The sequence below is a fragment of the Podarcis melisellensis genome (assembly GCF_964234715.1).
Source record: "Podarcis melisellensis genome assembly, chromosome: 4".
Lineage (NCBI taxonomy): Eukaryota > Metazoa > Chordata > Lepidosauria > Squamata > Lacertidae > Podarcis > Podarcis melisellensis.
This window is the reverse complement of record NC_138531.1, coordinates 39689534-39811429: the sequence shown is the minus strand read 5'-3', so window position 1 is coordinate 39811429 and position 121896 is coordinate 39689534. Positions and strand designations below refer to the sequence as shown.

Below are 121896 nucleotides of genomic sequence, written 5' to 3'. Positions count from 1 at the left end.
TGTTATTTAATTAGCTAGTTAAATAGTTCAAAGTCTCTGCTGAAAGGATCATTTCCAGCAAAGAACAGCCAAAACTATAGGCTTTAGGGGACTGTGAGCCAACAAGTGACAATGGCTTTTGCTTGTTTTGGTGAAAACCTGACTCTGGGCATGTTTCCTAAGCATGGAAAGAAACCCAAATGCACAGTACCATCCCCTCCAACATTTCTCTGATGAAAACAGGGATGCCCTATTCCATATTATTATTATTATTATTATTATTATTATTATTATTATTATTATTACCCTGCCCATCTGACTGGGTTGCCCCAGGCCCTCTCGGCAGCTTCCAACATATATAAAAATATAACAAAATATCAAGCTTTGAAAAACTTTCCTGTATAGGCCTGCCTTCAGATATCTTCTAAAGGTTGCATAGTTACCTATCTCCTTGGCTTGAGGGTTACATAACTCCATAACCTCCAGCATTTATCCAATGAATAACGGAACCTCCTACAATCACCTCCAATATTTCTCTGATGAAAATAAGGATGTCCTAAAGATATTCCGAGGATGAGATGGTTGGACAGTGTTCTCAAAGCTATGAACATGAGTTTGACCAAACTGCGGGAGGCAGTGGAAGACAGGAGTGCCTGGCATGCTCTGGTCCAGGGGGTCACGAAGAGTCGGACACGACTAAACAACAAAGCATATTAAAGAATATTCTGGGATCAAATCAAAACAGGGATGGCTTGTGTAAATTCGGGGCTGTCCCAGGAAAAGAGAGACACTTGGAGGCTCTGCAGTACATGCAAATGTGGTGAAGCCCAGCTACCTTCCTCCGATTGTGAGTAAGGCAACAGTGCCTGCAAAAAGATACCTCTCAACCTGTTGGGGGGGCCAATAAACAAAAAGGAAACCTTTCTGACACTGATTTCTGCACCCCTAGTGTTTGGCTACCCCCCCCCCGATTCCACAGCTGAATTCTCTTCCTTGAGAGGGGAGCCCTGCTTCCACAGGCAAGGCAACTGTATCATGGAAGGAGGATGAACCTGTTAGAATTCCTGATCTATGATTGCAGTCATGGGATTTTTGTCTATCACATGACGGTATATGTTTTGACTCCACAGAGTGGGAAGTGACGGAAACAGGATGTTTGTGTTACTGTGTTTTGTGAAGTGGAACTATTGTCCTTTGTTCTTTTTCTCTTTGCTGTCTGATGCTAGAGAGAGAGGGAGCCATGTTGCAGTGTTCCGTGTGTGTTTATATGTAAATAAAGTAGATTAGACAAAGTGCTGAGTTGCTGAGGTCTGTTACACAACTGCGCAAACTCTGCGGAATCCCTAAGTGTGCCGGTGTCGGTTGGCATCGGTCACTGTGATGTTTGGGCTGAAGAAAGCTTTTGAAGCTCCCAAACGATTGCCCAGGAGGGAGGGAACATGCCAGTTGGGCATGTGTCTCTGCCAGGGTCCTACTCGAGTGTAGGCTGAACTTCTGACAGTACCTGTGTCCCTCAGCCTCTGCCCCCCAATCTCAGCCCCACCCATGTCATCCTCCTGTTCCACCTCCTTGTCCACCTCTGCCTGCTACTCCACTCCTGATCCCAGCAATGCCTTGGAACTCGTGACATAAACACTTACATTAAGACATGAACAATACATAATGAATTTATTAGCTAATAAACCTGTTTGCAGACTTGCATTTGTGCTTATATCAGCTGAATTAAAAATTCTAACTGCAACTTAGCTGGCAGCCAGATCCTGATCAAATAACAACAGTGAGATAGGAAGGTAATTGCTGTCATTGAAGACCCTTTCAGGACTAAATTATGCTAGTTTTCTGTAATGTACCTATCTCTATTCTGTTTGTATTAGATGGTGGTGTGGCTCCCATTTCCAGGCCTTCTGCACATCTCTGCCATCATCCTTAGTTTTCCTTGCCTCTGTTGTTTTAAATTGCTGCTCTGCAGTTAAGAAATCAGCCAGGCTTCCTGCTTTCTTATTCTCCTAGCCCCCCCTTTAATTTCGTTTGGCACCTTGCTGTTACAGAAACTTGGATTTATTTCTTGCACTGACATTGCTACCCTAATATTATTGCCTTATGCACCATCAACTCTCTCCCACTCCCTCTATACACCATGATGCATGTATAAAGTGATATTTCACTTCTTTGTAGCTTCCAGTCTGTCACTGTTTTGCAGGAGGAATTCAATCATACACCCGCCTTCGCACAATTAGAGTAGATTAAAGCACCCTGAAGCTTTTGCACAACAAACCTATTTCAAAGAAATACACCACTTTTTTTTGCAGGAACAAGGAAGTGTGGGATACCCATTGATGGAAATTGTACAACTTCTGCTCAAACCAATCAGAAGGCTCAATAAACAGTGAGCATCCTGATCAATTGCTTATGAAATTTTCTTACAATGAAGCAGTAAGTTTTGTTTCAATAAATAAACATTATTTATTATTATATTATATTATATAATTATCTTATCTTATATTATATAATTTATATTATATTATTATTATAAACTCATTTATGAACAATAGCACAGAGTTTAGCATTCAAACCAGATCCTTGGGGGATCCCACTACTTACTTTCCTGCATTACAAGTCTGTTTACTCCTAGCCCCTGGAATCCGAACACACTGTATATTTATAGTTCCAAAAAACTTTTGACAAGGACATGCACCCAAAACTGTTTAATGCTCTTGTCATAGCATAAGATAGGCCATCTGATTGATCAGTAATTAGTTGAAGAACAATAAACAAAGGACAGAAGCAGAGAATTCTGCAGCATTCAGCTGCTCTGCCTAAGGCTTTAGAAGACTGCTGCCAGTCTTATTGAATGGTGCTGGGTAAGTGGTGTGACTTGGTTTAAGGTCGTTTCATATGGCCAGTGTGATGAATGGATCCAGATATTCCAAGAGTTCTTGGAACTCTTGGAATATCAGGGTGAGCAGATTATTGGCCAAGTCTACAGATGCCACCCAAACATTCAAGATGTTGGGCTGCAAAAAGCCTCTCCTCAAGCCAAGTGAATAGGCAACAAAATGGCAAATCCTCCCTTTAAAAAAATGCTGGTATGTGTTAGAAAAACACGGGGGCCAAATTTGAATAGTAGGGTGTCTGACATCTGGTGGGTGGGGCTTTTGTGTTGTTCTCCGGAATCGGCCCCTCCCTTCATGTGTTCGGTTAGGTTCAGTTAAAGAGACCAACTGTCATTCTCGCCTCATGATGTTGTTTTCGTTTCTTCAGTTTACAATTTTCTTTATTATTGAAGCTTTGTTTGGCATATACGTGAGTCGCTTACTTTGCTGAAAGGAAAGATATTCTGCTGAAGAATGGTGGAATATCCTCAATTTGGGTGAGTGAGAAGATATCCCCAGTCTGACAGGAGGATTGTTTTTTCAATCACCCCACTCTTCACAACAGCATGTTGGCTCTCTTCCAGTGCATTGCTCAAGAAAAGTTGCATATTTTGTCAAAAGACCAGCCATTTCCCCTGGATAGTGAATTCTATCCAGACACAGTGCCTTTTTGATTATTTTGTCTGTTTCCCCTAGACTTTAATTGTGTCACCTCTATTTGACCTTATTCAGATGCACTTCCTGAAGAAGTGGCACAGGCATCATGGGTATTGATCTGTCTGATATCTTCCATGGGGAAAACGGAATTCATTTTTCCTCTCTCACATTTTCTTTCCTGTTTGTAGTGTTTGCCTGGTCAGAATAGGAAAGTGTTGTGTGTTATCTCTCTTTTTTGCCATGGACTTGTGTGGTGAGAAGGCTGGAAAGAAGCACTTGCCTTTGGGGAAGGGGGAGGTGAAAAGCAGGAATGACAGCTTTAGCTGTAGAGACAGGGGAAGAGACAGATGATTGAACTATTGTACTGAGAAGCAACATGACAGTGATAGATGGAATATGAGAAACCATGAAGAGAGAAGGATCACAGCTGATGGCAAGCTTTCAATAGAGCGAACAGCGGCATCTGATTGTACTTTTGAGATGCAGGGGATGTGGTCAACAAACAGGATTGGAAGCTAGCAGTTAATTAGCTTTTTGCCACTGTAACTGAATTAGTATCCAAGTGGAAATCTAATGAAGTCTCATTTGAAAACTGAATTAGGAGAGTATAGAGCACTCTACATTTTAGCAAAGCTTTACATCTAGTAAAACCGCCCACTGCTTTGCACAGTGGTGGGGAACTATCCTCTTCTCCAAGGGCCATATTCTCTGGGGAGGAAAGTCTGTCAGGTGCTGAATGCCAAACAGTGGGCTGGATGCTGCAGCAGGTGGTGGGTGGGGCCAGAACCGCCATCTTCTATCACTAGTCCCATCCGCACCATACATTTAAAGCATTCTGCATTTATAGAACTATGGCATTGCCCAGATGAAGTATCATTTGTTTGTATAGAGATATAATAATTTCTAGATAATATATTGCTTTGCAGACAGGTTCCGGCACCTCTTTTTCTAGAAAAACAGCACTGTATGTAGATTTCTGACCAACATAACTACATCCTTTCAGCATGGCTTAATCTTGTGCCTAATTGTTTCAGAATTCTCCCACTTTTCATTTACATCATGATACTAAGTAGCGTCAGTCTGCCAACTCAACAAAGTTGACAAGATAAATAGGCCTCCACAGCATCTTAGTTTTAGAGAGGCCATCTGTCTTGGCAACTTTCAGCATCATTGGGTAATATAAATAACATGTACATTTGATGGTCAGCGAGAGTACAGCACATTCCTTTCCTACCTCAGCCTCTGGAAAACATCACCAGAGCAATGCTGTTCTTAGCAGAAAATGAAATAAAAGTGTGATCACTCTCCCAGAATTCAACAGGAAAGCCTGGACAACAATGCTGAGGGAGTGCTAAATTATCCAAAGCAATTTAGGAAGGTGTCAAACTCAGCAGCAGAGGATGTGATTTGCATTCAGAGTGTTTCAGGCCTAGGGACCTCTGCCTAAGGCTTTAGAAGACTGCTGCCAGTCTTATTGAATGGTGCTGGGTAAGTGGTGTGACTTGGTTTAAGGTCATTTCATATGGCCAGTGTGATGAATGGATCCAGATATTCCAAGAGTTCTCTGTCATAGCCAGAGATTACACATCCAGATGAGTTTTATTGTATTGCCCCAACAAACACATTGCATTTTACTGAGGATGTAATACATGCTGCCTTTGGGTAATACTCAACCAGGTTCTAGTTAGAGCAGACCCAGTAAAATTTGAGTAGATTCATTGTTTTGTTTTTAAAGGACCTAAGGTATTCATCTCCATTAATTTCATATGGATCTGCTCTGAGTATGATTAACACTGCTTACAGCTCCTTGATTTCAATCACAGTATAGCACATTCCTTCTCACTCTGAAATATATTTCCAGGGAGATGATGTTTGTACCGTAAGTGATAAGGTGTGCTACTCATATGACAAGCCATCTGTCTAACAAGCATATAATTTTTACACATACACTCTGTGTAACAGCACCCCTGTTGGGATACAACAGGTGCCCGCTATCTGTAGTTTTAGGAAATAATTAAAAAACGTGAGTTTTTGTGTGTGTTTCAACAGACTTTTCCAGCCGGATGAAAATGCAGGCATTAGGTATTCATTTTAGGGTTTATAAAAACCTATACTTGGTTGTTCTTGTCTGGTTTTTAAATTAATTTTAGCTATTTTATGTCTGTAAAGTGGCTTGCAAGCCAAATAATAACAACAAGCTATCTGCCTCAAGGTTCTAGAAGGGTTGTGTTTAACATAGCCATCTATGGGTCTACACGTCCAACTGAAAGCAAACAGAGATTAAACTGAATTCAAATATAATTTTCAGAAAGGAAGGGGGAAGAGGAGATGTTTCTAGCAGTTTGCTTACAATCTGAGCTCATGGAAACTGAGAGAAGAGACCAATATATGTATATGGTGGCAACTTCCGACCTTTGCACAACTAAAATGAAAAGCTACTTCCTTCCTCTATTCTGAACTTATGCTAATGTTTATATGGTCACAAGGAAATAAGAGTGTAGCGAGGCATAAAAATTGCACCCCTTTTGGAATCCATCACATAAAGTGGGATGATTCATGTTGTTAGTGATGAGGCCATACCCACACAAAAATAATTCAGGGATGAAAACAGGGGCACTTGTGTATTTAGAGGACCTAGTATCTAAATAATCTCTACTCCCTTCCTACACACTGCTGAACATCCGTGGAGGCAATAAATCATTTACAGTATATTCTTATTTAATTGTCCAATATCTTTCAGAACCATCTGTCATGCAACATCAAGATTGATGATTGTAGCGGCAGATTAATATTTCCAGAAGGATAAGCACCAAGTGTTGTGTTATTACAATGATCCTTTGAACAATTTTTAAACAGGTCCAGTTCTAATTATTTTGTGGGAGGGAGAAGATCTTGTAGATGTCCGCTGATGCAAATCCACAACCAGGAAGCTGGAAGCTTTTTTAAAAAAACAACAACAACACACCATATCAAGGATAATTGCTTGGTTATTTAATATATATTTTAGGCTGCCTTCTGGCATCAAAATTTTCTAAAGCCACACGATGATGATAAAGTTACTAAGCAATTACTTGCTTGCCTTGAGCATCCAAAGCAGTATAGCACACATGCCCCAAATCAGCACTGAGCAACCTGAAAAAAACAGAATGGGATCCACACAATCACCTTTAATCAGTTTTCCTTAATTCATAAATATACCCCAACACCCACCATTCCATCCTCATAGAGGTTTCATATTAACAGAAGTAAATGCCCTGGCAAGGTCTTCCTAAAAATGCTCCAAAAATCTAAGCAAGAAGCAGATTTTCCCATGTGTGTTAACAACTGCCCCTGCCCCTAGAGCCTTAATTGAAGAAGTGCATCTCTTGCTGCTTTAGCAGATTCAGGCAGGTAAGAAGTACCAGCATCCAAACATGTTATTTCACGGAGAGTGTTGTTGTGCTCTGGTCCTGCTTTCCCCCTAGATATCTGGTTGGCCGCTGTGAATTACGATGGGCAAATCTGTCAGTTTCTGTTTCTGTCAGTTCTTCATTTTCTCAGCCTTAAGCTCAGTTCTACACATCAGTTTGTGATATTCTGGGTATGTTTTTTTAACCCTCATGAGAATTCATAAGCATTTTAGTACAAATGTCTCCTAATATACACATTTCCATGCAATTTTCTCTCATACGTACATTTTTGCCAAGCAATTTCCCCATAGGTAACGAATTTGTAAATGTTCTTTTCACTAATATATGCATTTGTAGGGACACTTTATCCTAGTAAGTGCATTTCTGTGCACATTTCTTGGCTGTAGTACTGTGCCGCAAAATGCAGGGGTTTGTGGGTTTCAAAATAGCGCTGTGTTTTGGTTTCTGTATTGTTTAGGAAAGTGTGAGGTAGGTTCCTCTTTCAATGAATTTAATTTCTCCTTCACCACTACTGATATGGACCTTTGGTCTGATCCAGCGTTACTTTTTCTATGTTTGTGATGAAAATAGTTGACCATAACAATCAGGGCTTTTGTGGGACAGTGTTCGACAAGAGTCAGGCTGCAGAAAAATGGGGCTTTCCCATGAAGATTGAGCTGATAAGAATGTCTACAAAGTTAACAGTGGTATGAAATATTGTACAGTTTGGGGAATCTATGTGTATGCTTTCTATTCAAAATCAGCAACTGTGGTAACTGAAGAAATATTTGCTCACAGAGGACTTAGGCCCCATCTACGCCATATCTTTGGAGGAGTATCATACCACTTTAAACAGCCATAGCTTTCCCCCAAATAAACCTGGGAACTGCATTTTTTAAAGGTTCTGAGAGTGGCTAGGTGATTCTTATTTCCCTCAGAGCCACAATTCCTGGAGTGATTTATCAACCAATCCCTCTTCCCAGGGAATTCCCCAATTCCCTAAAAACTGGGAAAACTCCGGTTTATGAGCTAGACTTTGCCTGTCAGAATACTGGACCCATACTGGACCCACCAGGCCATTTCCCCTAAACCATGGCGAAACGGACATTGACATGACTATAAAGGAGCAGCAGCGTAAAGCATTCCTTTGCTGGAGCACACCTTCTTTGAATTTCACCAAGTGGTTTCCATGGAAACTGCTGCTAAAATGGAGGGCATAAAACCTCTGTTTTACCAGGAGTTTCAATGCTTGGTGCTACAGGAGCAGAAAAGCCCCTGTGCTGCAGTTCCCAAGTGCCCGACAACCAACTGGATATTGGGTGCTTAGGCAGCACTGTGTGACAGAGCTTTGATGGATTGAAAGGACCATTTACCTGTCAATCATCTTAGGTAATAATGACATTAGTGGGTTGTCGCACCCACCTTGTCAAAGGCTCTGGCCTGCTGGGCCGAAAAGCTTCCCCACTTGAGAAAGCAGAAGCAAACTTAGTATCTATGACCCTACCCACAAATAGTGAAATTTTGTGCCAATCACTGTTGAATAAGGTGTAGCTGCACTCACATTAAAAGACGCCTGCTTCTTGGGAGAAGGGCAATGACAGGCCTAGACAGCAACTTGAGAAGTAGAGACATCACCTTGCCAACAAAGGTTCGTATAGTTAAAGCTATGGTTCTCCCAGTAGTGATGTATGGAAGTGAGAGCTGGACCATAAAGAAGGCTGATCGCCAAAGAATTGATGCTTTTGAATTATGGTGCTGGAGGAGACTCTTGAGAGTCCCATGGACTGCAAGAAGATCAAACCTCTCCATACTGAAGGAAATCAACCCTGAGTGCTCACTGGAAGGACAGATTGTGAAGCTGAGGCTCCAGTACTTTGGCCACCTCATGAGAAGAGAAGACTCCCTGGAGAAGACCCTGATGTTGGGAAAGATGGAGGGCACAAGGAGAAGGGGGCGACAGAGGATGAGATGGTTGGATAGTGTTTTCGAGGTTACCAGCATGAGTTTGACCAAACTGCGGGAGGCAGTGGAGGACAGAAGTGCCTGGCGTTCTCTGGTCCATGGGGTCACGAGGAGTCGGACACGACTAAACGACTAAACAACAACAACAACAAAGCACTCACACCTGAAAAAGCTATCTAAAGAACTGTTGCAAAGCTGGAAGTCAGGGTACAACATAGGACAGCGGAGAAGGGGCAGAAACTCAGCCAGAATGAGATTTTTCAGAGTTCTCAGACATGTGGAGAGTCTCCATAGGTACAGGAGGCCTCCCACTTCAAGCTGTATTTACATTTGACCCAAATGAGCATCTTAAGAAAAAATTATTCCCACCTGGAAATCAAGTACTAGAAAAGCATAATATGTGTGATGCACAGTCACAATTAGAACACATTGAGAGTCCTATTGATTTCAGCCTCAGAAAGTTAAGAATGCCCCTATTGTTCTCCCATGACTGAAATCAATTGTACTTAAATAGTCTGGATTGCATCCAATGACTGTGAAAGCTCTTTGTTCAAACTAACCCAGAACCTTCATTCTATCAACAAGGGCTTAAAAAAAGAAGCTGTTCATGGAAAAACACATATATAACAGGTAAACAATGCCCCCCCCCCCAATAAATCTATACAGAAGGGTTTTCATCTGCAAAAAGAAAAATAACATGTCTGGCAAAATTTGCTGCTAATTCACACTGTGGAGAAAATGGAAGGCAAGGCATGGAAGGCAAACAGCTTGAGGTGATAAACAAGGGCCTCCCCTCCTTCCTGCTTCTCACTTGAAGAATGATCAATTTGCCCTCTCTGCTGCTCCATTTTTGGACGACCAAAAATGGCTGTTAGTGGCCATGCCAACAGCAAAATTGTAGGACTACATCTAAATTCAAGTGAAGCAAAGCAGCCATTTTGAACATGCTATTGTCTGTTCAGCTGAAAATACAGCAGCAGAAAATTGATGTTTTCTCTTTTCATTGCTGATCGAGATGACTCAACAACTTCAGATAAGAAGGTGCGTATAGTCAGTTCCCAAGCCTGCTTAGCATGTTCATATGACAACATCTACCCCCCGCCCTGTCTTTAGCGAACATATCCTGTTTTGCCAAACAACAGTTCTCTGAAAGCACAGATAAGAAAGTTGTGCCTGGGGATCTAAAGCTATTTCTGACTAGCAACAGGTAGAAAAAGGCTGGCAGGGGTTGTTTAAATATCACTCTCACATAAATACAGTTTTCTGGTGATGTTTTGTAGATGTTTTCTGGGGCTATTGCAGGTTGCGAGTAGAGACCAGTTCATTTTTCTGGATACTTTTGTTCCACACGCAACAGGGAGACAGATGTCAGGCCTATGAGGGAGATAATTGAATAGAAGGAGATGTGGGCTGGAACTCTCTTAGCCCTGTCAGTGCCAGTTCTGCAGAGACAGTCACAAGTACTCAGTAAGAGCTTGTTCATAAGCTTAGTTGACCTGGTGGGGGAAATGGATTTTCATTTATGAGAGACATCTGACGAAAGAAGGCTAACTCCTGATGCTAATTCTACAATTTTCACCACATCAGTGAAAACAACAACAACAAAAACCACTTGCAATCACATTCAGAAAATTGGTGGTACAATGTAGAGCGGAAGAGAGCTTACAGGGCGAAGCAGTCGCCATGTGCAGCTGTCGAAGAAAGGCAGCACCAGCAGGAGCCAGAAGCAAAAGTTTACATCAGTGGTTTCCAAGAATACTAAATAAAGTGCTTGTTAGTTTATCAGGCTTTATTTTGAAGAATTGAACTACTAATATTGACAACAGCAAAAAAATTTGAGGGATAGTGTTTCTTCTGGGCTAAAAGGGAAATGGCTTCAGCTGGCTGGCTAAACCAGGTGAGGGTAGCCAATGGGTCTCAAATCCTTGGTGAGTAAGGGTCTTCCACTGTATGTGAAGACAGGCTTCGGCAGACTGAGTGGACAAGACCAATAGTGAGTGCAATGGTCAAGAAGTTTCTGCATGTGCTGTAGAAGTCAGGGGCAGAAGGTTGTCAGCCTGGGAAGGGAGGCCAACTAGGAGAAGGAAAACTCTGATCCTAAACCTCCTCTGCCTTGTGGGAGATATACGGGAGAAGAAAAGGCTATGAAACAAACTCTATGCGCTAGGGATGTCCAACTCCCAAGAGTTCAGGTCAAAGTTGTTGAGCTTTTTTGTAAGGAAAGGAATGTGTGGGAATTTAGTAAAGGAGAAAGGGGCAAAGGGGAGAAGTCGCTCACTAAAAAAAACGCTAAGAGAACAAACAGCCTCACAGCGAAAATTCCGTCTCCCACTCTAGCGATCATGTGCGGATGGAGGATGGGGTGAGGCCAAAAGCTCTTATGCCACTGCAAAGGAAAAGGAGACCGCGATTGACTGGAGCCTCCATAGGATCAACCAGTAGATCCCGATCGACCTGCTGGACCTCCCTGCTCTACACAAATCCAGAGTGGCGTTCCTAAAAAGGTTGGATGGTGCCCTGTCTTGCAGCCAAGCTGGTGCCAAAACTACTGCTCTGCTTTCCTTTGGAACACATAAGTGAGTCCAAGAGAGGGGTCTTGTTGTCTGAGCAGCCCAGGACCTCCATGCACACTGTCCAGGCTAGCACCTCATGGAGGTCAATTCGATGCTGTTAATGCAGCAGTTTGACTTCACCCGAGGCGCACTCCATTGTCTCTTGAGACAGACGAATACCAACAGCCCACATCATGTTATGTAATCATATAGCATGGTTGGGGAGGGGAGGTTCAACCCTCCTCTCTTTAGCTATTATCCTGTCAACATTTGTCATGTGCTACAATTCGTGATAGAAAAAAAATCTTATTGGCACCAGTGGGGTTCCCCTGCCCCCTAAACAGAGCGTGAGATCCTCCCCATCAGGATCTCAGTAGGGGAGGGAAGGACAATTTAAAAACAAAAATGAAAACCCCAAAACCCTGCTGTGGCTTTAACAGTTAAAACACAGAGGCAGCTAGTTCAGAATGAAACTTGTAAAAAGAATCACCAACGCCCACAACTGAGGTCAATCAGTAATCAACAATTTCCTGCCTTGGGGCAACACTTACTTTGCTTGACAATTTAGCTAGTGCTGGGAAGGGTATCATGACCTGTGAAACACTTGAGTAAGCCACACTGGTACTGTGAGGCCCTGCCTTTATTAGATTGGGGATTTGGAAGAAATTATCTGTTTCAGAATATTTGTCTACTTGTCACGACCATGCTCCACCATGACAAACAGAGCTGCTGTGGAGAATGTTTGGAAGAGATAAATAGATTAAGGGGATTAGATGTTTACTTCTTCTTAGGTCAGAGAACCTACATATTTGTCTCTTATGGTTTTCCTAATCCCAAGATCTGAAAACTACGGCTGAGCCAAAAACATTTTACAATCATTTCATGCTTGATTCTATGGGCCCTTCCAGACTGGGTTTCCTTTTTGTGTGGGTGCATTCTGTGCCATATTGTTGATACCATAACAGTGCGTTAGTGGTGGGTTTGTATTAGACTGTCCACACATCATTCCACTTTACTAGTTGATCCGCATTGCTTCCTCAGTGTCTGGAGGGACACACTTGGGCTATACTGCAACAAAACTGGAACACCCTGTCTGCTGCAGAACACATGGCAGGTGTCACAGTTTGAAAGCTTGGAGCAGCCTGGAGTTACTCAGCCCCATGACCCATTCTGCCTCATTCAGGATTGCTTAAAAGCCAAGATAAATCTGTACTGCAGAAAAGTCTTCAATATTAGTTATAATAAGATAAATGTTACAAAATAACAAGTTGATGCATTACAGGCAAGCAATGGGCTTCAGTTCTTTAAGTGGTTAAATAAACTTCCCTCTTTCTGGTCCCTCTAGCACATAAATTGGCTTTGCAAGTCTCATCTTTCTGTTGTGAGAGCTCTGCAGCCCCTCTTTCTGGTGCTGAATCATCAGGTAACATCTCACTGAAATGGAAAAACACAAGCCCCCTCTGACGCTTTTGCCAGAGTGGAACCTCTTGGCTACGGTAAACTTTCCTTTACAGCATTTTAAATGCTATGCATTCAAAACCAGCATTTGATGTGCATTAAATGTAACTTTAACAACTTAACAACATGCATCTTGTGAACGGCCCCGAGACTTGTGAGTATAGGGTGGTATACAAATTTAAGAAATATAGTAATTATAATAACCATCCCAATACCACCATGAGCAGAAATCATCCTGAATGCATGATGTTGAAAAATTCCTCCAAGCCTGGTCTCTTCCTTAGCAGCCTAGCCTATGCATTCCTAATTCATTTCCAGGGCAGCTTTTCCATGATCAAAGGCAAAGCAGGGAAATGCACAGCTTGGAGAAAGAGCCGAGGGAGGCCTGGTCTCTCAGACAGCAGGACAGGAGGCAGAAGCAGATGAACGTGATATGCCAGAGATGCAGTGAACAGGGATTTAAAGATGTTGCTGGGAAAGCTGTGGGGAGAGCACAGGACGCTGCCAGCTGGCACTGACTGATGCAGACAGAGAGCAGCTTCTCTAAAGCAGGACTAGGAGAGAGCTGAAACTCTTACTATGCATGAAAACCTCACATGGTTGCTGGAAAGTGGGATCACATAGTATCTATTGAGCCCCATGTAAAAACTTTGTTGGGGTATTAAATCTGAACAGCAGAAGATATCCTAATAACTTCAGGCTGAAGTATTTACCCAGGCTCAAAGGAACTCCCACCCTCTGTGTGAACACAGGTTTCTCTTAATATACACATTTTTGGCAAGCAACTTCCTCTAATATAATCCTTTCCCCCCATATATTAGTTTCACTAATACATGCATTATGTACTCACTTTACCTAATGTATATACTTTGTACATTATTATTTTTTTGGTTGGTAAATGCACTGCAGAATTTGGAGAAATGTGAACTTTGAGAGATAGCAGCATTTTAGTTTGTGCTTTAATTTGCACTTCCAGAACCGGCATGAAAACAAAAGTAATTTATCCCCTATTTGTATCAGACATAATGTTGTGACGGCATTGACAAAAATCGGATAACTACCCACTGCCACTGTAGATTCAACAGCAGTGTAAGCAGATGAGTCAGAGCCTGTGACGGCAAAGGAAAAAGAAAATAGCACAGGGAAGTACATCTCCAAAACAGGGTAGGAGGCAGTACATTCACCTAAAATGAGAGGGATAAGGCCAGCATACATTACTGTTCTATCTTTTTTTGTATACAGCACTAAACTGCCTCTAGGCTAGACTACTGCAAGGTGTGTGTGCGGGGAGCTGCCTTTGAAGATTCATGTAAGCTTCCATTAGAACCAAATGCAGCAAGAAGATAACTCAGTGGGACAGTTCTACTGAATATATCTCACCAGTTCTTAAACGGCTTATTGAATGCCAGCTGGTTTCTGGATCCAAATCAAAGCATCCATATAGCCATAAATTATTGGGTAGTTGGAAAGCTTGTGTAGCATGATTCATTTTTGGCTGATTAGAAACTTGTCCATAAACTTGCTCTTGGTACAATGGGCAGCACTCAGTCAATGTAATGTTGCATCTACTTCATTGCCTCCCGAGTTGGATCCAGATCCTATTCAAGGTACTGTTTGTGACCTTTACCAAGCTCAGAAAATGGAGGGTTCTTCTCAAGAACTGTTGTCCATCTTAACAACAAAAAGAGTTTTCTCTTTTCTCCTGGACAAGTATTATGTTTGAGCTCTTGACATGCTTGCAATTCATTGCAGGCAATCCGGCCTTCATAAAGTTAATAAATCAGCAGGGATGGAGTAATTCATTGATCCTAAGAGCCTGTCCTCTTATTTTATTTCTATGTGGCTACCCTCTGCTTCAAGATTGTGGCACCCAATGCATAAATTACTGGTGTAGAAGGGCAAATGTGTGTCCTTTACATGAATATTGTGTATAATGAGAGCGCCTTCTTCATTTACACGCCTCACACATAGGAGGAAACGACCAAAACCCAAAATGATTTAAAAACAAAAAAAGAGTTGTAAATCAGATGGTTAGAATACGAAAATCAATTGAAACTCAAATTTTGAACTGACACTTTACAGTGAAGTTTGTGCTGGTGTGGAACTCAGGTTTGCAAATGAAATTTCTGTCCTCCTGGTGGGTTTTGCTCCATAAACCTAATTTAACCACCCTCCCAAATTGGTTTTTGCCAAACAAATTTTATTGAGCTGGTTAAAAAACTTAGCTGTTCTGTCAGGGTTTGTTGAAGCCCATTGGTCAAGGAAGAGTCCTAAGGGTCTGGGTGGCGCATCAGAATGGGGCAAACTGGAGGCAGCAGTGTCTCAAATAAAAAGATGTGGGTTACAGGTAGCAGAAGTCCTAAAGCTGAGGCAAGGCAGGGAGCTAGCCAGATGCAAGAACTGCAGGTTGCTTCTAAGGGGAAAACTTATTCTGACAACTCCCTGAGCAGATCTGAACCCTAAGTAGCGAGGCAAGCGTCAAAAACTGCCTGAGTCTATTTCCCTTTAATGAGAGTTGGATCCTCTGGCCTAGGGTCTATTCACCCTGGCATTTTGTATTCTCTTGATATGCCTGCTAATCGGTCAAGGAATCTTCAGTGATTGGTGAGGCAGTTCTTTGGTTGTCTCAAGCTGATCTGCTTGGTTGGCTTGGGCTGACTCTGAGAGGTCTGGGTTGTTGATTCCTATTGGACAGGAGGATTTTTCTGTGCTGGACTTCATCATAGGCTCCATCCCAAATGGGGCCTCAGATCCCCAGAAGTTGGGTGAGCTCTGACCCTCATGTCTTTCAGGTCTGTATTAGCATTATTACCCAGGGATAATGTCCAGACTTGTGACATTCCTGTTCTGTATTGGTTGGGACATGACAGTAGGATATATTTCCGTTTGCTTTCTGTTTGCTGTTCATGCATAAATGTTGGGCTTTTGGCTTGATACTTTTGAGATAAGTTCTCCCATAATTGTGCTCTAAGGAGCAACCCTTTAGATAAAAATTATTATCCATCATAAAGCTTGGGTGGCATCAGGACCATCACCAGCTTAAGTAGTTCATATCTATTTCTAACACTGTTTAAATGTCTAGCTTCCTATAGGTGTAAGACAGAGAAATATGAAAGACATATTTCATATGACCCTGTCCTACTTGTTAGCGATTCATAGATCATTGGCCCAATGCAGAGAGGTGTCTTTGCTTAAAGTTAATGATTCAAAACTGGAGATCTTACTAATAAATATAATTGAGAATGAATGAGAAACTATTCAGACCCATTCTGGTTATACGTGGGTTATGGGATGTGTGGAAACATTTACATTAATTACATTACAGTCAATTACATTATGAAGGTTTACCTTACAGCTAATGGTTCAGATTTAATTCACTATATCAAATCCATTAGGTGCACTTAATTCAAATGCACTGGAAAAAATATCATGCCTTATAAGAACACATGAATGGAAAATGGTTGATCTTTCTAATGTACTATTTCATTTACAAACAATTCTAGTCAGGGGAGGGAAACACAGGCCTCTGGACTGAATGTAGCCCTCTGGGTTTCACTATGGGCATTTATTTATTTATTTATTAAGAGCTATTTCACAAGGGAAATACCCCCAAACCTCCTATCAAGGGGTAGTTTAACGAAGTATAGCATTACTTTAAAATGGACCAAAAAAATCTACCTAATTAGGACTGGTTTGCACCCTAATTTCTTGGGGGAAAGAGGTCCCATTTTTAACACATGTTAACTCTAAACAGCTCTAAAATGTGTATAAAAGGTATATTTGTCTCAATCCTATTTTTATATTCTGATTCTGTCAAGCATTTAAATTATTATTAAAACTGAATTTAAGGGATGCTGAGGAATGTGATACAAATTGTCTATTGGACCTTAATCTGATCTCTAGGAACTGAAAAGTGACAATGTAATTGGTGGTTATATTTGAAATGTGTGGTTAATGAAATGTTGAAGAACGTATTGGTCTTTTGTAATTGAAAAATCCTCAAATTAACTATTAAAAAAGCCAGAAAGTCACAAGGCTGCCTTTCACTTGTAGGAGGTCTCACAAGTAGGGCAGAGGTCTCAGTAATTCTCCTGCATGAGCTATATACCTAGGATGTGACCTGGCCTTTACATTGTACCATAAAAATATTATAGCTATTTGATTACAAAAAAGAGAGTGGTAATGAGAGACTTTGGAATATATAGCTTTAAACTTTGAGTATTTCAGTTCTCCAGGTTAGTGGATTAAATGTCAAGTACTTCAGGCATAATAGCATAATCAGGAATGAGCTGGAAGACATGTCACCTATTAGTGCTCCATGTACGTGGCGATTTATTATGATTACACCTTCATTGCACATATGGCTTGAGATGGGTGCTATAGGTGACTTTCTTCTTCTTCTTTTTAAAATATGATTAAAATTGCACATCACCACAGAATCTAACTTCCATATAATTAAACCCTTGCATGACTGGTTGGATTTTTGGAAGATTGGATTCCCTAGCATCCTTCGAAACTAGACTACTCTGAAAATCTTCCAAAATGGGGAAAACTGACAGAAAGTCTTAACTTTAAATGGAATGCTATTGAAAAAGAATTGAAATGTGGAGCATGCAATGCATTCGCTGTGAACTTCTTTGTGAAATTCAAAACAAGAAAGTGATATATAGTGGCGGGGATAACTGCTCCTTTTATCATCCAGACTGCACACCGTCTCATTCAGTTTTGGAATGAATTGGTTATGGTATGTGAAGGATGAGCTCCTCTACAGGAGACAGAGTGCTTGCATTACAAAATGGACTAAAAGCAGAGCTAAGTTAAATTCAGTTTGCTAGAATGGAAACCTCAAGCTCGCTTTCATTGCCTGTGTTCAGCTGTTGAAAGTAAGAAGTACTATTAAAGTAGAGTTCTTTTAGTTACCCTCACCATCTGGGAGGTTGGGTGGCAACCTGTCAGGGACCCATTAGCTGAGATTTCTGCATTGCAGGAGACTGGACAATATGAGTGTTGGGGTCTTTTCCACTTCTACAATTCTATGATTCTTATAGCTTTGCACCCTGATTGACTGTTACCCTCACACAAACTGGCTACATAAGTGTTCCAGTCATGAGAAAGAGGTAACATTTCTAGACACTCTAAATGACTGCGCCCTAGAACAGTTGGCCATGGAACCAAAGGAAGGATAGTGATTTTGGGGGTATTCTTGAATTGTGCCCAGGACCCTAGGGTATGATGTAAATGTTGTCAAGCCAATTGGGAACAGTGATCACAGCGCTATTAAATTAAATATGCAAATGGCCAATTGTGAAGAAAATCCAACATGCTCACATTTGATTTCAAAAAAAGGACACTTCCCCCAAATGAAGAGATTGGTCAAAATGAAGTTGAAAGGCAAAGCAAAGCAGGTCAATCCATTAAAAAATGCTTGGGAGTTGTTTCAAAACAGAATATTAGAGGCTCAGTTGGATCAGGAAAGGTTATATTAGAGGCAAGAATACTTGCTTCAAAAAATTGAAGTCTTGTCCAAAGAAGAGAATGAAAAGGAATGCCAAATTTGGCAAAAGAAGTGCAAGCAGACAGTGAAGGATGCTAAAAAAGAGAGAAAGTATAAAATCTGAGTTTCTTAAAAATGGGAAAGCTCTGTCAAGTGGTAGAGAAGGGAGAGGGAAGCTGTAGTCTGCAAAATGTTGGACACAGCTCCCATCATTCATGACCGCTGGCCATACTGGCTGGGGCTGCAATTTTCTAAGGGGAGGTGGGAGTCAATTTAATTTCTCTATAGAAGATGAAGCAGAGGTTTCCACCTGTTTATGAACATTTGCAGTGTTTCCTTTTATTTTATTAGTAGAAGAGTTTGATGGGATATTTTATAAGCCTAAGCACACACTGTATCCAATATAGCTATAAATATATTGATAGCCACAATACAGGCATTTGATGAGACTTGGTTTCTGCCCAGCTAACCGGATGGATAAATAATGATTCTCAGATACACATAAAACCTAATTTTCTTATTATACAATCCAGGTTTATTCCAGCAAGACTTTGTCTTCATTACATACTGTAAAATGATGCCTTCAGGCTTTTTACTGGCCTGCTGAGATTGCTCAGATTTATTAGAGCAAAGTGAAAACATACATTAGAAATATGGAGTACAATGGCTTTTCCCCAAAGTTGTCAAGCAAGCATCTATCAGGGGAAAAGATCCTTGGCCTCTGAGGGGGAAAATGTGTTGATTTCTACAGCTAAGCATTAATTCTTTATAGTAAGAGAGTGGTAAGGAATGATGATCTCTTGGAGAGGAAAAAAATATATGAGATATAGATGTTACTTTTAAAAAAAGTCTTATAATTACTATTTGTCATTCACAAAGTCTGTATTTTGGGAGACAATTGCCAATTTCTTAAAACAGAACTTCTGGGACTCAAATCTGCTTGGATAACGTACTCTTTCACCTGGTTTAGTTTGAAATATCTGTAGGCAGCCCATAGTTGCTCAACAAAGAGGGAAAGGCACTATGCACAAATATCAGAGCCAGTGTGGTGTAGTGGTTAAGAGCGGTAGTCTCGTAATCTGGGGAACCGGGTTCGCGTCTCCGCTCCTCCACATGCAGCTGCTGGGTGACCTTGGGCCAGTCACACTTCTTTGAAGTCTCTCAGCCCCACTCACCTCACAGAGTGTTTGTTGTGGGGGAGGAAGGGAAAGGAGAATGTTAGCCACTTTGAGACTCTTTAAAGGGAGTGAAAGGCAGGTTATCAAATCCAAACTCCTCCTCCTCCTCCTCCTCCTCCTCTTCTTCTTCTTCTTCTTCTTCTTCACATTATTATTAAGTCATATATTGAAGCAAGGGTGCCAACTTGAATAAAATATTGGGGGACCCAGGTAAGCCCCACCCCAATAATTGATCACAATACACAGTGCACACTCAACATCTGAATGGCAATGCCCATCAACTTTGGGGACACACAAACACACACCCTCAAATATTTTATTGAGTAGGTTAAGAGTTGGCTCCTATGAGTACACCCTTCTTCATCTTCTTCTTCAGTCATCATCATCATCATCATCATCATCATCGTATTTTTATTGTACCCCACCTTTCCTCATACAGAGCAGCATTCATAAAATGCAGCACTGAAACAATATTAAAGCCACAAAGAGCAGATGACTATCATCAGTATTCAGGATGCTGGAACAGACAGCATTCTAATGAGATCATTTATAGTTTATTGGTTGTGGCATTGGTGCTTGAGCTGAAAAAACCCCAGACTATAGTAACAATCATAATGGATAAAGCCATCTGTGATACAACAAAATAAAGATCTTCAATAGTGATAAGAAAAGAACGGATGCCTTATTGACCACTACTGTGTTTATTTGTACCCCTTGTACAACGTGGAAAATGTTAAGAAAATCTTACAGAGGCAATTGAGGGTTAAGCATCTAAAATGGAAAGAGAAGCGAGCAATACTTTCTAGAGAAGTAGTAGTAATATTTATACCCCACTGTGGCGTTTGCCCTCCTAGGTGTGTGACATCATATTGGGTTCATAAGGAAAGGGTTAACTAATTGTAAAATGCCTAACCAATAGGAACCCAAGGGGAGGAGTTAGAGTTGTTAAGAAGTCAGTCTGGAGTTAGAGAAGGGAGAGGGAGGATAAGTCTGTGGGTTGGGCTAGTTTGACGTAAGAGAGTGAGAGAATATGTTAAGAGGAGTCAGTTAAACAGTTGGGTTAATCAGTTAGAAGGTATTAGGAAGGTATAGGCTGGTAAAGAAACTAAGGTTAAGAAACTGACAAGAAAAATTATCTGAAACCATAAACTTATTAATGGTTATAAAATAAACTTGTTTATTTGGTTTAATGTTAACAACTGTCTGGACTCAGTGGGTACCCGAGAGAAACGGGTTGGTGGCAGCAGGGAAGCGATCACAGTGGTGGCACAGGGATCAATAGACCATCAAACGTCCGGGACCCTGTGTGATCACCACACCCACCCATCTGGCTGTGTTTCCCCAGCCACTCTAGGGAGCTTCCAACTACAAATTTCTAACATTGCACTGATGTTATGGTTTTGCAATGACATTGTCACAGTTTGCTTTACCTTGTTAAATTCTTCATAGCCATCCCATTAAGTTCACAAATCTTCAATTATGTTTCAATTATGCTACATACCACTTTAGGAACTTTGGGATGGTATAGTTCTGCCTTCCCCAGCCTGGTGCCTCCAGATCTTAGGACTACAACTCCTGACACCTCTGAACTTTGGCTATGCTGGCTGGGGCTGATGGGAACTGTAGTCCAAAACAACTGGAGGGCATTCAGTTGGGGAAGGCTGGTGTAGCGCATGAGAAGCATTCTCTAACCTATATGCAATTCATTCTAAGCTTTGATGTAGTGCAAATGTTGGAGTTCCCATCCTTCTATTTAATTTGGCATGGCTTTCTCTAGACAGGATAAAAATAAAGAATTGATGTTTAATGGACTTTCTCTGGAAAACAGAGTGAGTGTTTTGCTTTTGCAATGTCTAACACATATTATAAATCAAAAGGATTTATGTAGACATATCATAGACTAGACCCTTTATTACTGGAACTATCAACACATTTCTCTTCTCAACTCACATAAAAACAATTGCAGGTGTAGGAGTGCAAATGAAATGTTGAATAATGTTCACTGAATGTGGACCCCTCTTGCTTCTGTGTCAACCTTCTCAATGGAATAGGCAGGACTTGTAGTTGAAGTGAATCATCCAATTTGGAATTGTTTGGCAACTGTCAGAAGTGGTTTGTAGTTTTGTTTGTGATGTTTACTGCTACTAGCTTAGCTACTGAACTATGCTCTTTCACTAGCAATTGGTATTTATCTTCCTGCATAAACAGGCTCCTGGATAGCAGAGGAGAAATAGATGTCTCAAAAACCATTCAAAGCAGAAGGAACAGTGCATGATCCATATGGTTTTGCTCATGTAATGAAACCATTTAACTTTCAATCACCTCTTCACATTAAACCCTTTACTTCACATGCCTTACTGTTTGTTTGCTTTTTGAAAAAGAAATCAAAACCCTAAAACTGTTATTTCAAAAGAGGATAATGTAACTGTGGATATTAGTTATATATTACTCCACTCCAGATATGCATTAGGTGTCAAACTCATATTAGATGTTAGATCAGGCAGCGGATTGTCTGTAGGAGGATAAACAGAATTTCAAGTTGCTTAGATAAGCATGATCTGAAAAATGTCAAGAGGCCTTTTGTTGCAAGGAGCCTTCCTTGATTTGTGTGAATGGTCACCTCTTTTTGGCTGAAGCATGGTGCCACACAAGCTGATTCTCTGACCATCTTGAAGGTCACTCTGGATATTATGTAGAATTCTAGACAAAGAGCTGAAGGAAACCATATAGGTAATAGAGGAATTAACTCTTCACAAAGCTGCAGAGATAACAAGGCATGTTGATCAAGAGCAATAAAAGGGAGCAAAGAGAACCTCGGAGTGACATGGAGGAGATAACTTCATCTTCACAAAATACTGGAAGTGTCCTGTCCTTGAGCTCAGTTGGAGAAGGAGGAGCAGCAGCCAATCAGTTCCAGGGCTGCTGCATCACCAACTGGAGAATCAAACCAAGCTTCTGGTGCTGATGTTTCAGAGCTAACACAGCTGAAGCCTGGTGGTATGAGCCCATGGAGCCTGGTGGTCTCAAACTTATAGAACTTGAGCTGGAACCCTCATAGATGTCCCCCAAGCCTACCTTATCAGATGACCAAGTGCTTCCTATGCTACCATGCCTGCCTTATGGCACAGAAAGGTGAAGAAGGGCTTTTCTGAAGACCAAGAGCCATAGTCTTTAATCCAAAGCAGCTTAGGAAAGGTGGAAGAGATTTAGAAGGCCTCAGTTCACTTCTAGCCTTTCTCAGATCAAGTAGCTTCCTCAGAGCTGTCCATGGTGCTGCAGCAGTTAACCAGCCTTGCCCCGATGATTACCTGGTACAGACAGGTTAGAACAACAGCAGCCAGTTCACCTCTCATGGCACTGCAAAAGCAGAATAAAAGGCAAGAAAAAGCCCAGCAGTCCAACCGTTTTTGGGTAGAATAGAAAGTTACTGAACTAATCTGCAGACCACATCAAATGAGAACAAAATAAAATACATCTAGCCTCCACATGATGGTTGGACAATGTTCTCGAAGCTACAAACATGAGTCTGACCAAACTGCGGGAGGCAGTGGAAGACAGGAGTGCCTGGCGTGCTCTGGTCCATGGGGTCACGAAGAGTCGGACACGACTAAACGACTAAACAACAACAACAACAGCCTCCACATAAAAATAAAACTCCGCATAGAAATATACACGAAACAAAATGTGGTATTTGTTTTTCCTAGAACAATTAGAGAATGTCAAAATGGATTTTTATCCTTAAAGTTCAGCACCTCCATCACAGTTATCTAAAATGTCCATCCATTTAAAAAGTACTCTGCAGCAAAAGATCCATCCTTTCAGACAGTGTGCAGAAGCTGTGGAAAATTTTGTAACTTTAGAGAGGTTTGCCCATCCCACATTGACCATAGAGACAGGTAAGAGAGCATAGGTGGTTGCACAGGAAGAGATGAGAAACATTACTTGTATGAGCTTCCTTTAATTAGCCGATCTTAGAATCCAAGCCTATTTAGCAGCCTACCTTCTCATACTGTCTCGGTATGTGGTACATATTCTCTTCCTATCCCCAAGGTATTTTAAGGAATGTTTGCTGCAATAAGCGCTGATTTTTTGATTGGATGTATTGGAACCTGTAATGCAGGGATGGGAAACCTGTGGCCTTCCAGATGTTGTTGGACTCCAACTCCCATGAGTCAGCAACATCTGGAGGGCCACAAGTTCCTCATTCCTGCTGCAATGAAAGTAAATGAGATTGCAGTCTGATTCAGATGGCAATGCCTGTGTACATATATCATTTGTAAAGCAAAATTCTAGAGGGGACAAATATTTCCTTGTGACTCCTAAGCGACAGGAATGAGTTAATGTTTGAAAGCACAGGCTACCACCACTGAATCAAGCTATGTTTTAGTATGAACATCCTGTTCTTCCATCTGTATTGCTTTGTTAATTGCTGGTGCTGATGAAAGCAAGCAGCCCTTTGTGTATATTTGCTAAGCTGGAGACCTATTGAGACAGGCTGATAGCCTCAATAACCTTGGACAAATTAACTTTTTAAAGATTATTGAGTTGCAGTGCTTTTAAGTTGAAAGCAGAGTGTTTCCTAATTGAAAAGCATCAGTTTTTCTGTTTAATCGCAGCAGCAAGGGATCTTCTATAGCTTTTAACTTGAAGATGATCCAGTTTTCACTTTCAAGTGGTGTCAATTGGACACCTATAAAGAAAGTTAGAAAGCAAAACATGGAGACAATTTTCTTAAGTTTATTAGGCAGATATTGAGCTTCTGCTGTTGTTAAGGCCACTTACTCATTGTTGCTAAGCAATCAGAAGGAATGTGAGGCATATCCAGTACATTACTTGGTGAAGAGATGTGCTGTCTTCTGGCATGGGCAACTTGCGGTGAAAGTATAGGAACAAATTAAATGATGTCTTGTAACTTTAGCTGCTGTGAGCTGAACACAAATTAAAGAGAGTAAGCCTTTACAGTTATGGGTGTATTACTGGTGTGCAGCTCCTGATTTTGGTACTTTTGGAACCTTTACTTCTGCACAGTAAATCAACATTCAGAATGTTGCAACGTTTCCTCTATTTATTTCCTGAAAGATGGATTTAATATGAACTAAAAAGCTCATCTGGATGAACTTGAACTGAATGAGTTTGTTTTGTAAAAGGACAAACTGGAACAGGAACTAGTTATTTTTTCAAAATGATGAACTTGAACTTGTTCCTTTTAAAAATGAACTTTCCAAGTACAGTCGTACCTCAGAAGTCGAACAGAATCCGTTCCAGAAGTCTGTTTGACTTCCAAAACATTCAGAAACCAAGGTGCAGTTTCCAATTGCCTGCAGGAAGCCGTTCGGAAGCTGCAGAAGTTAGGTTGGCCATTTGCGGCGTTCGGGAACTGAAACGTTCGACTTGCAAGGCGTTCAAGACCCAAGGAGGTACGACTGTACTGCCTATTGACTTCTTCAATGAAAGATGATGTTCCTAATGAATGAAAGGAAGGTGGAGGCCTAGAGCAGGTTCTCTGGAGAGAAGTAATCTGTTGAGAATGTGAACTGGCACCTCCCAGAACTTTACAAGCATAGTTAGTTGGAAGTTGGTCTCTGTACTGAGGAACTATGTGTGCTTTTTAAAAGATAAAACAGAACAAACATTCCTCATTTTAGAAAGGGGGATAAAGTACATAAGAGCAGTGTAACGTGACATTTGTTGCAACACACAAGCTGCTTGGCAGACACTGGGATCCTATGCTAACAGGACACAAGCTATTTTCTAACTCAAGAGCATATCACACTGGAATTGCTTTGTGCTCAGACAGGAATGTATGCATGATAGTTTTTTTTCTGGTAATGGAATCCATTTCTCCTATAAAACCTATTTTCATTTGCAAACTCGCATTTCCATTTTAATAGAAAGCTTAGTAAGAATCCTTTATTTCTCTGAGAAACAGGTTAACAATGGGGCATATTGATCTAAATTATGTACCCTGTAATTAAATGACCATTGAATGTGCGGCACCAATTTAAATAACTATTTTGCTTGCAATTAGAAAACTGCCATGTGGGGAGGAGTGCAATATTAAAATGTTTGACCCTGACCGTGTAAACATAGCCACATATAATTTTGGTGCCACCAAGTCCTACACAAAATGAAGTTTATGGAACTACATTTGCATAGGTTCAAGACATTCACATTGATGTAAATGCATAACAGCGGCAGAATTGTGAAGGCCATTAAACCAAATCCTTTAATACCAAACAATTTCTCAAAATGAATCCCAACTGCAGAAAAGCGTTTCTACTGTTCCTCCCTATGTATTACAAGACTAAGAACGCACTTAAAGGATAATATAATTGCTTGTATTAAAGCCATCCCTTAAGCCATGCTTGGTATCTTCTTGGTCTGTTTTTGTTTGTTTGTTTTTGTTTTTTGCACTCCACAGTCATGGAGAGTAGCTAGCGAATTTACTGACAGAGATGCTCCATTCTGTTGATTCAAATGGCAGGCTGGAATGCCTACTCAGGTGCATTGGTCTGTTGCTTGAAATGTCAGAATTTTTCTCAGAAAAGAATATGTCTTCTGAGAAAGCTTGGCCCACCTCTAACCTTGGTATAATTGAGAGAAAGTCTTTTGGAAGCAAATTCAACTCATCAAAATCACAGGATGGCAGCATAAACCTGACTTGGGGCAACTATTGAGACTTTCCATTTTCCTCGAAATCTAAGGAAACGCTAGCCTGAACAAATGGTTAGGTAAAAGGTTTTCCCCTGCAAGCCTTTTCTAACTAGTTTTCAGGAACAGATACAAAAACAATTCAACACATAGTATGCACAATTAGCAGAACAATTAGGCAAATTAGGCTGCCCAGGTATGAGGGACTGGGGTAAGGCAACTCTACCCACTGCCAAATAGTGTGGTAAGAATTTTGCTGCCCCCAGGGCCTGAGAGAGCATAATGCAGACAGCATCTGTCCAAAGAAATTGGGGACAAATAAAAAATAAATGAATAGATTAATTAAAAGTATACCTCCAAATATGTGCTTAAATATTGCATAGCTTGATTGGAACCATTGTGAGAGCTCTTTGGTAATTACATCACACTAACTGGTGCCCTGATGACTGCTTAGCAAAAGAAATCAGAAAGGATAAATTAAGGCCCTAATTGGCAATAAACAAACATACCAATCTATTATTCAGGAACCTACATGACTGGTCAGGGGAAGCCCACAGGTACATCAACCAGCCTAAAATAGTAGGAAAGGGAGGGAATAAATATTTAACCGCATTTTAAAAATCCAGACTTTGTAATTGTGCCAGATTTATTCAGATTTCTCTTAACTACCAGGCAGTATGGTACACTTTGTTCATAATTAGGCCTTCTAGAAACCTGGCCATGCTGACCATGCGCCCTACTTTAAAAGTACAATCCTCTATTTGAAATGATCTTCTATTTGAATGCCCCAGTATAAAGACAAAGAGCCATAAGAGCCCAAAGAGAAAGTATTAGAAAGTTGTAGAAAGTATTATATCCATATTTGTTAGGGTTTTGAAGTTTCCCATCAATACTTAGCATCTGTACAGCAGACTAAACAGGCACACAGATCACCAGACTACAGTTTGTTTTAATTGTAGTAATCATTTTTAAATTTGCATCTATACATATAAATTAGTGTATGCAATTTTTATGCAATTGTTAACACAATTTTTAACGCAATTTTTATGCAAATTCATGATATATTTTGTCCTCTTTTTTATGATGTGTAAGTGGTTAGTCTAAACCTGCAATAATGGGAGCACATAAGAGGCTTTAGACTCTCTATACTACCTGCCGGCTTAACACATGTCCTTCAGGAAAAATGTCCAGACAGCTATCCTTAGCATACTCTGAAGAACACATGAGCATGGTTAGTCCATCTCTCTTAGCATCAGTGATTTCCTTTTGTTCCTCTCAAATTTGTCCCTGGAGCTAGAGAGACCATAGCTTCAGGATGAGAACAGAAATCGTGCTCCAGCGGCGCAGCAGCAGCAGGAGGCCCCATTAGCTAAAGTGGTGCTTCAGGTTAAGAACAGTTTCAGGTTAAGAACAGATCTCTGGAATGAATTAAATACTTAACCTGCGGTACCACTGTAAAACCACAAAAAAATGCATAGCACAGTAAAAAACAAAAACAATAACCACCAACAGTTTAAAAGGCCATAGGTTGGCTAATTAAAGAAAAGCCTGGGAGAAGAGGTATTTTTTTGCCTGGCACCCAAAGATATGTAATGAAGGCATCAGGAGAATCTTTCTGGGGACAGCATTCCACAAACAGGGAGCCATCACAGAAAAGGCCTGTTCTTGTGTTGTCACCCTCCAAACCTTTCATCATCATCATCATCATCATCATCATCACTACCATCCTTTTATTGTTTATACCCCACCCATCTTGTTGGGGTTTCCCCAGCCACTCTGGGTGGTTTCCAGCAGAATAGTAAAAACATGATAAAATATCAAACGTTAAAAACTTTCCTAAACAGGGCTGCCTTCAGATAGTTGTTTATTTCATTGACATCTGAAGGAGAAGGCACACAAATAAGGGTCTCAGTTGATGAGAGCAGGTTCCAGGTTGGTTCATATGGAGAAAAGTGGACCTTGAGGTATTGCGGAACTGAGCAACACCTATTTGTTCAGAGAAGTGGAGACAAGCGCTCAGGTGAAATCAAGTTAACAGCAAGTCTATTTATATTTTGAACTGGAGCTGTCCATGATACCGTAAAAAGGAAAGTAGAACCCTCAAGGTTATCACAAAATGGTCGCTCAGAGGCTTCCCCTAAGCTCCAATCATGAGAAAGTTTTGCAGGAGCACAACACCCACAGACGTCATAAAACTATTATAATTGCCTCTGGAGCTGGTTTCCTTTTAAGATCAACCTCTCTAAGGAGTACAGTACAAAAATGCTTGTCAACGTCAATCAGTGGTTTATTTTAAATTCATTTGTTTCAGGTAATGGTAGAAATCCCCCCCCCCTTGAAATTTGAATTAACACCAAGATGGCACAAAGGAGGTGGGAAAGAAAGGAAACCCCTTGTGCTTAAGTTTATTGTTTTCACCCCTTGCAATTAATTGGAAGCTATATCATTTCAAAGTCATAAAGCAGTAACAGGTGGAACATAACAATTTGCTTTAATTATCTCCAGTTCCTTGAAGAGTTGCATGTAATATGCATGATGCTGATATTGCCAGCAGATTTTATTATCATGTGGGTGGTGAAAGGCTATTAAATCCTTCAAGTTCTGTCTGCCAGAGCCACTGCAGCAGTATGAGTTTTCTACATATTCTGACTTAAACTGCTGCAAGTCAAGGTGACACTAGCCTTAAGTATGGGAGAATCAGCAGGGATGTTTTCTCTAATACAGTACATCATCATTCTCAATTTGATGCGGCTGACTGTTGACATCTATGGATCAGCTTAAGCTGAAGGCTATACATAACCAGGACTATTTTGCCTTCAGGCTGATGTGGAAAAGCTCTGTGTTGGCCACTGAGGCAGCATCAACCTTAGTAATTTGTCCACTTGTGAAATGAAAGGTCAAAAACACATCATGCCTTGCACTTGGTTGAAGAGACAAGACATGCGGAGGTGGAAGTGGGGGGGGGGATATCCTCTGGAATCTGTGAAATTAGTGAAGCCTTTATTGCACCATTCATGCATGGTAAAGTGGTTCCTGGAACAGAGACATTTCTGATGACATGCTGTGGAATGCGATGCAAACAGAGCTCTCAGACCACCTCATAGCAGTGGTTGTAATATGGTCACAAATGCTGTCTTCATATTCTGCCTTAATTTGATGCAAGCTGTCCTGCTTTGTCCGTCTAAAGATGCCTGCAAGCAATCATAAAGGATCTCCGGCAGGAGTGGCCAATGTGGTGTCCTCCAGATTTGTGGGATTCCAGCTCCCATCAGCCCCAGCCAGATGTTGCCTAAGAACGATGGTTGGGAAATATGGGAGTTGTAGTCTGACAACATTTGGAGGGTGCCAGATTACCTGCCTTTCTCTTCAGGGAGTTGATGTTGTGTAGTGGTTAAGTCTGCGAGGTCAATGGGTAAAGATTCCATTAGGCAAACCACTAACTTTCCACGTCAACTCTCCTCCCACTCCAACTTATGATGCTTGTGTGTCAAATAACATGCACTTATCTTACAAGTATTTGTATAAGTTGCTGAAAACAGTAATATTTGTGAAGTGCTTTGAAAACTTAACAATTGCCATAGGAATTCTAGCTATAATTATTGTTATTGCTGGGCTTCAGACTTTACAGTATCAAGGTCTTACATTTCTCAGGTCTAGAGGCTAAGCCATTTCTATGCTAATGCACACTAAGGTTGCATTTTTATATACACATATAAGAGAGAAGGATACAGAGTTTCACCATGATATCTGCCCTAGTCATGAATGACCAGGGAAGTAGAAGGGAGAATCTGCATACTTTACATTTCAAGGTGAACATAAGTCATACTTTCTGAAATATGTGAATCAAAATGTTTTGAAATTCACATTTTTCTTAATTTTGTAGTGCAGGCTTCCAGGCAATGGATACACTAGGGTCAAGTATGAAAATAACACACAAAAATGAATGATATTGGGGGGAAACTGCTTTTCAAATATGTGTATAGCAAACACAATTGCCTGAGATTTATCCAGCATTATGTTGCCTTCCCTTTGTCAGGTATCTCGAGGTAAAGGTAACTATCCAATTTAACAGAGCTGCTAGGGGTGAGCATATGCTGCTTTGATCACTGAATTCCCTCCATATGCTAAAGAAATAAACTCCAGGTGGATAAAGCACCTGAAGCCATTAAAGATGCAATGGCCATGTTTGTGTAAATGGATAATATAAATCAGATTTCACCTTCCTCCTCAAGGGCGTCAGTGGTTGTTAAAAGTTTGCACTGCTTCACCCTTATATTTTAATCCTCTGGTGTGTGTCTTGTACTACTTTGCTGTTCCAGGACCACATTCTCCTCAAAGTCATCCTACATCACAAGCGGAATTGAAGTGAGGGCTTTAGCCACTCCTTTTGCCCACTTGCTCTCTGGATCCACTTCCTGTCCTCTCTTGCTCCTCAGTTACAAAGAATGAACCAACATCATTTTAAAGCAGGCTTTCTCAACCTCGGCCCTCCAGATGTTTTTGGCCTACAACTCCCATGATCCCTAGCTAGCAGGACCAGTGGTCAGGGATGATGGGAATTGTAGTCTCAAAACATCTGGAGGGCTGAGCCTGTTTTAAAGTATGAGTATGCTGGAAGCAGGGACATGGGTCATTTCCCTTGCATTGCAAACTATATAGTTTTGTTGCCCTGTTATAGCCATCTTGGTGCTGCTGATCACCTTTAAAGGTCTGGCTATTGTTCATCTTTTATAAGCCTGTTGTTATTGTCCAAGGAGTTTTATTGGCAGGGATACTGGAGTGGCTTGTCGGTTTCTGCTCCAGGTGCTACTAACATGAATTTGATCGAACTGTGGGAGGCAGTGGATGACAGGAGTGCCTGGCGTGCTCTGGTCCATGGGGTCACGAAGAGTCGGACACGACTAAATGACTAAACAACAACAACATTGTTCATCTTGGTTTTGCTGATTTGGTAGCCCTTGTCCCTCCCTTTGCAGAGGCAACAGAGAAGAATGTAATAAGGGATAAATGCTCATTTTTTTGTTTATATGGAGCAAGCTCAACTCACTTTCTTTTGAAGGTCTTAAAGGAAAGACTAGGGGAGTACAAATTTACTTGCATACCTAATTTTGGTGTATATTTCAGTTTTGTGTCAATCCAGGGATTTAGGACAGTTGGTTGCATTTTCTGTATTTTGTATCATAAAATGTCACCCTGCACTGAGCTGGTGTAATGTAGTGGTTAGGGTATAGATTTGGGTGTGGAGAAACTGAGAAAAACAGTTTGCAAAGTTGAAAAAAATTGTAGGTAGGTGGGTGGGACCACCAACATAATTTCCATATTTAGACTATATACATGAGGACAGCACTTCCTATCATACATTACTACTGAATTCATTCTTGGAGTGTGGATCGTTATGTATCCAAAATGATGCCATGTCTGCACAAGATGGAGGTATCAGTCGACCTGGGGGAACCCTAGGGTTCAAAAAAATATTTGTACCCGAAGTACAAAAATTCTATAGGAAAAAGATCATGCATATCTCAGCCATCAACAGATGTTTAGAGAGGGTGGCCAAAGGCCCATCACAAATCCATCTATAGCTGCAGTCCTAACTATATTCCCCAGAAGTTAGTCCCATTGAATTTAGTTGGTTTATTCCTAGGTAAATGGGGTTAGGATTAAAAAGGTAAAGGTACCCCTGCCCATACAGGCCAGTCTTGACAGACTCTAGGGTTGTGCGCCCATCTCACTTAAGAGGCCAGGGGCCAGCGCTGTCCGGAGACACTTCCGGGTCACGTGGCCAGCGTGACAAAGCTGCATCTGGCGAGCCAGCACAGCACATGGAAACGCCGTTTACCTTCCCGCCAGTTATAGCCTTGCTATCTTAGTTTTAAGATTACAGCATCCAGCAACCAATAACTTCTACACATTGAAAGTCAACAAACAACACAACAGACAAAAGACAATGCAATGAGGCCATTTTTGGGGGGGGGGGAGGAAGCAGCAATCATACATGAACAATTATGAAAATAATATAGATTGCTAAGAAATTTTTAATCTGTTTACATATAATGTGTGCAACCTTTGATGTAGAGAACTAAAGTAAAAAGCATTCGTAGCAAGAATCCATGGTTTGATTGTGGACAGAAATACACAGAAATGTGTGGATAGAAAGAAATGCACTTGATAGATGACTTTCAACTGATCCAACCAACATCTCTATATAGCAGTGCATGTGGTGCTGTCAGTGAAAGCATTTGTTACTAGAGCAACTTCCCTGCTTGAAGAGCTCACCATACAGTTGTGGTTTTAACGTTCTTTTAAACCACAGTGGCAGAACGACTATTTGAATGACCTGACCAATGAGGCCTGAAAGGTTTATCGTCTATCTGTGTCATACGATTAGAGCTTAATAACACCGTGCAGATTTCTTTTTTCTTTTTGCTGTGTTCAAAAGGCTCTACAGAGAACCTTGAACTTCTCTAGTGCAGAGATTTTTTTATCGCTGTGTTCAAGCAAACCTGCTAAATGACCATAAGTAGAGTACTTGAAACTGGTACTTTTCTGAATATGTTGAACTTTCAGATATTACTACACTAGTAAAAGGTTTATTAAAACACTAGTGAAGTGTTTTGCTTCTATTAACAATACAACCTATTTCTCTAAAGAAGAAACATTTTACTTAGTTACTATACTATTAACCTCTTGCAGAACTTTTTATAATAGAGTTGCTTTTTAAAAGTTCTGCTTATTTGCAAAGGGTGGCAAAGATTCACACCATTTCTTGCCCCAGTAATTGATGCAGTATTGAGGGACAGTTGAAACTTGGCCTAATGGGACTTAAGACCAAATGACTGCAGATTCAACAAATTTATTTGAAATCAGTTTATTAAGGGACAAACCACCCATACTCTAACAGCATTTGAGAATGTTGTGGTGGAAGCAGAGGGTGATTCCTGGAACACGGTGTGTAAAATATACTCTGCTTCAGTGGAAAAATCTATGGGTCTTAAAGTTGCATGGGAAAAATATATAGGGAGAAAATGCAATTCAACCAGTGGAAATATATTTGGCAAACAAAGACAAGTGAGTCCCAATCTGCATATATTACAGAAAATTGATACATGTTGGTGGGGTGTGGATTCGATCCAGCTATTGTTGAACAGCTGCAACTTGTCAATCTGAATTAAAAATTTGGGTGGGAAGACCCAGCATACCCCATGACTGACTGTAACTGATGACGCAGCTGCTGCCCCCCTGGAAGAGGATCCTCACCGGCCCCCTCTGGCTTTCCCACGGCCATGTTGGGCTGCAATCACTGCTGCTGTGGACAGTAGTACAGTGGTACCAGTGGTCTACTGGTTACAGACACTTCAGGTTACATATGCTTCAGGTTACAGACTCCGCTAACCCAGAAATATTACCTCGGGTTAGGAACTTTGCTTCAGGATGAGAACAGAAATCATGCTCTGGTGGAGCGGCAGCAGTGGGAGGCCCATTAGCTAAAGTGGTGCTTCAGGTTAAAAACAGTTTCAGGTTAAGAACAGACCTCTGGAACGAATTAAGTACTTAACTCGAAGTACCACTGTAAGCGGTCTTTTCATCCTTGTAGTTTTACCCAGCATTGAGAAATCCATATTTTCCCAACTTCTCGCTTCCTATTTAATTTTCCTAAGACATGAATAATATTTTTTTGAATTTTGACACCCAAATACCATAAATATTTTAAACAAAAAGTAATACCCGTTTGTGTTCTTATCAAGTTCTGAGCACTGCAACTTAAATTAATGTAGAGGGATTCCAGTTTATTTATTTTAAAAATAATACCTACCCCTTCTCCATAGTGATTAATTTCCACAATCATTTCTGGATCTTGTAGTATGAGAGCTATATCATCCACAAAGAGACTCGGCAGATGTTCTTTGCCACCTAGAGTATAAGCTTTTCTTTTTTTATTAGCTCTTAAGTGCAAAAGGCTCTAAGGACAATACAAACAGTGGGGAAGACAGAGGGCATGCTGTGCTTTTTAACTTGTTCATAAATGATCTAGAGTTGCAGGTGAGGAATGAGGAAGCCAAGTATGTTGATGATACCAAATGGTTCTGAGTTGTTAAAACAAAATGGGATTAAGAAGAACTCTGAAACAATGACTCCAAACTGGGTGAATCAAAATTTATTTTAAAAATTGCCAGAAAACCCTTTTTGATTAATGTTCTTAAATAACTCCCATTTAATAGGCTCAGTTGTCTTCTTAAGTGCAGCCATTTCTGCTATGCAAGCAAGTGTTTAATTTCAAAATGAAAAGTAAGCATAATCCCTGATTCTTGAATTCAGTGTCCCAGAAATCATGTTTTGGATCAAGAAAACCGAGGCTTGCCTAAGTGCCCCTTGTCTTGTCAACCTGTCCTGAGCCTACTGGATCATATATTTGGTTTAAGTCATCCCCATCACAAGTTCCACTTCCTTGAATTTCTCTTAATTTTTTAAAAGGGAGGAGAGAAAATCGAGTTGCTGGTTTTATTTGGTCAATATATCAAAGCAAAGGCTATTTTACATCCTCCCTAGTTGCCCTTGATAAATACAGATCTACCTGCCTGGGTCCCTACAGGCTTCTTTGCAATTAAAGGGGAAAGATTTTGCCAAAACGATTGCTGTTTCCCAGGATTTTTAATTAGCTGGAGTGGTATAACAGGAAACAAAGGATCAGTGCTTTAGCAATCTCTGCAAGTTATGTTTCTCACAGAAATGTAATGTGGGGGAATCTTTTAAAAATAAATTTAAAACTCTGTCTCTTCTTAATTGAATCCTCTAATCCCGTAGCATTCATTGTTAAGTATTCAGTCATTATTGTGATCACACACACACAGTACCTACTCATTTAATTTGTCAAAAACAGACTGCATTGCTTGCCCAAAGAAAAACACATAGTATATACTGATACTTGGTTACACATTTCATCAGTTCTTGGTGAAAGAGGACATCATAAACCTAGATGTTTTTGACGTTGGGTCTCCCTTGCCAAGTGTCTGCTTTCTTCATGCGCTTAGTATAGTCTTTCATCTGCTCTCCTTGATTTACTTGAGCAGGATATAATCTTCCAACTCTTCCTCCTCTCATGGAACCTGATAGAGTAGACTAGTTCTTACCTGGTTTGAAGTGGAACTTTCTTAAATGAATGTATCTTGGGATCCAAGCCAACGTAGGTAAACTGTTATAAAGCAGTACATAAATAAGTGTTGCTTCTGTCTAATTGGATTAGGCTTAGGTTTTAAATTAGTTCCTGGACAGTGCTATAGAAACTGAGACAACCTTATCATTTCTAACTTTTGCTTATGTGTCTTCATTCCAGTTTTCCTTTTGCCATCTGTTAGAAATGAATGCATAACCTGTTTATATATGTGTGTGTGTGTTCTTGGTCCTCAGTGGATGCTTGAATTTGAACCAATGGGGTGTGGCTAAAAATTAAATATATTATTTCCCAGTATCATGGCTCAAACAAATATTGCATCTTTCCACATCCTGTGACTAGGATTGCCTCAAAACAGAAAAAAAAATCAGTATATTTTCAGCTGTGAAATTTTTGAGGGATGCACAGAATTCCACATTGATTCCATGTTGAGTCTCTCATTGTGCCAGTTCACAGTAGATTTGCCCGACTATGCAGGGATGCCAACTTAAATAAAATATTGTGGGGGCCCAGGTAAGTCCTGCCCCACCACATAACTGATCATGATGAATGGGAATGCCCATCAACTTTGTGAGGGCCCAGCCCCCTCAAATATTTTATTGTGGGGGGCCAAAGCCCCCATGACCCTTAGGAGTTGGCACCTATGTGACTATGTCAGGAATGTGATCAGGTCTAGAAGCTTCCATGCTGCTGTTCTGACTCAGAATTTACTTCTCTGCCGGGGAGTGATGGAAAACTCCATTTACTTTATGTATGTTAAGTAGTTAAATTCACATGAACATACCCAATTAAAAAAAAGGTAGCAACACTAGGGAAGCCCTAATTATTTCACCAGTATTCACTGGGCCTGTAGTCCTTTTGCACGCCTCATGTGCAAATTGCGAGAGACACAGAGAGATTTGTATGATGTTAATTAAAAATAAATGAGGTTTCGGTTTTGTGGAAGGTTAGTCAACCTTCATGTTGGTAAAGTGCCTTAAGGATGGTAAGCCCAACATGATAAATCAGTTTTTCTCTCAGAAATCAATTAATACTGAAAACAGAAGATTGGAAGTGGTGCAAAAGAGTTCAAGCTGATCACCGCATTCCTTTTATGCTGCCTTGAATCCAAGTAGAAAGTGATGTTCATATTTTTTTATGCTCATGTATTTGCGTCAGACATCTGAGTAATAAACTAGAAGAACTGAACATTCTCACTGGTGAAAAACACTTCAGTATAGTACATGTCATTGGCACCAGGCAAGTTGATTACCATAATACAAAGAGAAGCACAAAACATTCTGGTGGCATCTTAAAGAGTAACAGATTTGTTATGATGGCACATGCCTTCATGAACTAGAGCTCATTTCATAGGATGCATGAAGTGTTAGCCTCAGATACCTTCAAGTATCCTTCATGCTTTTGATGAAGTGCATTGTAATCCACAAAAGCTCATGCCACCACAATAGATCTAACTTTTAAGGTGCCATTAGACTTTTTTTTACAGCAAACACAGTAAAAATAGTGATCACTACTGGCAGCGGTCGAGCAAGCCGATCGGGCGCCTGGGAGAGCATGCGTGCCCTGTGCCTAGGGGCGGGGCCAGCTGCCCATGGGCGCAGGGCAAGCAGGGTCAGGACGCTCTGCGGGGCCTCCAAGCAGTCTGCCTGCCTCCTCCCACTCAGCTGCCCTACAGCTGAGGGGGAGGCAGGGGGGTGGAACGTTTGGGGCAGTGCGGAGCCTGCAGGTGCCCAAGCCACCACATCACTCCCAGGAGAGACGCATGGCTTGGATGTGCTGCAGGCTCTGCGTTGAGTGCTGCCTGGCATTTTGTCACCCCCCTCAGTGGTGACAGCCAGGGTGCACCACCCCTACTGCACGCTCCCTCCGCCCTTGACTACTGGACTTCTGTTTGGAAGGGGAGAGCAGACAAAATATAGTGCTGCTTCATGGACCATTTAACAGACATTAATAAAAAGTTTACTGCATCTCTCAGGTGATATAATATGTTCATTCTTTCACCATGCTCAGTTTATAAACATGGACTAGAAAAGTGCATCCAATGGAACAGGACCTTAGACATGTTCGAAGCACAGCTTTATAGTTTGCTGCTGCTAGTTCAGTGTTTGCAGCTGACAAAGCATCAGGGTGAGTGAAACAGCTGAGCTATAAGAGGGGACGCAGCACCCATTAATTATAGCAACATCTCAGGCTGATACGGGCACAGTGAGGTTACTGTGGGCTCAAAGCCAAATAGCTGGATGCAGTGGGGTTCTTGTGACAATGATAACATAAATGGTGAGTTTTATTCAGACATATTATATATGAGTAGATGAAGGATACATGTAGGGAATGAATAAATTTATCTTGGACAAAAGTGATGCTGAAAGGCAATTTTATAGCTATAAATGGGAAGGCGGGGATTTGTGAAGCATAAACATTTTTATTCATTTTGTTTCAAAATGTGGTTGCCATAGTTTCAGTCAAGGCACCTATGGATCCGTAACTCTGTGATACAGTTATCACAACTACGGTAGTGAGTTTTTGTTTCATTTTTTTAAAAAATTGAGATGTTGTTCAACATTTTCTTCGAGCTCTTACTGGAGAGCCAAACACATTTTTCCTTGGCCATGTCATGGAAAAGTTCATGTCTCTATGTCCTATTGATGAAGAAAGAGGATCTATGTATTTTTTATTTCACCTCCTTGTCAAAGGGAATACAAGATTTCCCCTCTCAAAATAGTAATAAAAAAATCTTTGAACACAGTGAAGTGAAAAACAAGCCAATAAAAGTGAATGATTTTAGGGAATATAAAGCAAGCGTCACTGAACACACACATTGTTACCTCTGCTAAAGTGGTTGCTGGCAATATTGGAAATATAGATTTCTCCCTTTTTTAAAAGAAGAAGGAATTAAATGTTTGGGCAGAGAACACATTAAAAATCCCTTGCTGTTGCTCTTTTCGTTGTGGAACAAGATGAACCTAAAACTTTCATCTCTGATTCCAACCCGCCCCCGCCCCCCAAAGACATCCATATTGTATATATAAAGTAATTAAATCAAATTTGATGCCAGTCAAATACTGGCAGATGAAATAGAATGGAAATGCTTGCATTTTGTCTTTTTCATTTTTCATAGCAGCAAGATAGGGCTTGGGAGAGATAGGGTGTCACAATGGGACATGTGCAAAGGGAATGTTTTATTTGCAGGAGTCAGATAAAAAAAGCACAAGAAAAAGCAAGACACCTTGAAAACAGCCTCTTTGGCTGCAAACATGCATTGTTTTGTAATCATATAATGTGTTATGGTATGCTACTGTCATGAACATATACATTTTTGCATTCATATATACTCCACTAATATATACCTTCTGTACACATTACCTGGTTGTGTCGTAAAACAGTTGTGCACTGCTTTTCTATATTTTGAGAAAAGCAGTATAGAAATCTTTTAACAAATAGGTAAGTCCACTGTAGTGCAAACCAACCAATCCTTGATGCAGGGAGGCATATCCTTCTAGCTGTTGCTCCCATGGGTTACCTTTGGGCAGATGCATTGCTCCAGGATCTATTTCTCAATTCCACAGGCTGGCCTTGGAACATGTGAAGTGATAGCAGTGTGTCCCACTCCATGCATATGCAAAATGCTCTTCTCTCATTGATAAATGTAACCTGCTTTTCACTGTTATGTGGACCCTGCGGACCCATGTTAAAATGTATTATTTCCAGGTAGGCATCAGTCTCAGCATCCCTCATTTTAGAAATCAAATATTGCTTCCATTGCTGTTGCATTATATTTATTTGTCTAGCAACAACATTTATCCCCTGCCTTTTGATGAGCTGCCAAGGCAACTCACATTACAATTTTAAACAGCAATTACATACAACAATCAGGAACACTAAAACAGCAGAAAAGGCAGAATAAAAGAGCAATGCAGAACCCAATGGGAAAGTTTAAAAGCCATTGAAGTATGAGCACACAAAAATGTTTGAAACAAAATAGTGATGGAGCCAAGCAAATGGGCCTGGGAACTCTTTGAAATCGTTCTTGACATGGTTGTTAGAACAAAGGATGAACTTTCAGATATTCAAAAACCTAACCTTTGTCTAGAGGTTCAAGGAGTGGTCGTGTTTAATTTTTTAAAAATACACAACAAATAATTTCAGTATGAAATATGCTAGTGTAAGGCAAACTATAAGACATGAGGTATTTTATTGTGCTGTTTCCTTGCTTATATTCAGTGCTGGGCACAACTACTAGGGTTACAATGGGATAACATTTCTATAGGAACTAGTCTAGAAGAGTTTAGAAAGCATTTGGTAGAAATTGACATATTTTCCCTTTTAAGCTCTGGACTGTAGTTTGAGTAAGCAGCAGTGCTGGATTTATGCATAGGCTAAGTAGGCTGAAGCCTCACAAGTGGAGTAGCCTAGGGCCTCTCTTCATCTAAATCTGACCCTGCCCAGGAATACCTATATGCTTTACTTTGACACTTGGGGGCTGTTGAATCAAGCTCAATCCAAATCAAAATACAGTGGACACTCGGGTTGCGAACGTGATCCATGTGGGAGGCACATTCACAACCTGCAACATTTTCAACCTGCGGCCTGCGCGTCTGCGCATGCACGGGTTGGGATTCGGCACTTCTGTGTATGCGCAAAGTGCAATTTAGCGCAGTGCGCAACCCGAAATCGCACAACCCAAAGAGTCTGTAACCCGAGGTATCACTGTAAAACCCAATACTGCTTAAAATAAAAGTATATTTTAAAAGCATTTTATCTTTAGGCAGAGATTTAACATTTTGGCCAGAGATTTATCATTTCCCCATCCCCTTTATCTTCTATGCTTTTTATTGGCATGCTTTCCAATAGCAAAGGGACAAATAAAGAGAGAAAACCAGCTGCCTTCTGCCCTGCCATTTACTAAAGAGAAGAAAGCAGTTTCTGTGGCTGGCAATCACAAGTTTTACTGCTTTTGGCAACATTTAGTGTGCATTGAAGAGTCTGGGCACTAGCCTGAACAATATGAAATTCATATTTGTGTGCTACATAAATTTAGTCTCATCTCATCCCAAGGCCTCAACTTTCAACTGCGATAACACTTTTTCAACCCCAAAAAGTGACTCATATCTTTCATGTTTTCTGTAAAGTCGAGTGTTGAGTCCACTCAAAAGTCCGCACATGATGAAAGAATATCTGAGAACATGTTGGCATCACACATCACTCTCTTCTGAAGTGCAATTGGGAAGGTAGTACTTCATTGTATGAGAGAGCCATTTTTTAAAAAAAATAAAAATCATGTTCAGAAAAGTTGAGGGAAGAAGACGGGAGAGTGTGAAGGTTGTCAAGTCTGTGCACATTCTAGCACATCCTCTGCACCTTCTGCATCAATCATTATTTTACTATTGTCTCTCAGGTTGGGCAAACGTTAACCGAAATGATCAGCCAAGTAGGAAATTGGATTCTGAGTGTTAATAGGAGAGAGGAAGCTGTGTATCTGTTTCCTGACATACGTAAGTCCTTTAATATACCTAAGGAGTCTAAGAATGCATTGAAGTGTTTCGTTTTTGTGTCCTGGCTGAATACATTTGAGCAACAAAAGTGGAAATTATTTCCTTCCTTTGTGAGCTAATGCATTACAGGAAGTGTTTGCCCTGAGAGGTCAGGAACTGCTCACAAACTTACACAGAGACGACAGACAAAGGATGGAGGCAGGAAGAGAATTATTCTCTCCATTTTTTCATTGATTCAACACTTTGTGTAGAGCAGGGATGGTGAACCTATGGTTCTCCAGATGTTGTTGGATTCCAGCTGCCATCAGTCCCAGCCAGCATGGCCCATGGTCAGGGGTGATAGGCTCAGGAATCTAACAACATTTATAAGGCTTCTTGTCTTTGAAGCAGGGCTAAGATATAAAATGCCACCAATAAGCACCATATAGATGCAATCCAGCAGCACAAACAAGTAACCATTTGCCACCCAAAGCCAAAGGCCTGCTTCATACATCTCCATTCAAACTTTACAAGCATGGGATCAAGTGGCAACTTATATGAATGAGCTATACAGTGGTACTGCAGGTTAAGTACTTAATTCGTTCCAAAGGTCTGTTCTTAACCTGAAATTGTTCTTAACCTGAAGCACCACTTTAGCAAATGGGGCCTCCCGCTGCCACCGCGACGCCAGAGCACGATTTCTGTTCTCACCCTGAAGCAAACTTCTTAACCCGAGGTAATATTTCTGGGTTAGTGGAGTCTGTAACCTGAAGCGTATGTAACCTGAAGCGTCTGTAACCTGAGGTACCACTGTAATATATCAAAAGCTACAGGTAGAACTTTTGCAGTGCTTTTCATTGGCATCAGTTCATTCACCAGCTGCAGGCCCTGAAACGTTGAGTAATGTGGAGATATGTGCACATGGGAACCAGATCTTACAGTAGAAATTTTAACTGTTAGCCTCAGACTTTGGAAATATGACTTCTTATAAATATATCTATCTGACAAGCAGAGTCTGGAGACTTCCGGGTTAGCGCCATCGGCAATGGCGGAATTCCTCTGATCCAGAGGAACCCGCTGCGTGAAAATCGGGTCTTGCCACCACGGCGAAGGCGGAGAACCCTTAAAAATCCCAGGCGGAGGAACCCTGGGAATGTGGGATTCGGCTGACACCAGGAGCGCCTCCCCTACTCGCAGGGAACCCCCTTTTTCGGGGATCTGAAGCGACGTGGGGTGAACAGCGCGGTGTCTTGAATCGACCGCTATTTTTACGGAGCGAAGCCGCACAGCCGTTGCCGGAGAGCGCTGACTTTTTCCTGTGGACAATTGGACTCTAAACAAGTACCCATGAGTAGAATGGAAAATTGGATTAAGAAACACTTTAATTTGGCATTGAAGTGGGAAGGTCTAAACAGGAAGTCCGCCTTCCGCTTTTTGTATATAGACTGAAGCAAAAATTGTGCAAGCCAAAGTCTGGAAAGTTGTTTATAAAGACCTAAATTTCCTTCATTTTTAACCATCAAAACCCCTCTTGGAAGCAGGGGAAAAGAGGGGGAATTTTGGTTGTTTAAGCCTGCGGAGAGAGAGTAAAGAAAGATAAATTTCCACCGTCTCAAACCTGGGAACGGGGTGTCAGAGACAGAAACTTTTGGGGAAGCCCATCAACTGTGAATGGAATGTTCTTTGGCAGATAGTTAAAGAAGAGAAACAAATTGATTCCAAAGTTACCTTTTGCACTTAAAAGAAACAAAAATTTGAAAAATGAAAGTAACTTTCTTTTGCTGGACTTGCCTTCAAAAGATGGATACAAATGGAAATTGTTTCCTCTAGAGGGAGCTTGTTAAATTGTTGCTGGAGTCGATCTGGGGATCTCACAGCTGTGGAGATTAGGATCGTGAGACCAGACTCTGACCTTGAACAAAAATGGATATAGAAGAGGTTTTGGTGCTTGCTTTTTGCAAGACAAACGCTTTGCTGGAGCAGATGCATAAGAAGATGAATTTGATGACTGCTGCAGTTCAAAATTTTGGACAAACAGTGAATACTTATATAGAAACCACTCAGGACCCAACCCAGGAACCTGTTTTGACAGGGCAAGTGCAAATGCAGAAGACAATGGAGGAGGTTGCTGCTGAACCTCAAGCAACACAAATGGATAGAACCGAGGCCCTGCAGGAGCATAAGCCACTGTTTTTGAAGATTGAACCTGGAGTGGGCCGGGGGGGTCTGGAGTTGTGGGGGTCCTTAATTTTGGAGGGACTTTGAAACATGCATTTAAATATTTTCTGGACTACCCGGTTGTCTGTGGGGAATGGGAGTGTGGGGAATGGGCTGATCTGTTGAGGGGAGATGGAGATATTTTTGGGTTGGAGTTTCCCCGAGACCTACTCCTCAATGAGAAAGGAAAGAAATTAGGAAAGAGACCAACAAAAGACAAGGCAAAGTGCTGGTATAAACAAGAAGAAGAATCACAGAAGGGACATGAAAAAGACTTAAGAGCCTCGGACATAAGACTACCAGGTTGATGGACTAGATGGAATGGACAGTAAGGTCTGACATAACCCGAGACCAGGAAGAAGAGACATTGGATGAAGATTGGAAGAAAGCCTTAAAAATTTATTTTGGGAATTAGGGTAAAATTTATTTTGGGAATTAGGAAAAATGGTGGAATGAAATTATTTGGCTTTAGTAGAAATGATATTAGGAGTTATGTATAAATAAGTATTAAGTTTTAGGATTTAAGGTATTTTATCGTAAGATAAGGTTAAAATAAATTAAGGTAAATTGAATGACAGAATATTGTGAAAGATGAAAAGGATTTGCTGAGTTAATTGATAGGTTAGACTGTTAAGATAAATTATCCAATAAAAATTGAGAAAGATGGAAAGAATTTGTTGAAACAAATAATTAAACTAGAATACAAAAAGGGAGGTGTGAGGAGGTCGATGAAACAAGTAAATGAAAGATAAAGAGATGGAATATTGGATGTGTGTTTTATTTTTTATTGTTATTGCTGTATTTTTCTTTCTATTTTTATATATTTTTTTCTTTTTTCTATCTATTTTTTATATATTGTAATGTATATGTTGTTAATTTTTTTGCTGGTTGTTTTCTTTTTCTCTTTTCTGTAATCTCTAAACTATTAATAAATATCATTTTTTTAAAAAAAGACAAGCAGAGTCTGGTGTACAATTTCATTGTTTCACAAAGAGTAGAAAGCAGGGACATAGCATGGGAGTGCTGGCAGGGCAGTGTGAGAAGGACACCACATCACTGCACCCCCTCAGGCTCCCAAAACTAGCCACACGATGCTTTAGATACTGGCCATCCTTTTTGATGCTTCATTTCTACTTGTAACTTTGAGCAAACTTTTAGAAGTGGTTAGTTAAATGCTAAAAACAGGCAGACTGACAATGGTTACTCAGAAGTAAGCCCCACTGAGTTTAGTCAGAATTACTCCCAGGGGTAGGATCGAAAGACCCCGACCCAAAAGGTCACATTAGCAGATATAATCCAACTTGAAACGGAAATCTTCTAAAGCTGTGGCTGAACCAATGGCCAGAATCAAGTTCCACTGAGATCAGTTCCAATTTATTTAGACATAGAATATTAGAGAAATATAGCAAACATCAGATTTACAGTGCAACCCTATGCAGTGGTACCTCGGGTTAAGAACTTAATTTGTTCTGGACGTCCGTTCTTAACCTGAAACTGTTCTTAACCTGAGGTACCACTTTAGCTAATGGGGCCTCCCGCTGCCACCACACCACTGCTGCATGATTTCTGTTCTCATCCTGAAGTAAAATTCTTAACCCGAGGTACTACTTCCGGATAAGCAGAGTCTGCAACCTGAAGCATTTGTAATCTGAAGCATTTGTAACCTGAGGTACCACTGTAGATGTTTTCTCTCAAGTCCCATTGTATTGAAGAGTTTAGTGTCTTTGGGACCAGGCAAAACCCTTTTTGTTCTCTCAGGCTTTTAGAACCTGCGACTTTTAAATGTTTTTAAGTCCTCTGTTTTTGCAGCCTTTATATTTGTTTTTATTCCTTGGCATTTTAAAGCTATCTCTCCTGCTTGCTGTGGTTTTAGCTTCCTTATTTTCTGCTTGGATTTTTGTGTTTTAATATTTTTCTCCTTTGGCGCAGAGTGCATTTCCTGCTGGGTATCTGAACAAGTTGAGTGAATAAAGTAATGAATAAAACACACATTTGAACACATATGATTGCATTTCCCTGCACATTTACTTGGGAGTAGGTTCTAGTTAATTCAGTGGGATTTGCTTTGAGGAAAGATGTACAGGATCAGGCTACGTAACACAGCAAGCAAAACAGTTAGCTTAGTTGGAGCTTTGTAATAAATCAACAAAAGCAATTGGAATAATTTTCCTTCTACTGTACTAACTAATCTTATCATTAAACGCTGCCTTTTCATGGGTTGTTTAATCCAGGCAAACAATTCCTTAGTTTATGTGTTTGATAAAAACTATTTTATCAACCTAGTTCATTATTAAACAGGATTTGGGGAACATGTCCTGAATTGCAGGATCACCTCACAGTTGGACCATCTAAACTCCACCCTTCTGTGTGTGTGTGTGAAGTATAAACTAATGTTTAATAATTTAAACCTATACAAATTAGCACTAATGAATACAGTGCAAACAATGTATTTTCATTGGATCATGGTGTGTGGTCAGCAAGTGGCTCATTGTGGTTTCAACATATGTCCTAATAAAGTGCCCGTACACATATGAAGATTGAACATATTAGGTAGCTGTGCTTGCAGGTTAGGTTTATGTTTGTGTATTCTTCCCATGTGGCATATCTAATCCTTTGCTTCTTTTTACCCTGTTGCTAAACATTGACTTGTCCCTCTACAAACTTAAGGGCTCCGTCCATTCATAGAGGGAACCAGGATCGAGTGGAAGTTTCCCACTGGAGAAGGAAGCTATCAAGGTGCTTCCAGGTGCATGTTTATTGTGGGATCAGTGCTTCTTAAGCATTCAAGTTTCTTGAAGTATTCAGCTGACATCAATGACATCCAAATGCCAGCCCACATTCCACCCCCCACCCCCCAAGATATAGAAACCTTCTTTTTTCCTGGTCTCCCAATATCTGCCTGTTCGGGCTGCAGTCTCAGGTACTCTTACTTGACACATAAATCTCAAACTGTAATCAGGTGTTCTATTTCATCATACAATCATCTCCTGAGAGAAGACTGTGGCTGAGACACTAGCTCCATCAGGGAGTAGAAGGGATATGTTCTGCAGTGGGAAGCCTTTTCTACTGATGTAGGCTCTCCATCCACTGTAGAGGCCTGATTTCCAGGGTTGTAGGTTGCCCACACATGGTGCCTACAAAGGTACAAAAGCTTCTTCACTGCAGAAGTTATCCTTCGAAATCATGGAGGATAAGCAGGTGCAGATCTAATACACTTGTATTCACCCTGCCATCATGGGTTGATTTGACTCTGGAGTAGAATGCCTGAATAAGGCTATATTAACTTGGTAAGACATGAGTAATCAGATATGGCTGAACATTGTGTGTGTGTGTTGTAGATGGTGTGTTCCCTTTCCTGATCAGCTTGTAATTACATCACCTTTGGCAAGTGATTGGCAGAGAGAAGGGAGGGGGGGAAAGAGTTCCGAACTTTAGTCTGCTGACCTTGGATATCATGTGATAACATTGTTCTGACATTGGACACAGAATTGTGTTGACTGCAAAACTGTGATGCAGGAGTGTGATAAAGGTACCACTCACAGATTGATCTGGCAGGAATACTGAAGGGTAAGAACAAGAGTTATCTAAAAGATTTGTATTGCTTTAATCCACAGTCTATTAAGGGGTTCATTAAAATGTTTCATAGATAATCGTTCCTTCCTAATCTTTTGGCTTGTAGGCTTTCCAAATGGGGCATTCACTGCTTTGTAGTCTAGTCCTAGACCTGCTTACCTGGAGGTGAGTCTCATTAATTTCAATGGGATTTGCCTCTCCCATGAACATACATTGGACCACAGTGTTGGTCTGATGCTTATCAGTGCATGCAACGAAGGACCAAACACAATGCCTTAAGGACTTTTGAAAACAATTAAGAATGGGAAAAGAATGTACCATAGCATCTCTTTTAAAAAGTGTAAATAATGTCTCGCTGAATATAGATAAGAGCTCATCATACTAACTCACCAAAACAGTTCACATTAAAAAAACAATCATGTGAAAAGAGAAGAGAATGATTGTTTATCAAGATATCTTCCTGCCACTACCTTATCCCAAAGTCCTAGGGCAGGTGATAAAATATACCCTTGCTTACAAGAGAAGCAGTAAGAGAAGTTAAAGTGAAGAAACTCCCTTTTGGATAGAGGAGGAGGAGGAGGAGGGAGTAGCAATGATTGGAGGCTCTAGTGGAATATCTTTTGGTGCTATTGATTCTGGGACTAATAGATATGGTTGCCCGTGGAAAAAAAGCAATTTTAAATTCTCTTACTGCTTCCTTGTGCTCAGTAGTGTAGTACCTGGTGAACTTTTGTGGAGAGAGTTTTCGCAGGCATATCGAACTATGCTTCCTTGAATGCTCCTTGAGCATTCCTTGAGCAGGATCAGAGAGAACAGTCTGGTTTTCAGACTGCTTTATGCAGGGTTACGTTCACCCTTCAGGGCAGATATGGATTTGGGTCCACTCTCAAAAGATACATCCATCTCTGCCCCTAACATACATTTCTTCACATTGGGCAGGAAAATGGCTAGGCGTTGACAATAGTCTATGGATCAGGGTGAGCGGAACCCTGTGGTCTGGAAACCAGACTCTGCTCACCCTGATGCTGGGACTGCTCAGTTGGTAGAGCATGAGACTCTTAATCTCTGGGTCGTGGGTTCAAGCCCCACATTGAGCAGAAGACTCCTGCATTGCAGGGAGTTGGACTAGATGACCTTCGTGGTCCCTTCCAACTCTACAGTTCTATGAACCTGCTCATAAGCATTCAAGGAAGCGTGTTTGGATATGCCTGGGTTCCTTTGGAAGGAAGAAAAGACTACAAATGCAATGAATAAATAAATAAATGCTAATATGCTTTCCAATAGTACTGGGCATTGTAATGTGCTTTATATATTCTTACAGCACAATTGTTTACATGTTTACTAAGAAGTAAGTCCTATTGTGTTCAGTGGGGCATTCTCCCAGGCAACTTTGCATAAGATTGCAGCAATTTTATCTTGCAAATGAAAAACAAGGGTTTTTAACTACTCAGGCTCTAAGTAGGGGGAAGGTTAAAAGCTAGAATAAAGAACTACATAAAATAAACTAAAATTGGTTGCATGACAGGAGTTATTGTCTTCAATTGTTAACCTTTGGAAGTTAATATTTATTTATTTTATAAAAATACTTGTATACCACGATTTCTCTCTCTCTCTCTCTCTCTCTCTCTCTCTCTCTCTCTCTCTCTCTCTCTCTCTCTCTCTTACACACACACACACACACACACCAGAGCAGTGTACATCAATTATACATACACCATAAAAGCCACATAAGAATTTAAAATAGATCACAAACTATTATAAAAAGTGTTTATCTTAATAATAATATTGTCTGCATAAACTTGTGTGACCCCTGTGGCTGTCAACTTGAATTTGAATCAGAGCACCAAACTAATGATGTCAGCATGCCAAACATCTGGGAAAACTGTAAATTTACTGCAGAAATACGAATAACACCACAAGTACAGTACAGACCACCATTATTTCCAGGGCAGCCATTATATAGCTGTCAGCAAGCATGATTTCAGGCTCCATCTAATGCTATTTATCAATTTTACGATTTGGTAAAGGAAAATAATAGTTACTTGCATTCATCATTGTAAGAAAGATACAAACAAAACAAATTGATAGCAACAGGATATTAACATCAACAAGAAAAATGAATACAAATTTCTATAAATATGTACATGCAAGATTTATTGGGAACAACAAATGTTAAGGGTGCATAGCACAACACTCCTGGACCTATTTGTCGGTAGTTTAGCAGGTTTGTTTCCCAGGGGCACGTCCCTCATGTCTGCAATTTCCAAACCAATTTCCCACAAAACACTAAGTGAGATTAAGTGGTTCCTTTTGCGTGCCCAGGCGGAGACCCCCCAGCCCCGAGAGACCACCAGAAGGAATAATGACTTGTGACAATTGGTTATGGAATTTAAAAATGGCCACAACTTTATTAAACCTTTCAGATGTAGGAGATCTTGGCTTAGGCATTGGGCATGTATCCCTCTCAGGCCCCAGCCAGGGAACTGGGGCTCCTCAGGGTGAATGGGATATGGGAGGGTGCACTGCAAGACTTGTGTATGCAGGCAGCTCACTCCATATACCCACAATGCAAGGGAGTTCACAAACAACCTTTCACTGACTCCCTTTTCACAACCCCCGCCTCCACTCAGCGCTGATAGGTTAACTGGAGTTTGGCGGGAACCCCCAATGACTACCACAGGGAGGTGGGCCAGCCCATCCAACTGGTGAGCCCGGGTGCTGTGCACGGTCCCACAAAGGGCACCCACAAAAGGAGGTATGAGCGCTCATTTTTGACACACCCCAAACTATAACACCTTCCTTTGCAGGAAAACCACTGCAGCTATTCTTCTGATAATTCGGTAGAGTTCATTCAGGGGTGATCATGGCTGAAAATTTAATTCAGTTCTCCCCCAAATCATTTCTGTTTTCTAGATGAATCAAGGTTTCTAGCTCCCAAGCCCCAGGATGTATTTGCTTATAATTTGGCTTATTCGACCTAGGGAAGGTTGATTTGCCTACAAAGTTCATCCACTTCAGTTAGAAGGGGGGGAAAGGGTTTTAGCTGTTTTTTAAATTCCCCATAATAGTGAATGATCAAGAACAGAGTTTTGTTCTTAGCAAAGCTGCTTGGGACCCAAAATACAAATCAAATCAGGCCACAGTGTGATGTGGAACCGATTGGACAGCTTCCGAAAAGTTCAGATTCAGATCTGAGCTGAATCTTATTCTTAGTGTACACCCCTAATATGCATCACTGAACCAACGTACAAAGATGTATCATATGGAAAAGAAAAGAACTCATTAGAAAATTGATTCTGGTAATGGAGCCAAAAGCCATTTAATGGGGGCTGGGGAACTTTACCCTCAATCAATACACTAAATATCCTTGCTACCTTTTGTAGAAAAGGAATCTTTTGTAGAAACTGAGTCTTCTGAAAATGCATTTCTCCCCTCTCCCCCAAGAATAAATAGTATGACAATCCTTTAGTTTATTTCCAGTCAGGTGAAAATATTGATTATATCACAATAAGAGTGAGTAGGTTTGTTTGCTGTGGTTAAACAGATTAACAATAATTATAAGCCTCTTCTTTCAAGATGTGCTGTAGCTGCAGAGTCACCTGAATCCAGCCCATAACATTATGGCTAGGAACCAATACCATCCCTAGTGCGGCAGTTTTAGGTTATCTGTATTGATGACATTACAAATATACCCATTCCACAGCATACGCCACAATACAGGAACATAGGAAACAGCTCTATACAGTTGTACTTCGGGTTAAGAACTTAATTCATTCTGGAGGTCTGTTCTTAACCTGAAACTGTTCTTAACCTAAAGCACCACTTTAGCTAATGGGGCCTCCCACTGCCACTGCGCCGCTGCCGCTTGATTTCTGTTCTCATCCTGAAGCAAAGTTCTTAACCCGAGGTACTATTTCTGGGTTAGCGGAGTCTGAAACCTGAAGCGTATGTAACCTGAAGTGTCTGTAACCTGAGGTACCACTGTACTTAACCCAAGGTACTGTTTCTGGGTTAGCGGAGTCTGTAACCTGAAGCATATGTAACCTGAAGTGTCTGTAACCTGAGGTACCACTGTACTGTGTCCACCCCAGTCAGTACTGTCTACTGTAACTGACAATGGCTCTTGGTTTTTTTTGACAGGGAACAGTCCTACCTGGAGATGCTGGGAGTTCAGGCTGGGCCCAAGAACAGCCACACAACATGCCATCCTTATGCCTTTTCTAATTCCATTCCAGAAACAAAGGTGCAATCACATTAAGAGTAAAAGGAATTACGTCTAACCAACAGAGCCTATGGCTGATGGTGCTTTGGCTATCATAGAACAGTAGCAGCTAGTAGAGCAGCATGGGATGAGTTGTGTTGCTGACCTGGCCTCCCAACACTGTATGATGCAGCAGGGAGTAAGCTCATACTCTTGTTGCTGCACTGTACCAAGCCCTTGCCCCCTCGCCATCTCAGTAACCTGCAGCAACACACAGCACTGGGAAGCTGCAGCACAGTCCTGCCCCACCAGCCACTACTGCAAGATAAAATACTGTTTGTGGTGCCACAGATCAGTGGCTTCCTGGAACAGGGATGCCCAGCACTTTGCAATTGAGAAAATAGTCAATAACACCACCTATAATATGTAACAGATATATTCTATAAAATAAGAGTCTAGTATAATAATATTTATCTTTTTCCTAGTAGAAAATCTCTAGGCATTTTGCAAGAGCAATTCCAATGAAATGATGACCAAGGAAGAGACTCAAGAGACATACCGAATGGCAGGACAGGAAATAGGAGGAAAAAATAGCAAAAGTATTTTAACTTTTGTACATTTTAAAATATGGTTTCAAATTTTCATTGATTTTATTGTTTTATCTTTCCGTAAACTGCTTTGAGAGGGTGTGTGTTTGTTTGTTTTTGTGGTTTTTTGTGGGGGGTTATTACGATCAAGCTGTGTTTAAATTTTATGAAATAAGTAAAATAATAGTTTGGGGATGAGAGAGGTACCAGTGAGTGAGATGGCTTTTATGTACATGTCCTCATGGCTTATTGAGTCTGAAAAGACTTCTGTAGCATCTTGGTTCCTTTATGATCCCTTCCAGTCACCTTGACTTAGACCTCACAATGGTCCAATATTAAATATAAAACTGTTCAGGCAGCCTCTTTTGAAAACTGTACGGAGAGCAATCATGGCTATCAACTGAATCTTAAATGACAAAAATGCATAAGAACTAGAACAGCAGGTTGCTACTGTTCTATGAGAGCCAAAGCACCAGGCCGGGTCTTCCTGTTATATACCTGCTGGGATTGACAAGGCATATGACCCTCACCTGAATGAATTATTCAAATTAGGCCCCAGGGTTTTTCTTACAATCCCCTTCTCAATGATTAATCAATTTTAATCTACCATGTAACTTCTCAAAACTTTCTTATTTGTTAATTCAAGCAACTACTGCTCTCACTTCATTACAAACAGTATTTCTACCTGCATCACACTTCAGCAAACCTGCTCCTCTTCCTTTCACAGATATTTTGTTTCCATTTGCAACTGTAGCTGCCTCTGATGAGTTATCATTTAACTCTTGGGGGGAGGGGGGAATTAGCATCAGACGCATGTGCTTGGAAGTTGCCAGATCAATTAACCAACTAGAAGGGTTACTGTTAATAGCACCAGTTTTCCTATAATTTGATATTGCTGGATAGATCTGATGAACTGCAAAAGCATTTTTAGTTTGCTTTCTGTTGCCATCCTGGAACTTTTCTTTATTAGTGCCACTTTGTGTTGTACGATTCCTTGCAAATGAAGGAAAACAACTTTTCTGCTTGTACCGGTATATGTTGATAATATAATTTTGGTTACTGAGAACAAACAAGATTGTACAAAAACAAGATTGGGTGCAGGCCTGGCCAAGACACAGGGTCCTGTGGCAAAGGTAACCTGTGTGCTTGCTTGCTTGCTTAACAGTTATAGGGAACTTCAAGGTCCCTGCTCTCCCTTCTTATGGTCTTTATATTGGACCTGGAGACTCCAATAGAGAGCATTCCATGTCAAGAAGGAGGGCAAGTAGGCAGGAGCTACACGGAGCAGTGTAGGAGCTACATGGAGCAGGGCCTTTTCACTGATGGTGCCCATTGTATGGCTCACTCTTCCCAGACCTCCTCTCTTTTTACCTGGACTTTGGAGCTTTATAATTTAGGAAGACTTTGGAAGAACTGGTTGACAAGCCTTATCAGACGCTGACGTATGAGCGGATTTTATTTGCTGCTATTCTGAGCTCCTGGTGCACCAGAGTTTACACCAGCATAACAGAGTTGGCCAAGATGCCCAAAGGGATACAATTTACGAGCTTTCTCCATTATCTGCACAGCAGGGGGTGTTCAATCACCAGTGCAAAGGCTGAGCTGAAGCGTTTCCTGCTGGTTACCTGCTTTCAGCAACAGGGGTCGCTGTTTGGTAGTACCCAATTGGTTAGCTGTCAGATTCTAGAGCTCCCTATTGGTGGCAGAGTCCATTAACACATACAGAGTCCATTAACACAGTGTTCATTCATAAAGCAGTAACATAAATCTCCATTGCTACACATTGGGTGTGTATTTCAGCAGTTGAACGTACAAGTTTATGGCCATGCTGTAGTGTAGTGCTTATGTGACAGTGAATAAAAAGTGGCTGGGCTCATTGTCTCGGAGTTTGGGGGGGGGAGAGGTGACAAAACTGATTTCCAATAAGTGCCCCCTTCTTTATTTCCATAACAAGTCCTTGAGTCTATAGTCTGAATAGTGACACCAGGGACCTAGAAGGTGCAGGGCTTGTCAGTCCAACCCCTGCGCAGTCTCATCAGGGCTGTCCTTAAGGCAGTTGGAGCAATTTGGCCAAATTGGGCCCCGTGGGCTGCTCCTAAGGGTGCCCCAGCACCAGGGCAATGTAGATGAATTTTATTTATATCTATAAGATTTTGCAGATTTGGGCTTCAGCCATTTTGGCGGGGGACTAGCCTCTTCTTTCTTCCTCTCCCTATTGAAGTTAATGGAGAGAGCATTCTCAACATTAGTTTGAAGGTGTGGAGGTCTGCATGCATGTACCCGAGTTCATTTTAAAGGTTATTATTCTAGCAGCACCCACTTCTCATGCTTCCTGAAAGGACCCTCTGGCTTTTTATTACATTTTGTGGTGGCACGCAGCACAAAATCTCGCTACAAATAAGGGAGACACAGGGCTTTACTCCATACAGCATGGCCTGTGAATTGCAATTGCTTCTGTGAAAAATATTGGCGCAGTGATGTCTAGCAAACAAACACATGGATTCTATCTTGATAACAGACCTGGTTAGATATTGGATGTATTCATTCGGCTTCTCAATGTGCCTCTTTCCAATTAATCCAGAATCCCCCCAAATTCTGGAATAATTTCAAGCATTAGTGATATACATGAGTAATAGCACTGGCTAGACTGAGTGAGGCAAATGTTAGATTTGGGGAACTCTGCAACATCGCTCTGCAACAACTCTGCCACTGCTGATATGCAGCACATCTGCTACGCCTGTTCCGAGATGCCTGCTTTCAAAATGACACAGGGGCTTTATTTATTGAGATGTTTTGCAGTTTGGTTGATCTTGTGGCCTCCAATACAGGTCGAGCTAAACAGGCACAATTTAGGTGCTCATAAAATGTAAATGTATTTCAAAATTGATGCCTGCTTCATGCAGCAGCTGGGTCTGCATGTGCCTCTTTAATGACAGAAGGCAGACACTTGGAGCTGCACATGTTCCATGGGATAATAACATTGTCTTCAGCATTGCTCCATTGCTTCGTGGTTGTTGTTGAGATCAGGGCTAACAGGGAAGATTAGGTAAAGGATAAAGAGACCCCTGACCATTAGGTCCAGTCGTGGTTCGCTGCTCATCTCGCTTTATTGGCCAAGGGAGACAGCGTACAGCTTCAGGGTCATGTGGCCAGCATGACTAAGCCGCTTCTGGTGAACCAGAGCAGTGCACAGAAACGCCGTTTACCTTCCCACCGGAGTGGGCCCAATTTATCTACTTACACTTTGATGTGCTTTCAAACTGCTAGGTTGGCAGGAGCAACGGGAGCTCACCCCGTCACGGGGATTCGAACCACCGACCTTCTGATCGGCAAGTCCTAGGCTCTGTGGTTTAACCCACAGCGCCACCCGGTCCCTAACAGGAAAGATTAGACCAAGGTAAGAAGAGTGGATTCTTCACCTTGAATATCTTGACTCAAGGTTTCTCCTCCATTCACATCTTTTCTTTTATACAGTGGTACCTTGGGTTACAGACGCTTCAGGTTACAGACTCCGCTAACCCAGGAATAGTACCTCGGGTTAAGAACTTTGCTTCAGGATGAGAACAGAAATCGAGCGGCAGCGGCACAGCGGCAGTGGGAGGCCCCATTAGCTGAAGTGATACTTCAGGTTAAGAACAGTTTCAGGTTAAGAAAAGACCTCCAGAATGAATTAAGTTCTTAACCCGAGGTACGACTGTATTACTGAAAATTGTCTTTCTTTAGTTTTACTGATTCATATTTTAATTTGACTGATAGATTTAATTCATGTATGGAGAGCAACTTTGGGAAATGTACCTTGCAGGTGCTATTGCGAGAGGAGGAGTAACTGAGTACTGGGACCTTTGAAAATTTTGATAAAACTGAGCAGTATCCAATGAAGTACATCTGCACAAGTTTCTGCTTGTTCAATGGAACTTCCCCTTCCTCTCCTCTCTCTGTGCCCCAGAGCATTGGGAGAAAACCCAGGCAGAAAGAAGAGGGAGGGGAAGTTTTGCTGCACAGCCAAAAGTCCTTGTACCAAGGGAAGCACTTTTTTTGGACATAGCCCATTACACATTTAAACACCAAGGACCATACTTGGTGGTCCTTTAGGAACATATGAAATTAGGAAGCTGTATTATACTAAGTCAGGCCATTGGTCCATCTAGTTTAGTACTGTCTACACTGACTGGCAGCAGCTCTCCAGGATCTCACACAGGACTCTCTCCCAACCCTACCTGGATCTGCCGGGGATTGAACCTGGGACATCCTGCTTGCAAGACCAATCACTGAGCTATGGCTATCAGTGAAAGATGCTACCTGCAGACAAGGTGATGGTCTTTGCACATTTGGGGGCCTGGGGTATGCAGGAAACTGCTCATTTGAAAGTTAAAATAGAAAAAGAAAAAGAAACAACATAATGCCTATTGGAATCCTTACAACAATACTATAAAATAGATTATTGTTATTATTACCCCAAGATGGGCAGGGAACTGAGTTGAGCGGGTTTGCCTAGGATCACAGCAGAGGGAAGTTTCAGGGTCTTTTATCTCAGCATTGTAGCCACTATGCTATGCTGTCTCTTTGGTGTGTGCTAAATTTTAGTCCTTGGCCATAGTACCAAGAGGTATCCGCTACATTTACCTCTTACATACTGAAAGCCTGCATCTAAGCAGCAGCTATGAATAATTTGCTAAGGCTCAGTGAAGAGCTGCTTAGAGCTCACTGCACCCTACCTGTAGCAGGCTCCAGATGGAGACAGGGGGTAAGGTAAATGTCACACAGCTAGGAAGTACACAAGCCATTAATTTTACAAATTACATAAGCAACCCAACTGAGATATCTTTTGCTCTGTACTGGGCTTCTCTAAGCAGATTTCACAATGTCCAAAAACAAATTTCTCTACATGCTTGGAATGATTTGTCCTGGGCAGCTGATCATGGCTAGTAGCCACCGATAGCCCTCTCACCCATGAATTTGTCTCTCCTCTTTGAAAACCATCCAGCTTAGTGGCTGTCACTGCCTTCTGTGGGAATGAGTGCCATAGTTTAACTGTGCACTGCATGGATAAGTCCTTTCTTTTATCTTTCCTGAATCTTCCAACATTCAGCTCCATGTGTTATGAGAGAAGAAGAAAAACTTTTCTTTGTCCGATTTCTTCATGCCATGCATAATTTTATAAACTTCTATCATGTCCTCTGGGACGCGGGTGGTGCTGTGGGTTAAACCAAAGAGCCTAGGACTTGCCAATCAGAAGGTCGGCGGTTTGAATCCCTGTGATGGGGTGAGCTCCCGTTGCTCGGTCCCTGCTCCTGCCAACCTAGCAGTTCAAAAGCATGTCAAAGTGGAAGTAGATAAATAGGTACCACTCTGGCGGGAAGGTCAACGACGTTTCCGTGCGCTGCTCCGTTCTTCCGTTCGCCAGAAGTGGCTTAGTCATGCTGGCCACATGACCCGGAAGCTTTATAGGCTCCCTCAGCCTATAAAGTGAGATGAGTGCCGCAACCCCAGAATCGGCCACGACTGGACCTAATGGTCAGGGGTCCCTTTACCTTTACCTATCATGTCCCCTCTTACCTTTTCTCTTAACTAAATGCTGCAACCCTTCCTCATAAGGAAGTCACTCCATTCCCTTGAGAATTTTGATAGTCCTTTTCTGAACCTTTAACAACTCTACAATATCCTTTTCGAGGTGAGCTGACATGACCAGAACCACACACAGTATTCCAAGTGCAGTCGAGCCATAGATACATATATAACAATATTGGGATATCTGCAGTTTTATTTACAATTGGGAGGAATTGTTACTCTTAGATAATGAAAATGTTTGTGATATAGAGTAAAACCTTTCGCCCTGGTAGAATATTCATACTCTCCTAGATTTAGAATAATTAATTTGTGAGACAGCCACATTACCACACCTGTCTATATTATTAACTAAAGCAGGAATTGCTGTCAGGGGATCATTTGTTAATATCACAATGTCATCGGCAAATAAATTTTCTTCATGTTCCTGTTGATTTATTATGACACCCAGTGTTTTTGTATCCTTGCAAATGATTTCAGATAAAAGTTCTAGCAAAACAATAAATAATAATACATAACAAACCAGGAGTTCATCGGAGTCTTCCCACCAACTGAACAAAGTGATGATAGATCATTTCAAATTATTTTAAAGTTGTATTGAGCTACAGCTATAATAGAATGGAGAGAGTAAAACATAGGGAACATGCAAAAGAATTAACAGTTACACGAATTCTCATGCATCTAAGGCCTGGTCATTCTTGCTTATCTCCTCTGCTTCCTTAGTTAGACTCCAGCTAGTGTACATAGCAAAGAAGTTCTTGGGTTCAGCGAGTCCATTAGCACTCTATAGTATGTTGGGGTACACATTTTAGGAAGATGGGTGGACATATGTCAATTGCAAGATCCAAGTATTGCTACAGGGTTCTACACTTCCCAGGGTTCTTTGAGGGAAGCCATGGCTTGGTATGATACTGTTTTATCTGTATTGAGCAGATGGGGCCTGAGAATACACTGCTGCTTTTTGTTTCTGAATTTTCACCAAGCAATTAAGTTTTTTAAAGGGAAAGACACCTGGGCTTGGGTTTCCTTCTCTCACAATGGAACGTAGTCCAACCTTCTGCCAGTGCATGGAAGATTCTGCTTAATAACATCCTGATTGGCAGTTCAGGATCAGGCAATGTACAGAACACAGCCCAGAGAAGAAGAAGCACAGACAAAGTATGGATTTTCTTATTCAGGTCTCTCCCAACATTATGAGTGCTTAGTTGTATTTCTCAAATACTTCTCAGGTTTTTTTCACGTGGAGTTAGCGCTATAAATTAGAATATCTGTTTGCTTAATGAAAGTTTTGTTCTTGATGTGGTCACATCTGGGTTTCATTCTGTGTCAATATGTCTGGCAGAAAATCAAGGCTAACTCTTCAACAGGAAGGTCCAGAAACACCATAAACAACCCGAGAAAGAACAGCATTCTGTGCAGACCATGGCTGTGCTCCCAGGAGCTACTTTAGGTGGACCCAAAACCCAGCGGAATGTTTGACATTCTCCCTCTTTTGAGAAGTGGATCCCCATATCATAGCAGAAACTGCTTATGAAAATCTCCAGCAAAGGAGTGGTGTGCAGCATGCAGTGATGCTGTTTGAGGAAGAACTTGTCACAATAAAGAACGTGTGGAAGTTGTCACAAAGTAGAACTTTGTGTCGAGGCATATATATACATTCCATTTTGAACCACAAGGTCAGAGTATAAGTGAGAATCAGGTTAAGGATATATGTGCTGCAGCAAATCCAATGGCAAAGAACCCAGTATATCTCTGGGCTCAGATCACAGGGAGAGTCAGAGCACAGGAACAAGAGCCTTATTGTTGTGAACAGGAGTTTTCAGCTCTGAGAAATATGAAAGGTCAGAAAAGAAAAAGGTTTCTTTGTGTTGATGAGGAAGAAATGAGAGTTTGTTTGTCTCAGATTAGACCTAATATAAATGAGATTATATACTTAAGGTACATATGTAAGAGGCTTGTTTATAATTATATTCTGGGAATGATTCAAGTTCTTATATGGTTGCATTGTTTTATACTTTCTGGATATCTCATGATCATATTATAAAGTTCTATATTATAAATCAAGCATTGCTAGGTGTTGGTTTTTTCTGTTTTCCAATGTATTTCTTATCAATAAAAAATTCAGTGCGGCATGTGCAAATTTTTATTTTGAAAGCGTGGTCCTGAGAAAACTGTTTGAGAACTGCTGGTCTAGTCTGATAGAAAAAAGTCACTTCAGTTCAGTCAGGACCCTGGACAGGTCACAGCCAAAGGGAGCTGTTGTCTCAGCAGCATGCTGAGGCCTTTTGAGGCATTATGAAGGCTGGTTGGGCTGGACCTGTTGTTAATCCAACCCCATTTGAGGAGCTGTTTCTTAAAAAGGTCATTGCCCACTTCAGCAGTCACTGACTCCAATGGCCTGGGGCTTGTAAGACAACATCAATTCCACAGAATGAGAAACCAAAAGCAATTGACACACAGTGCCTTTGCTTTTAGCATCTAGAATAACACATGCTAGAAGCATTGTGTATGATTTGCATGATCCAGGCAAAGTTAATTGATTGGAGAGTTGAACATATTCCAAACTTTCTCTCATTGAAATCCATATGACTTGGTTGGACCGAATGCAATAGCTGGGACCCAGAAAATCTCTTACATGAGTAGAAACGCCACCCTCCCAGCTTCTGATATTTTGCCTATGCCTGCTGAAATCCCCTGCACTACATATCATACCATTCCAAGCTGAGGAGACTTTTTGTGGTGGGTTTTTTAAAAGTTGGCTGCACTTTGGATGTAACCCACTTGAATGTTTACATTCTGAAGCTGTCTACAACAATATGTCACTTGCTAGGGGAAGGGGATATTAGGTGATAAAAGAATGGACTACTGTTTGTTTTCCTTCCTGTGAATATAAACAACGACACAGGACCTGGTGCTATTATTCTGCCATTAGCCAGCTATGCTTATGAACCTATGCCGGCAAAGGGACAGAAGCTGATAATGAGCTAGCAGAGACAATGGCTAGGCAATCAAATACTCAGACGTATCATAGAATATTAGAAACCAGATGCAACAGTGATAATTGCTGGGATACAGTTTATCCCTGGCTATAAAGTCTACAGAAAAAACCATATAGGTAGTAGCTGGAGATGGTGTTGCTGATATGTCAAAGAAGGCACTTAGTGCAATAACGGATTTGAACTCGCATTTTCAGAGAGAGCATCTTGAGGAGCTATGTCAGACAAGTGGCAAAGGGCAACATTTTGAAGCTTAACTGATAAATTACAAATTAGCAGGACGCAGAGGCCAGATGGCCGCCACCCAATATATTTTAAGAAATATGAATTTTAACAGTAATGTGCATATTACTAAAATCAGCCTTTTTCCTGGAGAATTGGAGGGTAGCCAGTTTTTAGAAGGGCATCAGAATGTTTTACATGTCAGTCTGGCTTCTTTTCCTGGAAACCTGTTAGAAAGGAGGGCAATTTAATGAAATAATTTTAATCAACTAATCATCTTAGTCTATATGCTGGTTGAATATTCATGTTTGCATGAACACAATATTTTTGAAGCAAAAAGTATATTTCTTGCAGGTAGAATCTCATAAGAAGCATTGCCTGCTGGGAGAAAAAGAGAGAGAGAGAAACATGGGATTGAGTCAGTATTTTCAAGGCATTTGAATTGTTTTAAAATAACACAATTTAAAATAACACAATAAAAAAGTCTGATTTTTTTAAAAAAAGTTACTATTCAATTAGTCATAGCAACTTTTTAGTTGATTAAAAGTTGAAAAGCTTATTAAAAGAGTAAAATGGTAGAAATGCTTCAGAGTTAGTAGAAAATAGGAAGTTCCCTTAAACCAGGGCAGACCATCCATCTAGCTCAGTATTAGACAGTAACTCTCCAGAGTTTCAGATGAAATTATTTCCTAGCCCTACTGGCAGATGCTCTACTGATAAACAACTGTCCTCACATCATAGTTAATACCTGACATACAATGGATTTGATATCCCGCCTTTCACTCCCTTTAAGGGAGTGGCATTGAGAATTAATAGCTGATACACAGTGGTATTGAAAAAGGTTGTCTTTATGAAACACTGTACACCCCCATATATGCCAAAGAAATTCTGGGTGCTTTTCACATAATCCCTGCACATTGCAAAGGAATCTGGGACATATTGGAGGATGCACACTTAGTTTGCACAGGGCGATCTTGACCCTAGTTGCTTGCAGGTGTTTTAAGGGTATGCAGAACAGAATGGCATGGGGAAGCAGCAGCAGCAGCAGCAGCAACAGCAACCCACCCTTCACCATAAGGTCCCAGGGCAGGTTATAACATTAAAATGGGGAAGTGGACCTGAATAGGTTATTCATTTTGTAAGAAGCACAGCCTTTTCTGTTTGAGAGACCCTGTATAATACTGCTGGGCTTTTTTTGTCCGCTTCAGACTATAAAAACATGATGGAAGCCAAGCTTGCAGCAAAGCATGATACATGATTACCATTTTGACTTGGAGAAACAAAACTTGTATAGGTCTGATCTGAGGGATGCCACCTCAGTGCTGTTATTTTGGATTATATGACCTTAAGTCCCAGCTAGACCTACATTTCTAGGTTTCCGTGGGACGCTCCTTCCCACAACCGCCATGAATACTTAACATTGTCCAGATTCATGTGCTGTAGCAGTTGGCAGAAGTATAAACAGTGATGATTGATGAGACTTCAAGAACTTGCAGGTGTTTAAAGGCACAGGTCCAGCGTTAACATACTCCTTAGACATGGTGTGACTGGGCTGGAAAATCTAAACTGGAATGTGTTATGCCAAAGGCTGCCAAGAAATTTACCACACTGTATGGTCCTGGGCTAAGGAGTGAGGAGGAGTCAGAGGACATGGGTAAAAAGCAGGAGGGATTAAGGATCTATAATAAGAATGCAGGTCGTATGACGTTGGGGAAGAGGGAACAAATGTAGGAAATAAACCACTTGAGGGTGTGTTGGCAGAAACTTATGTAGATGAGAACCATGAAGATGGAAACCCTTCACTGTTTACTCCATGGTTATAAGAGATCTAAGAATAGCACTAATGAGAATTTTCCTTGTTTGCTAGATAATTAAATTGATAAGAGCCAACATCCTAGAGGTTTTTTTTAAGGGTTGTATTAATTAATGCTTTTCATCTCATTATGCCCTAGTTTCTGTAGAGCATATTGCATCTTATTTTGCAACCTTATAAGCCCTCCTGGTTTATAAAACAGCGAGCGGTGTAGATTTACCCTACTTTATGGTTTAATGAAGCATCTCATCAGGATTAATCGAATACTGCCAAAATAATTCAACGAGCACATACTATGCACTTTTGGGAAAAAATGTCAAGGACATTTGTAAGGGCTGTTGCTTGAGAGATTCAGAGCAACATCAGCGAAGGACTCTCCAAAGGCATGAAGGGCAGATGGGCAATCTGCAACCTGTGTGTAATTCAAATATGTGCAATCAGTTAACTCCAGTACATTTGGCAAGATTAATTTATGCAGACATGATATAAGGCAGCACCCTGCGCTGGTGACAGAGCTGAATTTATTTGTCATCTCAGGAGCCCACTATGGAGATGTGGCCATTCTGGTTTTATCATAGTCATTTATTTAAACCGGTGGACATGGCAAATGATTTGATTTGATTCACTGCAAGGACTTGTGCTGACTGTCATGACATATTAACCTCTGGGGTGGGGTGGGGTGGGGTGATTGCCACAGTTGGCTACCACTAGGGGTGATGGATAAAACTGATTTAGTTCGCATTTAAAGACACACTTACCAAACTCGCACTCTGCAAAGAAATGTGCAAAATGAAACACAGCCATCCTTCAAAATGTGCACTTCTCCACATTTTACAATGCAGTTCTATAGCCAAGCAATGTGTATAAAAGTGTGTATACTAGGATAAAGTGTGCATAAAATGCATATACATTTGTGAAAGTAACAGACAAAAACACATGAGGGGAAATTATTTGCAAAAATGTGAACATTAGACAAAAGTGCCCTAAAAGGTGTATATCAGGAGAAATGCTGATGAGCTTTCATGAGGACTTTAAAAAAAAATCCAATGTAGAAATGTGGGGAACTGATGTTAAGATTGTAAAGAGAGAGAGAAACTCAGAAACTGTCAGATCCACCCATCCCTTACAATTAACAGTGCAATCATATACATGGCAATTCCAAAATATGTCCTATTGAGTTCAGGGGGGCTTCTTACTAGATTAGGAAGGAGTCCCAAGAGCCACACTCAGGCTAGATGACAGGTAAAGTGAGGCTATCTGGGCTAGGAGTAGCAGTCCAAGGGGTCCAGGCAGAACTAGCCCACCAATGAGGCGAGGTGAGGTGACTAACTCAGGTGGCAGGCTGCACAGGGGCAGCAGATACAGCCACCTGCTTCATGTCTCAGAAGCTCTCCCCTGTTGGTGAATAGGAGGTGCTGTTGGTCTCCCCCCTAGGATCAGGACAAGGAATTCAGAGCTGCAGAGAAGCAACAAAGTTGTCCCAATGGGTAGGCAGACCCACCCACCAAGCTTTTAAAGGTGGGGCAAAGTGAGCTTACTTGAAAGACTATTGTGCCTTGCAAGGTGGCTGGATATGCAGGTCCTCACTGCACTGGGAATGATAAATCTGTTCCCAGTGATGGGAGCACTGCCAGGTCCTGGATGACCAGGTTGTGCCCTCACCTTCTGACTCCAGTTTCTCCACTCCAGCAGGTGGTGGTGGACACCTTCCTCAGTTTCCATTGCTGTGCTTCTCTCCCCAGGAGGGAAGAGGTCCTGCTTCCCCATGCAAAGAAGCCATATCCTGGGAGAAGGAAGTGACTGCCTCCTCCAGCCTCTGTTACCTGGTCTTAGACCCCTGCTACCACTCTCCAGTTTCCCCTCCTCTTTCATCTCTGCCTTCTACTCCACTCCTAAGCTCAGCAACACTTCAGAACACATGACACCTTCAACATTATGGGAATGGAGTAGCTGTCACCCAAACATTCCAGTAGCTTGCAGGACTGAGTGTGTATTTCCACATATATAACCCTGGTATATGTCCGATAAGAAGAGCAATGGCAGGAAAGAACAGGGGGAACAAATAACTGTTGCCTGATATTGTTGCCAGGCCAGGGATTGTCTCTAGAAAGGCCTAGCTGGTCTGGGATGCATGCCAATTTGATTTGGTTGCCTAGAGGTCACCCACAGTGGCATGGTAAACAGGAGATCACTCCTTCATCAGAGACACTGTGGGGATTAACAACAATGCCCAGTCTCCAAAGTGCCTAGGACCAAATGGACCATTTAAGGAGTGGAATTACCATTAGCAGACATCTATAATTATGAGTCATAGCAGACACAAGCTGAATTAACAATTCTGGATCGTAGCACTCTGAGCTATAAACCTCTACAGTTCTGCATAATCCTTCCATAATGACTTGGTGTTGTGTTGAAAGGGAGTGAAAGTGTTCGTCCATTGAGCGTGAAGGCAGTGCTTCCTGAAGCCTCTTTCAGTCAGCCTCGGTGTCTCCAAGAAGCAAATTGCTGGCGCAAGTTGATGTATGCCCGGAAACTCCTGTCTACTGCTTCCTGATTGCTGATTGTTTCTGGTTTATTGTTGGACTTTGCGCTGACTGTGAAGTGAACAGCTCCTGCTGATGAAATCACTGCTTAGGACTTAGGTGATTTCAACCGAAACCTAGAACAAAACTGAAGCACATTCCAGACAAAGCTGTTGATGGGGAGTTGGGCCACTCACAAAGGGGTGAAAGTTTGGCTTATTTTTGGACAAGATTGAACTTCCTTTGAAAGAAGCAGGTTTGCAGTTTAGGAGTGTTCCTAGAATTGGTGTTGTTTCTTAAGCAGTGACTGTGACCAAGAAGTGGGAGGTCCTCACCCACTCCTACCTCAGTGCAACTGCCTTTCTAAGTTGCACAAGGCTTAACTTGCTGTTGCTGAGTTCTGTCAACTTGGGTGCAACCTTCCATTTCCCTGAAGAAATCATACTTGGCTCATCTGATAACTGTCAGCCTACTCTTTCTGTACTCTGTGCAGAGGTTTGTTTTCTGGTTTTTTAATCACACAGATGCTTTCCAGTGATCATGCCATAAATTAAGCATGGATTTGCGGGTTTCCCAGACGGAGTGTTCATTTATTTGCAACGTTGGCCATAATTTTATCATTTTTCTAAGTGCAATATACAAGAAGTGTGTTCTCTCGTATCTTGAAATTAGTTCCTGTGGAGTGGGAGACCACTTTCTACTGATTAAGTGCTCTGTCCTTTTGAAATAAAAATTTCTGCTGAATACATAAAACAGCCAAGCACATTTAAGTGTGCTGCTCCCATTATAATTAATTACATAATTAAATATAATGAGAGTTGAACATGGAAATCTCCCGAAAACAACTCAATAAGGCTAATCCTTAAATCTATTTCTTTATTAAATGGACAATTATTTTGCAAGGGAAACAAATGTCTTTGTTGAAATAGCAGATATGTTTACAAGTGGAGTCAGCAGGAGCAGAGTGCATAAATAAGCAATTACAATGTTTTTTTCCCGTGAAAACAAGAGCCCACAAATTACTTCACCTTTCCCCCCTCTGTTCCTCAGGCAATAATATTTTTTTCCCTCGGAATTGCTTAACAAAATGTATTCCTGTTCCATACAATTAGAGCTGTAAGAGAATACAAAGTGGATTATTTGCTGATTGCTGAGGTTTAGAAGTCAAATCAGTGCCCTGCCTGCAAGGAAATGCTTTGCACAACCAGACATTTTTGCCATTTGTGTTTCTCACCAGAATGAGAATGAAGGTACCTGAGCTTGCTGCAAAGAATGGAGGTTAAAAAGAGAGAAAGAGGGGGAGATAAATCCAGTAGATTTTATTTCTGAAACATGAAACAAATAAAATAAGAAACTGGGAAATAAAACGATCAGATCTTACAAATAAGAACCCCAAATGTGCAGACCCACAAAGAACAAAGTTGTGGGTTATTTTGCACGTGTTTTCTTTTGTTATATCATTTTAATCATACATTTAAAAAAACATTTTTAAGCAGATCAGCCACACTCCTAGTAGTAACACCTACATGGGAGTAAATCCCCATTGAACTTCTGGAACTTACTTCTGCGTAGACATGTACAATGACTAAATATTGATTAGGCTGACACAGACTATTTTTTTAGGAAATAATTTATGATAATGTATCATTTTCCAAGCAACATAAGAACACATGGAGGTAGGAATCACATGCACCAGAACTTCATGTGGAGTGACTAACCTGTAGCCCTCCAGATGGTGTTGCACAACTCCCATCAGTTCCAGCCAGCACAGCCAGTGGGCAAGGATGATGTGGGATGGTTCCCAACAACATCTGGAAGGCTGCAGGTTCACTGACCTTGATCTATACCATGCTCCAGAATATTTCATAATGCGAAGGGAGTTTCTGCAGCAGTTCTTCAGGAGACAAGTCAAATCGGAAAGGGCTTCCCCCGAAGACATAAAGTCTGAAAACACCAAGATGTATGACTGACACCAAAACAAAGTCTAAAAGTGGTTTAAAAAGTAAAGATGGAATCTTTAGAGTTGAAATAAATGAGTTAGAGTTTTTAAAAAATAATTTTTCTGCTTTGAATGTTCCTTTTTTGATATGAAATGGTATGATTTAGGGGTCAGATCATGGATTAAATGTGGATTGCTTAAGGGTACTCTCCCCTTGGTCTTCTGCAATTTGGAGAATTATCCACAATGCTCCCATCATTGGAGAGATAATAATGCACTGTTCATGGACAAGTTCCATTGGTGTGTGTGTGTGTGTGTGTGTGTGTGTGTGTGTGTGTGTGTGTGCCAAACTATAGCACAAAGATGCTGTTCCTCCACCTCCATCCATACATTAAACAAGAAGACGAATTTGACACAGTGTAGTGAAGGATGCGAAAGATAGTAAGGATGCTGCGATATTCAGCTAGCAAAGCTGGAGCCAACATAAATAGTACAGCTTCATTCTTCTTAAATTCAAAAAGAGGGATCATCTGATGAAGCCTGGCTGCTGCTGTGAATGGAAAAGATGATCTCAGCCTCATCAAAGAATGTCTGCATGTATGATTCACTTCCAGGCGAGTCTCTGCCTTTGCCAGAAGGGCATGGACCATGGCACTGAGATAATTAATGCCTAAGTAAATAGCCCAAACCTGCCACAGTAGTGCAAGGTTATGACCAGATACAGAGGAGAGCCGCAATAACTAATTGTGTACTTAACAAAATTAATTGAAACAGAAACCATTATTAGGCTGGTACAATGAAAGCAGCTTGCTCTTGTTCTGGGAAAAACTGATCTTTTACTTTTTATTTACATGACTTGTGTCTTGAATTTGCTAGGTATGTTCACTACAGTTTCATGTTTTGAAATTGTGGTTTTATTTATTTGTTTATTAAAACATTTCTATCCCCCCTCCCATATAACATCACTGTCTTCACTTTATTACAGTCAACAGACCAGAAATAAATGTACTACACAATACACCAAAATCTTAAATACAGGATAAATACAGAAAAGTGTAATAATAGTAACAGCTGGTCAGCTATATACAAAATAACAAATAACCTTAAGGTAATCCGCTGGAAAGCAGGACACGGGTGGCGCTGTGGGTAAAACCTCAGTGCCTTGTACTTGCTGATCGCATGGTCGGCAGTTCGAATCCCCGCTCCTGTCGTTCGGTCCCAGCGCCTGCCAACCTAGCAGTTCGAAAGCACCCCCAGGTGCAAGTAGATAAATAGGGACCGCTTACCAGCGGGAAGGTAAACGGCGTTCCGTGTGCTGCGCTGGCTTGCCAGATGCAGCTTGTCACGCTGGCCACGTGACCCGGAAGTGTCTGCGGACAGCGCTGGCTCCCGGCCTTTAGAGTAAGATGAGCGCACAACCCTAGAGTCTGGCAAGACTGGCCCATATGGGCAGGGGTACCTTTACCTTTACCTTTAATCCGCTGGAAATATTCCTTCTAGTCTTCTCATTCTTAGCAATAGGTATGTGACCTCTTTCAATGACACTCGTGGGATTTTAACATAAACCATACTGTTGAAAAACCAAAACTTTAAAGAGAAAATAGCTGTCAGTTTCCAAAGGATTTTTGACACATCTGTACCTGGCAGGTAAATAAATTTCAGTTGCCCTTTGAAAACTGACAGGCAAACATGTTTCAGTTTGCCTTTGAAAATTGGCTGCTATATCGACTACATCCCAGTACTGCTTTTCATTATGCTCTTGCCTTATGCTCTTTTCCTGCCATTATTTAGACCAGTAGGAAGGAAGATATACTGTACTCTGATGTGCTCTGGGTGGGGCTGCCTTTGGACAATGTATGGAAACTTCAGCATGTCCAAGATGCCATGGCCAAATTGCTGACCAAAGCCAGTTCCAGGAGGAACAAAAGCACCTTGTTACAACAATGCCAGAGGGTACTTGGCTACTTCTGGCCATAATTCACAGTGTCCTTATACAGTTTGGGTCTAGACTGTTTGAAGGACTGTATCTCCCTGTATGAGCCTGGCTAGTCTGAGATCTGGGGTGGTCTTTCTCTGAGTCCCACCACCATTACAGGCACGTTTGGTGATAACACAAGAAAGGGCTTCCTCAGCGGCTATTCCCAGATTATGAAACTCGCTTCCATGGGAAGCTAGACTGCCACTCTCTTTCTCTGCTTTCCTTTGACCAACAGGCAAAGAGACTTGTTTGTTCCAATAGGCCTATGGACACTAAGTGGCTGTTATGACAGGGTCCTTTGAGGAAGGCATTGTTCTGCTTTTAAATGATGTTATGTATATTCAATGCTATTTTTAATAGTTTCTTGTTTAATTTATTTTTAATATTTATATTTATTGTGTTTTAGTTGTATCTGTTTTAATTTATATTGTGAGCCGCCTTAGGTCCTTCATTGGCAGGAAGGCAGGTTACTTTAAAAGGTTAATCAACTTTTCTCAGAAGACAGTTCCAGGAGGGGAGAGTACTGTTGGGCTAAGGTCTTCCTTGAGGGTGTCCCACAGGCAACTGCTACTGTGACAACAGGATGATGGACCAGGTGGGCCACTGGCCCTGATCCTGCAGGGCTGTTCTTATGTTCCATAGCATTGGACTCCAATGGAAAAGTCCTTATCTAAGATTCTTTTCTTGTCTTGTTTTGCTAAGCCGGACCACTATCAGTTCTGTCTACATTATCATGCTTGATCAGTTGCTGAAAGCCAAGTGGCTGCTTGACAACTGAATGCAAACAGATTGCATATAAATGATTGCAATGCATTGCATACTTGGTCTAACAACCGGTAACATGGTTATTTGACCTATTATGACTTCCTTTGCTGCAAGATGCTGTTCATTTACATAAATAGATGAGCAGATGGTAGATAGTCTATATGCTTTTACAACACTTGTTGCTCCCAAGCACATGCATTCCCTTCACAAGTACACATCTTTTAAGCTTGGGAAACCTGTTCTGGAGCCAAAAATCCAAACTGAAGGCATCTTTGAATTAATGTTTGCATTTCCGCCCCCTCCCTGCCCTCCACTCGAGCCACTCACACAAATTGGTTCCTGGAATGATTTCATAGAAGCTGTTTGTCTTTTAATTCCCCCCCCCAAAAAAAATCAACAGCTTACAGGGCATTCAGAATAACAAATACTTGTTTGCTTTCTGTGCAGAATACAATATTTCCAAAGCACCATCATAATACCTCTAATAGTAGACAGATAAAAAATACTTGCTGATGAGCATGTATCATAATAATCAATTTATGCTTCAAGAAATATAGACACAGTTTCCGCACCCAGAGTTTATACATAAGCACAACTGCAGTAGATGCTCTTGGGTGTTAATGATATCTCTGAGCAGTCAGCTTTAGAACAAAACAATATATAAACCCGTTGTAAAACTGTTATACTTCAACAGAAAAGAAAAGGCACAATTGTTTAGAATGACAACAAGATTACCACCCATACATATTCAGGCCAAAATGTAGAACATAACGCAGTGTATGAACCACCACAGTGGTTTTCTTAATGGTCCATCTGGGAAAGATCAATGATTCTGCACAGCGTTCTGACTCTACAATGACTAACTGGATGGCTCAATCAAGTTCAGCTGGTGGGTCGAGATTGTAATAGCATCCTCTGTCAATCCTTAGAATCTGGAAGTTGGAGAAGTATTGCCTATGAAGGTGAACATACTGGAAACCCACTGAGTCAGCATCCCCAAATCTACACTATCCAAACTCTTAACAAACTCAAACAGTGAGTGCTGACTGGATTGAAGCCAGAAGAAGAAGAGGAGGAGAAGGAAGAAGGAAGAAGAAGTCGTCAGTATCCTTATGTGAATCCTGCAGAAGTACAAAAACTTCGCTTTAAAAGGATGCAACTCACTGATCTCCAAAACAGCCAAACAAGGACTAAGCATTCTTAGTGGCCTCCAGGACACAGAATGCTGAGTGCTGGTTGGGAATGAAACTCAGGAGGCCTGAGTGGGTGGGTTGGCGTTATTGAGTCTTTTACAGTTTATAGTATACCAGAGGAAAGCATGCAGACCAGGCACAGGCTAAGGTTCACTGTCAATATCTTTAAATGAAGCTTGAGCAACACTTACTGTTCCATAGAATGTTAACTGTTAAACTCATGAAGTAATGAAATCCCCCCTTAGTCTGGAGGTTGAAGTCAAGCAACATTGACAGCCTACTTTTCACAATATGGAAAGAAGGGTCATGATTTTTATTTTTGTATGTCAATGGAATATGGTAAATGGATTTGCCCTGCCAAACCAAGAATGAAAAATAAGAGAATTTTGTTTTATAGCACCAGGTCAGAACTGGAGATATTTCAATCAACCAAATTATTATGCCAGCTATAAATTTCCGTTTTGGGGAAAATGAGTTGCTAAACTAAATATTGTGGCATTCAAAACCAGCAGGACTTTCTGATCCATAAACTTTGATTATGGAAATAAACTCTCTGCATTATGGAAGTCTAATGGTAGTTTCTCTTGGTTTCTTTTTTTAAGGACAAATACTAGATTTTAACACAGTTTGTTTCCCCCCAGCCATGCCCACCTGTCACTTACCTGATGTCACCTCTTTCCTAAAACTTAGGTAAAAGCCATTGCTTCAAAGGAGCAATCAGACTCTTTAGTGTGTGCTCCTGACTGTTCCTTGGCAGTGAGCCTTGTATTCAAGGCTGTTTAAATTAAGCACCCAATGCAAAGCCCACTATGATTAATTCTACCTGAGCGTTCTCAGTTGGAGCGTCCAAGATGAACCGATCATTGCCGTAAACAGCAGGCTTTGCACTTGGCTCTGAACTTAAACAGAGCTGAAGGCAAGTTTCATTGGAAAGAAGCAAATGGAAGTATGAAGCTTAGCATTCATATGAAGTCAGCTGATTGACAGTTGGGTGGAACTACCCACCTTTCAGAAGGGGCCCATGGATAGGTGGCCACGTTTTGATCTGGCACACCAAACAAAAGTAGAGCCCCACCCATGTAGTAACAGCTGTACTGTAAAGTAAATCCTAATGCTTGTGATGGAATTTTCCATGATGTACCTGCTTCTACCTGCAAGTCCAGTCTCAGAGAAAAGCTTTCGGGGACTATCTATTTACATCCTGGTACTTTAGGTGCAGGGTGCTGCAAGACACCACTTGATCCCTAGTTCTGTTAACAGCTATATTGGAGTAGTCATCAGCAGATTTGGGGCACATAGTTATCACTATGCTGATGGTGTGGAGCTCTATTTCTCTGTTAAATCTGGTTCAGAAGATGCTGTGTCTGAATGGAGTGATGGCCCATAAATGGAAAATGAACTTTGCTACAAGAGAGGCACTGGGGGTGAGTGGCTCTCAATTCCAGGTACTAGGGATTTTGTTCTACAGTTATTTTGGGGTTGCATTCCGCCTGAAGGAGCAGGTCCACCATTTAGGGGTGCTGTTGAGCCATCTTTGTCCATGGAGACCCAGCTGCCAATTTCCCCCTCCCCATCTTCATTTGAAAGAAACGTCCAAGGAAGGCAGGGTGAGATCCTTTGCCCAGTCTGAGAAAAACAGAGAAACCAATGCACCTCATTTGAATACTCCAGACCAATTTGCAGCTCCCTGAAGCTGCAGGCAGTAGAACAAAGGAGAAAAATCTGCCCAGAGATTTCTCACACAGCTCCAGAATTTTTAGATTGCAAATGCCATGGATGCTGTAGTCTGGGCGGGGGGGGGGGGGGCTCTGGGTTGCAGAAAGCTGCCATGTGCCATGGGCAAAACCCAGCAGGAATCTGATATTTCGTTATCTTGTTTCATTTCAATAATAAATGTGTAGGAGAGATAATTTTTGTTGGATGGAAGCTGGGATGCAGAAACCAGGAAAAGTGATAAAAGATTTTCATTTCTCTTGGTGGAAACTTACTGGTTAAGATTCACATCTTTTATTTATTTAGCTATTCCACTTCTAAAGTGTTCCATTGCAAAGACCAGGTAAGAAGAACATCACAATCAGTTCACATTTCCCTCAGGAACATTGCTTGGTGCTGTTGCCTTTTAGGTCTCGAGTTACATCTGCTTTATTCTATCTGTAATAGTTGTTTTATTGCTCTTCTCTGTCTGTGTCTCCCCTAATCTGAATTTTATAGGTTTATTTGTTTGCTAACATATGGGAAAGGAAAACATTTGATTGGATTGTTGCTGCATTTTTCTCTTGCCCGTTCTCCAAGGAACATGTGGTGCCACACATAGTTTTCTGGGCTGCACACCCACATGCCATTTATTCGTCCAACAACCTTGTCAAATAGGCTAGGCTGCAGTGTGATTGACCCCAGGCCACCCCACCAGCTTTGTAGCTGTGTGTGACCCATGACCATCCAGAGGGCAGAATTTCTGCTTTTGATTTCTGACAGCAGAAAACTTCCTTTTAAAATGGAAACTGCACACACACCTTGCTGGATGAAGCTGCTGTAAACCTTCTTCTCATCTGCAAGGTACCTTCACAGTTCCCCCCTCTTATTTATGGCAAAATGTTTTGGTCCAACTCATTTCTTTGACAAGTAGTGATCCAATGCTTGTCAGAAAACTTGAACAATGATCTGTTTGGAGACTTGTTCCCATGTACGTTTTATCCACTCCCTTGCAGGTAGAGGAGGGATTTTATTTATTTTTAAAAAATTATACCCTGCTTTTCACCATCTGGATCACGAAGTGGCTTACAAAATAAAAACATACGGTATATAAGATTTAAAACAGAAAGACCGGAGGATTGAAACACCAGAAGATTAAAATATCAGAGCATCATTCATGGTGCAAAGACCTCATGGATCAAAACAGTATATATATATATTTTTAAGAAGTTCAAACTGTCCTAATTTCCAAGGTCCTGTTTTTCAAGGTCAAGCCCAGAACTCAGGTGGAGTATTGAGGAATCAAGCTAAGTAGTGGTCCAGAGACCAGTTGCAAGAGGAAGGTGCCAAAAGGCAGAGACTGTGCGACCAATTAGCAGGCCGAAAACCAGAGTCTGGGAACAAGGGTGCTCAAAGACAGGGCCTTCAGTACCCTGGACAGGTCCTAAGGAAGAGACAACTTGTTCCAAAAGTGTTGGTTGCAGAATGAGTTCTTTGATGGCCCCTCAGTCACACTGCCTCTCCCAGCTCTACTTCATTGCTGGTAAATAAAGAACCCTCTGACCTGAAGGTTGGCACTGTATTGCCTCTCTGCTAACTCTAATAAGGCATGCTGCCTGCAGCCAAGCACAGTGGCATGTGAGGCTCATAGGGGAATGTATGCTGGCTTCTTGGTGGGGTGCAGCTCAGAGACTGCAGTCACTGGGGAGTCCTGGTTCAGAAGTTCCCTGGTTGTTGGACGCAGACTCAGTGGAGTCAGGGTCCAGATCTAGCAGTTCTTTCATCCAGCCATCTTTGTAGAGGCCCAAGTGCCAGTTTTTCTTTACCATAACTTTGAGAGATAGGCCAAAATAATTATCTTCATGCTGTAGTTGGACAGCTGAGGCTAAAAGATAGTGGCTAGTTTTACGATAGTTAAATATGTTCTTAGCAGAGGTGATAAACCCCAAACATTTTTGGTCAACCTGCTAGCTGCTACCTACCAGTTAACCCCTCTCCTTGCTTTGAGCAAATGTCAGATTCCGAAATTGTAGAATTGACAGGATAAACCACAAACTTATCATAACCATAACCCAATAATATTAGAACATTGCAATTCTATTAGTGGCATTAGCCAGACACATTGTTGTAGAATAAATGTGTTGAGCTTTTAATATCTATCACCGCATATTATTACTACATAGTACATATCTCAATATACAAAAAAGCATTGTGTGTTTCACTTTGCAGTTGTTCCTTATTCTTAAACATGCCTAAAGCTCTATATGACACAGTTTGACATCCATGAATACATCACCTGAACATTTAAGAAACATTGGGAAAGTGCTGTGCTTTACCCTACCCCCACCCCACCCCAATATGGCAAAATGCACACTGTTGTAAACATAGTTAAACTTACATTTATTTAATGGTATCACTTTTCACATTTAGATTGTATACAACATACGGCTTATTTCAGAAGGGGGCCACACAACCCCGGTAAACACAACTCTCCTCACATTTTTTTCACAACATGAATTAATACTGTACTGAAAATACTTAGAGATTCTTGACCATTCTAATCAAGGCCTGCCTTCACCACCACCCCTCTGCTGCTGTTGTTGAAAATATAAAAATCCTTCGCTTTGCTCATTTAATAGATGTGCAGCATAATCCAAGCATGTCTTATATAAAATGGAGGGGATTCCTCCCCCAGCCTTCATGAATCCCCCTGCAATGAAGAGCCCTCTTAATTCTCCTTGAATTTACATTTACTTTTACATATCGGTTTACATTGAGGGGGAAACAACATTTAGATGCTGTTTGTGTTTTCATCTGGACTCTGAGATTTCGGGTTTGCCATCCTCTTTTATGCAAAACATAACCCATATGGCTTAATTAGGCCTATTAAGGAGATTCAAGGCTTTCAGACTCTTGTGTGTAAACTAGGGTGGGAAGAAGGAGAGGCACACATGGGAGGGGGAAAAGGTAGTTTCCAGGGCTTTGGGAGTCATTTTGACTAAGAGCAGCAGGAGTGGAATTCAGGGCAGGGCAGGGCAAGCCCAGACTATTTAGTTATTTTAAAGGGTGAAAGCTATTATTATATTGGAGTCCCAAATCCATATGGAGGGAGGATCATACTTAAAATAAATTTGTGAATGTTTAAAATGGTAACTGTTGTTGCTAGGCTATAGTAGAACAGTGAGTCAGGAACTCTGTTTCCCATCAGGCTGTCCCCCTTGGAACTCTTCCCCTTTCCCAGCAAACCTGCCTGGATGGAAGAAGGTTTTGTCTCTCTCTGGGAAGTCTGTTGCTCTCTTCTTGGTCTCTCCAGTTGAATCTTCAAAAGTCTCAACTGTGGGAAGTTTGAAGGTAGACTTGCTACTTTTTGTAAAGGCTAAATTGTGATGAATGGAAGCCCAATCAGCCCGTTGGGGGTAGCTACTCTACTTAACTGGCAATATAGGCAGTGCTTAATGATCACATCAGACATAGGACAGGACTTGCCCATAGGGATTCTGGGTTTCTATATAGGCAGACAGTATCCCATGTTTTACCAAAAAGTTTGTGTCTTATCAGGATGTTCTCCTGCAGAAGGGTCCAAAAGAAGCTTTGTTTGTTTGTTTTTAAAAAAGTAAAAGTAAATAATCTTCCCAGTTCCCAGTTCACTAGCTGCCACTGGTTGGCAGGGGATATTCAGGCCAATTCTCCAGTGAAACATAGTTCAGGACAAAGTGGGTGCCAGGAATTCAGTGCAAGCTGCTATTATTGATATTATTCTGATCTGGGCATTGAGATGTGGTGCACAATGCCAAATGCTGAAAGACCTGCAAAATGGAAACATAAAGAATGTCAATGAGCTGTTGCAAAATACTAAGCTGACAAGTAAGTTTGCCAAGCGATCTTCACTGCCTGCTGTTGTGACCACTATTGTCTCGATTGTCAATCCCATACAGGAATTGGAGTTACACTGCCAGGAAAAGGATATGACAAATCCTGAAAGCAGAATGGGGGGAAACTAACAACCATCGAAAAGGGAGTGAGTTAGCTTGTAAAAAAAGCTTTCCAGAATTAGAATCTCCTGCACAGCTAAGAATAGGAAGACGTGTCAGCGTGTCAGCTGTAAAATGTGTTGAGAATATATAGAGGAAGCAAAGAAGTACTTTAAGAATTAGCACTGTGTTGACTTCACTGGGATCTGACAGAAATGGTCATTTTAAAAGAATTGTGAATCACCTCAATTTGGAAGTGCATCAGCAGGCAATAGAGCTGCACTGGGAGAAAAGCAGTGATAAACATCCATGGCTGAAAATACGGAAGACACAAAATGCAGAAAATATCAAATTCACAGTCACTTTGGCATGTGGGGAGACTATTTCTGCATATCTGGTCCATGATCACTCTTGCTACCAGCCACTTATGAATGATGAGTGCCTTATGAATGATGAAAGACCTGATCGTGAAACTACCAGCATTTAATCACTGTAGAGATTTTGTTTATTACAGAGAAGTGTTGGCAAGTATCAGTGCCACAGAACTAAAATGAAAATTTGATGAATGTTTGGCATTCAGTATTCCCATTGATGGCAGTGTCAGCAAACAGAAGATAACAAATGTATTAGTTGTAGAAATGCAATGACAAATGGAAATTGGAGAAATCTTTTCCTACTGATGCATCTGGCAGAGCAGAATAGGGCTAAAGGTTTGCTTGAAGCCCTGAAATAATGTAGTTTTTGATGAACTACATGAAAGAAGCCCGGAAATAATGTAGTTCTGATGTCAAGAAACGGATGGAAATGACTGGAGAATCAGCAAACACAGCGAAGAACTCTGGTCTTGGGAAACATTTAAGAGATCAGCACATTAGAGAAAGTTTGACTTTTTTGGTGCTGTGCTCACTGATCACACCTTGCTGCATCATCACCACTGTTCCAGAGCTGAAGATCTGGAAGGCTAGCCTATTAGCTTGGAACACCTACTTCCACACATCAAAGAATAAAACAAATCTACTGGGTTCTGTCTTTTTCGCATCAAAACAATTTTTGCAAAATCACTATGTATGGTTTATACAGCACCATGTCCACCTCATTAATAATAGTGTTGCTCAACCAGACTAGTTGCCAGAAAGTCTGGGTAGATCTTAAGAAGACTGAAGATAGAAAAGAAAAATCAGAAGCCCATGGTCTACTGAAAACATGGAATGCTAAAGCAAATTTGGCTAACAAAACGGGAATAGCTTAGATGTGCACCAGGTTCTACAATATTATCTGTAATGTGATAAGAGCATCTTTCCTGGCATACTTACTTGTAGAGATTCAGCAACCAGAAGGCTACAGTTAATGAAGGAAGGTCCTTTCCCTGGAGATGTGAATCCAAATCCAAATTTAACTTTGCTGGTCATGGTGAAAGTGAAAGAATTGAAGATTTGTTAACAGTCAAAATGCATGTGCAATTTGTTTGGAAAGTGTGCAAGCAGCTGAACAATTTTTTTAGCAGAGCATCTTCATAAAGAACAGGACCCTAAGATGTCTGCTATCCAAGGTCTGCTATAGACATAGTTACTCACACAGCTTGTGAAGACAGAATTGATATTGTATGCTAGAATCTTTCTTGCATAGAAGAAGGAAGGGAATCATGGGAAGTAATTTCTAAAGTGCCCCCATCTCCCACATTGGAGTGATTTAGGATGTTCAGTGTCTCTGTATCTTCACTAGCTGTTTCCTATAAATTATACCATGGTGCAATAATGTCTGGCAGCAATTGCAATTCTCTCACCACACAGCGCAAACTAAAAATAATTGTGTCCCTGCATAATGACACACAAACACAGGTAGTTAATGCAAGGCCAAACCCAGCTCTAAATGGGCTTGGTACAGCCTGTTGTGATCCCCAACTGGCTGTTGTCCACTTTTTTTCAATCAAAGTCAGGAGACAATGTCAGCCTGCTCAGGAGATTTATGCTGAATGGATTATAAAAAAAGGGAGTTCTGGACATTTTAGTTTCGTTTTAAATGCCAAGTTTCTTTAAATTACAACAATTTACTATTAACATATATGTTCCAAGACATTTGCCTATTTAAATCAATGTGTGTTTAATTATTTCAAGTGAAGATGAAAAATGCACTGTTGCACGATTTTTAAGTGCCCTTTTGCGTTCATTCCCCTGCCCTCTGCCACAGTGAAAATTCCTTTTAAAAAATCCCTGGATGACATCACTTTGGATTTAATAGGTTTTACTCTAAACTAAGCATGCTTAGAAATGCTGCCTTACTTTAGTGCAAAAAGCAAAACCAGAAAGGTGTTTTCTTAAGCATGAGTGAAGGTGGGCAGGTAAGATAGAACCAGGGAGTCCCTTACATCATTTTGTTATTTCGTTTTTGTTGCAGGCTTGCTCATTTAAAATGGTGTAAGTAAGAAGTTAGCATCCTATCAGACAAAATGGGGGGAAAGCCTTCTGGCCAATCTCTGAAAATGGCCGTGCTCTCTCTGCATATGTGCTAACCTGTTGTGCAAGTGCAAATGTACTACACTGATCTGACTCGGCTACTAGGACTGTCCCATCTATGCAGGTATTTTACAGAAAGGGGATGAGAATGCCTTATCAGTGGGTATTATGGGTCCAGAAGAGTGGAGTGTGGGACAGTGAAGATGGAGGGTACTGTGGACCCTGTGGCTGTTTCCGTACAGTGTGAAGGACAAAATGGGGGGCTGGCTCATTTTAGCAATAAATAATGATAATGATAATAACCCTGACTTTCTTCCAGAACCTGCATGTACCAAAAAAGTTTCTTCCCTCTGCAGTCTTCTGTACAAGGCTAACAAAGGAACAGGCTGATAATCTGATGAGGACTTGGATGCCTTCAACATTCATCTCTGAACAGTAGAAACCGAAAGGAACCCACATATTATAATGCAAGACCCTAAAAATGACAGTGCAGGTGTGGGCAGCCCTTCTGCTCTGCATTAAACCTTGCTCGCATGCTGTCAGTTTGTTCTCTGGTCACTGTCCGCCTCTCTGTGCAATTATGTACATTTGTTACTTACAGGAGCAAACAAACAAAACAAAACAAGCAGCAATGGCCACACAGATCTTTCTGTGGTGCAGCCTATACATTCTCCTCGTGGCAGGGGTGGTTGCCATTGATGAAGCTGAACACGACCATCGATTGGTTGGAGCTCTTGACGGACGCCATCCGCGTGGTGCTTCTGCTCTGGGACTTCATGAGCTCGCGGGCTTTGCAACATGAAAGCTGGTGGTTAAATTGTTTCCTGAAACTTTTGCTGAGCAGGTAGAGTGCAAAGGGGTTAATGCAAGAGTTGGCAAATGCCAGGATCCGAGCACAGAGAGAAGTGATAAAGTGCAGAATGGATGTGTCCACCTCGGAATAATGGTACGATCGATATAAGTAGATGATGTGATTGGGCAGCCAACAGAAAGCGAAGATGCAGACGAAAACCAGCACTGTCTTGGCTAGGCGTTTTCGCGATTCCATCTGAAAAGAACAACATGGTCAACAACATTCAATAGAGGTTGTGGAAACTATTTCAGTTTAACAGAGGATAGGGTGATTTTGTTCTGCACTGAGTTTAGCAATCTCTGAAATATAGTCATGCTTCTCCCACCCCTTCTAAAACTCCATTTTCTTTTGAAATAAATCCATTTGAAATATTAATAAAAATAATAAAAATAATTTATTATTTGTACCCCGCCCATCTGGCTGGGTTTCCCCAGCCACTCTGGGCTGCTTTCAACAGAGCATTAAAAACAGAATAAAGCTTCAAACATTAAAAACTTCCCTAAACAGGGCTGCCTTCAGATGTCTTCTAAAAGTCAGATAGTTGTTTATTTCTTTGACATCTGATGGGAGGGCATTCCACAGAGCGTTCCACAATATGTTTACAGTTCAGTCCTATCCATGTTTGCTGGACCCCGAGTTGAACAGGACTTACTTCCATGTAAGAATGCAAAGGACTGCAGCTCTATGGGCCTAGTTAAATGCATTATGACACCTTGCATACATACAGTGAAGTACAGCAGTAAAGATTTGCCATTATGGAACACCATATTTCATACCAAGAGCAAAGGAACATATTGCCCTATGGTTCTATCCATATTTGTCCCATCATTGGTAACTTGATCTTTGTACAAATGTAAGGAGAGGGGAGCCTTGCTGCAGGGAGCAGAACTCCCATGTCATAGTTATGTGAGGAAAGTATCCTGTGGACAAGAAATGCATAAACATACTTTTCAGTGGTGTTTCCAGTTCAGTTAAATACAGAAAATGGGTACATCTAAGTCCTACCAAGACATCACAGCTTCCCATGCTCCCCAAAGCCACAAAAACTGAAGTATGCAAAGAGAACAAAGTGGAGATGTGAGGAAAAATCCTGTTCTTTGTTTTTGACAGTGCCAAAAATGAGAATCTTGAAAAGCAGAGTAAATGGCAATGCTGCCCCCACAATTCCTGCTCTTTGCTAGTGAGTTGGGGCAGCAGAGCAAAGGGTGTGCAGGAGCTGAAGTAGTCAATATGTGTGGATAATGGAGGTACTTGGATCCTAATGTCCCTTCAAAACTGGGACAGACACTTTTTTATATTCTGGTCCCAAACCACAGATAGATACATGCAGAATACTGCTGCCTATGCCTCATTGCCTAGCAGATGGACAGCACTATCAACACTGACAGTGTTCCCGTTCAGAGCATAATTCCACCTCTAGACGACCCCTAACCGGACAGCCATTTGGTTCCTCTTTACATGGCCTGGTTATAAATATTTTCAGATCTGGCCTGGGCATTTGCCTGGGCATCAGCCAGATCTTCTCAGTCTTGCTAGCCACCCAGAGTGGCTGCGGCAACCTAGTCTTATGGGTGGGGTATTATTATTATTATTAGTAGTAGTAGTATTACCTGACACCTTACCTCCCTGAACATCTCCCAGTCTTCTACCACCCTAACCTCCTTTCCCGTTCTTTTGCCTGCCCATCTATACCCTTGTTCCAGCCCCACACAAGATGCTTTTCTCAGCTCAGACCCAGCCTGCAATTATTTCTGCTTCTGGCCATACACTCCTGTGGATTTATTCAGTAGTGGCATGTGGCATAGGCTGGAGTCACTCTCACAGCACCAGCACTGCAGCTTCTTGCCTAGATGGGACTAAGGCTGGGTGGGTGTGAGGTTGCACTGGTAGGACCACCAGACTGGTGTTGTGGCCACAGAACTCTGAGCTCACTGCTGCCATTGCCCAACTCAGCCTCATCTGGGTAAGCAATGGTAAAACCAATTTCAGGAGGGCAGATCCATCCCAACACTTGTACCAACGCCGGATCTAGCCCAGCAGTTTCATTCAATCCCAGCAATTCTATTCAGTGGGGTGCAATCTGGCCAGGGTTTTCATTTCAACTTTCTGTATCTCGACACTGACAGCCATGGAGAAATCTAGAGAGCAGTGACTATATCTCACAAAAGAATCAGTCAACAAGTAATGAGCTTAGCCTCTCAGAAAAGCAGCTATTCCACCTTGAAAGAGGGAAGCCAGCAACAGTACCGCCATTGTCATCTATCACTGTCACTTCAGATCTTTTATTCCTCTCAGTTGCATAGACTGAAAGGTATGGAGTTGACACAGGCCTGCTGAGAAACAATTTTTTTCCAAAGAGCAAACTAACAATTAAGTTCTGTGATAGACTTTTCTGTGAAGGCAAATCATATATACTTTATGGAGTGGAATCTTAACTTAATACTTGTTGCTCCTGCCACCTGCATGGACATTATGAAGGCAGAAGGTAATGCAATACTTGTTTCTGAAAGAGACAAAAGGCACTGTCTGTCTGAAACTCAAAGGGAAAACCACTGTTTTACAGACTTAATCTTGGCTCCTGTTTCCCTTAGCTGGTGAGAAATATTGCTTCTCCTTTTTACTCTGCATATATTCAACAGCTATTGCCAGAGGTGCAGAAGGAAGAATAGAATCAAGCATGAGCAAAAATACAAGAAGAATGCTTAGCATTATTTAGAAAGCGGAAAGAGCATTAATTGTTTTTGGAAAACACCCACAAGTTATTCAGTGTGATACTTTTATTTCACCCCAATTTTTTCTAGTTAATGCACAATTTAAAATTCAATCCTATGCATGTTTACTCAGCGGTAAGGGCCAACTGTATTCAATTGGGCTCACTCTCCAGTGAGTGTAGAGCAGGGGTGGGGATCCTGTGGCCCTTCCAACGTTTGATGTTTGCAAAGGTCACTAGGATTTGTTATCCATATCCTTATTGGAGGCATGAACCAATCAGGTGGACTGGACAGAAATAAAGGTGCTGGTTATTGAGTCCTTCCCCAGAAATGTTACGTACTTAATCCTCACATCCCTTTTCAACATGAATGTATTTATGGAATTGCTTTAGAGAAACAGTCTTTGAACTCCAAATACTTAAGTCATTAGAACTGTAAATAAACAAGGACAAATGGAAAGGAACTCCCACTCATGAAATATACACAAACGACAACCTGCAATGTAATTTATCCATATCTCTTTGTTCAATGGATCCTTTGAAACACCTTTCTCTTTATTTGTAATGAAATGTCATTCCCAGTTTGGCTTTGGGTAGTTATGACTTGCAAGCAAAATAAGACATACCTGTTTTCTAACATGGACATTTCCTTCCACCGGTAGGTTGTAAGCACTTCGTATCAGGTTTTTGGCAATGAAATAATAGTATACTGAAATAACAGACAGGGGAATTATGTAAAAGATGAGAAAGGAAGCCATGGATTGAATTTTTGGATGCAGCTCATTGGTCAGTGGGTAGGGTGTACAACTGATGAATGTTTTGTTAGTGCCTTTGTCATAGAAAGGTCGCAAGTCTGAAAACACAGCTTCAGGAATGGCAAGCAGCATAGATAAAATCCAGATCATGATAGCTTTCAAACAAATCTTCATCAGGGCGTGGGAAGCTTGAATGTCCATTGGTCTCACTATAGCTCTATACCTAAGGACAAGAGAAATAATTATGTTACTAACCATAAGGATGAACCTACTGGGTCAAACGTGCCTTGGTTAGCACCTTATTCACATGAGAAAATATGTTTGGCCATAAAAACGGGGTTATACTCTTCCCTTCCCCCCATTCCCAATAATAATAATAATTTTATTATTTATACCCCACCCATCTAGCTGGGTTTCTCCAGCCACTCTGGGCAGCTTCCAACACATATAGAAACAGTGGGTCTGAATCTGTGATGGTGAGAATTTGCCTGTGTGACATGGCTGATAGCTATTTTGAAAAATTTTAAACTTTTAGGGAAAATAGTTCAGCCTGCAAAATGATTGCCCATGACATTGATTCCTTTTCATTAATGTGGACATTAATATGTATATAAATAGCATTCATAAGGGGCTCCTTTTGATGAGAACAGAAAGCACATAACATTCAGAGTGACAGCAGCTGAAAGTGCCAGACCATCTTGTGTTTGGTTTGGCTACATTTCCTGGAGGGATTTCTCCCTGTGCCCAGTGTTGCTGATTCTGTACCTCTTAGTACAAATCTACCATAGATTGGACAAAAGTCCCTCCTCTGCTGTCTTGCACTTTGCACCAGGGAGAAAAGCCTCCTTCGGTGCAGTGGAGGTTTCCTTCCTGATGCAAAGAGCAGCTTCAGGTGGGAGTGTAATTTGAATCTAGACCACAGTGGGATGGGGTGTTAAACTTCCCTTCCTTACCTTCTTACCTGACCCCTGTACAGCTGCTACTGACATTTTTTAAAAAAAGAAGGAACATGCATTTTAATTGCATTCAAACAATGAAAAGCATATCTAATTTATCCCTTGTAATTGTGTCTTTTTTGCCTTAGTTCGCTTTCCCAAAGTTAATGACTGTATCATTCAAGAAGGCCAGAACTCCTGCTGAGAAAAGTCAAAATCCCTGTACCTTCATGTTGAATTAATATCCAATGTTTTCTGGAGGAGATGCTTCAGTGTTTGATACCACTTATGACGCACAAGATTTCACTGGGGGAATGGAAATCTGACTGATCTAGTTATTCAGGTGGAAGGGACAAGCATTATTGACATAAGAGAAAATATCTCAAGGGTTATCACATGGAAGATGGAGCAAGATTATTTTCTCCTGCTCTGGAGGGCAGGACTCGGACCAATGGATTCAAGTTACAAGAAAGTAGGTGCTCAGAAAGAACTTTCGGATGGTAAGAGCTGTTCGACAATGCAGTGGACACCGTTGGGAGGTGGTGAACTCTCCTTCCTTGGAGGTTTTTAAGCAGAGGTTGGATGGCCATCTGCCATGGATGCTTTAGTTGAAATTCCTGCATTGCAGGGGGTTGGACTAGATGATCCTTGGGGTCCCTTCCAACTCTACAGTTCTATGATTCTATGTAAATTTCCCTGACTCTTTTGTATCATTGGCTGCCGCTTGCAGGCGGTAGGCAAAGAAACACACAAGACAGTTATGTCACATCACAGGATATGATTCTGAGCAGAAACCTAATGTTCTCCTGCAGTCTGTAGCTTTAGCCTATGAATGAAAAACAGCAGAATCTTTGAACTGATTCATCTCCACTGTGACTAGCAGACAGTGGTGGCTGGTGAGGCAGTTTGTTAGTTGGAACTGCTGGGTTTTGCTGTGGAATTGTTAAGGTACGAAAGCTTCCTTTCCCTCCAAGTGCTTGGAGGGAGGGCCTTCCTCATTCAGCAGCACTGTGAGAATGCAGAATTTCTGACTATTGACCAAGCTGACTGAAGCTGATGTGTGTCCAAAAACTTCTGCAGAACTTCAGGATTCCCATCTCTGGACTAGGAAACCAGTTCATCAGCTGCTACCACCAGACAATTCACTCACCTTTAATGGGCAGAATGATAGCTCACATTCCACGTGCTTTTGGAATTTATTCTCTTCCCTTACAGTATTATACCTTCCCAACCCAGGATGCAGCTCAATAAGACACTGAACAAGTGGTATTTTTCCAGTTGTTAATTAACGATGTATGGCTACACAAAATGTCATTTTTAGGGACTGCTACTATAAACACCTGGATATATCCTTTCAGTTCATTGGGCTCCTTTACTATTTTGTGATAAAACATGGCACTTAATTCCCCACCCCTTGTGCATTCCTATTTTTGTTCAAATCAACTAATTTATATAAACAATTATCTGTGATGTCAAATTGCATGTGTGGAACAGATCTCATTTGTGTTTGCTCTAGAAGGCTGTTACTATTTGATCAAGATAAGCACATTCTTAAGAAAATTAATGTGAGTGGGAGAGTCAAGCACTCATTCAATGTCTCCCATGGGGCATAAAAGTGTTTAACTTTGGCTCGATCATACTCACTGCTGCTTAATCCAGATTTTTAATTTTAATTCAGTGGGGAGACTTCTGTTGTTTGTACACTTCCCAACTGAGCCAAAAAGGTTAAAAAGCAATTATGTTATTACTTGATGTGTAATTACTGAATAGCTGCTTTTAAAAAATAAAATAGCTGTGCTTTCTGTCTTGCTCTCTCTCCCATTTTAGTAGATTATTTGCTATGTGTGTGCATTTCGTATGGAAGCCCAGAATTAACAAACGTGTTCATTGACCAGCAGAAAGGAATATGATGATCTACACATAAGCACCTTCAATAGCAACATTTGGCCCAGGACTGGTCTGTTAAGTTGAAGGGACCTGTGTGCAGCAGTTATAGGTAAGGCACGGGTGCTTACCTGACCTCCCATCACTGCTGTCCCTGTGGTGTACCACATGGGCAAAGAGAAAGAGCAAGGCAGCAGCGAGATTGGTGTGGTGCAAACACACCAGGAGAAACACTGGATTGGCTCTGCCAATGTGTTTCCACCACACCAACCTCACCACCACTTCACTTGCCCTCCTGGTACTCCATGGTCAGGTAAGCAGCAGCACCCTACCCATTGCTACTGCCTGTGTACAAGATGAATAGTGGGAGCCCTAGTGGATCATCAAGTATCAGTCATAAGCATCAAGTTTTTCTGCCTATTTCCATACTCCTCAGCAATGGCGCAAAGCCACTCAGCTCATCAATACTAATCACGAATTGTCTGAAAGACCACAGTGTATGGGTGGTTAGATTTTAACAACCTTTAATCAGTTCTCCTGAATTAGATAAGTTTTTTGTGTGTGTTCAGTGCTTTTGTACTAGTCAGACAATTGGTTCAATTACTTAAAAAGTCTTTCTCCAGAACTCCAGCTGAGATGCAGGTGGACAGTATGGGGATGAACCTTATAAGAAATATTCAGAAAGCTCTGCAATAGCTACTGTTTAGCTCAGAGGAAACATGAGCAAAAAAGGCTGCTTTGGTATTATAATCTTACCCAGTTCCTGAGTCAATTCTGTCCTTCACCTCTTTCAGTTAATAGCACATCCTAAATGCATTTTAATAGCTGCTCTTTGCTGCGGTAGTTTCAGAAATCTAATCAGATATCTGGGAGTTAACATCAACTGAGTGAAAAGTTTGGACGTGGTCTGTTCCCAGCCAAACATACAAATAACCAAATAAAACAATAATAATTCCAGGTTTTAGTATGATTTTGGGATAATAGAATTTTGGAGACATGCTGAATTTTTACAACGCATCTTAAAAAGATCCAGCAGTTCATCTTCAGTTAGCCACTACCTACAAGTATGATTGTTTGTCTTGGCACTGATTTTGAAACTGAGGGTGGATTTGCATGGGTGGACAGTAATATAAGCTAGTCTGAATCCACCTCCAGCCACTTTCTTCCTACAAGGAAGATTACGGTTGCAATCACCTCAGGGTGAAAGCAACAGTGGTTGCCAAAATCAGCTTGTAGAAAAGAGAAAAATGCCCAGGTGAGTCACTCTGGAAGTTAATGGCTTAAGTGAGTACGTTCCTATTTACCTGGACCAAGACAAAGAAGTTGCTATAGTAACTGATTTAGTTCACAGTGACATAAAGCGTAGCTAGTCAGGAATGACGATGGGCAAATACGGAGCTGGAGAAACTCATAGTAGATAGAGAAGTGTAATTGCTGGAATCTTTGCAGAGGCTAACAAAGAACATTATGAGAAACCTGCAACCAAGCTCTGTACTTACAGATAAGCAGCCCAAACTCATGTGAAATGTTTCATGCAATGTGCTGTACAACCTTTGAAGCTACACTTCTGGTTCTGTTCCCTATTTCCATGTGCATGTTTTTATTATTTACCATCAGAATTTATGGCAGCTTAAATCCCTGATATAGATGCATTGAGATGGTAACTAATTGGTGGGATTTACTTGGGAAACCATATTTGGGTACTGAAGAAGCCTATTTTCCCCTGGCATCCTGCTAAATAAAGCAAATTCCAACACTATCATTCATGGGGCTTCATTTTTATATAAATAATAATAATAATAATCTAAAACTTCAGACAGATTCTTTGAGTTATGAATCTCAAAGGACTCACAACCCTTAGAATATCCCAAAGAACATTAGGAATCGTGAGAAGCTACTAGTGAATATGATGTATCTTGAAACATTTATCATGAAACATTCTCCCCATGGAGAAATAGAATATCTGAAGAAAAATGCAGCAAATATCAAGCCGGGAACCAGGATGCCTCTGTCCAATGTGTGAGACCCTGCTCTCTTCCAGTGTTTCATGTGTGCAGACACACATCCCTAAAGAGACAGAGAGATGGACAGAAATATGCCACTCCACATAGTGGTAATGCCAAGATTACTGCCTTGCAGCAAGAGTCCATTTAGCAAGGCTGCTCTTCTCTCTAGCATATTTAGGTAAAGGTAAAGGGACCCCTGACCATTAGGTCCAGTCGTGACCGACTCTGAGGTTGTGGCGCTCATCTCGCTTTATTGGCCAAGGGAGCTGGCGTACAGCTTCCGGGTCATGTGGCCAGTATGACTAAGCCGCTTCTGGCGAACCAGAGCAGCACACGGAAATGCCGTTTACCTTCCTGCTGGAGCAGTACCTATTTATCTACTTGCACTTTGACATGCTTTCAAACTGCTAGGTTGGCAGGAGCAGGGACCGAGCAATGGGAGCTCACCCCGTCAAGGGGATTCGAACCGCCGACCTTCTGATCAGCAAGCCCTAGGCTCTGTGGTTTAACCCACAGCGCAATTTAGCAGATTAATCCAATCTCAGTCCCAAGCAATGCCAGCTAATAAGTGCAGCAAATGTTCTGCACAGAACCCACAAACAAGTGGCCTCTCAAAACTCACAGTCCAACATTATCAGCAATTAATATCCAGGACTCAACGTCCTGCTCTTTTTCAAAGTTCAGACACAGGTTCCCTTGGAGATGGCTTGAGTTGGCCTCAATTTAAAAAAAATATGTAATCTATTCAGTAAATCTATTAATATTATTCTTGTAGGACCTTAGCAGAAGCAGGGTGTTCATCTGCCCGTGTGCTTTTTTTGTGTGTGTATGTTATTTAAAGAAAGATTGTACTACTAGAAATTCTACAGATTGGAAGTTGCTACCATGATAAATGCTTTTTTCCAGGTTATTGTTTACCTGAAAAGGCAAGAACACAGTGGAAGACTGATGCAGGTATGCAGTTATAAACATTATGATCCAAATGTTTCCTAGAACAGGAGAGTGGGCTACAAACATTTGCATTACTGGAGAGAAATGTCATCTTGAGCGATGTCGCATATAAAAATATATCCCTGCGAACGGAAAAGAACTACTTGTGACTTCGTCAAGTTCCTTATTTATTTGATCGTACAGACTCTTCTCATCCAGTACAGCCACCACTATCGGCAGATGATACAGGATAACCTTATGGTGAGTTTGGTCCAGATTTCCTCGTGCTTTGAAAAGTACAAAAGGTTGGAAGAATGGATGCCCTTTTTCAGAATATTTAAAAATATATTATGGTATGATGAATTCATGAGCAGGATTTGAGATATGAGCAACAGACGTAATTAGGTTATAATATTGTAGTTGTAGGGACGTGGGTGGCATTGTGGGTTAAACCACAGAGCCTAGGACTTGCCAATCAGAAGGTCACGGTTCGAATCCCCACGACGGGGTGAGCTCCCGTTGCTCGGTCCCAGCTCCTGCCAACCTAGCAGTTCGAAAGCACATCAAAGTGCAAGTAGATAAATAGGTACCCCTCCGGCGGGAAGGTAAACAGCATTTTTGTGCACTGCTCTGGTTCACCAGAAGTGACTTAGTCATGCTGGCCACATGACCTGGAAGCTGTACGCCAGATGCCTCGGCCAATAAGGCGAGATGAGTGCCACAACCCCAGAGTCGGTCACGACTGGGCCTAATGGTCAGGGGTCCCTTTACCTTTACCAATTGTAGTTGTGATTTAATAGATAGAAGATAGGGTGCAGCAAAAGGAAGGGGAGAACAACTCCATGGAAAACGGGCAAGAAGTCAATAAAAATAAGAAAAAAACAATGGGACAGAGCGATGGGGAAATTTCTGGAGTAACAATGGGATATCAGCTTCACCCAAGTCTCATGCTCTACCAACTGAGCTACATGCAGTAATTTAAGCAAGTGGTGTTCTTTCAGTGTTTCTAATTTGAATTCCGTGGACATCTTTTGATTCCCTTCACCCTTCAAAAGGTCAACTGATATAGCCATTCTGCCGATGACCATCCAATCACGAGTGCCCACAAACATGGTGCAGGATGTGGACACTGAATATCAAAAACAGTATCTTGCAGAGATGCTTGCCTGAAACCTGCCACCAGGGATGCAAAAGAATTTTGTTTGGCCTGCATTTTTAAGCAAGCTGACTTACATAATTCACACCTCCTAGAGGTGATATACAGAACTAGCCTGCAGGTTTTGAACTTCTCCGAATTTTGAAATGCAGCTCTTGGCTCAAGGAAATGTACCCAAATGTGTAAGGCATGTGCATTTTGGGATAGAATGCTTTAGAAATGCATACATGGGGGGGGGGGATCCACACTGAAATAAATATTTAGTGATAAAATGTAAAAAAAGTATTTAAATTCATATTTAAATCTGAATTTTTGTATGGATCCCCCCATGCAAGAATGTTTTTAGTATACAAATATCAGTATAGTATAAAACAATACATAGCACATAACAAAGAAACAAAAGATAAGTGTCTATCATATTGTAGTATTGTAATATTTTGTAATATTTTGTAATCATTTTAATTTTTTCCAATGTTTAGTCCTTGGGGCTTTTTTTCCAGGGAAGTCTGTGTGTAGAAGGTTACAGACAGATTTTTAAGAATTATATATTTAAGTGTGCACAATGTAAAAATGAGATGGTATCACCTTACGAAGAAACACATGCCAGGTAGACACATCCTTACAGGTAACTGCAACATGTCAGCTGCTCATGTTTTGTAGATCCTTATTTTCACCACTCGTATTTCTAGCTCTTTTTGGCCAGAAATAATTAATTTCTATAATTATGGGGTTATTATTTCATAAGTGGCTCAGAGAGCACAATGTTCAACAATCTGATGTGTTTCCATTCACTCTGTCAGTGGGCTGTTGCAGTATGCCCTGTGCTATTTAAAGCCTTTTCAGAGGGATTATTTTCCTTAATGACTTAACTGCTAGTGATTTATTTTGATATGTCATTTTCTTACGCAGAACACAGACAGATGTGCTGAAAAGGAAATTCGGCCAATGTTCCCAGTTGGAGCTGGCGAGAATACAAAGCACAGAAAACTGCCCACTGCTGCCATGATTGATCTAAACAAGAATCAGAGTTCATAACGAGGTACAATTATATAGAAATGAGAGGTGCAGATTCATTGAGGCATTTATGCAAGGAACTGTGTGAAACAGCATTTAGGCTTGCCTTTATCTTCCTCTGCCCTGTGATTGGTCCTTCTGTTCCCAGGAACTACCGATCAGCGAGGACCAGGGGTGCCAACTTTAATAATCGATCAAAAGATGTGGTGCACGCACACACCAATTGAATGGCAATGCCCATCAACTTGGTGGGGAGGGGGTTGGCTCCCTCAAATAAGTTATTAGGGGTAAGGCAAAGGGACTTTGGTCCCTAGGAGTTGGCTCCTATGGTGAGGACCATATGGTCCGGTAGTCTGGAAGTAGAGTTCAGATCCCTTCTTCCATGCCGCTAACTCAGGAGGTAATCCTAACCTCCAGTCAGCTGTCGTCTGACGGAGCAGCACAGCCAATGTCAAATTCACAGCCCAGGTTACATAGAATTGTAGAGTTGGAAGGGATACCGAGGATCATGTAACCCAGAGCTAACAGGAACAGTGGTCAGGGATGATGGGAATTGTAGTCCCAAAACAGCTGGCAGGCCAAGTTTGATTCTAACCCCACCCCCTGCAATGCAGGAAAATGCAGCTGCCCCATATGGGTATTGAACTGCAACCTGGATGTTATCAGCACCATGCTCTAACCAGCGGAGCTGTCCAGCAGAGCAAAAAGGCCCAACTGGGACTACTGCTGTCACATAATGGCAGCAGGGTCCACACAGAATCCAGCAGATTCTGCACCACCTTACCCCCTTTTTGAGGGACTGTACTGGCTGCTGCCATCAGAGCTGCTGCCAGAGATTGCTTCTACCTGGCCAATATTTAGGCATTTGGTGTGCTCTTGTGTGGTGGAGCTGTTTTGCCAGCGGTCAAGCTCTCCTGCTGATGGGGGATAAGCAGAAGAATACACAGTGGAATCCTTCACCTATAGTAGGTATAATCTACATCACAAAGTAATTCTCAAGATCTCGCATAGGTAAATTCGGCCCTCCAGATGTTTGGGGACTACAATTCCCATCATCCCTGACCACTGGTCCTGTTAGCTAGGGGTGATGGGAGTTGTAGTCCCAAAACATCTGGAGGGTTGAGTTTACCTATGCCTGCTCAAGATGCTCAAGAGCAGATGTAGAGAAGTGGCTAAAGAATCTGAGCTTTGGGGGTAAATGTAATATTAATAATGTAATAGCAATAATGTAGTAGTAGGCATGTTCTATGACAACCCCAGTCTTAAATTATGTCCTTTTGCACAGCCTCCTGAGCAAGCCAGTGTTGAAATAGCCAACACAGAAGCCCCTTATTGCTGTCCCACCACCTGCTGAAGCACAGGGAGCATTGGTGAGTGATAGGACCTTCTCAGTGGGGGCACCACATCTTTGGAAAGGCCTTTCCTCCAAGATGTCTCTGATGTTGACGTTGTTTACCTTTTGATGATGGTCTTTAATATGCTTTTTTAGTTATCACTTGCTGTTTATCTGTATCTTGTTCAGTTTTAGCTGTTGTTATATATTCCTCATGTAATATTGTTGTTTGTGCACAAGGCATTATTAATTTGCACTTTTTTCTACTGTTGGGTTTTATTTTGCATTTAAAGCTTTGTTCTACTGTATGTGTATCCTGCCTCGGGACCATTTGATGAAGGGAGGAATTATAAATCAAATTTATAATAATATTGATGCTAATGCCACCACTCATCATCATCATCTTTCTCCAGCTGGTATATTTTATGAGGAACGGGACAATGTGTTGGTGCAGTGAAGCTCCAGCTCATAATCAGGATTGATAGGCACCTACAAACAACACCTGGTGCCCATATAATTGTATCTGTTTCTCATTCTTAAATATTTTTCCCCTTCCTAGCTAGCTGCAACCACTGCAGCCCTTTGGCTGACCTCACCAAACGCCCTTTGCTTTGGTCATGGATAAACGTGCTGCTCATAACAGCTCTGAGTTTGGTGCACTTGAACCATCTGCTCTCACTCAGCATCTCTGGCTGTTTGCACTGCATGGTGGAGATGGGCAGGGGAGCTGAAGAAATGCGCACTGTAAACAGGGATGTAATGAAGTCTTCTGCTGTATTGACAGAGTGGCAAGCAACCCAGGATGTTTAAGATTCTGTGGATTCATCATATCTAGCTATATACACACACAAGGCACAGAGTATGATAGGCCCTATTCAGAAGCAATCTCCAGGAAACAACTTTCTAGGAGAGCAGTCCAGCTGCCTTTCTAATTACAGTGGTACCTCTGGTTACGTGCTTAATTCGTTCCAGAGGTCCATTCTTAACCTGAAACTGTTCTTAACCTGAAGCACCACTTTAGCTAATGGGCCTCCTGCTGCAGCAGCACCGCCACGGCACAATTTCTGTTCTCAACCTGAAGCAAAGTTCTTAACCTGAGGTACTATTTCTGGGTTAGCAGAGTCTGTAACTTGAAGCGAATGTAACCTGAAGTGTATGTAACCCAAGGTACCACTGTATTGTGAATGCACACATAGGAGAGACTGAGGTTTGGTGTTTTGTATTGCTTCGTTTTATAGGAGGACATTTGCCCAAGAAGTTTTGATGGCTTTTGGTAGACAGTTAATATTACTCATACCCTCCAACATTTCTCCAGTGAAATTAGGGACACCCTACCCATACCTTCCAACATTCCTCTGATGAGAATAGGGGTGCCCAGTCTAGAAGAAGAAAAGCCAGAATTCACCAGGAGCACCTTCCTCATTCTCTTAAAATGCCAATGGCACCCACCTGGGAAATGCCGGAACTGAGTTCAGGTGAGTGCCATGTGAAAAAAATCCTGAGGGTTGGGGCAGCCTATTCCATATCCTCCAACATTTCTCTGATGAAAACAGGGATGTCCAAAGAAAAAGTGGGACATTCCAGGATCAAATCATAAACCGGGATGGCTTCTGTAGATCTGGGACTGTTCCTGAAAAATAGGGACACTTGGAGGGTCTGTTACTGCATTTATATATCACCTTATTTCCATTGAGCTCAGTGCAGTGTGCATGGTTTTTTCTCTCCCTTTGCTTTCACCACAGCCCTGTGAGGTGGGTTAAGCAGAGAGAGTGCACCTGGTCCAAGGTCAACCAATGAGCTTCACTGCCAAGTTCTGGTCTGATAGGCCAACAGTTTGAACCCTGCCAATGCACTGCACTGCCTTGGTGGAGAGTGGAGGGTGATGTCATGCTTGGCCTACCTGCCAAGCTGATTCCCCCAGCTGAACGTATACATGTGGGTTGTAGTTTCCCACATGTGCTGTATACATGCAACACATGCACAGACCAGCAGATTAGCAATGGAGACCTTTAAAAAAACAAACCAACCCCTGGAGAATTAATAACTATTCTTGTAATTCAGAAGCAGGAAGCAATCAAATTGGTATCAGCTTGAAAAGGCAAACTCCTAGACATTTTTACAGCTTCACAATATTGATTCTCCACTGTGTGTCCACTACGAAACAGGTGGCTCTTGCACCTGCTGAGAGGAGAGAGAGTGACTGAGTTCACGCACCGCTGCTCCCTCCTGATCAGGTAACCACCGTTTTTCATGTTGACACAGTGCAAAGCATTTATCTGTCAGGACTCGGGGGGGGGGGGTTCTTGTGCAAAGCTGGGTGTTCAAAGCCTGGACAATGCTCTCTGGATGGGCTCTGTACCTCTTTCAGAAATTTTAATCAGCACCATTTGGGCTCTAGATATTTGCAAAATGTATTCCTTCCCTCTCCCCACATCCCAATAAATTATTGGCCTCACAGCACTTGAAACGCTTCAGATACTGGAAGTATCTGGTAGAATACTGAAAGGGCTATCTGTCCCAAACCTTCTAACAGTCAGCATCATTGGATGCCCATGAGTTCTAGTGTTATGAAGGAGAAAAGGCTCCTCCCAGGTAAATGCTGCACATCCTTTACTGCAACTCTCTGCCCTGCTCCCAAGCCAGGCTTAGTAAAGGGTAAAGGGGACCCCTGACCATTAGGTCCAGTCATGACTGACTCTGGGGTTGAAGCGCTCATCTCGCTTTATTGGCCGAGGGAGCCGGCGTACAGCTTCTGGGTCATGTGGCCAGTATGACTAAGCCACTTCTGGCGAACCAGAGCAGCGCATGGAAATGCCGTTTACCTTCCCGCCGGAGCGGTACCTATTTATCTACTTGCACTTTTTGTGGTGCTTTTGAACTGCTAGGTTGGCAGGAGCAGGGACCGAGCAACGGGAGCTCACCCCGTCACGGGGATTCAAACCGCCGACCTTCTGATCAGCAAGCCCTCGGCTCTGTGGTTTAACCACCCACGGCCCTCAAGCCAGGGTTACAACACTGATAAATATTGCTCCTGCAGATCCCGCTGCCACCTCTCCCATGAACCCAGTACATCACTGGAGCTATGGGTGTTTGTCATAATACCTTTAGCCATTTTTGCTTCAGATGTCAGTTGCACATCTACTCGTCTCAATTTCCCTGACTTTCCTTTAGTTCTAACAGTCTATGTGGAATATTAATGGGGAAGGGCTGTCGCTCAGTGGTAGAGCATCTGCTTTGTGTGCAAGAGGTCCCAGGTTTCACCCCCAGCATCTCTCCCAGAAGCTGGGAGAAATCCTTCTCTAAAATCCTTGCGAGCCATTGCTGGTCACTATAGACAATACTGAGCTAGGTGGTCTGAGGCTTTTGAGGTATGAGTGTGTGTTTGTTTGTTTTTAACAATGGTGTATAAATTTTATAGGGACGCAGGTGGCGCTGTGGGTTAAACCACAGAGCCTAGAGCTTGCCAATCAGAAGGTCAGCGGTTCGAATCCCCGCAATGGGGTGAGCTCCCGTTGCTCGGTCCCTGCTCCTGCCAACCTAGCAGTTTGAAAGCGCATCAACTGCAAGTAGATAAATAGGTACCACTCCGGTGGGAAGGTAAACGGCATTTCCGTGCACTGCTCTGGTTCGCCAGAAGCAGCTTAGTCATGCTGGCCACATGACCCGGAAGCTGTACGCCGGCTCCCTCGGCCAATAAAGCGAGATGAGCGCCGCAACCCCAGAGTCGGTCACAACTTGACCTAATGGTCAGGGGTCCCTTTACCTTTACTTATAAATTTTATGAAATTGAATGAATGAATGAATGAATGAATGAGCCAATGGTCTGACTCAGTTAATATAGGATTTTACAGCTCCTCTCATCTTTCCCTTTACACATTTCTTTCCTGAACTGAAAAGTTGAATCTTCTTAGCTTTTTTTCCTCATATGAAGTAAATGCTTTGCTCATTGGCTTCTAGGATAATCAGTGCACAAAAAGTGGTTTTAGCGCATGTCCTATCCTTTTGGATAATTCTTTGCATGCAGAATAAGGTGCCTGTAAGGGGAAGGAACCCCTTTATCCATCCCTCAGGTGGGGGTGGGGATGCATGCACCGTTGCTGACAATTCTCTGACAACACAGATCACCCACAGGAGAGGGGAGCTTTCTTTCCACCTCTGGCCTCGGACTACCCACCTTCTGTCAAGGCTGTGCCAGGCAACCTTGCTGAACTTGCACCAGTTAAAAACAAATATCCTAAGGGAATCTCCGCCTCCTGAAATACAAGAATCTGTGTTTGATTCACAAGTTGTTTTTGAGATGCAAGAGCCATGACTGGATGTCTACAGCTCACATGCTAAGATTATGCAGAGCCCAGTTTTAAAAACAATAGAAAGACAGTAGCATTCTTCTGTGAGTCTTTAGGGGGGAAGTGACTTCTGGTGGCAGCCCTTCAAAATATCATAGCTGAAACCCTCTCACATCCTCCTCCCCATGCTAACTCCTGTCAATGGAGCTGCTTAACAGAGTTTGCTGGAATACAATGCTGCCTGCTGGCCATGCTGGATGGAGCTGATGGGAGCTGGGGTCCAACAGTGGGAGGACCACAGGCTGCCCGCCCCTGTCCTACAGATTTAATACACACAGCCAGACCACTGTACCACAAGCAACGAACAGGCAGATATCCCCCCAAACAGATAACTCAGGATGAGTAATTGAGCAAACAAACCAAGTCACTTGCAACAGTAAAGGCAGATGAGACAGCAAGAGAACCATAGACTCATAGACTTGTAGAGATGGAAGGGACCCTGAGGATCATCTAGTCCAACCCCCTGCAATGCAGGAATATGCAGCTGTCCCATTTGGGGATGGAACCGGCAACCTGGCCATTATCAGCACCACGCTGTAACCAGCTGAGCTGTGTTCCTGTGAAGATCCTATTCTAGGGGATTCAGTAATTTATAGTGCAATCCTATGCATGCCTATTCAGAAATACAGGTAAGTCCTATTCAGGAATAATTTCCACAGTTATTGTTTCATTGAACATGCCTTTATTACTGTTGTGTAGCAAAGGGCTCACTTATTTGCCGGGTGTGTATGTATGCAGAATACTAGGTTGGTTGTGGCGGTGAATGAGAGAGCAATTCATTTTCTTTACTAGGGAAATCCTCAGTGAGGTTCATAACATAGTGTTGTTTCTGTTCATTCAGTAAAACTCACCCTGTTTGTAGAAGGACCTTGCTAGCTATAGAATTGTGCAGACCTGATTATCTGCAAAGTTCTGTCATAGACAACAGGTCTCTGTAGGAAATCTCCAGTATAGATCACACAAGAGGATTTTACAGTCTGTAGAATCAATAAAGACGTTTGGCACATAAAGTCTGCTACATTTCATTTTGCAACATACATTCTGAATGCTTGTAGAAATAGGGTTTAACAATGTACTAAAGGTTTTAGCTGTTTCCTCTATGAACAGCTTTCTCATCAGGTTCCTAAAACGTAGAGGAAAGCAATTTGCAGAAAGATAGATAACTGCAACTCTATAACTTTCCACTCAACACCTGTTAACTGTAATGGATTCTAAATCAATTTATGTGGAAGGAAATAGCCCAAATGAAATGAAATAGCTGATGAAATAACATGGGTCTAATTATGGTATGAATAATGACATCCCAGTTCCCTTGACCCTTATTTGTTTTTAAGAGTCAATTTTTCCCCCACTGAATTTTTCAAAAAAGCACAAAATAAAAGTAGTTTAATTAGGGCTAAGCATATTAAGAACACTGAAGGTGAAGGGCACAGCAAGTTTCCACGTTGAGAAAGGTAGCTATTTTGTCATGTCTAACTTATATAGCTTTAGGTACAGATTTTAAGCAACCCATTATTATTATTTTATTGTAAACTTTTCAGAGGGAGGAGAAAGACATAACTTCAACCATACAGTACTCCAAAACCAAATTTGATCCACAAAGAGCCTTGGGTTTTTAACACACCATACTATACAAACCTCAAGAAGACTTTTAGGCACAGCTGCTTACCTGTCAGCAGAGAGAGCCATGAGGGTGAAGACGGACACCCCCACCGAAGTCAGCTGTATGAAAGGGATAAGTTTACATCCAACCCGACCAAACAGCCATTCAGCAGACAGATACCTGCTGGCATCCACAGGAACACAGGTGAGCAAAAGAAGCAAATCTCCAAAAGCCAAGCTTGAGATGAACAAGTTGGGGACATTCCTCATGGACTTCACGGTGCAGAAGATTTTGATCAGCGTAACATTGCCGACGAGTCCTATCAAGATGATGATCCCATAAATGGTCGGAATTGCATACAGGAACCGATAGTAAAACAAGTCCTCATCCAGGAAGGACAGATTTGCATGTTGAGCAGAAGAGGTGTTGCAAAGAATGAAGCCATCCAACTCCACATCTAGCATAACGCACTCCTCAGAAGACATGGTCAAGTTTTGGCGTACCAAAAAAAAATGCTTGCCTGATTATTCTTTTTACCCCAAAAAGAAAAGAAAAAAGAACAAAGCTTCATAAATTCTTTCGAGCAGATTTCGTCCCTTAGTGGTGATTGGCAGGAATGGAATATGTGACGTGACTGATCATAGAAGGAAACACATGCACAAGAAGAAACCCAGCCCATTCAAAACAAGGAAGCATCAGCATAGCTTCTGTTTCAAAACTTTGCTCTCTCTCCTGTTCATGAGGCCTGGGAATAAGTACTTCCCCAGTTTGCAAAGACTGAGCAGTGGTCTACACAAAGCCGTCCATAGTCCATTACCAACACTCCTAGTGAGGTTTCAGTGTCGAAACGAAGGGGTTGCATTTTGCAAGAACTTTTGGTAGTTGCTGCTCTTTCCAGCCCTTTCAGATCCTGCACTTGCAGGCTGCGTTTGCAGCAAAGGTGAGGAGCAGCTCCTTTAAACACTCCAATCCTAGAGGCAGGATCTCTGGGACGTCAGCTCTCTCCCTGCTCCACACCATAGCAAGCTTTCTTCTGTGAGTACAGTAGATATATAGGAAAGTGCAGTCTTTTTCTGGGGGATGTCAGCCACCTACTGGACAATTTCATCACTGCCCAATGAATTGTGTTTTGAAATATACTCTTGAATCCCTCTAATGTATTTTTGTTGGGATTGTTCTTATGTAGGAGGCACAAGTTTAAAGTCTCACACTTTACTACATTTCTTATATTTGTTCCTTAGTACATTAATTTAGAGGGAGATATACAAAAGGCATCTGATGTCTGACCCTACAATTCAAGAGAGCTAGAATTCTGCACAAACAGTCTCAAGATACTTGAACAATTTACTCTGTTTCATCCAAGATTCTGTTAGAATCAATTATACAAATTGTGTCTATTTGCCTATAGGCTGTGACCTTGTTCACACGTACCTAGGAGTCATTATTACTGGACACAATGGGATGTTCTTTCCAGTAAACATATATGGGTTTGAGTTGTGTATCTATTTATTTTGAACAGTACTGAATTCTTGTGGATTCCCAGTTGCGTGGTAGGGGTGAGGGAGATTTTCTGCAGAAATGCTAAGGATGTGTTCAGTATATGGGTGTATCTGAAATTCTCCTTATCTGAATTTCTTCCTGTGTTTCAGAGGTCTGAAATACCAGCACTTATTTCTATACAGAACAGAGATGTTAGGTATTCTCCAGTGTTCTGGGATGCACAATCTGCTGTTGTGTTCCATAGGATCACAGGCAGCTACCTTATATTATGTTATGTTAGATCCTTGGGTCCACCTAGCTTAAGAGCTCTCCAAGGTTTCACACAGGAAGTCTATCCCAGCCATACCTAGACATGCCAGAGATTGAAGCACGGACCTTTGGCACACAAAACAGATGGATGCTCTGCTATGGTCCTTCCATGCACTGATACCTTGCAGCTATTCTCACAACTAATGTTAATGTGTGTATTAATAAATTACATTGGTACTCTGCCCTTCCTCCCAAAATGGAGCTCAGGGTGACAGACACCATACAATAATACAATAAATCAGGGCTACCCAATCTGATGTTTTTGGACTACTTATCCCTGACTATTGACCAGGCTTTCTGGGACTGTTGGAAGTTGAAGACTAGCAAGATCTGGAGGGTACCACATTGGATACGCCTTCAATAAATCATACAACATTTGAAGACCTCATTGAAAGCACAGTAAAGTCTCATACCAAACTAAACTCGAAGGCCCGCAACGTAGCCAAGGTAGAGGACTGCCTGATTTCACCTGTGAGAGAGTTCCATAAATACCCCCCTCATCAAGAACCCTAGTGCCTCATATCACCACCCTCTTTCCCACTCCCACTGACAAAACTGTGACCAGCCCGTCTCTCTGTAATTGGAGAATCTGAGTTGGAAGGTTCTGTGGAAGGTGCTTCTTCAAGTACTTGGTCCTAAGTAATTCAGGGCTTTGTTCAATAGTACCAGTCCCTTGGATTGGGCCCACTAGCTCACAGGCATCCAATACAGTATTTTGAGGATCAAAACTGATGCAGTCTCCCCTTGCAGCTCGGTGCAACAGCTGAGCAGTGGCATTCTGCACCAGCTGCCACTACTGGACCATTTTCAAGGGTAGCCCCATGTAGAGAGCATTACAATAATACCTGTGGTTAACAGAATGTTCTTTCAACAGGGTGTTTTTCCCCACACAAGAGGATATCTGTGCCTTGGTAAGAGACTTCACCCAAAGAACCTTGATGCAATCATATATGAAATCTAGGACTGTGAAAATTCATTTCCAAGCATTGAGAAAAACCTAAGGAGTGTTTCCGGGGTTTCCTTCAAATTCAAAATTATAAGGCCAAGAAATGTTAATTGGTTGCTGGGTTTTTATTGTGGTAATACTTTAGGTTGATAGAGCACTAGTTTGCAAGTGAGAATGCAGAGTCTCAGAGTCCAGGGTTATTGTCTCTCTGGTGAGAGCTTATATGTGGACATTGGTGTGCTTTGACTGGATGTGGAGTTACTCCAAATCATATTCTATCTCATTGTGAGGTAAGTGGAAGTAGGGGGTCCTAGGAAGGCAGTAAATATCCCCGCTCCATTTATTCCTATGGCAGGTATTTCCCTCACACCAGTTCTGTGGTTGAAGTTGAGCTGTTGTGAGACTGGGCCGGGAGAGCGGGGTCTAAAGGGGTGTGGGACAGAGCTTTCCAAACTGTGTGTCCTGGCATGTTAGTGTGTTGGCCCTCCACGCTCCTCCCGAGGCTGGAAGAGGGTTACTTTAACCTCTGGTTTGCTAGTAAAACTGAATTACTGTGTCACAAAATGATGCAAAACTGAATTACTGTGTTGTGAAATGATGCATGTCTAAAAAGTGTGTCACCAGCATGAAAAGCTCTGGTGTAGGATTGGGCATAAGTCCAGTATGACCCTTTGCCACTCATGCCCCACCCCTACCTCAGTTCTGTCTTGGAACCTTATACCAATAGAACCAATATGCTGGCATGGGGTTGCACTGGGTCTTCACAGTTCACCAACATAACTCAAGTTCTCTCACCCTAAATCAGTTTTGCCAGGATAGCCATCATATTCTATCACTCCTCAGTGAATGTATCTCAAGTGCAGGATTGAGCCCGTAATTCATGTAATGCAACTAAATTATTTAGGCATAACAGAAAACAGGAACTGCAGGATCATTAGAGTAAAAAAAACCAAACCCATGAAAACGTCATTGGAGAAACATTAAGCTGTGATTAATAGATAGCTATATTAATCTTGTCATGTAGACTTAATCAAAAACCAATGGCAGAAAAGTGATTTGCAGCACAACCCAATGCATGTCTACTCAGAAGCACGTCAAAATGGGATTGGGACTTGATTTTGGTTAGGTGTGCATGGGATTGCAGCCTTAGTAGTTTAATCAGCCAAGCTTTCAAATGACAGTTTGGAACAAAAATAGCTTTATCAGCAGAACTGCACTGAAGTCTGGCTGCCAGACGTAGCCTAAATGCAAAGGGACTATATGAGCTCAAACTATTTAAAAGTCTGCTCACATCCATCATTACCCTCCTGCTATCATAACCTCCAACTCTATTCATGCAGAGATGGTGATTATTTCTTAATGAAAGTTGCCTGTTCAATAGCAAGCTTGATGTGTAACATAGCATGCCCTATTTCTGTTCTTAATTACAATTTACAGAAGCATCAGTAGGATCCTCAAGAGGATTAAAGATCCGGAGGTGAATGGAAGCCGAACGTTGTAATTGGTTTCCTGTGTTTAAAAGAGAAAAAATAATAATGAAGGATTAAGGATTCAATTAAGTATATAAACCACTGGGATAAAAATAAAATCTGTAACTGCCAGCCAGACCGTTACTGATATCCAACAAATGAAAATAAAAATAAGAAGTAATGTATTACAAAACCATGGCTTTAGGAGGGACATTAGATGATCCCAGAGGGAAGACTTTACCAATTGTTATCCAATGCTTACATTCATTTAGGCTGCAAAACTGCATGCACTTACTTGGTAGTAAGCCACACTGAAGTCAGTGGGGCTTACGTCTGAGTAGACATGTAAAAGATTGCGCTGCTACTGCCTCATGCTGAAAGATGAGTGTTTTAACAGAAGCATGATACTAGTAACTCAAGATGTAAACAAATATAGAGTTTTAGGTATTTCTACATTTATGCTCAGAATTAGCCTTACTTGGAAACAACTTATATTGCTTATTTCATTTTAAGGCATCTAAAAACCATTTAGTATTTCAAAAATTGCAGAGTGTACAGTCTAACGCATGGGTAGGCAAACTAAGGCCTGAGAGCCGGATCCGGCGCAATCGCCTTCTAAAAGCAGCCCGCGGATGGTCCGGGAATCAGCATGTTTTTACATGAGTAGAATGTGTGCTTTTATTTAAAATGCATCTCTGGGTTATTTGTGGGGCATAGGAATTCGTTCATATATTTTCTCCAAAATATAGTCCAGCCTCACACAAGGTCCGAGGGACAGTGGACCACCCCACCCCACCCCATAGCCTTTTAGGACTTGACAAAAGAGTTTTAATTTCCTGGCAAATATGTTGCCATGGGAAAGAAATAGTTAGCTAATTGCTTCTTAATGCTGAGGAATGTTCTGGGCAGCCTCATCCTGCATCAAATCTCATTCCGCAGATTAATGAGGAAACAATATGGAATGGACTTAGGAATGAACACATGTGGAAGTGACATGGACCAGGAATAGACTGATCTGTCCATCCTCTAGTTGCACGTGCTATTTATTTATAATAAGCATTTTTCTGCTACACTTCAATCATATCTCCTGGGCAGTTTTTAAAGCATTAAAAGTAGTTCTGATGATGTTGGGGAGAAGGGATGTTGTTATTAGTTTGAAGGTAGCAGTGCAGTTCTAATCACGTCTACTCAAAAGTAAGTCATATTAAATTCAATGGAGCTTAGGACTGCAGCATAAGATATTTATATTCACCTATGCAATCCGCAATATTGTATTATAACTTTCCTGGCATGAAGCTCTCTCAGTGCATTTTATCTGTAACGAATGTTTTTATCGACATATCGGTGTTAATTGTGTTTGAACTGGTCTAATGCCTCTCTCTCAAAGTTTCCATTCATGACTGCATGTGGAATGTAATTTCTGAGTGGGTTTAGAGTATATTTGCTCTGGACAATCATTTGGATTACAGGCCCTGTTCGATCCCGTGAATTTAAATATCTATTAATTGCCTACAGTTTGCAATTTTCTAATCTGCTGTGTGTTTGATGTGTGCAATGTTTAAACTGATATCTGAGCTATACAAACTTTAAAAATAGCCTTCATGATGCACCTAGTCTGATATGTCAACATTAAAAAAGCATGGATCAGAAAGTGTGAAAAAATGAGGATGTTTAAACTCCTAGAACAACAGTAATGATTAAAAAAAAAAGTATGCCACTGAAACAATAGGAAAGAAGGGAAGCAATGGGTATGAACAATATCCAATAGCAACAAAAAAGAGAGTAGTTTTTAAAGGATAATGTTTTGGGGGGCCAAGAAGTACTAATTTCGCCCCTAGAGCTAGGGAAACTCTGAGACTTGGATGCTTATAGGCTGGCTACCAACAGGCATGCCAACTTGAATAAAATATTTGGGGGGGGGCAGGTAAACCCAACCATGCATAATCGATCACATGGTGTGGCACACACACACCATTTGAATGGCAAAGCCTATCAACTTTAGGGAGCCCAGGCCACCTCAAATATTTTATTGGGGGAGCCGAAGGGACCTCAGCACCTAGGAGTTGGCTCCTATGCCTACCAGTAAGATATGCATGGTTGCCTATGCAGCTCCCCCTCCTGGTTGGTGACCCCACATCCATTAATTATTATTGTTGTTGTTGTAGTTGTTATTTATTTGTTATTTATTTGGTTTCCCCAGCCACTCTGGGCAGCTTCCAACAAATATTAAAAATACATTAAAATGTCACACAAACAGGGCTGCCTTCAGATGTCTTCTAAAAGTCTGGTAGTTGTTCTCTTTGACATCTGATGGGAGGGTGTTCCACAGGGCGGGTGCCACTACCAAGAAGGTCCTCTGCCTGGTTCCCTGTAGCTTTGCTTCTCTCAGTGAGGGAACCATCAGAAGGCCTTCGGCGCTGGACCTCAGTGTCCAGGCAGAACGATGGGGGGTGGAGAGGCTCCTTCCTGTATACTGGGCCAAGGCCATTTAGGGCTTTAAAGGTCAGCACCAACACTTTGAATTGTACTCAGAAACGTACTGGGAGCCAGTGTAGGTCTTTCAAGACTGGTGTTATATGGTCTCGTCGGCCGCTCCCAGTCATCAGTCTAGCTGCCGCATTCTGGATTAGTTGTAGTTTCCGGGTCACCTTCAAAGGTAGCCCCACGTAGAGCGCATTGCAGTAGTTCAAGCGGGAGATAACTAGAGCATGCACTACTCTGGCGAGACAGTCCGCAGGCAGATAGGGTCTCAGCCTGCGTACCAGATGGAGCTGGTACACAGCTGCCCTGGATACAAAGTTGACCTGCGCCTCCATGGACAGCTGTGAGTCCAAAATAACTCCCAGGCTGTGCATCTAGTCCTTCAGGGGCACAGTTACCCCATTCAGGACCGGGGAGTCCCCCACACCAGCCCGCCCCCTGTCCCCCAAGAACAGTACTTCTGTCTTGTCAGGATTCAGCCTCAATCCATAGCCGCCATCCATCCTCCAACCGCCTCCAGGCACTCACACAGGACCTTCACCGCCTTCACTGGTTCCGATTTAAAAGAGAGGTAGAGAAACACTGCAATTGTGGCAACTTTCTGAAGAGCACATGCGTCTTTTTGCAGCTTTATTTCACTTTTATAAGGATATACACAAATATACTTGCCAGGAGCAGCAGACAAGAATGATGGAACTGGCCAGAGATCTATCTTTGCATTGTCAAACATTTTCAATGGCTTTGACCAAATTTCTAAGAATTTCCTTCACCTTCTTCCCCTGAAGTTCTAAGAGTGGGCTGCACAATGAATGTGTTTGAGTTTGGAGTACACAGCTGCTTTGCCATTATCAAGAGCCCACTGGCAAATCTATAGCCCACTTTTATGCCCAAAGGATGCAGCCGCTGAATGATGGACTCATTCAGCTTGGATTGAATACAAGCAGCTGTGTTACTTTTTCCAAATCTACAGGTGCCGAGGGCTGCCTGGCACCTTAACAAATAGTAATTCTGACCTAATGCACTGTAAAAGACACCCTTCTGATTGATTGCTAGTCCAAACAGGACTGGTGAAGTGGATTTCTTTACAAATGGTCCTTCCAAGAGCTTTATATATTCTCCTACAGCAGAGAGAGCTCTTGTTGAGAAGTGGGCCTGTCATCTTCAAGCTCACTGCATCAGAGCTTTCGAAATGCTAGATGTTCAACAAATGAATATGGCAGTATATCTCCTACAATAATTGTGTCATTACATAGGTAACATTATAATTCTACTTCTCCTTAACTGACTCACAAGTAGTTATTTGTTGTGAAACTTAATCCCCTTGCAGTTATGTAATTTCAGATGGAGAAGAAGAAAAAGAGAAGAAGAGTTTGGATTTGATATCCCGCTTTATCACTACCCGAAGGAGTCTCAAAGCGGCTAGCATTCTCCTTTCCCTTCCTCCCCCACAACAAACACTCTGTGAGGTGAGTGGGGCTGAGAGACTTCAGAGAAGTGTGACTAGCCCAAGGTCACCCAGCAGCTGCATGTGGAGGAGCGGGGAATCAAGCCCAGTTCACCAGATTATGAGTCTACCGCTCTTAACCACTACACCACACTGGCTCTGGATGTGTTGTCCTTTAATGCTGCTGGTGCCAATCCATTCTTTGACAACACACAATGAGGATGATCAATGGGTAATGATGGGGGAGAAATGTGCATTGGTTCCCTTACCCAATTCATCCTTCCTCAATTTGTAAACTAAACACAGCTGTCTTTTAAAGTTTGTGCTTCTTTGGATTTTGCAATGCAGTTCTCCAAACAAAAAACCCTGAATGTATAAAAATCCATACATTCATGGAAACAAGCACACAGATACATGGTTTTAAGGGGGCGATGCTTGCAAAAATGTGCCTATATGGCAAAGTTGCATGCAAAAATACAATGATAGGAAATATTTTTGCAGGGAATAAAAAAGAAAACATGAGGATGTGGAAATATGGCCAGCTGGACTAAATACTGGAGAAATGAAAATTTAGTCTGTGCCCAACATATTTTTGAAAGAACTCCTTCCTCAAGGGCACTATAAATATAGAAATAACACACATAGCAAATGGGATAGTGAGTATAAAATGTGACACCTTCTCATGGAACAAATTATCAAGTGTGTTTTTAAAATAAAAATATGACAAACATAAAATGTATAAACAAGAAAAAATGTATTCAACAGAAATGAATGACAAACCAAACACCTAAAAATGAAAATAAGAACTGCCAAAACAAAACAAAAAAAGTCCTTATAAATAAGACACAAAATGTACGTAAAGGTAAATGAGTTTTCCCTCTCTAGTTTGACTACTGTTGGTACTTCATTTTGTGTAAGAGCAATGAACTAGGGTGACAAAAGGCACCTCTGTGTGATATCTCACTGCATGTGAAATGGATTTGAGCCTGGTCTATTTATCCCAACCTTTGCCTGGCTATTATGATATACATCTTGTAATATTGCCATAAATCCATTACCAAATTTTTTGTTGAGTACCCCTTTTTTGATTAAGTGGCAAAAATTCATTGATCATAGTCAAAAACATGATTACTTAAAGAGCATGAAGCTTGGATTCTTAATGATATTTTTTGACAACTTGTCCTTTAAGTTTTTTGTGTGTGTGCGTATGTATGTCTCTCTGTGTGTGATCTGCTTAGAGTTTATTAATGCTCTAGCTTCTTTCTTTCTGTATATTCAGCAGTTTGGTTTTAAAAGCTTTGTGTGCTTATTGTGTATAATTAACAAGTCATTATAAACATATTCCAAACTGGGAGAATTTTTTTTTTAATAAAAAGATGCAGCGTACTTTTTATACTGTTACTTGCTATTTCTCCTGTTCATTTTTCCCTCCCATCTCAACCAGTGACAGCAGCATAATAAACATCAATGGTAATTTTACCCAATACACGAAGCATAGTCTTACCACACTCCACAGTTACATAGGCTGCAATCCATCGGCCAATATCCTGGCATGGCTTTTACAGATTTCAGTGGAACTAATATTATTATTATTATCATTTATTGAATTTATATACCGCCCTATACCCAGAAGTCTCGGGGTGGTTCACAGAACAATCTTTTCTTAAGCAGAAAACCTTTGCATTGTAGACATAATGACTGAAAAGTTCAGATCTCATACTATAAAAAAGCCATGACACTAGCTTTAATTTCTCAAGATTATTTTAAAATTGAGCTTCTCATTTCGGCCTTCTGTTTTTGAGTCAACAGCATCCCTTTCATCATCCCCCCCCCCTTTGCTTGTTTTTTTGTAGGGAGGGTAGAGTGGGAGGCAGAAGCTTTCTCTCCGAAAACGAAAGGTGAGGTTCAAAATTAGGACCTAGATTTGCATGCTAAGCACAATGAAGGGAGATGGTCTTCAACGTGATGGAAATTGGTCATTTACGCATTGGTAATACAAGTTAATTAAGCCATTCATCAAGACTGAGGGCCAAACAGGAGTCAGAAGCTATAAGGATAGCGGCTCTATAAAGAACAAATGAAGTGAGAGAAAGTAGATTGCTTTTGAAAGAAATTACAAAATTAGAGGATGAAACAAATACAGTCGATGAAAGGCATCCTAATGCTACGTAATAAGGGAGCTATGGGTTACTGAAGGAAATTATTTTGCTTAGATGTGAAGAAAGACAGCAGCAGATGAAGCCTCATAAACAGGCGAATGAAGATGGCAAAATGGAGGAGATATCGGAACACCTCTAAATTAGGCTGGGCAGAAGGTAGTTCTACTCTGCAGTGAATCAGCAAGGCTTGTTTGTTCCCAAAGGCAAGAACAACAAAATGAGTTCTCCCTACCTAAATGAGCCTGTTGAAATGAATAAAGCTAACCAGGAATGGATGTTTGTTTGAAAATACTTGAAAAGTATATTGAAAATACTGTCAGGGACCGTGCTGAGGGGGGCTGCACTGAGGAGGAATGGTGGGAGCCTCCCCCTCCCCCTACTCCTGACCAGGATCCTGAATCTTTCCAGGAGCAGTGGGACAGTATAGATTTGGAACAGTGGTTTGCAGAGGGACGTAGTTCAGAAGACAGAAGTTGGGAAGAACTGGGTGGTGAACAGCTAGGAGAAAAAGAACTGGGAAAGAGAGAGTTAATAGACTCACTTTTGCCGGAACGCGTCCATCCGCTCAGTCCAAGGTCAAGGAGGGCAGATAAGATGGCAGCACAGAAAGCACAGTGGTTGCGAGACCAGGTTGCAAGACACAGAAGTGACGTGGGTGACTAGGGAGGAAGTGGGTGGAACCCTTAATTGGGAGCACCTTCATTCCTAGGAATGGATTCTCTCACTGTGATCATTATAATTTCTAACTGGTAAGAGACTCCTTTCGCTTTGTTCTGCTTACCTACTGCCAAAGGGGGAGAGGAAGTGAGTCCCTGAAGCCTGACATGAACTGTACATACCATACGTTTAAAGCTACCCTCCCTCCAAAAAAGAATCCTGGAAACTGTAGTTTAGTTATTTAGTTCTGATTCCTGGACTGCAGAGGATTGGACCAGGTGACCCTGTGGATCCCTTCCAACTCTATGAATTCTATGATTCTATTTTTTTAAAAAATATATTTATTAACGGTTCTTTTAATTACAATGCCAATAAACAAAACAATATCACAATATCACATCTCTTAACTTAATTTTCTTAACTTCTTTGGACTCCCTCACATCTCCCGCTCCTGCGTTCTTGTCTATAAAACTTTGTCCAGCAAATTTATCCCCTTGTTTCTATTCTTATTGTCTAATTTTCCAATGCTATATCTCTAATTTTAAATATCTTTTTGCTCAAATCTTAAAACATTAGATATAACTTAGAACTTCCAAATATTAATATTTTCTTAAATTTATCTTATCTTCATAATTCACTTCCTCTAGCTTAATGGTGCCAAGTTGTTTATACTCTAGCATTCTTCTTAACATTCATACAGTTTACAATATTTTTGTAAATAGGTCTTAAATTTCTTCCAATCTTCTAAATTGTCAAGGGTCATGGGAATTAGAATCATAGAATTCAATTGGATGAATTCTATGATTCTAATTCCCATGACCCTTGACAATTTACAGTTCCCAGGATTCTTTGAGGGAGAGGAAATGTGCTTTCGCTGAATGGGCTGCCACTGAAAACAAACTCACAGGCTCAGAATATGCTCATGTGCATGTTTCCTTTCATTCTAATGAGATGGTCTTTTGTACCTGGCTCTGGCTGGTAGATCTTGGAGTTCGAGTTAAAAAAGAAAAAAGTTTCAGCAACTCTAAAGTCTGCCAACTCCTGATTTAAATGATGTGAATATCTGTACAGAAATCAGAGTGTAAATAGAGATGGCTATAATTTATAACATGATTTAAACCGTAACCATTCTACATCATGTATAGGTCTGGATGCTAAGATAAGTTAAGGAAGTTCACAAAAATAAAGTTTCCTTTTCCCTCCTCCCCACCTAAGAGAGATAAGACATGATTTCAGACCTGAGTGTTTGCATTACCGTAGTTATCCCACCAAGTTAAAACAACTTGATTTTAGCAATACTGAGGGAAAGGATTTTATTCCAAATACAACAGTGGTACCTTAAGGTTACACTCGGCTACCCAGAAATAGTGCTTCAGGTTAAGAACTTTGCTTCAGGATGAGAACAGAAATCGGGCTCCGGCGGCACAGCAGCAGCGGGAGGCCCCATTAGCTAAAGTGGTGCTTCAGGTTAAGAATAGTTTCAGGTTAAGTACTGACCTCCTGAACAAATTAAGTACTTAACCTGAGGTACCACTGTATTTACGTAAAAGCAGAGAGTGACAATAGCACCTGATTTGCAAGCTTTTAAAGATAACTACCTCTCTGAATACTCAGCTTGCTATTTAAGAAGTTTTTGCTGTGGTCTGTCATTCGAAACATAACAATTTGTCTTCTTTTGCATTCTTGCCTTCACCTGTGTCCCTTTACTAAGTGCCTTTATTTTTGCCAATTCTCTTCATAAATACATTTTTAAAAGAGATCCATGATGATGACGATTTTTTACAGAGGGACATTCAATGTGCATTGTCAATCTGCATTTATGTACCTTCCTTCCTGCTGTCATTATTTTCTTTTTTGTAAACATTATACTAATGCGGAGGATACAAACTCCAAATAATATGATTTTTTGTGAAAGTATTTGACAGCTGTTATTGCCTTCCATATCACTTCTATAATTTCTTTTATTTTTATGTTTGAAGTACATATTGGTATTAACGCAAATGTTGACAGCAGCTCATGATTAGAATAGGCATTTTGTAGTATACGCAGATATAAGGCTCAGTCTGTGGAGATTTAGGACTATGCAGACTTAGTCCTAAATGAGGATAAAGGCAACAGCTCAAGGATTATAGTTCTAGATTCCAACAGTGATACAGTGTACAGCTTGTATCTCCATAGTGACTGGCCCTCACACCAACCAACTATTGATAGTAAATAAATCAAAGCCAAATCAAGGAAACTAATGGGTTTATTAATCAGTCCAGTTTAAGTTATAAATTGGAACATCAGACCAAAGTCAAAATGACCTTGACACAGCAATTGCAGACTAGATCAGTTACATGGATTATGAGTCCTGTGGTCAAGGCTGGTCCTTCCTGGTCCACAGAAAAGTGAGGAGCCAAAAAGCCCATCATCAGCCTGAACCGCTTCCAAGTTGCTGAAAACCTGGTGTTGGACATTGAGTTGGCAGCAAACTCTGCTGCCAAAGTAATGAGATTTTCTTTCTCAGTATGCTGCCCTTTATTGATTGATTGATTTCATTTTTGTTGACTTGGCAGCAGTACCTCTGTCTCACACAACAGCCATTATTGCTTTCCATATCCTGGAAGATATTCCAGAGGCAGATCAGTAATGGATATTTATATCAGTTTTTTGCAGGCTTTCTCATTGTGGCTTTTCCCAAAGAATCTTGAGAACTGTAGTTCAGTGATGCTGCTGAGATTTTTTAGAGAACCCTAATACCCTTCACAGAAGTGGAGTCCGCTGGGTTCCCTGTGGAGAGGAAATGACTGCAGGCCTTTAAATTATGGAGATATTTATTGATGTTCTATGTGTGAATCATGCTCATAAGTGGATTATAGATACTAAGTTAAGAGAGCTTTTTGAAGCGCAAGCAGCAATTTAATCAGATATCCATTCTCGGGTTTGCCCAAAGGGTGTTCCTTTGTTTCCAGCACTTTGGGTAAGTAGTGTTTCTAAGAAACCTCCTCCTCATTACTGTATTATTATTTCTAAAGACTTGGCAATATCAAAGCACTTTTCAACCAGCGAAAATTGCATCAGGTCTGCTCTACTGTTCCCTTGATTCCATGTACACCTGAATATGATATTCAAAGATGTCAGAAAATCACATTTTATATTTTTGTTGTTGTTTAGTCGTGTCTGACTCTTCGTGACCCCATGGACCAGAGCATGCCAGGCACTCCTGTCTTCCACTGCCTCCTGCAGTTCGGTCAAACTCATGCTGGTAGCTTCGAGAACACCGTCCAACCATCTTGTCCTCTGTGCCCTCCATCTTTCCCAACATCAGGGTCTTTTCCAGGGAGTCTTCTCTTCTCATGAGGTGGCCAAAGTATTGGAGCCTCAGCTTCAGGATCTGTCCTTCCAGTGAGCACCCAGGACTGATTTCCTTAAGAATAGATAGGTTTGATCTTCTTGCAGTCCATGGGACTCTCAAGAGTCTCCTCCAGCACCATAATTCGTAAGCATTGATTCTTTGATGATCGGCCTTCTTTATGGTCCAGCTCTCACTTCCATAATTATATAATTAATTATTTCATATGAAGATCACATTTAAAAGAGCCTATAGTGACAAAGTGGTACTTTCCAGATGTTGCTGAACTACAGCTCTCATCATCCCTGACAATTGACTGTCCTGGCTTGAACTGATGAGAGATGGAGTTCCACAACATCTGCAGGGCATCTTATTGGTCATCCCTCATACAGGGTAATCCATTCATCTCATTTAGCCATACTTCAGGCAGCGGCATGTGCCCCACTCCCCCAAAACAGCTTAACTATTTGCCATAGATGGAAGTGACAATCACTGAAAAGAATGAGCTACTTATGGTGAACTTATTTGTGTTTCCTTCCCCCCCCCCAGGACATTAGAAAAGCATTTTAGCTTCATAGCAATCCTGTAAAGCAAGTGATGCAGCAATAACGCTGCTAGCACATTTACGAAGCTAAGCAGGGTCAGGTATGGTTTCAAATTAGTTAGGGAACCACCGTGTTGAGATTCCTGCATTGCAGGTGTTTGGATACCCAGGGTCCCTTCCAACTCTATGATTCTATGGTTCTAAGTTAAACAAAATGTAAGCAACTTGCCTAAGGCTATCAGTAAACTTTACGGCCAAACAAGGCTATAAACTCATCAACAAGGGGACTGTGTTTAAGGGTGCTTCCAGACTGTTACTATTGCATATTCAGGTTGTGCAATTAAAGCTGATCAGTAGTCTTGTGCAAGAAATAACAACAAACCACAAAGCAGACTTTTATTTATAAGTAAAGTGATGGGAAAATGCACTGGAAAGTGTGGGTTGTAAGCAGGCATCAATATCTGTTGCATCCCATATTCATAACAAGCAGTGCTGTTTCCATTCGGCTGCAGTTCAGATTATGACAAAAAATACATTATTCACCTCACTGCCCGCTATGGTGAAATTTTATATAATTAATTATGTTCTCATTCTGTTATTCCACACCTTTCATTTCAATGCAAAGGAAGTGCAAAATAAATTGTGGGGAGCAATCAGTTATGCAATGTTATCTCTAATCTGCAGAGTGGAAACAACAGCAAATACTGATTGCATTTGCTGGGTTGATTTCTATTCTAGACATGAGATAAATAAATGAATGTTGGCAATTTCTGCTCACATTTCACTGAAATTCTCCGAAATAATAAAAGCAAAGCAAGCACTTTTTTCTGACTCCTACAAAGAGGGGCAGAAACTGATAGTTCAGACACAAGGAATCAGGTTAGTCCCACAAAAAGGCATGTTAACTGACTATAAAAGCTATAAAAACACAACTATGCTATGATTTGTTTTTTCCTGAACAAAAACTGAATAGCATAAAAAAAATTACTTTCCAGCTGAGATGAGTATTTCTGCTACCATTTACTTCTAAATCTGAAGCGCCATGGGATCTATCACTTTGTAAAGTGATAGCTTCGAGAGGAGAAAAATCAAACTCTGGATCGATTCAGGCTGGAGTACATTTGAGATCTGTAAATTTGGGGATGGGGAACATGAGGAACAAGTAGATAAGAATACCTAAAATCCATAAAGCTTGTGCAGACCATTGAAAATACACCACAGCCAATCACTGCAATAGCAGCAGCAATCTGATTGCTTTATCTATTTTTCAAAGACTGCTTTTCTTAAAGCTAAAACTTTATTACAGCTCCAACTTTTCGAATGCATGTGTGTTTTTAATGCTTTTTCCAACTACCTCTGAAATGTGGATGTAAAATGGATAAAGGGATGGAACTTTTATAACGTGTGATTGCCCTAGGGCGCAATAAATTGAATAAAAATAGAATTGTAAATGTTAAAGACAATATCAGATCTGAGGCTTCCCGCCCACCTTGAAATGGCAAGACATAATACACTTAGAGAAGCAAATCTGGTTTGGGTAATGGGAGCTTTTCCTTCTGAGCTTGCGATGTGTCAGCCTATAGAACAGCCCAGGTGGTGGGAATCAATAACTTATTGATGTGGTGCATTGTTTGAACTTTTCAAAGATATGATTGACTTTTACAGAAACAATAAAAAGCTTTCCAAGTAAATGTGACATAGCTATCCACTGTTGCTTGGGTAGAAAGAGCAGGGTTTGTGTGGAGTGAATCATTTCAAACATCCATAATGTAATGGTCCTTAACAGATTGTAGACCACATTTACAGTGCAATTCTACCCAGAAGTCCATGTGTACTCAAAAGAAAGCTCCATTGTGTTCAGTGGGTCCTATTTCCAGGTAAGCAGGTATAGGATTGCAGCCTTAGATGGTTTGAAATTGCCACCATAAGTGAAGATAAGGATCCAAGTGAAAGCAAATATTAATATATATGACATGATATTCCTGGCTTGACATTAAATATGAACCAAATAATGGTAAGATAAAGGTGGGAGACGTTTAGCTCCGTTAGCAGAGGCTTAGGTTCGCCCAAGCACATGCCTAAATTGTGTTCTCCATACTGGAATGCTGTACCCTTGTTTGCTGACAATATGTGGCATCCATCAAACCATCAAGTGTTGGGCAACTATGTGTGGCCCCCACTATTAATCTCCCCCTTTTGGATTCCTTCAAATTGAGAAGATTTGGCCTGCAATTATCCTCCATAGAAAACTACTGAAGCCTAGAGGAGTTGCTAACCACAATCCCTGGCATCTCTAGGCAGGGTTGGGGGACGGGGGGACGGGGCTTCTGTTGGAAAATGTGGCAAACTGCTGCCTGTCACTGTACAAACAAGACGGAGCTATATGCACTGGTGGTCTGATTTGGTATAAGGCAGCTTCCTATGCTCCTGTTGCCCTAGGATTCATATACTAAATTGAACTAATGCAAACAATTTATCTTCTCAACATGCATGCTTGCTTCATGAAGAATCATAGGTAGACAGGTAGATGTGGCGATCACACAGGGTACCTGGACATTTCACCGTCTATTGATCCCTGTGCCACCACTTTATTTCTCTCTGCCACCACCCAGGCCCTATCTGATATGATACTGAGTCCAGTCAGGGTTAAATTGGAACATAAACTTCTGTTTATTTATTGCAGTTTAACAAGCGTGTGGTTTCATAAACGGTATCAGTCAATTACAATCATGGGGTACCTATCCAGACCTATAACTTCTGCTACCTGCTCTCATTCACTAAACCACCTCTCAGATATTTACTTGTCTTCCTAGCTCCTAACTGTTCCTGACTCAGCTTATTTCGCTACACTAACTCAACCTACCCACAGACTCTACCCCTATTCACTGCCACTCCAACCAACCACCCAACTCCCAACAAACTCCTCCCTTTGCCCCTCCCAAAGCTGATTTTATAGTCCCTCTGACTCCACCCCCTGGGTTCTGATTGGGTAACCTGTTTAACTATTTCACCACTAGCACTCTCATATGTTGACATCACAGTAGAAAGTAGGAAATACAGTGGTGCCTCGCAAGACGAAATTAATTCGTTCCGCAAGTCTCTTCGTCTTGCGGTTTTTTCGTCTTGCGATGCACGGTTTCCCATAGGAATGCATTGAAAATCAATTAATGCGTTCCTAGGGAAACCGCCTTCAGACCAGGTCCGGGGACAGTCTGTCCCCCGACCTCTTCTGAAGGCTGGGGGGGGGACAAGGGCTTTTCTTCCCACTGCCAGCCTTCAGAAGGCTGTTCTGAAGGCTGGCGGTGGGAAGAAAAGCCCTTCTTCCCACCTCCCGTCCCGCAAGCTCCGGGGACAGGAGGGCTTTGCTGCTGACCGCCAGCATTTTAAAAGCCCCTGCTGTCCCGGGGCGATTTTAAAATGCTGGCGGGCGGGAGCGAAGTCTCCGCTGCCCCGAGGAGATTTTAAAATGCTGGGGGTCGGCAGCGAACGCTTCGCTCCCGCCCGCCAGCATTTTAAGATCGCCCGGGGCAGCGGAGAAGTCTCCGCTGTCCCGGGAAGGCAGGCGGGGGGAGCAAAGACTTTTGCCCCCGCCTGCCTTCAGAAGAGGTCCAGGACCTCGTTCCGATGCCTGGCGGCGGGGGGAGAGGTTCCCGCCCCACCGCCCGGCATCGGGGCATCGTTCCGATGCCCGGCGGCGGGGTGCGAGGTTCCCGCCCCCCCCGCCCCGCTTCGGAGCAGCGTTCCAAAGCTGGGCGGCTGGGGCAGGTGTTCCCGCCCCCCCCGCCCCGCTTCGGAGCAGCGTTCCGAAGCGGGGCGGCTGGGGCAGGTGTTCCCGCCCCCCCGCCCCGCTTCGGAGCAGCGTTCCGAAGCGGGGCGGCTGGGGCAGGTGTTCCCGCCCCCCCGCCCCGCTTCGGAGCAGCGTTCCGAAGCGGGGCGGCTGGGGCAGGTGTTCCCGCCCCCCCGCCCCGCTTCGGAGCAGCGTTCCGAAGCCGGGCGGCTGGGGCAGGTGTTCCCGCCCCCCCGCCCCGCTTCGGAGCACCGGGAGAAGCGATCTCCCCGCAGCCCCTTGCTTCAAAAGAGGTCCGGGGGCAGCGGGGAAGAAGCGCTGCGCTTCCCGCTGCCCCCGGACCTCTTTTGAAGCAAGGGGCTGCGGGGAGATCGCTTTTCCCCGCAAACCCTTGCTTCAAAAGAGGTCCGGGGGCAGCGCGAAGCGCTTCCCGCTGTCCCCGGACCTGGGGCTGCGGGGAGAAGATCGCTTCTCCCCGCTGCCCCTTGCTTCAAAAGAGAAGACCCGCTGTCCCCTGGGCAAGCTTCGTTTTGCGAAGCAAGCCCATAGGGAAATTCGTCTTGCGAGGCAACTCGAAAACGAAAAAACCTTTCGTTTTGCGAGTTTTTCGTCTCGCGAGGCGTTCGTCTTGCGGGGTACCACTGTATTTAAGGGTCGGATAGCCATTTTCTTGGCCTTAGCAGCTGTGGCAAGCGAAAATCCAATAAGTGATGTGTCCCCCCCCCCCCGATATTATATCATTAGTATTAATATTATTTACCGTATTTTTCGCACCATAGGACGCACCGGACAATAGGACGCACCTTGTTTTAGAGGGGGGAGAACAAGGGAAAAAAATTCTTCTGCTCTCTGCCCAGCGCCCCTTCAGCAAAGCGGCAGGAGGCTCTGCGCAGAGAGTGGGAGAATTTTCCCCCTTTTGTTTTCCCGTTCTAAAACAAGGTGCCGTTTAAGGTGCGTTCAGGCGGCTACCTTGGAAGCCTGGAGAGCGAGAGGGGTCGGTGCGCACCGACCCCTCTCGCTCTCCAGGCTTCAGGTTCCTTTCGACCTGCTCTTTGGGGCTGGCGGGGGAAGCCCACCACCAGCCCCAAAGAGCAGGTCAGGGAGCAGCGACCATAGGCGCGCGTCACCTCTCCAGCCGGGAGAGGGTCGCGGGGGGCTGCTTTAGCCCCGTGCGTGCTCTCCCGGCTGGAGAGGTGACGCGCGCCTATGGAGGCTCCTGCCATAGGCGCGCGTCACTTCTCCAGCTGGGAGAGGGTCGCGGGGGGCTGCTTTAGCCCCGTGCGTGCTCTCCCGGCTGGAGAGGTGACGAGCGCCTATGGAGGCTCCTGCCATAGGCGCGCGTCACCTCTCAGGCCAGGAGAGGGTCGCGGGGGGCTGCTTTAGCCCCGTGCGTGCTCCCCTGGCTGGAGAGGTGACGCGCGCATATGGAGGCTCCTGCCATAGGCGCGGATCACTTCTCCAGCTGGGAGAGGGTCGCGGGGGGCTGCTTTAGCCCCGTGCGTGCTCTCCCGGCTGGAGAGGTGACGCGCGCCTATGGAGGCTCCTGCCATAGGCGTGCGTCACCTCTCCAGCCAGGAGAGGGTCGCGGGGGGCTGCTTTAGCCCCGTGCGTGCTCTCCCGGCTGGAGAGGTGACGCGCGCCTATGGAGGCTCCTGCCATAGGCGTGCGTCACCTCTCCAGCCAGGAGAGGGTCGCGGGGGGCTGCTTTAGCCCCGTGCGTGCTCTCCCGGCTGGAGAGGTGACGCGCGCCTATGGCAGGAGCCTCCATAGCCGAGCGTCACCTCTCCAGCCGGGAGAGCACGCGCGGGGCTAAAGCAGCCCCCCGCAACCGTCTCCCGGCTGGAGACGCGGGGCTGGGGCGGGGGAAGCCCGAGCTTCCCCCTCCCCCAGAACGGGACCCAGAGCCATGCCGAAGCTGCGCGCAGCTTTGGCATCGCTCTGGGAGCTTTCGGGGCTGGGGGAGGAGGAAGCCCTCCGCCAGCCTCCAAACCAGGTCGGGAGACAGCGGGAGGGCGCGCTGCGCCTCTCCCGCTGTCCCCCGAGTTTGCGGGGCTGGCGACGGGGAGAAGCGCTCTTCCCCCCGTCGCCCGCCTGCAGATCAGGTCCGGGGACAGAGGGAGGACGCGCTGCGCCTCCCAGCTGTCCCCGGAGCTTGCGGGGCAGGCAGCGGGGAGAAGCGCTCTTCTCCCCGTCGCCCGCCTGCAGATCAGGTCCGGGGACAGAGGGAGGATGCGCTGCGCCTCCCAGCTGTCCCCGGAGCTTGCGGGGCAGGCAGCGGGGAGAAGCGCTCTTCTCCCCGTCGCCCGCCTGCAGATCAGGTCCGGGGACAGAGGGAGGACGCGCTGCGCCTCCCAGCTGTCCCCGGAGCTTGCGGGGCAGGCGGCGGGGAGAAGCGCTCTTCTCCTCGTCGCCCGCCTGCAGATCAGGTCCGGGGACAGAGGGAGGACGCGCTGCGCCTCCCAGCTGTCCCCGGAGCTTGCGGGGCAGGCAGCGGGGAGAAGCGCTCTTCTCCCCGTCGCCCGCCTGCAGATCAGGTCCGGGGACAGAGGGAGGACGCGCTGCGCCTCCCAGCTGTCCCCGGAGCTTGCGGGGCAGGCGGCGGGGAGAAGCGCTCTTCTCCCCGTCGCCCGCCTGCAGATCAGGTCCGGGGACAGAGGGAGGACGCGCTGCGCCTCCCAGCTGTCCCCGGAGCTTGCGGGGCAGGCGGCGGGGAGAAGCGCTCTTCTCCCCGCGGCCCGCCTGCAGATCAGGTCCGGGGACAGAGGGAGGACGCGCTGCGCCTCCCAGCTGTCCCCGGAGCTTGCGGGGCAGGCAGCGGGGAGAAGCGCTCTTCTCCTCGTCGCCCGCCTGCAGATCAGGTCCGGGGACAGAGGGAGGACGCGCTGCGCCTCCCAGCTGTCCCCGGAGCTTGCGGGGCAGGCAGCGGGGAGAAGCGCTCTTCTCCCCGTCGCCCGCCTGCAGATCAGGTCCGGGGACAGAGGGAGGACGCGCTGCGCCTCCCAGCTGTCCCCGGAGCTTGCGGGGCAGGCGGCGGGGAGAAGCGCTCTTCTCCCCGTCGCCCGCCTGCAGATCAGGTCCGGGGACAGAGGGAGGACGCGCTGCGCCTCCCAGCTGTCCCCGGAGCTTGCGGGGCAGGCGGCGGGGAGAAGCGCTCTTCTCCCCGTCGCCCGCCTGCAGATCAGGTCCGGGGACAGAGGGAGGACGCGCTGCGCCTCCCAGCTGTCCCCGGAGCTTGCGGGGCAGGCAGCGGGGAGAAGCGCTCTTCTCCCCGTCGCCCGCCTGCAGATCAGGTCCGGGGACAGAGGGAGGACGCGCTGCGCCTCCCAGCTGTCCCCGGAGCTTGCGGGGCAGGCAGCGGGGAGAAGCGCTCTTCTCCCCGTCGCCCGCCTGCAGATCAGGTCCGGGGACAGAGGGAGGACGCGCTGCGCCTCCCAGCTGTCCCCGGAGCTTGCGGGGCTGGCGGCCGGGAGAAGCACGCGTCTCCCCGCCGTCAGCCTCCAAACCACATCGGAAGACAGCGGGATGGTGGTGTTCCGCCTCCCCGCTGTCCCCCGACCTTGTGGGACTGGCGCTGCGGCTCTCCTGAAGCCTGGAGAGTGAGAGTGGTCCGTGCGCACCGACCCCTCTCGCTCTCCAGCTTCAGCGAAAGCCTGTATTCGCACCATAGGACGCACACACATTTCCCCTTCATTTTTGGAGGGGAAAAAGTGCGTCCTATGGTGCGAAAAATACGGTATTCAATTTGTATACTGCTCTTCATCTGAAGATCACAGAGTGGTTCAAAACATATATTTTAAAAGTTTAAAGGATAAAAATAATTAATTTAAATGTTTAATTTAAATTCTGCCCTATATCACTTTCTCTCTTTTGCACAGGGATTCTGTTCCCAGCCCTCACGTGCTTTGGCAGGGTGCATATAAGTGTGCCCCGCCCTGTTACGCCCCCCCCCCCATTACACCCCATTCTGCCTTCTTCCGGGTCCCAAAAGACCCGTATGTCAATTGGACATGCCTAAAATGGTTGCTGCCTGTATATCAGTAGGTAAATCACAACTCAACCATGCCATCAATGCACTCCAAACATCTGCATTAATGTTCTAATTTGGTTTTGTTCTTCAAAGGGGGTGAGATGCAGAGGAGGGCCTCCCAAACCACTGTGTAGTGGCTCTTAATTGGGTTTTGGGGTTTTGAAGGCGGCGTTCAGGTAATATTGAACACTGAAAGAGCAATTTGATTTTGTCTTAAGTGCCAGTGAACACTGAAAGAGCAATTTGATTTTGTCTTAAGTGCCAGTACCAGGTATCAGCTCCAGATATTACAGTCGTGTCCAGTTGCCTTTTCTTAAATGGTAACCAATTTTTGAAATGTTAATTCACATATGATTTGATTCTGATTCCCCCCTCCTCCCCCTGTCGATGCAACAGAACAACAATATTTGATTATCGTATTCTGTGTTGGAACAACTCAGAAGACATTTTAAGCTCTTAAAAGTAAAGGCTCTAAAGAAATGTTGTCCAAAAGAACTTTTCCTCTGAAAGATTGGCATTCAGTACAATGATCCGTGAGGATGCCATGTAAACCAATGGAGGAGCAGACTTTCCCTTCACTGCTAACAACATTGTTCTGCTCATGACAAAGCAGCAGGCGGGGTTATCTGGGTGGCCTCCAGACTGAAGCCCAGTTCCTCCCCTCTGGCAAGATGGGCAGAAATTGCATGGATCAGACCTTCTTAAACCAGCACAGTATTGTTGGCTGCCTCATTCCACTGGCAGAGTCAGGATCACAGAGATCAAAGTGAGTGAGTGCAATTAGCGGCAGTAGCCTTTGAAGTGTATTTCTGAATATCAGGTTAATGCCATTAGTCTTCTGGAAAGAAATTCTGCAAGGAGAACAAGCCTAGCCTGCGACAAAATGCACAGCCTCAGAAGATGCATCTCCTGCTTTTTCACCTTGACATGTTGGAGAGTATGTAGAGGCAAAAATGGGACATTTTGCCTAGGCTAGTTTCTGTGCACAGCCATTCGCCCCTCTCCATGCAGGCAAGCAAGAAACATTAGCAGAATTCAGTGACACATTCCAGCCAGGCAAAAACTCTCAAGGAGGACAGTAAGTTGGGCCACAAGGAAAGTGGGGGGTGGCCTGGAGAGAGTCCTGAGCTTCAGATAGAAAGGTGTAGAGGGCCACATTTGGCTGCCAGCTCCTTGTGTAGATGAGCATCACTC

The 121896-nt window shown here is 42.4% G+C and overlaps 1 protein-coding gene and 1 long non-coding RNA gene across 2 annotated transcripts; one reads left to right on the top strand and one right to left on the bottom strand.

The window, feature by feature from the left end:
• Positions 1-2962: 2962 nt before the first annotated feature.
• On the top strand, positions 2963-58849 carry LOC309367990. Its single transcript, XR_014167458.1, has 5 exons — positions 2963-3349; positions 11198-11364; positions 12758-12908; positions 50764-50866; positions 58319-58849. It is a non-coding gene; the product is annotated as an uncharacterized lncRNA (long non-coding RNA).
• A 15635-nt stretch (positions 58850-74484) lies between these two features.
• GRPR (gastrin releasing peptide receptor) lies at positions 74485-99156 on the bottom strand. Its single transcript, XM_081907671.1, has 3 exons — positions 98112-99156; positions 82710-83061; positions 74485-79568 (listed from the first exon to the last, which is right to left on the bottom strand). Exons 1-3 carry the CDS (start codon positions 98528-98530, stop codon positions 79182-79184), a joined length of 1158 nt encoding a protein of 385 aa, XP_081763797.1. The 5' UTR covers positions 98531-99156; the 3' UTR covers positions 74485-79181.
• Positions 99157-121896: the final 22740 nt, after the last annotated feature.

Excerpts from the sequence above, each read along its gene's own strand:
- GRPR (XM_081907671.1), bottom strand. The coding sequence starts at position 98,530 with ATGTCTTCTGAGGAGTGCGTTATGCTAGATGTGGAGTTGGATGGCTTC. Across the intron at positions 83,062-98,111 it reads ATGGCTCTCTCTGCTGACAG|GTATAGAGCTATAGTGAGAC; the intron begins GTAAGCAGCTGT and ends TCTTGTCCTTAG. Across the intron at positions 79,569-82,709 it reads ATGTCCATGTTAGAAAACAG|ATGGAATCGCGAAAACGCCT; the intron begins GTATGTCTTATT and ends TGTTCTTTTCAG.